The following is a 123,579-nucleotide window of genomic DNA, read 5'->3' on the forward strand; positions in this document are numbered from 1 at the left end:
ACTCATGCTCGAGCTCTCTCTCTCAAATAAATAAATAAAATCTTTTAAAAAAGAGGGTGGGGAGGAGAAGAGCTTAAGCAAACTAGGGAATACATTGAAGAGGGGTGGAAACTCTGAAGCAAGACAGAGGATTTAGAAGAGGAGGAGTTTCAAGGAATATAAATATGTCACAGGATCATCCCTTACAATGGCCTTGCCCATCATTCTGCATAAAACCCCAAGCCTCCCTGTAATTTCTCAGTGAATTTAGAATGACAGTTCTAGATGGTCAGAGAAGCTAAACAGTCTAAGTATCTGCCATCTCCCAGCTTGCAGAAACTGACATCTGAGGCAAACCCAGCTCCTCTTGATCCTTTTACCTTTTCCCCTTCATCTGTCCTTCACAACAGGTACTGCTCAGGGCACTGTACACACACCAGCTCAAAGCATCCATCATCTATACAATTATTCACTTGGCATTTAACGGGCAGCTCCTACATGCTAGGCAAAGAAGATCGCATTATTCCTCACAACAACCCTATGAGGTCAACTTGGGTGTCATGGGATAATTATAATATTTAGCTAGCAAACTGAGTTTCAGAAAGGTTAAATAATTTGCCTCAGAGGGGTTCCTGGCTGGCTCAATCAGTAGAGCATGTGACTTTTGATCTTGAGGTCATGAGTTCTAGTCCCATGTTGGGTGTAGAGATCACAAAAATAAATAAATTTTTGAAAAATAATAGTAATTTGCCTGAGATCAACAGCTGGAAGATAGCGGAGCTAAGATTTTAATCTGGGTTGTTTAAACACCAAAAAACCCAAGTACTTCCTAATTTTTAGTACAAAAACATTTGAATACAAAACTGTATAAAATGAAAAAAGAAACTCTGCCTCCTTCACAAGATAGCTTCAGCCAGCCCTAGCTGTTTGGACACTGGAGATATTTTTGCTCTCTCTGAAATTCTTTTTAGTCCTTGGTCAAATTTCCTAGATGCAGCTCAATTATGGGCAATTGATACCAGCATATATTCTTGCAAGCTATTACTTAAACCTTAATCCAGGAAAATACAGAATTTATTAGGCCTTTGAACCCCCCCCCCCAGATGGCATGGTACCATCATCTTTTTGAGATTTAAAAAAGAAGAACTAGTTAAAATGAAAGTGCTCCAACAGGGAACAGGCATAAGCAGGTTCAGAGAGCACGTGGAAGGCTGTGTCAGCAAGGACACCCACGTGTCCTCCAAGACTGTTGTACCAGCACCTCTCCTGTGGAGCCACCAGCATGGAGCCTCTCAGGCCCTGGGGACATAGGAGGGAAGAGGCTTAGCTGCTGCTGCACTGCCGCCCACTCAGCGGTAGCCCAGAAGACAGCCCTCTTCCCAGAAGGCAAAGCTGCAAGTGATGCACCAGCCTTCCACTTTTTACTGAAAGTAAATGGTTGAAAGTTAAAATATACATTAAGCTGGTTAGTCAGGTGCCTGGTAGGAGATAATTTGGAAGCTTGAGGAGAAGGAGAGTTGAGAAGAAGCATTTGGATGACCCTCATAAGAGTGGGCATGAATACAGAAGATCTTTGTATTACATGTTAATTTCCATCAGACAGCATCTCTGATAGAAGAGATTAAACAACCAAGTTGACAGTGAGTTGGCCTGTCTTTGTTACCAGTCACCCCAGTGCTGAATGCATGAGTGAACATAGCAGCCATGATTGCAGAGACGAAGTTTACAAATGAGTGCAATGGCGCAGGCTCTCAATTACCAAGTGCCAGCACCAAGTATTACCAAATATCCAACATATGGCACCATCCCTCAAAGACATCAACCAGTCAGTTGGTGGTAAGTCAATTACATTGGAATTCTTCTACCCTGGAAAAGGCTATAATTCGTCTTGGCTAGGAAAGATATCTATTCTAGCTAGGTGTTTGCCTTTGCCTTTCCTGCCCACAGCCCTAAGAGTAGCACTATCCAAAGACATAAGAGTGTCTGATCCACCAACATGGGATGCCCCAAAACACTACCTCAGACCAAGTGACCCACTTTGCAACAAAGGTACTGTGGCAGGGGGCATATGACCCTAAAAACCACCGGTCTTTCACCAGTGAAAAGTCCTACAGTCCTACTGTAGGACTGAGAAGCTCTAGCCTGAACAAGTAGTGGAATGGCTTTCTAATCACATAGCTGGGTGGCCACCTTGGAGGTAATACCCTATTGGGAAGGCTTACTATCCTCCAGAACTCTACATATACTCTGTATGACCAGTACATGGTTCCATGTTCCCATTAGGTAGAACACATAGGTCCAAGAACCAAAAGGACCAAAAGGTACAACTATTTATCACCTCTGCTACCAGTAACCCACTGGGGGCATTTAGGCTTGCTACCCATGCAAGTTTAGGCTTTGTGTGCCTAAAGGTCCTAATTCTCAAAGAAGGAATACCTCTACCTGGGGACACAGTAAGAGTCCCTTTGAGCTTCAAGCTATAGCTGCCACTCAATTACTTTTGGATTTCCATGCCAGAAGGCCAGCAGGCAAGCAAAGGACTCAACCATACTGGCTAGGAAAATCGCCCCTCACCCATGTGAGGGGCTCCTCTTAACCTCCACAGTGGAAGTAGGGAAGAATGTGTTTGGTGATCAGGGCAAGTTTGCCCCCATGCCTACCATTGAATAGCAAATGGATAAGAACAAAGCCATAACTTGAAAGGAACACAGGAACCAGGGACATAGTAACCAGAGGCTCGGGCTTCTCTGGGAGACCAGCCACCTAGACCAGCAGAGGAGCTAGCCAGGGCTGAGAGGAATCTAGAATGAATAGTAAGAAGCATCAGTTACCACCCTGAAATCAGCAAAAGCTGAAACATCCCCTACCAAAACTTCATTTTTAAGTTCTAAGGAAATAAGACCAACCAAATGTCAATAGAAGATGTTCCCAGACAGGGTGAGGTTTATTTATAAAAAGGGAATGGGTGTGAGTAGGGTGGTAGATGGACTGTAGTGTACATAAGGTGCTCTACCCAGAGCCCCACTTCGGGACTGACACACTCGTGTCCCAGCTGCTAAGAATACCACATCATGGCAACTCACCACTGAGTTCCTCACTGGGAATCCCAGCTGCAGGGATCTGTCTCCGCCAGGATGATGGTCCCAGCTAGAAGCTATATATGGCCAATGACAGGCTTATGAAGGGATACAAAGGTTTGGTCCCAGTGCATCAATAAGGCTCGGAAGGGCCATCCCAGCTCCACAGCTCCCTGTAGAATCACCTGAGGGCCCTGTTGTCACCCAACTACAGGTCGGTGTCTCCCTCTGCCCCATCCTGCCTTCCCCTCCCTACCATATAGACGCCCCCCCTGAATACATTCTCAATAAACTATCTGCAATTAACTCTGTCTCAAAGTTGACTTCTAAACACTCAACCTAAGATAGCCCTGCTCACACACATCACCACATGAGCTAGACAGACCGCACTGGAACCTTTAGCAGGAGAAGTTGCTTATTTTGGCTGTTATCTCCTTAAGTTCATTTAGTCAAATCAACCTGCCTGGGGCGCCCAGGGGCCTTCAGCTCAGGTTGAGATCCTGGGCCCCGGGATCAAGCCCTGCTAAGTGCCATGCTCAGTGGGAATTCCACCTCTCCCTCTCACTCTGCCCCTACCCACCACCCCCCATGCTCTCTCTTTCTCTGTTAAATAAATAAATAAAATCTAAAAATAACCAAAAAAAAAAAAAGGCGAATCCATCTGCCCTCTCAATATCTGGGTGAGCAATAGTCCCTCTAGGTCTTAATATGAATCTGTGAGGCTGCATGAGTTATTTAAACAACCTGTTGCAGGGGTGCCTGGTTGGTTCAGCTGGTGGAACATGCAACTCTTGATCTTGGGGTTGTGAGTCTGAGCCCCACATTGGGTGTTGAGATTCCATAAAAATAAGATCTTTATTAAAGAAACAAACCTGTTGTTTCTTCCAACACAAAACGTTGGACTACAGATATAAAGATCAAAATAGAGTTAGTTAAAAGGTAGTACATTAAAGACATTTAATGTCAGAAAGTTCACATGAGAAAGGATTAGAAGACTAGGTCATTAGGTCAAATAATTTAATTGAATATTTTATTCTATCTGGAACACAGTAAACACTCCATATAAAGCAAGTACCAGGGATGCCCGGTGGCTCAGAGGTTGAGCATCTGCCTTTGGCCCAGGGCATGATCCTGGAGTCCCGGGATTAAGTCTGACATCATGCTTCTTGCATGGAGCCTGCTTCTCCCTCTGCCTCTGTCTCTGCCTCTCTCTCTGTGTGTCTCTCATGAATAAATAAAAATCTAAAAATAAAAAGAATAAACCAAGTACCAAATGCTAGGATGTTTGCAAAAGTATTTTGAACCTGTAACATGCTACAAAAACATTAGCAGTTATGATTACAATAATTAGCTAATATGTAATTTTTGCATCTTCTCAGGGATTCTATCTTCTTAACAAAAACAGGGTCCTGCTCTTTCATTTCATTTATCTTCAAAACCTCTAGCACAGTGTTTGTCAATTGGTACTTAAGGTCTTTCCCCCAACTTGCAAGACAGGAATCGGTAAGTAATACCATGCTTGGCAAGTGCAGATACTTCTACAATACTCTATTGAAGAGAGATTTTTGTTTTGGTTTGGTTTTTGCATTGGATTGTAAAAAAGAGGGGGACCTACATTTCCCCAACCCACCCAAAATGCCACCCAATGATTTTAAATGTATTTCTATCTTTCTGAATGTATTCCAATCGAGGTATTTCTAATCATCTCTTATTTCAGGATGCTGGCTGTGTGTGCACCAATTTATCTTTATATTTTATTAAATGAGGAACCAAGGATTACATCTATCCTGTGCTCAAAATTTTTAATGGAACCAAAATCCTCTAAGGATTATCTTAAATCCGGGTAATATTCTTAAGTGGGACCTGAATGTAGCCAAATAGCTGCACGGTGAGAAACCTATCTGTCTTCTTAAAGTGATTCCATGAATTTGGCTCCCTGGGTCACTGAACCACTTCAATGTTGGCATATATAGTATGAGGAAACAAATGACCAAAATTCAAAAAACACTCAAACAAATGCCAGATCAAAATGATTTGGAAAAACACCATCAATCCAATCCATCCCATTTAATCTCATCTTTAAATGGCCCTAAACCCTGTATTCCCTTCCTGTGAGTAAGACTAACTTTTTTCCTTACCCTTCATCTCATTTTCTTTATCTATGTCAGCACCCCCAGCATCTTAAGCCAAACAGCTTTCTTTTCCAGGTCTCCCTCCCTCCCTCGGCCTTCCAAGTACACATTACTTTCTAGAACCTAGCCTCCTGTGTGAAAGTTGGAATCTCCCCCATGTAAATGACCGCTCCAGAGGCCAGGCCAGGAACTACTCAGCATCCGTTCCTCTCCGCGAGACTAAGAACAAGGTATGAGTAGTCATTTGCTATCATGTAAACGTTTGTACCAATTACCAAGGACAGTGAGTTGCACTGGGTGTTTGAATCACAGGTTTCCATTTCACAAAAGAACAGACTGCAGAATTTTAAAAATTCATTTCTATTGTCAAGTGTTTCTTCACACTAATGACCTACATTGACATCACACTGAAAGACCTGTAAGATTCCCTCATACCAGCCTACGTCATACCTGCTGTTCTGTGCCAGGACAATACGATGGAAGCATTAATGCTGAAGTCTCCTTGGTAGATTTTACATGCCTTTCCAGCGTACTGCTATCTTCACGACATCTTCGGTGGTTGAACTTAAAGAAATGAAAAGAGATGGAAATTTCAAATGCCATTGGCAAACCAAGGAAAGAGTCATTTTTCAGCAAACAGTTCAGAAACCATCAGTCCTTCAGATCATATCATGTTGATGGTTACTTTTCTGCCAAGCATATTCTGCACTAATTAAAAACGTTTATAGGTAGGTCAAATTAATAAATTGAAGAGGAGTGGGAGAGAGAGAGAAAGAGAGAGCGATGAGAGAGAGAGAGAGAGAGAGAGAGAGATATGCCCAGGAAACAGGAAACCTATTCCTAGTCCTGTCCCTGACCAATAAGCTATGTGCCCTTGGATAAGTGACTTAGCCTCTGTATCTTGCATACATCACTGGTGAAATGAGAACAATTCACATCTTTCTTCCTAATACAGAAAACTAGAAAGGAGTATAACCCTCTTATTTTGTAGATGAAAATAGACACTTAGGATAGGTGACTTAATGTCAGAAAGTCAGTAAAAGAGGCAGGACAAAACCTAGGATTCTAAGTTCAAATCTCCACCTAGTCTTCTAATTTATTCCAATATAACAAGATCTTAAACCCTAGGAAATAGGTTGGGTATTATCATTCTATTTGACAAAAAGGTAAGGGTGAGGAGATCCCTGGGTGGCTCAGTGGTTTAGTGCCTTCCTTTGGCCCAGGGCGCGATCCTGGAGTCCCTGGATCGAGTCCCACGTCAGGCTCCCAGCATGGAGCCTGCTTGTCCCTCTGCCTGTATCTCTGCCTCTCTCTCTCTCTCTCTCTCTCTCTCTCTCATTAAAAAAAAATTCCTTAAAAAAAAAAAGGTAAGGGTGAGGTGTGAGGAAGTCAGGTGGTTCAATCATGACAGAACTTTGAGTAGAACCCAGGCATGCTAATGTCTAAACCAGAGTCCTTCCATTATATCAAGCCAAAGTCCTCTAATTTGACGTCTTTTTTTTCTTTTTGAAAATACGAATATAAACTTTCCCCCAAGTAGGTATATTTAGATGTAGCAAATGTCCTAGAAGGCCCAATCTGAATACTATTTTGTTGGTTTCTTCTTTTATCACTTGAATCCTTCTCCTTTATTTGACCTTAATTTCCTATAATGTTCTACTATCTTGAGATGGATATTTAGATTACTTATTTTCATTCTTTTTTCTCTAAGATTTGCATTTAATGCTATAAATTTATCTCTAAGCATAGTTTAAGTTGCATCTGCCAAGTTTTGCTAGATCATATTTCCATTAACATTTGATTTAAAATATTTGATTTATTCTTTGACTCAAGGTAATTTAAAAGCACACCATCTAATTCCAAAATCTTAAAGAATTTTCTAGTTATCTTTATACTTGATTTCAGTCTTAAATCCTCTGAGTCAGAGAGGATACTCTGGATGATTAAAATTTTGAAATCTGTTGAGATTTTATTTAGGTCCCAGGATAGTTAATTTTGGTAAATGTTCTATGTGTACTTGAAACTAAGATGCATTCTTGTTATTATTGAATTCAGGGTTCTATATATGTCAATTAAGTCGAGTGTGTTTATCATGTTGTTTAGGTCTTCTATATGCTTTCTAATTTTTTTTAAATCTGTCTGTACTATCAACTGTTGACAGAGACATGTTAAAGTTTCCCATTATTGTTTTACATTTCTACTGGATTGACCCTTTTGTCCTCATAAAATCTTGCTTATGTGAAATATTAGAATATTTCTTCCCTAAAGTCTAGTTTCTTGAATACTAGTTATATATTTTTCCAAACTTTTTCTTTCAATCTTCCTATGTTTAAGGTATATCTCTTATGAACAGCACTTAATAGGGTTATGTTTTTATACAGTCTTATAATGGCTGTCTTTTAGCTGAAGCATTAAGTCCATTTATATCTAAAGCAAATACTGATGTTACTTGCATCATCTGTCTTATTATCTGTTTACTATTTGTTCCACCTCTTTTATGTTTCTTTTCCCTCTTTGTTTTATTTTTTATTTTTTAATTTTTTAAAATATTTTACTTATTTATTTATTCATTAGAGGCACACAGAGAGAGGCAGAAACATAGGCAGAAGAAGAAGCAGACTTCCCATGAGGAGCCTGATGCAGAACTCGATCCCAGGACCCTGAGATCACAACCTGAGCCGAAGGCGGATGCTCAACCACTGAGCCACCCAGGTGGCCCTCTTTGTTTCATTTTAAACAAGTATTGCTCTTATTCTGCTTTTTTTTTTTTAATTTGGGCCCTTAATGGATTGGATGATGCCTACGTATACTGGAGAAGACTATCTACTTTACTCAGTTCACCAATTCAAATTCCAATCTCTTCTAGAAGTACTCACAAACACACTCAGAAATAGTGTTTTGTCAGCTATCTGGATATCCTTTAGTCTAGTAAAGCTGACATGTATAATGACACATATAACTAATCATCACAATGACTAAGTGATGTTTGTTCCAGAGATAAAGCCTAATTCAATATTAGAAAATCAAACAATGTAACCCACCTTATTAACAAACAAAAGAAGAAAAATTACACGATCACATCAATCAAGTCCTAAAATTATTTGATAAAATTCAACGCCCATTCGTGATAAAACTCTTATAAAAATAGGAATTTAGGAGAATTTCCTCAACTTTTTAAAAAGCATCTACAGGGACACCTGCGTCACTCAGCAGTTTTTATAAAAATAAAAAGAATCTTGTTCTACACTTCACACTTTATACAGAAATTGACTCAAAAAGGATCATGAATTTAAGTCTTAAATATAAAAGTATAAAACTTTTTTTTAATGTGAGAAAGTAGATGTAGGGCTAGGCAAGGTGGTCTTAGCCTTAATACCAAAAGCATGTTCCATAAAAGGAAAAGTTAATACATTGGATTCATCAAAATTACTGTTTGTTCTATGAAAGGTCCTATCTAAGAGAGTGAAAAGACAAGCTACAGACTAAAAGAACATATATGCAAACCACCTGCCCAGTAAAGGACTAATATCTAGAATATAAAAAGAACTCTCAAAACTCAATAATAAAACACAAACAATCCAATTAGAAAATGGGTAAAAGACATGAATAAACATTTCATTGAAGCATATATACAGATGGCAAATAAGGACATAAAAGGATGGTTTACATTATTAGCCACTAAGAAAATGTAAACTAAAACTACAAGGAGACATCACTACACAAATATTAACAATACCTAAGCTGGTGAAGATGTAGAGAAACTAAATCACTTGTATAATGCTGGTGAAAAGATAAAATAATACAATTACTCTGGAAAAAAATTTGTAGTTTCTTAAAAAGTGAAACATAATTACCAGATAACCCAGCAACTGCACTATTGGACATTTATCCCAGAAAAGTGAAGACATATGTCCACACAAAAACCTGTGCATGAAAAAAAAAACCTGTACATGAATGTTCACAGCAGTTTTATTCATGAAATAGCCAAAAACTGGAAGCAACCTTCAATAGTTGCATAGTTAGATGAATCGTGGTACAACCACACCATAGAATAGTATTCAGCAATAAAAAGGAACAAATTTAAAATAAAATAAAATAAAATAAAATAAAATAAATAAAAAGGAACAAATTATTGATAATACAATCTAGATGTATCTGTGGGAATTAAGTTGAATGAAAAGCCATTCTCAAAAGGTTGCATACCATATGAGTCTACTTACATAACATTCTTAAGATGAAAAAAATTATAGAAATAAAAAAATAAATTACTGGTTTCCAGAGGTCAAGAAGACTACTAGGACTTAAAAAATAAATAGAAGTCAGCAAAATGGCAGAATAAGATATCCCGAGCCCTCATCCTTCCACAGAAACACTTACTTGGCAACTATCCATAGACAAAAAGTGCCTTTGTGGGAGCTTCATAATCTAGATAGAAGACTGACATCCCAGTGGAGCACAAGACTGAGGAACGTCACTTTGAGAAGGCAGAACTATGCCTTGGTTGCAGGCTTACCAAGACCCAATTGCAGACTGGAAGTAGCCCTATTTCCCTACAGATTTACCTTCAGTCCTTTTTTGTGAGGTCCTGCCACCAACCCTCCCACCCCATACCCCCAGTAACATGTCCACCAGCCAGCGACCCAACTACACACCCAGAAGCAGCCCCATGGCTTGTCTGCAGTGCTAATAGACTACGATCCTGGAGACAGTCCCATCCATCCATGGTCCTGTCCAGAGAAGGTCTTTACCTGCAGAAACCAGTAAAGATGAAAAGAGGTAACTACTCCTCTAAATGCACAGACACCAATGGAAGGCTACAAGGGTCATGAAGAATCAGGTAAACATGAAACCATCAAAAGACACTAATAAAGCCTCAGTAACTGACCCTAAAGAAATAGATTCCCATAAAATGCTTGAAAAATTCAAAATAATCACCTTTTAAAAGGTCAGTGAGCTATAAGAAGACACAGAAAGACAACTGAATAAACCAGGAAAATAATATATGAACAAAATGAGAAGTTCAATAAAGAGACAGAAACCATGAAAAGAAACCAACAGAATCCTGGAGCTAAAGTACACAATGACTGAACTGAAAAATCCAACACAGAACTTCAACAGCAGAGTCAATCAAGCAGAAGAAAGATCAGTGAACTCAGAGACTGGTTATTTGAAATCATCTAGTAAGAGGAGCAAAAAAAGAAAGAAGAAGGCCTATGGTACTTAGAGTAAGTCATCAAAAGAATCAGTATATGCATTATGGGATTCCCAGAAGAGGTAGAGAAAAAGGCAGAATGATTATTTAAAGAGGTAATGGTTAAAAGTCTTCCAAATCTAGAGAAGGGAAAGGGCACCCAGATTGACGAAGCCTAAAAGTTCCTAAATAGGTTGAACCTAAAACAGCAACACTAAGACACACTGTAATTGTCAAAAGACAAAGAAAAATAGGGCCATCTGGGTGGCTCAGTCAGTTAAGCATCTGCCTTTGGCTCAGGTCATGATCTCAGGGTCTTAGGGTTAAGCCTTAATTAGGGGTCCTTGCTCAGTGGAGAGTCTGCTTCTCCCTCGCCTTCTGCCCTCCCTCACATACAATCATGCTCCCCCTCAAATGAATAAATAAAGTCTTTTTTTAAAAAATAATTTTGAAAGCCACAAGAAGAAAACCACTTGTCACATACAAGGGAAACTCTCCTCACCCCATAAGGCAGATTGCTCAGCAGAAAGTTTGCAAACCAGGAGAGAATGGGATGATATACTCAAGAAAAAAATCTGTCCACCAAGAATACTGTACTCAGAAAAATTGTCTTTTAGGAATGTAGGAGATAGGGTGTGTGAGTGGCTCAGTCAGTTTAGCATCTGCCTTCAGCTCAGGTCATGATCTCAGGGCCCTGGGACCAAGCCCGACAATGGGCTCCCTGCTTAGCAGGGAATCTGATTCTCCCTCTCCCTCTCTCCCTCCCCCCTGTTTGTGCTCTCTCTCTCTCTCTCTCTCTCTCTCATTTTCTCTCTCAAATAATTTTTTTTAATCTTAAAAAAAGAATGTAGGAAACAAACAAAAATGAAGGAGGTTCATCACCACTAGATGTGCCTTACAAGAAGGGCTAAAAAAGAATTTTTCAAGTTGAATAAAAAGATCTAAACAATGAAATGACAGCATATGAAAGTAATAATCTGACTGCAAACAGTAAATATAAAGACAAATAGAATATTCTAATACTGCAATGGTGGCATGTAAATCAATTTTTAACACTGGTTATATAAATTAAAAGGTAAATGTAGTTAAAATAACTATAACCACAGAAATTGGTCAATTCAGCACAATACAGAAACAAGTAATTGATATCAAATACATAAAGTCTAAGGAGGAGTAAAGTGTAGAGTTTTTGTACACAATTGAAATTGTTATCAGCTTAAAACAGACTGCTTTAACTATAAAATGGTCAATATGAACCCCATGGTAATGAATAACAAAGAAAAGTACATTAGATATACAAAAGAAAAAGGAATCAAAGCATATAACCAGAAGAGTTATCAAACCAAAAAGAAAGATAAGAAGAGAAGAACAGGAGAACTAGAAAACAACTAACAAAAGAGCAATAGTAAGTCCTTACCTATCAATAACTACCTTAAATGTAAATGGACTAAACTCCTCAATCAAAAGACACAAAGTGGCTGAATGAATAAAATATTTACAACCCAACTATATGTTGTCTACAGGAGACTCACTTTAGACTTAAGGGCATACATTGGCTGAAAATGAAAGAGTAGAGAAAGATATTCCATGCAAATTGAAAAGAGAGCAGGGTGATTATACTTATATCAGACAAAATAGACTTTAACTCAAAAACTGTTACAAGAGACAAAAACCATATGTAAGATAAAAGGGTGAACACAACAGAAAGGCTATTATATAATAATATAAAAGCAATTAAATAATGATAAAAGGATCGATTCAATAGTAAGATATAGCAATGATAAATATATATACATCAAACCACCTAAATATAAATATGTGAAGCAAACACTGGCAGATCTGAACAGAGAAATGCCTGGCATTACAATAATGGGAGACTTCTATACCTTCTCTAAAGTAGATAGACCATCAAGACAGAAAATCAATGAAGAAAGAACAGAACTAAGCAACACTAAAGATCAAATGTCCTAACAGACATATAAAGAACATTCCACTCCACAGCAGAAGAATATTCATTCATGTGCATATGGAACATTTTCTGGGATAGATCACATGTTAGGTCACAAAATAAGTCTTAACAAATTTAAGAAAATAGAGGAAATTCAAAGTATTTTTTCCAATTACAATGGATTGAAACTAGATGTCAACAATAGAAAGAAAATACGAAAATACACAAATACATGAAAATTAAACAAGATACTAAATAACTAAAAAAAGATACTAAATAACTACTGAATCTAAGAAGAAATAAAAAAGGAAATTAGAAAACATCTCAAAATATCTCAATGAAAATGAAAATGAAAACACAACATACCAAAACTTGTAAGATGCAACAAAAGCAGTACTGAAAGGAAAATTCATATCAATAAACACCTATATTGAAAAAGAAGAAAGATTTCGAATAAACAACCTACCTTTACATTTCAAGTAACTAGAAAAAGAAGAACAAACAAAGCCCCAAACTAGCAGACAGAAAGAAACAATAAATAGTAGAGGAGAAATAAATGAAATGGAGAATAGAAAAACATTTTTAAAAACTGATAAAACTAAGAGTTGTTTTTTTGAAAAGAAAAACAAAATCAACAAAACCTTATCTAGACTAAAAAGAGAGAGAGAGATGGAAGACTCAAACAAAATCAGAAATGAAAAAGGAGATATTCTAACTAATCCCACGGAAATAAAAAAGTCATAAGGGACCATTATGAACAAGTATATGCGAACAAATTGAACAATCTAGAGGAAATGGAGAGATTCCTAGATACATACAACCTATAAGACTGAATCAAGAAAAAAATAGTAAATCTTAACATACCAAAAACACATGAAGAGATTTAAAAAGTAATCAAGGGGCACCTGGGTGGCTCGTCAGTTGGGCATCTGCCTTTGGCTCAGGGCTTGATCCTGGAGTCCCAGGATCAAGTCCCGCATCAGGCTTTCTGCAGGGAGCCTGCTTCTCCCTCTGCCTTTGTCTCTGCCTCTCTCTGTATGTCTCTCATGAATAAATAAATAACATACTAAATAAATAATAAATAAATAAATAAATAAATAAATTAATAAATAATAAAACCTTCCAACACAGAAAAGCCCAGGACCAAATGGTCATATGGGTGAATTCCATGAAATACTTAAGGAAGAATTAATACGGGCAGCCCGGTGTCTCTGTGGTTTAGCACCGCCTTCAGCCCAGGGCCTGATTCTGGAGACCCGGGATCGAGTCCCACGTCAGGCTCCCTGCATGGAGCCTGTTTCTCCTTCTGCCTGTGTTTCTGCCTGCCTCTCTCTCTCTCTCTCTCTCTCTCTCTCTCATGAATAAATAAAACCTTTAAAAAAAAGAATTAATACCAACCCTTCTTAAAGTCTTCCAGAATTAGAAGAAATACTTTCAAATTTATTCTATGAGAATAGCTTCAAAGTGACACCAAAACAAAAAAAAGATAGCACAAGAAAAAAGAAAAAACTATAGGCCATCATTCCTGATAAACACGATGAAAAATTCTCAACAAAATACTGGCAAACTGAATTCAATAGCATACTAACAGAATCATACATCATTGGGGGACCTGGGTGGCTCAGCGGTTGAGTGCTTGCTTTAGGCTCAAGGCATGATCCTGGAGTTCCAGGATCAACTCCCACATTGGGCTCCCTGCATGGAGCCTCCATTTCCCTCTGCCTGTGTCTCTGCCCCTCCCCTCTCTCTCTCTTTGTGTCTCTCATTAATAAATAAATAAAATCTTAAAAAAAAAAGAATCATACATCATGATCAAGTAGAGTTTATCCCTGGGATTCAAGGATGGTTCAACATATGCAAATCAATGTGATACACTACACTAATAGAATGAAGGCAAAAAATCACACAATCATTGCAATATATGCAGAAAAAGCATTTTACAATATGCAACACCCTTTCATGATAAAAAAAAAACTCTCAACAAATTGGGTATAGAAATAGCTTACCTCAATACAATAAAGTCCATTTATGAAAAGCTCATAGCCAACATCATACTTGACCATGAAAAGTTGAAAGCTTTCCCTCTCAGATCCAGAACAAGGCAAGGATGCCTGCTCTCATTTCTCTTATTCAACACAGCACCAGATGTCTTAGCCAGAGCAATCAGGCAAGAAAAAGAAACAAACGCCATCCAAATTATAAGGGAAGAAGTAAAACTCTCTCTGCTTGCAGATGACATGGTCTTTTACATAGAAAACCCTAAAGACTCTACAAAAACTGTTAGATTAAGCAAATTCAGTAAAGTAACAAAATAAAAACCCAACATACAAAAATTAGTAATGTTTCTACACACTAACAACCTGTCTGAAAAGGAAATAAGAAAACAATTCCAGAGGCACGTGGGTGGCTTAGATAGTCAAGCATCGCCCTTTGGCTCAGGTCATGATCTTTAGGTCCTGGGATCAAGCCCCATGTTGGACTCCCCACTCATCAGGGAATCTGCTTCTCCCTCTCCCTCTGCCTCTGCCTCTCCCCCCTGCTTGTGCTGTCTCTGTCTGTCTCTCAAATGAATAAATTAAAAGTTCTTAAAAAAAAAAAAAACTCCACAACTCCAGGGCACCCGAGTGGCTCAGTTGGTTAATCATCTGCCTTCAGCTCAGGTCATGATCCTGGAGTCTTAGGATCAAGCCCTGCATGGGGGCTCCCTGCTCAGCAGGGAGTCTGCTTTTCCCTCTGCCCCTCACCCTGCTCATGCTCTCTCTGTCTCTCAAAGAAATAAAATATTTTTTTAATTCCATTTACAATACCATCAAAAAATAAAATATTTAGGACTAAGTTTAATAGAAGAGATGAAAGACTTGTACACTAAAAACTGCAAAACAATGACAAAATAGATTTTAAAAGTCAGATAAATAAGACATTGCATGTTCAGGCAATGGAAGAATTGATATTGTTAAAATATCTGTACTTGCCAAAGTGATCTATAGATTCAACAGTTTGCATCAAAATTTCAATGGCATTTTTTTACAAAAATACAAAAAAGAATCCTAAATTTCATTTAGAACCACAAAGACCCCGAATGGCCAAAGCAGTTCTGAGCAAGACAACAAAGCTGGGGGTATCACACTCCCTAACTGCAAAACATTATAAAGCCACATCCCTAGATGATTTGTCCCAACCAGTCTCATGGCTTTACAAACCATTTATACACATATGACTCTTAAATTTATAACTTTAGCCTCAATTTCCTACCTGAACTCCTGACTCAGTTCCAAATGCCTAGCCAGTACCTCCTCCTGAACATCTAATAGATGTCTACACTTAACATATTCGAACACTTGATCTCCCACCTCAACCTGGTTCTCTTCCTGTCTTTCCCCCAGAGCTTTTAAGAAAAAGAAAGAAAGCTTTCTTAGAACTCCCTAATAAATGGCATAGTAGTTTTAAATCAAGCCTCCGAGTTCCTTGGTACCTCAATGTCCCCACCTCTTGGAATCTGGACGAGCTTGTGCACAATTCTAGCCACGGAATATAGTGGCAGTGACACTATGTGAGTTCTGAGGCTCAGCCATGAAAAGCCATGCGGTTTCTTCTGGTTCTCCCAAAATGTGCACCCTCAGGAAGCTCTGCCTTTCAAAACCCTCAACCATTATTCTGTCAAAAGCCCAAGCGGAGAACTCTTTTAAAAGACAACAAAAATGGTTGTTGTTTGAGTCTGCTATTTTAGGGGTGGCTTATAGTTAATTAAAAAAAAAGAAAAACAGAATTGATGGTAGGCTTATTCCTTCAATTACTCAGATCAAAAATTACGAAGCCATCCTTGATTCCTTTCCCTCACATTCCATATCCAATCCCTCGGCAACTTATATCAAGTCTCTTTTCAAAATATGTCCAAAATATGACCAATTTTCATCACCTAATCAGAAGATGGATCTCCTCTAGTCAAAATCCCTGGTTGCAAACAACAGAAACTGACTTGGGCTAAATTTGCAGACAAATTTAGTGAAAGGAAATCAGATGGCTCATGGAATAGAACAAAGGGGAGGAGAACTGAATTCAGAAAATGGTCTGCAATCAATGAAGTCTAAGTGTAAGGAGTCAGGGCCAAAGAAGCAGCCTGGCTGATAAACTGTCACTTCTGCACCAGCTTCATCAGCATGAATTCTGGGATGTCCCCATCCTTTGGTTCTTTGGGGTCTTCCCTCCAGAAATGTGTGTTTAGTTGGCTGAGCTTAGTTGATGTTCCTGGGTCCCAATTACCATGGGACGACAAAAGGGAGAGTTGGCATTTTGGTTTCCATAGGAAGAAGTGCAGACTCACCTTCCATAAAAACTCATTTCATAAAGCATTTTCCAAACAGGAAGTGGCTATGAATTCTGAGCAGCCAAGTGAAAGTAAATGTCTATGATAAGCGGTTGAGCGAAAATACACATTTTGCATCACAGACAACAGTTCTCTCTCTCTCTCTCTCTCTCTCTCTCTATATATATATATATATATATATATATACTAAGTAGTATAATATATATAATATATACTAAGTAGACTATATATATAATATAGTATAATTATATATATATATAAGTAGACTAAATTAAAGCTTTTGATTTGAGTCCTGTTCTACCACTTGCTGAATTTGTGACCCTAAGCAAGTCCCTCAACTTCCCTGAGACTTTCCCATTTTCTCATCTTTAAGATGAGAAGAATAATATCTGCCCTGCTTGTCCTACAGATTCGTTTTGAGGATCAAATGAGCATGTGAGCATATTCAGGCTATTATCTTCATCTCATTCATCTTTGTAACACTGTTGACTAGCTTAGGGTGAGACTGGAGTGGGTGTCCCATAAATGTCTACAGAATGAGTAATAGTTAGAGAAAAGATTTGCAAAATGAAAGCCATTAATTAACTGATCTGACTATATTCTCCACCTAGACCAGAAAAGTGTGATATTGTCACCCAGAGCCAGCCTAAAGTAATATCAAATATGCTTTGAGAGGAAACCCTTGACACTGAAAATTTCTGCCACTGACCTCTTCATAAAATAAATATGGAAATGGCAAAGTAAGTTAATTGTTTCATTATATAGTATGAATTTGGCTCATAGAGCAAATTCCTTCTGTGACAACTTTTAGGGACCAGATAATAGTTCATGAGAATCATTCTAGCTTGGTGAAGTAATGTAGCTTATGTCCATTTCTGGCCAATGGATTCAAGTTACTCTGAAAAAATAAGCACTATATGACTATAGGATAGCTAATAATAACAATCCCTTAACCAAATCCTTTGGAGATAGATTTAGAGTTGAAATTTTTTCAGATATTTGAAAAGGTGTTAGTGGCAAAAACTGTATATTACGTAACCCCCAGCAGGGTCTGGGATGGCACCCTATAATCAAACACAATAATTATTTCTGCAGAGGAAATAATTCATTCTAAGTGGAATGAATGTATGAATGTTCATTCTAAGTGGAATGAACACTGAAATAGTCTTACATCAGTTGGGTTAAGCTTATTCCAAACTTCTGGTTTTCAGAGCTCTTTCTGGATCTTAAAAATGTAAATAAAAATAAAGTTGTATTTTTCATAAAAAGGGGAATGGGTTTATAGTGCCTTGAGATAGAAAATGCTGCACCCTGTACATATGAAGTTCTTACAAATTTAAATATTAACATTACTCTATCTTTTTAAATTCTCTATATAAAATCACTTTCAAAATATTTCTTAATATTCAACTAATCAAATTCTGGAATTCAGCCAGAGAGATAATCTATTTCAGGTAGCCACCTAATTCAGTTGATCCCTACTAATAGCATCCTATCCAGACAGTTCAGCCTTTGCAAAATATTCCTATAGGTGAAGAATTCACCCCTTCATGTGGCAACCCGCTGCACTCTTGGAAAACCATAAGTATGAGGATCAAAGTCAGATCTGCTGTCACTTTTACCCTGTAGTCCTAACTGTGCCCTGGGGTCCAGGAAAAACTACTCTACCCCCACCCCCTCCTGCCATGTGACAGCTAGGTAAATATTTGAAATAGGAATCACATACCACATCACTTGCCTCTTCTCTAGGCTAAACATTTGCTCTAACTCTTCCACATAAAGTATAGTTTCTTCTTCCCTTACACCCTGAGAACCCATACCAATCTTTAACTTATCAATGTGTATAATAAAATGAGGTAGCCAGACCTAGATAAATCTCCAGCCCAGAATCCATGGAACATGTTACCTTCCTTGTAAGCTATATATCATGGTCCTATTAACGCAGCCTAAAATTACATTAGTTTTTGTGTGCAGCATAATAGTTTTGGATCATTTCTGCATTTATAGTATATTAATCTCTGCATCTGCATTGTTGTCACAATCCAGGAATCTCCCTTGATTAATATTTTTCAGTCTCAGTAAAGGGCTTTTCTACTGACTGGTCTTTGTTAAATTATATCATGTTAGTTTTCATTCCAACATTCATATTTCACTTTGAATCTTGACCTCACCTTCCAATATATTAGCTATGGCTGTTAGCCCTACATCACCTACAAATTTGACAAGCAGTCCTTTTAAAAAAAGAAAAGATTTTATTTATTTATTCATGAGAGACACATAGAGAGAGGTAGAGACATAGGCAGAGGGAAAATCAGGCTCCCTGTGGAGCCCAATGCAGGACTCGATCCCAGGACCCCGGGATCAGGACCTGAGCTAAGGCAAACACTTAACCACTGAGCCACCCAGGTATCCCATTGACAAGCAGTCCTTAACCTTCAGTAAAGGCTTTAATAAAAATATTGAACAAGATAGGATCAGAGCCCTAAGGAATGCCACTGAAGACTTCCCTCCTGGATGGCATCCTCAAGTGCTTATCATCTAAAATAGCCAATGAACTTCATACACAAATAATAATACCAAGTTTTAGTTGACAGATACTGAATGAACAGTAAGAAAAACAAATGCCATACAGAGAAGAAAATAACACATCTCAGAATGATCAGACCAGGCTCTATATTTTAGTAATTAATTGCAAATACAGGTTTGGCTACAATAGGGCATTTAAAAAGATGTATCTCAGGAATGGCTGGGTGGCTCAGTTGGTTAAGTGATTGCTTTTGGCTCAGATCATGATCTCAGGGTCCCGGGATCAAGCCCTAAGTTAGGCTCTGTGCTCAGTGGAGAATCTGCCTCTCCTTCCCCGTCTGCCTCTCCTCCTCTCATGTACACATGTTCTCTGTCTCTCAAATAAATAAAATCTTTTTTTAAAAAAAGATGTGTTTCATTCCTGAAATGTGCATATATATGTACTAGGGTTGCAACATAAAATCCATTTCCTACTATGGCTCTCACCCAGAAAGTTTACAAACAGAGTATTAAAGGATGAGTAGTAGGATTTGAAATGTCATAAAGAAGAAGGGAATTTGCAAACGAAAAATTCTTACTTCATTACGGATCAATAAACTCCTATAAATGTAACTCCTCTCACTGCCAACTTGACTCCACCCACCCAACCCCAACATGCAGAAATCAATATTTTAAGTATATGTGTCTTTAAATTATTGGTTTCCCAAGGAATTATTCACTTGAAAATGGATCATACAGGTGCACCTGCCTGCCTCAGTTGGTAGAGCATACAGGCAACTCTGATCTTGAGGTTGTAGATCCAGCCCCATGGTCAGTGTAGAGCTTACTTTAAAAAAAAAAATAAAAATTAAAGGGGCACCTGGGTGGCCCAGTCTGCTAAGCAATCAACTCTTGATTTGGGCTCAGGTCACAACCTCAGGGTCCTGAGATTGAGTCTAAGTGGGGCTCTGTGCTCAGCGGGGAGTCTGCTTGAAGATTCTCTCCCTCTGCACTTCTCCCCACCCAAGTGCTTGCTCTCACTCGCTCTTTCTAAAATAAATAAATCTTTAAAATCTTTTAACTAAAAATTAAAATATAAAATAAAATAAAATGGGTCATACATAGGTGTCATGTAAAAGGCAAGTGACCCTGGTTTTATATGGGTTCATTTGATTGACACCTAGTTTTTTTCAGAATTCCAAGAATACAAAATATCCAGAGTTGCCACTGTTTGGTTATATTGTGTAACAAACCTAATGTCAAACATGACCTTAAAACTGTTCCCACATCTTTCCTGTCAGGACACTTTGATGATATAGTAAATATCACAATGGTTCCATCTTGAAGAAATAAGGTTTAAGTAAGGATTTTGTCCCATCAAGTAGTTTTTTTCACATAAAATTCAAAAATTCTCTTCAAAAGCAATACCTGTCAAAAATTTGTAGTAAATATAAAAAAAAATAACACAACTCTGAAACAATTCTAGACTCCCCAATGACTTTAAATCATGACAGTATCTGTTCTCTCATCTCTGTCCTCTATTCCTTCTGTCTTTCTTGGTCTGAAAATTAGTTACAGACACGAACCAAAAGCCCAGAATGTAATATGAAACTGAAAGCAACACTGAACTAGATCACTTGGAATTGGAAATAAAAGAAAATTCATTTTTGAAAATGAAGATCCTGAAAGCTAAAGTTAATTATTACAAACTTATCCCAACAGAAATAGCTTTTAAAGGTGTACCTGAGTGGCTCAGTCTGTAAAACTTCAGCCTTTGGCTCAGGTCAGGATTTCTGAGAGTCCTAGGATTGAGCCCCAGGTTAGACTCTGAGCTCAGCGGGAGTCTGCTTCTCCCTCTCCCTCTGCCCATCCCTGCTCGCGCTTGCTCTCTCTTCTCTCTCGCAGATAAATAAATAAAATTGTTTTTAAAAAATAGCTTTTTAAGGCTATAAACACCATAACTACTTGGATTCAGATTTAGAATATCTAAAAGAAAGCCTTCAGAAAAATAACTCAATCATTATAAAAACTCCATTTTGATAAAAGGGGATCCATATCAAATCAGACTTGAAGCACGTAAGGACCTTGGAGCATCTACAGAAGGGAGCTCAAAGTCACACAGGAGACAATAATAGGATTGGAACTGAAAAAAAAAAAAGAAAAAAAAAGGATTGGGACTGAAATCCAGGGCTCTTTCTTGAGATCTAGAGTTTGTTTCCACCACATCCTTGACCTTGAGACTGAGCGTAGTGCAGTAGACACAGCATTTCCTACATCAGTATTTTCTGACTTGCCCTGACCAACATCCAACCATATCCAACAGACAACAAGAAAAAAAAAAAAGGAAAAAAAAGAAGGAAATCTAATCCATTATTTTGAGATGGGATCTAAATAACTGGGGTTTTTTTTCCTCCTTTATCCAAAAAGTATAAAGATTCATGCAAATGTAAAACATCTTAAAGTATAAATATTTTAAATATTATATTATTTAGTATTAAATTTTTAAATATACATATTTAAACTATAAAATAAAATATTCCACTAAAATATAGGATTCATGAGAGCAGAGTCACATCTAACATGTTCATTTTTCTATCCCCAGCATCTATGTGGTAACATATTTCTGGGTGCTTTTTGTTTGTTTTCTGGTTTTTGCTACCCACGATCCAAGCATCCTTCTTATTTTAAAGTAACTCCCTACGGTATGCAGTGCAGGTAGGATGCAGTGACCCTCTTCTCACCTTCTGATAGTTAGGACAGCCCCAAACTGGCTCTTGTGGAGGCAACATAAAAACACAGGGACAGAGTGACAGAGTGACACACAGTGACAGAGACAGCAGTGCCCACAGAGGCTTCCTAGCCAGGCTGTTGCATGGAGTAACCCTGACTCTGCTCCAGCTCCTCTTCTCCCCTGGCCGTTGCCTATTTTCCAAGCTTGAATCTCCTGCATTTCTATTGCTTCTGTGAGCTACCTGGTTTCTTCCATGAAAATTCTTTTCTCCTTAAGTTGGTTTAAGTCAGCGTCTTTTGTTTATAACTAAAAACTCTAATAGGCACACAGTAGGCATTCAGTAAATATCTCTTAAATGAACAAATAAATTAATGAATCAATTAACCACCATCATAATTTTCTGTAAAACACTTAGAGTTTTCCAGCATTCTCCAATATGCTGCCTCTGGTTGCTACCCCATTTATGCTCCAGTACTTAAGTTATGGTATTTAACAAAGGCAAGTTCTTAATACAAGAAAGTCAAGTACAAAAATTTTTTGAACTAAACTAGGGTTAGACTTCCTTTCTCAAAACCTGCCGTGATATCTCCTGGTGCCAGTTACCACTATACATAATACCACTGAAGTAGTAAGTAATCTGATGAAGTAAAAGCTCTCAAAAGAGACGTTTAAAATAAGAGCTAGGGAGATAAACCAAGAATGAGCATGAAAAATGAAAAAAGTGAAATAATTTTATTCAAAAGAAATTAGATTTGCAAATAGCATGAAAAAAGAAGTCTTTAAAAATGCAACTGAAACTCCAGATATGAGCTGACATTGCCATGTGTGGAAACGGTTCAGGGACTTGAAAGGAACAGCATCTGCAAAAGCAAAAACTGTGCCCTCTCACAACACAAAAATCTTTGCCTTAATCAGACGACTCTATTTAACCTCATTTGGTTTGCAAATTCTTAAAAAGGCATCCATTTACCCCACCTCTACTCCACTGAAGGCTAAAATCAACCATTATTCATACCCTCCCCAACCCCCTGATTTAAAAGAGTGGAGGGGGGTGAACTAATACTGAAAACTGCATTCAAATTCAATATCGTAGTTTTGTAGCAGATATATATGAGATATTAGTCAAAGGATTCTCAGAAATCTTTCAACCTAAACGGAAAATTCTGAAGACTTTTCCCATTTATTAAGCAAGAGGCCATGCTTGAAACATGGTGTACTGAAACATGATGTTTCAGAATTGCCCTAAGAAATTCCACTGCGGCGCTACCAATTTCCATTGATAAGGCCAAGTGCGTATTAACATGTGCTTTGTATTTGGGTTATGTGAACAAAAAGCCCCCAAACCAGATTTCCCCTGTCTGATAGTTGGAAACCATTACAAAATCCATTAAACCATCTCAGTAAGCAAGAGAGGAAAGGCCATTTTGTGTTCAGTGACCTATACTCAGCCCCATGGATTACGAAGCAGGCAATGTAGTGCCTTTTTGACTCTATATCTGATCTCCAGGGAGCCAGAGCTCAACTCTTTCCCGGATAAAGTCTGAAGAACACATTTCCCCAACAAAAGTAGATAGCACACACTCGAAAGTAGTTTTAAGAAGAGAGAAAGGGGGAAAAAGGAAACCTGGGGGATGAGGAGTGTTAAACCTTTTATCTGTTTTGCTTCACGTAGCCTATAAATTTCCTGTGTAAGTTGTGGTTCCTATAAAAAGCCATTGCAAATTGTAATGTGCAGCCACACGGGCTTCAGGACGACCCAAGAGGAGAACAGAGCGCGCCTACGCGAAAAGACCCCCCTCCACTACCCCCCCACCCCCGGCTGCCAGTGCTTTTGTGATTCGGATAGGGGAGGGGAGCTTTTCCTACCCCATCTGAAGCCAGCAGATCTGGGCCCGGAGGACCGCACTGGCCTCTTTTGCACGTACTCTCCGCGCCCTTGGGTGGGCTCCCAGCCCCCAGAACACACGTACTGCTCCTCTGGACCACACTCCTGACCCAGTTCCCGAGCAAAGGGGAGCAGGCCGCCCGCGTTCCGGGGATCCGGGGTAGAGCCTCGAGGACGCCGAGACTTGTTGCTCGGCGGCGCGAACTCCCGGCGAGGGACGGCACGCGCCCGCCTGCCCGCGAGGGGCCCGCAGGTGCCCGGGCGCGGGGGTCAGCGGGGCACCGCGGGGCACGCCCTTCCGCCGCCCGGGGCCTCTCTGCACCCCCCGAGGGCAGGCCCGAGGAGGCGTGCACGCCCGGGCCCCCACCCCGTCCCCCCATCCCGGGCCCAGCTCCAGGAGGAGAGCCCCAGGCCCGGGCCCAGCTCCCCTCCCTCCCCCGCGCCCCGCGGCCCAGCTCCCCGCCCCCACCCGCTCCGGGAATCGATAGTGGCCGCTGATTTTTCACGACAATCGCAGCTGTCTAATTCATCGGTGAATAATTAAATCCGAAGCAGCCGGGCCCGCCCGAGCAGGGCCGGGGCGGCGGCGGAGCCCTGGGGTCTCCCCGGCCAGGTCCCGTCCGATCGGGGGCCCCGCCGAGAGCCGGGAGGGCAGGCGGCCGGGGCGGCGGCTCAGGGCGTGGGGAACCCGCGCGGGTGCCGGGGGTCGACAGGGCGCGCCGCGGGGAGGCGGAGGGCGCGGGGGCGCGGGGGCGCGGGGGGCGCGGGGGGCTGCGGGGGCTCGGGGGGTCGCTCCGGGGGCTCCTGGCCCGCGCTGCCTCGCGTGGGGCTGCGCTTTCCGCGCTCCCGGCGCTGACTTCGCGGAGGGAGAGGCAACCCCCCTCAGGAGGCGGCCTGGCTCGGAGGAAGATGGAGAGGCGCGGGGAGAAGCGCCTGGAAACCGCATTGATTTAGACATCAATCCCGGCCGGCTCCCTCCGCCCCCGCGCCGCGGGGCCCGCAGCCCCCTCCCCGGGAAGCGGCTGCCTGGCCTGGGCGCCCGGCTCCGCGGGGCCGGCGAGGGTGGAGGCCCTGAGCGCCCCGGCCTCGACGCGCGCCCTTGCGCCCCTGCGCCCCTGCGCCCCTGCGCCCCGGGCCCGGCCGCCGCGAGCAGCGCCCCGCCGCCGCCAACAGGTCTCGGGAGTCGCTCCCGAGCCCCGAGCGCCGCCGCCGCCGCCGCCTCGCAGCCCGGGCTCCGCAGAAGCGGCCCAGCCACCTGTGTCCGGCCGGCCCGGGCGCCGGTCCCCGTGGCCCGCGGCACCGCGTCCTGCGCCCCGAGCGACCGCGGCCCGCGCCGCTCCACGCGGCCGCCCGGGATCCCAGCGCGCGGCCGGAGCTGCCTGGCCGCGCACGCTGGGAAGCAAAACAATCCAAAATTCCAAAAAATAAAAGTAAATAAAAAAATAAAGTGGCATCGAAGCGATTCTGCATATAAAAAAAGCCCCTAAAATCATCTGAATGTGCTATTTTGCTGTCGGTCGTGTTATCTTCAAACATTGGCTCAGACTCCCTTCGTAGTTATTGAATTACTTTAGGAGCTAAATAAAATACACGGAATCTAAAAAATATGTACCATGTGATTTTTTTTTTTACATAAAGAAATGGTCCGGCGCGCAAAAATATTTTAAAACCCTCGATTGCTCCTGTTGGTTTTCGAATACTAGTATTTCCTTTAGGAATCGGAAATGGTGTTTCTTAGTTTCAAAGCTGGCACACTATTTTTCAGGACTCTGTTGTGCTCTTATGTTTTAATTACACGGTAGCGAGACCGTTGAAATTACAGAAAAGGATTTTTAAACTCTCCCATTTTCATAGAGAGAAGAAGTGTTCGGTGTTTGTATTAATGCCTAAACAATCCTCAATCAGAATCCTCAATCAGAAGTGGTTACGTCCAGAGCAAATAAATGATCGTTTTAAGAAGGTAATAAATAATAATTTTTTTAAAAAGCAATGCCCGTGCTTAGTGTCTCAGGGCAACTTGAAAACAGCTCCACTTTCAGAGAGTTAAATTTGTCCTTTTTGCAATCAACTGCAACTTTTGCCTTCCCTTTGAAAGGACAACAAAAAGATTTCACGCACAACTTGACCTGAACAAAAGGACCTCACGCCAGTTTTTCTTTTGTGGAGTGACAACTGGCAGAGAGGAAAACTTTATTTTTAAGCACACATGAATTGTACTTTTGGAAACCCACGGTTAAAAGAAAATGCGACTGCAGATTTGTGGCTCCAGATCAACCTCACAGGGCTTTGTTGGAGAGAAATCGTAGAGCAGGTACTTAGGGGCAGCCCGGATAAAACTCATCTTCAGGCTCAGGATAAGAAGTTGCTTTCTAAAAGTGAAACGTTCTTTTAGAGAAAAAGCTGTATTCCTGGGAGAGCCGAGCTCCAGGCCTTCCCCCACTCCCCACCGTCCCCCTCGCCCCCAAAAAGAAGCCCTCTGATCTCTGCAGTTTCAAATCCTCACATTCCCCTTCACTTTTTTTAAAAATTTCATTTGCCCCAACAGTCAAATTATATTTCTCCCACCAGCTTCCACAGCGGTAGCAGCCGCAAAAACACAGGCGGAGGGTGGCCCCAGGGAAGGTTCTGTGGTGGGTCCCGAATTCGGGGATAGGGAAATGTCCTGGGCAAGGTCTGCAGTCCCAGCACTCAGCCTCGGCGACCGTTCCCCCCCGCCCCCAGTCCGTATCAGAGGCCCAGGCTCTTACTTCTGCCCAAACTCCTCCCGCGAGGGGGTCGGGGAACCTAGCCAGGACTGGAAAGGAGGACAGAAGTGTGTGTGTGTGTGTGTGTGTGTGTGTGTGTGTGTGTGTGCAGCCCTGAGAGCATCAGGACTCCAACAATTTCCTCTCTATGGGAATGGAGGGAGAAGATCGAGGTTCGCCTACCTAGTCCCTGGCTTTCTTTAAACCTGGGCAGGTGGACGCGCTTGCAACGTAGCTCTGCGGAGCTGGGGGTTCCGCGGCTGCCACTCCAGGAGCAGGTGTCGCCCCAGGAGCAGGTGCAAAGGCGCGTCCCGCTAGGGGTCTCCTCCTCCTTCTCCCCGCCCCCCAGCCTGCCCACTGCCCGCGCCCGGACTACTGAGGCTGCCACGGGGTTTTGCAGCGTCCCCGCGGGATTCGCCCCGCAGCCCTGCTCCCCACCTGCGAAGCCAGCCAGGCGCGGGGCTTGGGGCTGCGAGAGCACGCTCCCCCAGCCCGCAGGGTTCTGCCTGCAGCTTCATTTTTCTTTTCCTAAGAGGCCAGCTGAGGGTGGGAAAACACTAACACGCTCCAAGTGTTCCTCCACCGCGGCGCACAGTGTCAACCGAAAAGTTAAGGGCTGTCCCTAACAGCTCGCAATAACTAAACTGGCCTTTCGGATTTTAACCAGACTCACGCGGAGCAGAAGAGCGTTCACGGAAAAGAGGACCCGTTGGGCTCCACCACCTAACACACTTTTTAAAAACAAACAAGCAAACTTTCCTAGATTCGACTGGAATCTGCAAAGCGTCAGCGAATTTCTGAGCTGAGAGGCAGAAGCGGGTTAGTGGTGCTGGGCTTGGGTTTTAGTTTTCTTGTCCCTGTGCTCAACCAGCCTGAGCTTGCAAACAGAATAAAATTGAAGCTAATGGAGATATCAAACAGAGCCACAATTCCGAAGGCTCCTTTTCCGCCACGAGCACCCACCGTCCATCTGCAAGTGTAATCACAGAGACTTGCGGTGTCTTCATCACTGGAGGCTCCGAAAAGAGGGGAGAAATTTCTCCGTCGTTAAAAGGAACCCTCTATTATCACTATTATTATTTGTGTATAGCAACATAAGAATTCCCCCCCGCCTCTTAAAATTCCCCCACAATATTGAAACAGCATTTGTTGTCCGATTCATACAAACGCTTGAGGCCTTTCTGGAAAACCATTACCATTCAATGGCTAGAAAATTGCTCTCCTTCCTTTAAAAAAAAAAAAAAAAGCACAGCAGCAGCTACAACCGACAACAAAAACTTTCTCCTCATAATCCTCGCCCACCGAATGACAAAGAAATGATATTGACTTACCCCTGAACGGATGAAGTGTTTGATAAGGGGGGGACTTTTCTGAAGATTTCTTTTCGGCAGCTACACAGACAGCTGCAATTCATGGGCGACACTGATTGCCAGAAACGCTATGGATTGGCATGGGGTCTGCAGCTCACAGATCCTGATCAATACCCCTACACTCACACGCCAGATGGTTTGGGGAAGGACAAAAATAAAATAGTCCAAATCAACCCACCATTATGTCTTTTTGTATTGCTCTGATAAACCTAGTTGTAGCACAAATGTGTTCTCCCAACACAAAACCTTCCTCAGGATTTTTAACATTTGGGTAGAAATAAGCAGCCCCCCCCCCTTCCTGGGATTTGGGCTGTGGTTACTGTTGTTTGGTAGAAACAAAGCTGATGGGCCCCTTATCCAGTCTGGGTTTACTTGAGGTCTATGTATTTTTGTGTGTGTGTGAATAATTTATAGGGTCTCTGATTTTAATTGAATGCTCACCTTTCTCTCCCTCTCAGAGCCTAAAATAAATAAATAAATATATATATATATATATATATATATATATATATGTATTTATTGAATGTGAAAACGCATATGAAAAGCTCTGGTAAAAATTTCCAGTCTATCTCTACAATTACTAACTCAAGTTTTTTTTTTCTTTTATAATGCAACATTTGTTGTCAAAGCTGCATTTTATTTACAGACTTCTTTTGACTCATTTAAGTATCTGATTTTGAAGAAAATCAGACCTGCGGAAGTGGTATGCTAAGAAATGGATATCCTGATCCCGGTGTAATGGCTGGTGCAACTGTCCAGATTCTAATAGTCGTGAACTAGCACTCCTGCTACCACATTTCTGTACAGTCTAATTGTGAATCAAATGCTGAGGAGAAGGGGGACCGGAGTGTAGCTTCAATTTTTTTTTTTTTAAATTCTGAGTTACACAACTTCTGAAGGTTAGAGTTCACGTGTAAACAAGGGGCAGTTAGAAAGCAATTCTTCCTTTTATTTTCTCAGAGAAAGAAACATCAAAGATATTTTGAAACATATTTGAAAATCTTATTGATATTCTTAAAATTATCCTCAAGTAGAAAATATGTTTTTCTTTTTAGAAAGAAAAGGAAAGGGCATGCAAGACTAATTTAGCAAAAATCAGGATGCTGACTAAAAATGCACATTAATTTCCCTTTAAATGGGTTTTAGGTTGACATACAAAACCTCAAACCATCATTAAGAAAAACAACGTGAAAAATCTGCTTTAATCTAGCCCAATGAAATTATACACAAAGAAGCCAATACGATTTCATGATTTCCCTGAGATCGCCAATATTGATCGAGGGAAGGGGGAGGGAGGGTGGAAGAGAGGGAGGAGGGAGAGAGGGAGGGAGCAAGGCAGCAAGAATATGCAACTCACCTTTCAACTCTCCAGCACGTGACTGCTCCCAGGCACACCAAAATGCAATTCCCAGGAGCAGATTTATCTTGGTAGCCTGGTAAACGAGTTTATCATTTTGAAAAATTCTTTTAATGGCCATCTATATACTCGGGCTTCTGTATGGAGGCAGTGCCTACTCAGTGTCCCAGCCTGGGGTCACTGGCCACTCCTGGAGCCTGAAGCCAGGGCAGGGAAGGCTGTGTTCAGGCATTGGGGCATATCAGACTCTTTGCCCAGCCTTGCTGCTCTCCTGCCCTATTTCAGTCTGGGAGCACTCCTAGACCAACAGGAGGTTGCGCTTTTGTGAACTTTTGTCCAACTCCCTAAGTTTTTCAAACATTAACTGTTTCAAATTATCCCAAGTATCCAGCTGCCATATATAAGGTGGGGAGTGGAAAGAGAGACAGCAGGAGAGGGTGGAGGGGGTGAGGAAAGACAGAGAAACAAAAAACTCAGTTATTTTACCTGTCTGATTTGGTGACATTAAAAAATGTGACAGCTAGGAAAGCGTGTCTAGCGAAGTAGAGGAACGTCCACTTTCTTACCCAGGCTTTGATACAAAAAAAAAAAAAAAATAAAAGGCAGCTCCTTGAAAGAGTAATTGGCAAGGTATTCGCCAGAGCTCAATAAAGTTGATCTATGAATAACGTCACTGTACATTCATGTAACAGGATGGTGTGGGAGGGGGTGGGGGTTTTTTTTTGTTTGTTTGTGTGTTTGTTCTGTAGCTGGAAGGGAAAGCAGGGCAGCCGCAAAAGGTCATCAAGACTAAGAACTATTTTCCAAATGAACCAAACCTTTCTCTAGCACCAGGAAGGCACATACAGTATTCCAGGCTGTGTCCTTGTTTTCTTATCAAGTTTTCTCTAACAGCTGGAAGTGGTTGGAGGGGGCTGTCTTAAGGAGACCCCCTGCTCTTCTTTTGACAGCTGATCAAAAGAAAATAGGTCACGCTTCTCAAACTTATGTCCACCCTGTCCTTAATTACTGTCTCTTTAAACAAAGGCAACATCTGCGCAACCTCAGCCAGCTTGAATCTTCGGAGGCAAACAGAGCGCAACCTGCTTTGGAAGAATCTGTTACTTTTAAGGGTTTCAATGCCGGGCAGTTGCAGGTCTTCAGCCAACACCCCTCCACCCCCCACCCAGGCCTCAGAAATCTCCACCTCCTCCCTCCGCCCGCTCCCCTCGCGGCCCCCGACCCAGGGTTACGGAACAGAGGACGTTCTGGGGAGACGAAGGTGCACCTTTTTTTTTTTTTTTTTTTTTTTTAATGCTGCGTCCTAAAACTCGCCAGGGTTTTGGTCTTTCCAGAGACAAGTTTTGGATATTACAGATGTCGGCCAAGGGTCCGTGTCCTCTGCCCCCGGAGGCAACCTGGGGCGTTCCTTTCTCGGGGTGCGCGCGCGCGCGTGTGTGCGCGTGTGTGTGTGTGCGCGCGTGTGTGCGCGGTACAGGGAAAATCCGCGGGGGTCGTCCCGGACGGTCTCCGTACTCCCTGCTCCCAGGAGGAGAAGTTTGCACCCGATGGGCAACAATCGGTAACAATCTTGCGGGCACCCTCCCCCCTCCCACCCACCCTCCGCTTCTTTCCAAGTCCCCAACACGGGAGGATTTGGTCGCCTCGAAGCCGCAGCTCCTAGAGTTCTAGTTTTGTTTTGCAACCTCACAGGGCCCTGCTGCAGCCTCATAACTGGGAGATTTATGGGCTCGCCGGGTAATTAAATGATGTTATTGTGTTAAGTTTGCTTTGGACTACGGTGGCCCGCACCGCCGAGGGGCTGGCGTCGCGGGGCGCAGCTCGGAGGCGGCGCGGGGCTTGGGGTTCCTTCCGCCCGGGCAGACCGCGCACGCCTCGGTCTGGGGAATTTGCCCTGCATGCATTAGAAATACAGAAGCGCCTGCATTTGTAAAAGGGTCAACTACAGGCTCTGAGATAGAGACGCTTGGGAAGTGGCTCGCTAGGAGACTTGGGTTTGTTTTTTGTTTTGTTTTTTTTTTCTTTTTTTCTTTTTTCCAGCAGCACAGACTGGCTTGCTAGCCTCCAGAAAAAGAAAAAGAAAAAGAAAAAGAAAGCTGTGGGGTGAAGCAAAGGGAACTAAAGCAATGCCCTTTTCTACAGATCGCAGCTGCTCGAGAGGGACCGAGGGCGGCATCTTTAACATTTCTCCCCGGTGCTCGCACTCTCGCCTCTCTCTCCCCGCGACCCTCTCTTCTTCTTCTCCTCCCTCCCTCCCTCTCCTTGACGTTCGATTCTAGTGGCAGAGGAGGAGGAAAAAAAAAAAAAAAGGCACAGAGCCGTCAGCCAAACCTGAAACGGCCGGCCCCGCCCCCTCCGCGGCCATTGGCAGGCGCGCCCCGGAGGCCCGCCCCCCGGGGCAGCGGCGCGCTCGGAGTGGCCGCGCGCGACGCCCATCGGGCCCCGCCCCGCCCCGCGCCCGGGAGGCTAGGTTGGCTGCCCCGGCGAGCGGCAGAGCCCTTCTGGACAGCTCCCGCTCACCCAAACAGAAGACGTCGGCGCCGGAGCGGGCTCGGACATGGCGAGGCAGCGCGCCGGCCCGAGCGGCGGGGCCCGGTGATCCCCCCTCCCTCCCCGCCCCCCCCGCACGCACGCCCCGGCCGCCCCCTCCCCGCCCCCACCCCGCCCCGGGCGCGCCCGCACCCGCACCCGCGCCCGCGCCCGCAGCCCGCAGCCCGCAGCCCGCAGCCCGGGGCGCACGCCCGCGCGCACACTCCCGCACTCGCGCGCCCTCCCCGCTCCCGCGCCCCGGCCCCGCCACGCGCGCCTCGCCCGCCCGCCGGCCGCCCCCGCCGCCCCCGCCGCCCCCGGGCCCCGATGGACTGAATGAAGGCTGCCTACACCGCCTATCGATGCCTCACCAAAGACCTAGAAGGCTGCGCCATGAACCCGGAGCTGACAATGGAAAGTCTGGGCACTTTGCACGGGCCGGCCGGCGGCGGCAGCGGCGGGGGCGGGGGCGGGGGCGGCGGGGGCGGCGGCGGGGGCCCGGGCCCTGAGCAGGAGCTGCTGGCCAGCCCCAGCCCCCACCACGCGGCCCGCGGCGCCGCCGGCTCGCTGCGGGGCCCTCCGCCGCCGCCGCCGCCGCCCCCGCCCCCGCCGGCCGCACACCAGGAGCTGGGCACCGCGGCGGCGGCGGCGGCGGCGGCGGCGGCGTCGCGCTCGGCCATGGTCACCAGCATGGCCTCGATCCTGGACGGCGGCGACTACCGGCCCGAGCTCTCCATCCCGCTGCACCACGCCATGAGCATGTCCTGCGACTCGTCCCCGCCCGGCATGGGCATGAGCAACACCTACACCACGCTGACGCCGCTGCAGCCGCTGCCGCCCATCTCCACCGTGTCCGACAAGTTCCACCACCCGCACCCGCACCACCACCCGCACCACCACCACCACCACCACCACCAGCGCCTGTCGGGCAACGTCAGCGGCAGCTTCACCCTCATGCGCGACGAGCGCGGGCTCCCGGCCATGAACAACCTGTACGGCCCCTACAAGGAGATGCCCGGCATGAGCCAGAGCCTGTCCCCGCTGGCCGCCGCGCCGCTGGGCAACGGGCTGGGCGGCCTCCACAACGCGCAGCAGAGCCTGCCCAGCTACGGGCCGCCGGGCCACGACAAAATGCTCAGCCCCAACTTCGACGCGCACCACACTGCCATGCTGACCCGCGGGGAGCAGCACCTGTCCCGCGGCCTGGGCACCCCGCCCGCGGCCATGATGTCGCACCTCAACGGCCTGCACCACCCGGGCCACGCGCAGTCCCACGGGCCGGTGCTGGCGCCCAGCCGCGAGCGGCCGCCCTCGTCCTCGTCTGGCTCGCAGGTGGCCACATCGGGCCAGCTGGAGGAGATCAACACCAAAGAGGTGGCCCAGCGCATCACGGCCGAGCTGAAGCGCTACAGCATCCCGCAGGCGATCTTCGCGCAGAGGGTGCTGTGCCGGTCTCAGGGGACGCTCTCCGACCTGCTGCGGAACCCAAAACCGTGGAGTAAACTCAAATCTGGCAGGGAGACCTTTCGCAGGATGTGGAAGTGGCTTCAGGAGCCCGAGTTCCAGCGCATGTCCGCCTTACGCCTGGCAGGTAAGCCCAGGAGGGCCCCCCCCCCCGGAGCCCGGCTGCTGCGGGGAGGGCTCCGGGCCGCTGTGGCCCCAGGTCCGCGCGCCTCGCCTCCGCTCCTTCCTCCTCCCCGCTCGGCTCTTCCTATTTTCTCTCCACTTTATTTCTTCTTCTGTCATTTCCTCCTCCTCCTCCTCCTCCTCCTCCTCCTCCTCCTCCTCCTCCTCCCTTCTTCCTTGTCTGCTTTCTCTTTTTCTCCTGCATTTTCATATTTCTCTTCCTCCCTCTTGGACTCCAAGCTCTCATTGACCGACCCCCACCACCACCACCACATTTCATTCACCAGCCCCCCCTCCCCCCGTGTGCCCATGTTACCCCCTCTTTCTGACCTTCTCTACTTGTGGGACAAGGGACCCGGGGTGCGCAGTGTGCACTAGGAGCCTTCTCTTTACAGGACTCACAGAGGCCGGGGATTGGCCTTTTTCAAAGCCCTGTGCACTTGAACTCTTGCTTAGACAATACATTTCGGTTTTCCGGGCTGCCTGGTCCCCCCTCTATGGAGGCAGTTGCTCTTCAGAAAGGGAAAAAAAAAATTCTCCGTTCTTCTCCCACCACCGTATCAGGCAAACTTCTTTAGTTATTAGCAGGAGTCACAATCTCGACCGCGCGGGGAGCGGGTGGCCAGGACACAGCAGCGCTTCCCGGGCTCACCTCCGGCCTCGGCGTTGGCCTGGGGGAGTGTGGCACCGAGAGAGCCGGGCTCGGGCCAGTCCCCGCGTCACTGCCCACGGAGGGGAGCGTGGAAGGACGGAGGCCGGGACTATCACATTCACCTCCGGGAGAATGGAGGAGGAAAAACTAAGAACGGGAGAGCTCCCCAACACTCGCCGGCCGCCCTGGCCCGGCTCCCAGCTCTTGCTGGCATTTGCCGAGGCTTGGCTGAGCTCGGAGGGAGGCTAGGCGCTCTTTAGAAGAGGTGCTGAAAAAATTAAGATGCAGGTTAGTTAACGCATCTTGGCCGCGGGCTGCAGGCTCCGCCTTTGCATGAAGCGGACGCCGATTGTGCGCGCAGCGCGGCGGCGGGGAGGGCCGGCGGCCGGCGGGAGGGGACGGGTCGACGCGCTGGTTACATTGTTCTGGAGCGGGCTTGGCTCTTTGTGCCTCCTCTAGCGGCCGAGCCGCGAGGTACAGCCCTCTATTGTTCTAGGAGCACAGATACCTCCTGTGTGGGCGGCGGGAGCCGGAGAGAAAGACGCAGCGGTGGCTGCGACGGGCACACCGCCGTGCGCTTTTGTGCGCGCAGCCCCAGCTTGGTGCGCGGCGCGGCCGAGCTGCCGCCGGCCCCGAGGGGCAGGGTGGCCGGGCGCCCCACGCAGCACCCTGCTGCAAGTCCGGGTGGGCAGTTGCCCTCGGACCGGGGCCGTCTCTCCGGAGCCGCGGGGCCACCGAGGGCACCGTTCGTAGTGGCAGGGATTGACGTTGGTGCGGAAAGTGGGATGCGCCTTGTGTGCGGCCGGCACGGTTGGGAGCCCGCTGTGCGCAACGCGCTTCCGGAGCGGCGAGCTCGCGCTTCCTCCCCGGCTCCCTGGGGCTTTCCTCGCACCGCTGGGCCCGGCTGGTGGGGTGCGCTCTCCCGACGCCCGGCAGGGCTGGGGGCGTGTTCGCCCGGCCTTGGGGAGGGGGCGTTTCCACTCTGCCCGCCTCTGCCTATACCGGCTGTTGGGAGGATTCCGGTCTCCAGGCAGTAATCATCCCTCAGTGTTGATCTGAAAAGATACAGAAAACTGCCCCCCCAAAAAAAAAAGCTTCCCCAAATCTGTGGACTCTTTATACTTTTGCGCGTAGGTGTAGTCATCTATCTTTTTCCTTTAGCTCTAGTTTAATTGTCTCCTACAATTTCCTCTGATTTGCTCCTAGGAAAGATTAAGCAGTGAATAGAGGGCAGTGGTGAGAAATAAACTGGAGGCTACTGACACTTCTGAACAGTGGCGTACCCTCTTTGTATTAGGCGGGGGGGGGGGAACACCTCGAGTCCCTCTCAGGTGAGCTTGAGCACCCGCTGGCTTTCTGGGCACAAGGGACCAGAAAGAACTTGGCAGCTGCAGTGGAGGGTACAGTAAAGGCAGGATGACAGCTATTCTATTCCAGAGCATGTCAGAGCGCTGCCGCCCCCTCACGCCTGTCCTGCAAAGGACAAAGCAAAGAAAGAGAAAGAGAGAGAGAGAGAGAGAGAGAGAGGAAGAAAGAAAGAAAGAAAAGAAAAGAAAAGAAAAGAAAAGAAAAGAAAAAGCCTTGTGCCTATATGTGTCTGAAAGTGATATGCCAAGTATGCTTTACCAGTTAACCGACCTCAGCCCCAAGCATTGCTGGGACAAGGGCACATGTGGCATACATGGGGGTCCCCAGTCCTACCACGCACCCCAGGAAAGTCGGGGTAGGGGGGCACTCTTTAGGGACTGGCTTGGGGAAGCATGCAGGCTTTTCCAGGGAGGAGTTTGCTGAAGCCACCTCCACAGGAGACTGGAAGCCTCCTTCAGCGAGTGGGAAATTCCTGCTGAGGACCCCGCTTTGCTCAAGCATTCAAATGTGTGTCTGTTTTATTACCCCTCGATGAAAGGGGACAAGAGCTTTAGCCTTTTTATCTGGCCATTTTATCTGCAACTACAAGTGTGCTGAGTGGTTATTATTACGTAGGAGGCTTTTCAGTTTGGGGTCAGTAGATCAGTCTCTTCAGACACTGACGCAGAAGCCAGAACTGGTAAGTAGGTATTATGTGCTCAGGAGCACTAGGGGACAGGAGCAAATGGAGAAGAAAAGCAGAGGCCTTCCCTGCCAGGAGTATCGATCGGAATCCCCACGGGGACGCTGCTGACGGCCCACACGGTAGGGCTCCCGGGGAGAAGCCAGCCCTGTTGGCTCCATGGGGCGGCTGTACCTGACTGCCAGGCCCAAGCCTCGGAGAGCCCGCTGGGCACCTCTAGCTCACCCCCATCAGGCCTCTTTTTTCTCCCCTAGTCTCCTTTTAATTTCCCTTTCTCATTTTGGACCTCTCTGGATCTTGCCAGAGGCCCAACCAGACAGGGGTTGAGGGACCTCAGAATCCAGGTCTGATTTGGATCACTTCCTATAAGACCTCACCCTCAGGTGAAGTAGACCCCAGCACTACAGGAGCAGGTTTTTCCTCTGCGCTCCCACCTGCCTCCCGCAGGTCTCTCTCCCCCGTGGCAACTGCTTGGTGTACCCACAGCTCAGGGTGGCATTTCTAAGGGTAAGGGACAAGACACAGTAAACTCAAATCGCCCCAGCACTAGTTTTCAGAGAGGTGGACTCCAAGAGCACTATTTCGTTAGGAAAAGGTGGCCAGGGCAGCAGGTGGTTGTAGGTGTACCCAGTTGGGTCCAGTCCTGGTTCTGGAGGCATGCTCCTGCAGGGCAGTTTGTATACCCCGGCGAGAGGCAGCAAGGACAAACTCCCGCAGGTCTGAACACAAACACTCCCAGACTTTGAGCCCGTCTCTGAACCAAGCACAAACACGAAAAAAGGAGGGACTGAAAAAAAAACCCGGGTAAACCCTGGACAGGAGCGTCACGGAGGAAAATCAAGGCTTCCCTGGCAGGAGTGGTTTCCTCCAACGCACAGAAGACAGAGCAAAGCCTCTGACAATAACCTGCCAAGGTTTGCGCCTCCCAAGACCCGGGCTCCGGGGCGGCCTGCTTGGAACTTGCCACACATCCGGCGGCGGTAGATAGACACACGGCCCAGTTCAGACAGCAACTCCCAGCGGCCAGGCTGGAGGCACCTGAGGGGCTTTCACCCACCTACCAAGGTGTGGCCTGGGTCACAGGACGCCCGCAGCGGTAGAGCCTGGCCGGCACAGGGCGCAGCGGCTCCGGCCAGAGGCGCCACAGGCCTGCGTGTCCCCTTCGGTGCCAAGGAAAAGGCACCTTCTAAGCCGAGAGGCAGGGACCTCATTGTCGGAACCTCACACCCCACCGCACCCCTTCCGCTGGTCCGCCTCTGGCCCAGCTCGGCCCAAGTCTCCCGGCAGTGAGAGACCCAACGCATCCACGTCCGTGTCCAACACAAAATACTTTTGCCAGCTGGCCGGTCGGATTAATGATGGGAAAGCTCGTTACTGTCCTTGCTTGGTCAAGCCCCGGGTGCCTGGAGAACACCTTCCTAACACGCATTAGAGTGAGCGGCGCGGGCGGAGAGGACAGGGCGCTGGAGAGGGTGGTGAAGCCGAGCGCGAGAAGCAGCCTAGGCCGCCAGGCGCCCTGGACGCGGGTGGCTGTGCATTTATTTTTATTCCAGGCTTTCCACCGTGTGGTTATGTCACTTTCTCAAACAAATGTGTATATGGAGGGAGATCGATGCTGATAATGTTTAGAAGATTAAAAGAGCATTAATGCTGGCAACAATAACGTAAACGTGTGGACCCAGATCTCATTGATCTGGAACCTGATCCGGCGCGTTTCCAGTAAGCCCGACGGCGGGCTCTTCCCAGCAGAGCGCTCGCCAGCGCCCCCGCTCCCCAGCGCCCCTGCTCCCGGTGGGCCCCGGTGGGTGTCGGCCACGGCTTCTCCCCGGCGCGGCCCCTTCCCGAGGTTTTCTGGGTCGCAGAGCTGCTAGCCATCTCTGTAGCCCGAGCGCGCCATGCGGCCTGCGCTCCCGGCCTAGGGCTCTGCGGCTGGTGGAGTCCATGAAGGGGCTGCAGGGGACAGTGCTGGAGTCCTCGGGGCTCGTGTCTCTCCCTCCCTCCCTCTCTCTCCCTCTCTCCTCTGTCCTGGGGTACTGTCACTACCGGTCCGCATGACTCCCATCAAACTGGGCCCGGGGCAACTTCTTCCCTCCTCCTAAGCCATCCATGACGTTTGACCTACCTCTCGACTTGCGGGAACTGGAACGACCAAACCCAACTTGGAAATGTCTCTCAAGCTGCCCAGTAGCCGCGCAGCTTCTGGATCCTCAGATCCCCTCGCGGCTTTCCTGGGTCTTCATTAAAAGGAATCATTCACCCTAAAGTGTTTGCATTAGGTGGGAAATTAAATGCTGCCCCAGTGACAAAGGCTTGGGCTTCATCCTTCAGAAGGGTCTACTCTAGGTTAATTGGGTCAACCCGGGAAGAATCTTGTTTCCTGTACCGGCTGTGGCAGGAAGTTAAGAAAATCAGACTGGGGAACACCACCCCACCCCTTCCCGCTAGCTGGAGAGAACTTAGGCTCTGAGACCCGAGTGGGAGTTGGTTTGTTTTTTTTTTTTCCTGAGGCGCCTGCATTGACTGATTTTTGAGCTCTTCCTTCCTTCCCCTGGGGGAGATGGGCACCCCGTGCCCCAGTGGCTCCCCTTGCCAAATGGTGGCTTATTCTTCCAGACAGGAACACTAAGGTGAATTTTACTGAAAAGAATGAAAGAACTGGGGTGGTCGTGGGGATGGGATGGGAATTAAATTGTTCTGGCTTTTCAAAATCCTAAATCCTCCAGTTGGTGAGAACTAAGCTTTTCCTTCAATAGGTGGTCTCAATCTGGAAGGAAAGGAGTGTTTTCCTTCCTTCTTCTAGAATAAAATGAGAAAAAGGAGGAAGAGGGAGGAGAGAAGGAGAAAAATCTTTCATGGTTCTGCCTTGAGATGTGCCAAAGGATGAACTGGTATTTCTTTCTGTCATTCCCAGAGATGGGGTTCAGCTTCCCCACCAGTGGACTTCTTAATGACGGGAGCTTTGAGACATCTTGATTTCTTTGCCCTACCCCCCTTCCTGAAAACTGCAGTTACCTGGATCAGGTGATCAGATACAGAGGATGAGTGGTGTCCTTCAGAACTGGAAGACAACTGTCCCCCTCCCCATTGACCCCACTTGAAAAGCTCCTAGGTTCTAGGAGGGATTAGTGCATTTAGACTGTCCTTTATATCCATCCTAGAACCCCAAAATAGAGCAGGGGTTCTGGTGAATGGTGAAGGGAGGGCAGAGGGGAAAATGATTCCCCAGATATTGTCTCCAAGAGGAGAAATGCTTTACTTCCCTCCAGAGTCAGGTCTATCTGGAGGTAATGGGGCTCTGGGCAGGTTTACCTCATCAAGCTCCAAACCTGAACCTTAGGGAAGGAGAGCTTGCCTCTCCTTCTGTCTTCGACACAAGACTTTATTGTCAGGTCACTCTTGGTTTTCTGTCCATTAGTATCTGTTTCTAAAGGAATATCAAAGGAAAGAGGTTGAGGGAAGACAATACTGAGCCTCACCACACCACAGCTGGTGGCTGATGTTGGCAGAAACTGTCTTCGGGAAGAGTGGTATCATGTAGGGGGATCCCTGGAGGAATGAAAACCTCAAAGGAGAAGGAGAGAGATTTAATTTCTGGGTTCTTGCCAAAGGAAGGGAAATGAGAGGGGAATAAATAGAAATAATTCCCTGGATAAAGGGCCCTGGGGAGAAGGGTGTGTATGGAGTAAGGCCCTGGGCCTTAAACTTTATCTACAGACTCTCTGGATTATCCTCACCCCTGACCATCTTAGAGACACTTTTTTTTTTTTCTCCTGATCTGGGGAAAGTCACTTTCTCCAGGTGATACTTTTCTTGGTGGAGAGAGAACATTATGAAGAAGCCTAATGGAGTCATTTATGGTATCCTGTACAGAGCCTGCTCAAGACGGGCTGGAGGCCCACCAGCACTCCTCTTCACCCACTCTGTCCCTCCACCCCACTTCATTGCCTTTGGGAAAGGCTTTTTGTTATCCAAGTCTCACTGAAGGCAACAACTCTGGAAAATGTGCATAGGTTCTAGTAAGCACAGGGAGAGGGGAGGATGGGAAACTGGATAATTCAGCCCATCTGATACCTGACAAGGTGTGGCATGGGCAAAGCACAAGGGCAGGCTGTGGACATGCATATGGAGTTAGTCTTATTTAGGGAGCAGGATTCCTAGAAGTCGTGGACATTTTTTAATGAAAAACCATCCCCACGCAAATTGCCCCAGAGGGAAGGGAGGCTCTGCATTCCACTTTGGTGCCTCTGTCGCCATTCGAAGATCCATTACTCTCCTGTAGAAAGCAGACTTTGTTTGGGTTGGAAGCACACCTCCAATGTAATTTAATCAGCATCGGACTTTGGCTCATGTAATCAAATATACATATACTTTCTCCTGCAGGAAGAAAAATAATTTCTCTGTAACTGGTATTGACTTGAAATCATGTAATCTCTGGAAAGCATCACATTTTTAAAGGGAAAGGTAAAATTAAGGGGGAAAGAACCCACAGGTTTGGTGGTGTGCCTTACCATCGCTAAGAGAGCCAGTTACCACCTAAGAAAGGGCTGCTTCAATTTTAGATATTTCATTCCAGCTGCTTTTGTACAGTTAACCCCACAAATCTATACAGGTAGGAAATGACGTTGACTGGCCCACCAGATCCTAGGAATTTGGGCTTTATATTTGGGTTGAGACATCCTTGGAGGAACCTATTTGGTGTTCCACAGGCAGCAGCAGCAAAATCTCAGTGGGCCATGAGCCCTTCTTTAATGGTGATTGGTAGCTATTGGCAGCTCACTCCCTACTCTACCCTCGGGGCCTTAAGCGTGAAGCTCTGCCCTAAAGCATCCTCCCCGAGCAAGCCCGGACTCCCCACCCCCAGGGCGAGGCTCTGGGCTTTACCCAAGTTGAGTCTGTTAGGGAATCTGTTGTAAACACAGATCCATTGATTTGCATTTGTCAGAGAGTAAAGTTAAACCAGTGAAAAGAGAAGCCCTTACCCTTTTATGCAGGGCCAGGGAAACCTTTCATATTGATCCTATTGATCCAACCTTTCCCTTTAAGGAAACCACATAGTTAAAGACCCTCGTTCAATAGATTTACCCTTCGTGCTTGTGATATTCCTTTAAGTGTTCTCATCTAGGATAGCTGGGCATTAAGCCCACACTCCAAACCAAACAAAAATGAAAAGGAGGGGGGTAGGAGGGGAGGGGTCAGGAGGCAGAGTTGTGGGAAGTGAAATTGAATCAAACTGAAATGTGTAATGACTCTGTTGGAGATGTTTTTCTTGTTCTTCTGAGATGACATGCAGGGTTAAGAACAAAATAGATGCATTTAGCGTCTCTCTCTCTCTCTCTCTCTCTCTCTCTCTCTCTCTCTCTCTCTCTCCTTTTTTCCACAAAAGAAAATGTGTTTATATGCTAGAGTAGCAATGTCTCAGGAGCATCATTTTCTACTATAAATTTATTTCAATCCAGCCACTAGCTTGGTTGATTCAAGCTGGTACTTCAAAGCAGTTAATACTTCCATAAAAATTATTTGGATTCATTTGTAGCAAATCAGGAGTAGAATAGAACTGTCCCAGAAATGCCATATTTTGGACCACGTATTTGAGCATGGACACCAAAGTCACTTCAGAAGACAGAGGGCTTGGAGTTTTGTGTTCTGATGAAAGTAAGTAGAAACCAGGCCAACAGAAGGGACAACCTTTTTTTTTTTTTTTTTTTTTTTTTAGAGCAGTAGAGATAGAATAGGAATTGCTAAATGTTCCTCATCCTCAGTACCCCTCATGTTTGCAGATATGAAAATGAAAGTCCCCTTTGTTTCCAGAACTGTTGGCATGATCCATTTCATTTCTTCCTTGACCCTTTTTTGTTCTGTAAATAACATCCATTTGTGATTTTTTTTCAACATAGTACATGCATTATTCCTAATTGGCTATCTCTTGGGTTGTGTTCAGACATTCATGTTTGTTTTCTGTGATTGAAAAATATTAATGATTCCTTAGGTGAGCTAATGTATTTATCTGCTGAGTGAGTTCAAAGGCCAGAGTTCAGCTATGGTTCAGGTTAATTGAACAGGAAGCAGTGAGCTCTCCAGGCTATGTTGAGCAAGGGACCAGTCCCTTAAAATATCACACTCAGCAAACACACAATTTCACTGTCCTCATCCTGGAGTCTGATGTAAGAGGCTCAGATCAACTTGGATTGCCTGTTTAAAAACCCAAAGCAAAGCACAGCAACTGCAACAAAACCCTCACAGTCCCCCTCGGGGAAGAAGAGTTTTCTCATTGGCTAATTGCTTTATTGGTAGCACTGACCTGCAGAGCAGCTGCAGGGGCCTGCATGAAGGCTTAGGCCTCATAATAATGTGCTCCATTAGAACAGGGCAAGGCATTTTTTGTTTACTCAATTGGAGCTCCCTGCAAAGTGCCATTAACCCCAGTCCAATCGTGTGTGTGCTGCAAAAGCCAAAGGTCACACCAGTCAGGCTCTAGGCATAGCCAGCTCTACCCTGGTGGGAGGGAGGGGACATTCTGCTGGCATTGCCCTCCCTAAACTGGGCCAGTCCTGTAGGCCCCTTCAGGGCTTTGACCGCAGCAAGCAGTTGCACAATTTGTTTACATTTCCCAATTGCTGAATCATGTTATTGATGATTAAACAGTTCTGATCTGAGCGCCATCAGTCACACCAGAAAAAAAAAAATACTCCTACTAACTCTCTCTTTTCTATTTATGTTTTGTTCATTGTGCATTACAGTAAGTAGAATTGTGCAAACGGTGCTAATTTATTAGCAGGAGTGTAGTCTGGATAAGTGCTTGGATCCAGAGGAAGACAGACCTGCAAACATGGCTGGGGCACGGTTGGGGAGTTAATTTGGCAGAAAGAAGGTTTGAGGTGGAGCCCCAACCTAGTCAGGGCTTCTGTCGAGAGCACCTTGAGCTAGAGTGCCATCTGCCGGGAGTCTTCTAACTGCAATAAACCCTGCACCTCCCAGGAGGCCCAAGCCCCTTCCCTTATTTTGCTCCTAGTATGCGTCCCCATCCCCCACTCATATATTCTTGAGGGACTTTTTCCTTGTCCATTGGGACCCACTGCTTCTAATTCATTGTCAAAGAGAAATCAGTGGTTCTGCTGTGATGGGTGAGGTGATTTGCCCATCCTGCATGCACATTGAAGTAATAGTCTCCTCCTGCTTGAGAGAGGAGGGGTGGAGAAATCAAAAAAGTATCTATGGGGGAGAAGAGGAATGGTGATGTGTGTAGGTGAAACGGTTCAGTTGATGGTGCCAGTGAGAGCTGTGCCAACTGTAAGGTGCTCTACAAAGGTAATATATTGTACGAGAAGAGGGGGTAGGAGAGAATTAGTATTGGCAGGGAGGATGTCAGGAAAGAGATACGCCAAGTCAGCGAGCCAGAGGTGGGCCCTGTGAAATCCCCTGGGATGAGGGAAAGTGAACCGACCAGCCATTTTGCAATTGCAAAGAAGTGAGCCAATGAGCTAGATTTGGAGCCAAACTGTGGAGCTGGCTGTAGCTCTGTGGGCGGCAGCTGTTTCCAGGCTGGCCTCCCATCGATCTCGGCCCAGAGCCCCTGGCTGCTTAGCGCCTGTGGGTGGGGGTGGCGGCCTCGGCGCCCCGCACGGGCTTCAGCACCACGAACAGCGCCACGGGTCGCCCCAGAGCCTGCGCGCTTGCAGGGCGCGGAGCCAGTTTCCATCTCAACCCAGAAAAAGGAAGATGGACCCTCTACTACTCGGGTTAAGTCTGGGCAGGACCCTGATCAGTAGCTCCAGCTCTCTAGATCTCAGCGCCCCAGACATAACAGGGCCTCAGATTTTCCTCCGACGCCCCATGGCTTCAGTTCTCTGTGTGAGGTCACCAGTAATAGAGGGAGAGGAGGGGATGCCCAGTGAGAGGACAAAAGATGCTAAACGACCCTTTTCCTTCGGAAAAGGAAGAGCATTACCTCTGTTGGGGGGCTGAGGGATTGAACTGTTTTACTCCATGTTACTGCCTCTTGCAGACGCTGATTGCCACTCTCAACACAGTATGTTAGATTCGGATTGCCTTTCAAAGTTTACAGTGTGGTTGCCCCGCACACAGGTGTATACAAATGGATGCTTTTTTCTCCCCATCTCCATGCTGATTTTTGAAAACATGGTTCTCATTAAATTAAACAATATCCTTACATTGTTTCAGCAGTGATATTGCAGGGAGAGCCAACTAAGAGACATTACCTCCACTAAATCTTGAAGCTGGGTTTAGTATCTTGAGTCGTCTTTGATGGGCTCTCTTTAAGAACCTCTGCATCACTTCTGTGGGCTAAGGGTTGAGTCACTTCCTCCAGGCCACACAATGGAGTCAGGTGGGCCTAGATAGGGTAAGAGCTAACATTAGGCACAGACCCCTGACTCTGGCCATATTTGGTCAGTTGGTCTGCTTTATATGTGTTTTTATTCCAGAGAAAAGAGACAGATGGGTCCTTTTGGTCTTCAATAGAACACAACTCACATCTCTTTGGGTTTCTAGTAAAATGGCCCTTGACTTCCCAAAGCTGATTAGAGATTGATTTTATTTATTTATTTATTTATTATTTATTTATTTAGGAAAGGGGGAAGGGGGCAAGGGAAGAGAGAGACAGAGAATCTCAAGTAGACTCCATGCTGAGCTTGGAGCCTGATGCAGGGCTCAATCACACAATCCTGAGATCATGATTTGAGCCAAAATCAAGAGCCAGACAATCAACTGAGCCACCCAAGAACCACTCACTCCCAAAGCTAATTAGAATGTAAAACTTCTGCTTTATTTCAAGGAATTTTAGTTCAAGCCTGATTTATTGCTGAAGTGGTTCTCAGGGAGGTAGGGCACAGGAACAGACAAGTGTGTCCACTTTAAAAGAAAGTCAAGAATATGATAGATGGATTGTCTTCCCTGTGACAATTCATCTTTAAATTCCAAGTGGCTCTTAGATAAAAAGAAGGAAAATACAGCCCAAAATAAAACAAATGTGAGAGAGCATTCACTCCCAATATTAAAAAGAAAACAGTTTTCTTTGTCTAAATAAAATTTTGCCCTAAAAAGGAGCAGGAACATATTTTAATCAGAACTAAGAACTGGTTTTAAATCTATTTGATATACACTGATTAAAGCAGTTTCTTTAAGCTGTATAATCTTTGAATTTGCAGGCATGCATTTCTTAGTAGTTGGGTTACACCATCAAAACCTTTTCCGGTAAAACATGGATTTGACAGTAAGCAAAGCCTTTTTTTTTTAAGTCTATTTTATATGTATCACTGCATCTTATTAAAATAAAGCAGTGCACTCTGCAAGGACTTGTACCAAATGCATTTCCTTTCTGGTGAACTCAGTGTGCTTTTCAAAAGGTATTTCAACAAGACTGCAATATGAACAGGACCTTTCCTAGACTTCTTTGATTCCAAATACTAAAAAAAATTGGGTGAAGTAAGGAACTTTCTGCTTTTCTGAAACAATATGACAAACTCCCAAATCTAAAAGGTATTTTTTCAAATCTTGGGTTCTTGTGTCTCCTAATGTATACATACCAGAGTTCAGTTCATGTTCAAGGCACAAGGGTGGATTCTTTATTCATCTCAACGTGCAGTCTCTCTTTCTTTCTCTTTCATTCTTCTGAAAAGGAAGAGACCACTTTTCTGATGAAGGCCAGTTCCTCAACCTGGTTCTGGGCTCTTGCCTCTACTTGCCTTCTCAGCACCCCAGCCCTCCCTGTGCTTTCAACCCCTTCCTCTCCATTACCTTTTTCCTGTCTGCATTTTTGTCCTCAAGTTTCTCTTTTTTAAAAAAAAAAAGAGTACCGCCCTTCCCCCCGCCTACCCCCAACACCTGTTCTGGCTTCATCTCTTCCCTCTCTTCACTTCTGGAGTTGCTTTAACTCTGTGTCTGTTTCCTACATCCCCCTTCAGGCCCAGCCCTCTGCAGGCTGGTTCTAGCCACTCTTGTTTACTACGTCAGCTCCTACGGGTGTCACTGTTGAGGTTTTTGAAGCCAAACCCAATGGATACTTCTCAGTTCTTACTTTAATGTGGCCTGTCCTCAGCATTTGACACACTGCTGACCACCCGTGCCTTTCTCTTGACTTCTGACATAAAAATATACTCTCAACTTGTTAAGATCTGGCCACTCCTTGTCAGTCTCCTGTCTGGGGTCCTCTAGCTCTGTCCACCTAGCTCAGCATTCTGGCCTAGCCTATTTAATTTTTACGCTCAACATACTCACCCTGGAAGATCTCATCCATTTAGTTACCATCTGTCTGTGCTGAGGACTTCTCAGTCTCTCTCCAGCCCTGATGTCTCTCCTAGCTCCAAGTCCTTATTTCCTTCTGTATCTGAACATCTTTGCCTGAATGCCCTCAAATTCGGTTTACCTCAAAGTGAACTCATGTTCTTGCCTCACTCTGACCCCCTTACCGCTACCACCATATATGAGACTCTTCATTTATTCTCTCTCTCTCTTTCAGTCATATCACCTTGTACACACCATAAACTGGGAAATCAACTTGGACTCTCTCCTTTTCCTCTTTCCCCTTGAGTCAACCAGAATAGCCATATGGATTTTTATCTCCTAAATATCTGTCTGTATCTCTCCCTTCCTTGTGCTGCTGCCCTGTTGGAGCCATCCCAACTTCAATAGCCTCCTGACTGGTCTCCCTATCTCCAGTCTTGACTTCTCCCATCCATTTCCCAAGCTTAAGCCAGAGTTACTTTTCTGGAACCCAAATATGATCACATTACACCATTATTTAAAACTCATTGTTAGCTGCCTGTGACCATTGGATGAAGGTCCAGAACCCTAAGCAGTGTGTACCAGTCCATATATAGGTTGACCCCTGCTCGTGTCCAACCTCACCTCACATCTCTTCCCATGCTGTACTATTGCCAGCTCCTCAAACACATCAGGCCATTCTTGGCCTAAAACACTTTTTCACACACTCAACTAACTTGAACTCAATTTCAAATCTTGGCTTCGATGTCCCGGCCTCTACAAAGTCTTCTCTAGTCTCCTAAATTGGGATGCCCTTGGACAATCCCTTCCATTGCACATAGAACACAAACAAGTATCATCTACTGATTTGTCATTGTCTTCCTGCCAAAGATTCTAAGTTCCACTAGAGCAAAGTTTGGAGATATCATACAATAGGCAGCCAATAAGTATCTGTGAATAAATTAATAAAATATTTTTCTTTTGTATGACACTGTTTCTTCCCTCCCTTATACCCCCCAAGTTAGTAGATGGCACTTGAAAAAGAGTCACCAGTGTTGAACACTACTGATCCATCATTTTGGAACAGTATTTCATATTTCACAATATCAATTTCTCATCAATGTCATTTCCCCCCTAAGTGAGGATACTATGGGTATTAGTTTTAAAGAGAATCTTAAGGTGGGGTTAAATCTTATCCAAGTTTCAGATTATCATCATTGAGGTGAGGGATGTAAAATGACAATCAGAATAGGGACCCATTTTACCAGTTAACACTAGTCCCCCAAGGCAACCTGCTCTAATCAGGTAGTTTTTCTTGCTATTCTGCTCATACATTATCTTCTTTGCCATGACCATGTCTTTTTGCACACTCCTTTCCCCTACCTGAAACGTCTTATTTCCTGTCTCTCTCTAGGTCCCTTGCTGGCCAACCTCAGTTATTCCTTATTTGGGTGTTCCCATTCTACTCTAGCCCATTCTTTTCTCTTTCTTTCCTGAGCTCTGGCTGTCATCATCCTTTCCAAACTACATAACAGCTTCTTAGCTATGGTCTTATGCCAGTCTCTAGACCTCTCTCCTATGTCTCCCCTATGATTCTCAAGAGGAGATATTATAATATTATGTATTATATCCCACAGCTACTGGTCCGCAGCTGACCCCATAGTAGGATTTTTTTTTTCAAGTGAGACATTTGATAGACTCCTGCTTGTCTTTATGGATTCCCCTAATTTCCATCACTCTTCCAGGGAATAGGTTGCATATATTGACTTATATCTGGCATTCTTTGCTAGCCTCTGCTCTTCAAAAAGGAATAAATATTCTTTTCTATAAATGTTTCGATCGTTGACAGAAATTCTTGTTTACATAACCAAAAATAGATTCCTATGTCACCCTGAGATGATAGTTTAATATGGAGAAAACAGTGCTCAAAGATTGTTCTACTTACACACAAAGCTGAACATTTTAGAACATTGATGCCTGTAAACACATCAGCAAATGAGAGGGACTCGAGGGACTCGCGTCCTCTTTTAAGTCATTCTAGCTACCAGTAAACTAAATTTGCATTTAAATAGCCATTACTCCATATTCTGCAAATACTTAGGTTATTGACTTAAATTTACCTATAAAGAAAAAAGCCAGAGGTCAACATTTTTATATTCATAAGTTTATTCTTTTCCATTCTCATTTCCTTATCCTCTGGCAAATGTGTACATAAACAAAATTACCTGAGATCTTTGCAATCCAGTAGTTCAAAATTTTTCAGATATACCAGCTTTGCCTACACAGTACTGAACTAAGTAGTTAAGAATGGGAAAAATAAACTAGTTTTTTATCTCTCATTTTACTGGATTTTTAAGATTTAAGTGGATAAATCCTCACTTACCTTCACAATATTCATATAGAATTGAATGAAAAGATATTTTACTATTATTTCAACTTTAGTGAGAGACTAAAACTAAGAGAATTTGCTATATATCTTAGGTGGAATTTATTTATTGCCCTGAGATGTTTTCTCTTTTTTATAGTTATGTTTTGGTGTTCATATTACATAAGTAATGAACTAAGAAGACCAAGCATATATAAACAGAATTTAGTGTTAAATTAAAACATTACAGACTTTTTCTTTCCCCGTGCCTTTAATTGCATGTGTTTTTGTGCTGCATGATAATTAGATATTCTCAGTAAGCAATTAATTGACTTAAGTGACTGTCATTCATGTACCTTGCATAACCCAACCAAGTTTCTTTCTTTTTTTTTTGTATTTTGTGATTTTTTTCATTTGTTTTTATTGAAGTTCGATTTGCCAACATATAATATAGCACCCAGTGCTCATCCCATCAAGTGCTCTCTTCAGTGCCCAACCAAGTTTCTATTGACGTGGAGGCAGAGATAGGCAGATTGAGCAGAGTAGGAGGCAGCTCTAGGGCCTGTCTGAAGAGCCTCAGACCCCCCAGTTGGGGCCACTCTCTTCTCTGGCTGGGACACCATGGGCTGGCACCAAAGACCACACATTCTCTTTTTTTCTCTTATGCCTGGAACCTTTACCTCCTCTTCTGCCATCCGCCTAAAGGAATCAATCAAGCTGGACCCAGCAGAATCAGAACTGCTGGGTTTACCCCTCCCCGACCAGTTTTCCCCACCTTAGAGCTTTGGACTCAGGCTTCCATAGGCAGATTCTGGAAATTCAGTTAATAAGGGCAGAGTGGGGAGTAGAGTAGGTAGGTGATTGGATTAGGGGGGAAAGGGAGGAAAATCAACAAGAGAAAAAAGGTGAGCTTTTCTGCTATAAGCGAGACCAACTCAGGAGCCAACTTTCCTGCCTCCTTAGACCTCTGAAATTCCATGGAATAGACCTAACTCTGAGGTTGTGGAGGAGCCCCAAGCAAAGAAGAGTGGAAGTCTGTGGCAGGTCCTGGGAACAGTATCTACACGGACCAAGATCCTTCCCTCCTGGGCTGTTGGGAAGGGGTTGGAGGCGCTAAAAATTCCTTTCTCATCACCCCTTCACCCAGCTGATCTTACAGGGGTAGCAGCAGGTTAGTATAGTAAAATAAGTGATCTTTGCTTTGGAGCCAGACAGCCTTGAGTATTAATTCTAACTCTGACATTTACTATCTCTAACCTAACTGCTCTGTTTCCTCCTTTATAAAATGGGAATAATATGTCCACATTGAAGAATAGATGTAAGTATTAGAGATGATCCTTATAAAGTAGTTGTCAGGTAACAGGCTGATGGGCCGTCTTCAGAACTTCGCCACAGAATCACTTACTTTGAGTGGTGATCCGAGGGAGAGGTGACGTTGGATGTTGAGAGGGGGAGAGAAAGGAAATAAAGTACAGATTTTACTGAATCTATTATATACTATGTATCAGTTATCTATTTCCATAACAATGCCAAGTAACAAACCATCCCCCAAACTCAGCATTCAACAATAAACTTTTTTTTCTCCTCACAAATTTGCAGGATTCTATTGATCTAGACTGGTCCTTGCTAGGCTTGCTCATGCATCTTTGGTTCAACTGGCTTGATCTTGTGTCTGTGGGTTGTCCTGCTCCATGTGTTTCCTGTCCTCTTTTGGGCCCACTCTAGTGGCCTCAGCATGTCTTTTGCGTGCAATGGCAAAGGGGAAATTGCAAGCAGTGAGATACTCTGCAACATAGCGTTGGTGAAAGCAAGTCACATGGTTGAGCACAGAGACAAGAGTGGGAGGGTTACAAGGCAAGGAGCATGGGTACAGGGAAGGGTGAATTGGAAGTTTTTATTCTGTACTTAACACCATATAGTTTAGCTCACATTTAATTTTGCAGGAAGCCATTCCTATGGTAGGAATAGGATAGGATAAGAAATTTGGCAATAAATAGAAAATACATGTGGGAAAAAAAAAGAAAATACATGTGGAAATATTTCATTATACTTTGTTTTGTATTATAAAGAAGTTATAAGTGCAGCCCGGATGGCTCAGCGGTTTAGTGCCTGCCTTCAGCCCAGGGCCTGATCCTGGAGTTCCGGGATCGAGTCCCACGTCAGGCTCCCTACATGGAGCCTGCTTCTCCCTCTGCCTGTGTCTCTGCCTCTCTCTCTCTCTCTCTCTCTCTCTCTCTCTCTCTGTCTCTCATGAATAAATAAAATATTTTTTAAAAAAATAAAGAAGTAATAAACCTATGGCCAACTTGATGGGAGCCACATTTCTTTGTACTATGTCTATTTGTGGACATGCGTGATCTGCTCTTCTAGATCATAGCAGGCAGGCCTCCTAAACTTTGCTTTCCTTCATCTTCCCTTTAGCACTAGTGTGGGGCCTAATGTGTAGTTGGCACTCAGTGAATAGAGAATGCTGCGTGATCCCCAGGGTCACACAGCTCTAGTGTGAGGTCCCCTCCAGCTGACCTCATGTGGCTCTCATGTATTTTTTTAAAGATTTTATTTATTTATTCATTCATTCATTCATTCATTCATTCATTCATGAGAGACACAGAGAGAGAGGCAGAAACATAGGCAGAGGGAGAAGCAGGCTCCCTGCGGGGAGCTTGATGTAGGATTCAATCCCAGGACTTCAGGATCACGCCCTGAATGAAGGCAGATGCTCAACCACTGAGCCACCCAGGTGCCCCTCTGTGTGTATTTTTTTTTTTAAATAAGGCTTCAATTTTCACTTTTCTTTTTGTTTTCCACTGAAATAATCACTGAATATCTGATGCCTACAGGAGTTAAGCCATTCCATTCAGATTTCTGTTATTCTGTGCCAACAAAATCCAAACAATACAGTTTGCTTAGGGTTTGCCAATGAATATAGAACCAATTTAGAGATGATATCCCAAAGATCAAAAGATTTACTCATTTGTGACTCTGACAATGTCTAAGGTTTGTTTTTGTTTATTTGTTTTTTCTTAACCTTAGGTTCTAATCTGGGCTATTATTAAGACCTAAGTGGTGTTAAAAATACTGGACAGTTTTGTCTTGATTCTTAATGCGGGTGTTAAGAGATGCCTTCCATTAGTGAGTATGCCCCAGATAATGTGTTTCTTTGCATCTTCCCTCTTCTCTGCTTGTCCCCTAATGGTCTGGTACACAGAGGGCTACTTGAGCTGATTTATATGGATCTCGGTTGCTCTCATTTGTGCATACTTAATTCAGAGAGGTGATCCCATTGATTTCTGAGCCCCACTTTCAAGACATTGTACTTACAGAGATATCTCAGCTGCTCTAACTACATTGTCTGAAAAGGAAAACATTTTAAACCTTTGGAAGCAATTTTGACGGACATTTCATTGTGTTCTATATTACTTACCTAATTAAATTTCCTTCACATCAAGGTCTGTTTAAAATTAAATTGAGAAATATTTTTGAGTTCCATTGGGCAGATAACTTTGTTTGGCTAGATTTGTTCTGCGTACATATGAAATGGCATCCTATGAATCAATACCCAGTATGTAGACTTCCCATAGATGTGAAAAAATGCCACCCTTATTAAGCAGATGTAGTCTCTCCTGTTATTATAACAAGCTGTCCCTGGCTACTGAACTTGTTTACCTTAGAATTCCAAAAAATCCTCACATTTTTGTGCCTGCAGTTTGGCAGGCTGATTTATTCATATCCTGAGTGTTGTGAACAAAATTCATAGCTTCTTTCATAGATTAGCTGGAGTCCAGGGATTCCCATGTATAAACTCACAGTCCAGGCTCAAGGCAGCTGGCTTCCTTGGGGGCATGCAGTCTTATTTGCATAGCTGAAAGTGGAGAATTCCAGAGTGGGTTTGAAAGCAAATAGGGTGAGTTGTCTGAGGGTTCATCCCCAGTGGAAGAAGAGTGATTCTCAATGTTTTGTATCTTTGGAAGCAAGAAACAGGAGAAAGGCCTTATCTCTCAGCTCCACCCACTCTGCTGTTGAAGACAGAAAAACTGCCCCTCCTCATCTTTTATCCTAGCTCTCCTTGAGACAGCCCTTCCATTCAATTCTATGGCAAGGGAACCTGTGGAGATAAAGCTGTAATTGGAGAGCTGGCACTCCATAGGCACTGCTTTAATATTTTTAAAAATAGTCCCAAAGAACTACTTTTCATTGCACTGTTAATTAGCCTTTAAACATTTCAGAATTCATTAGAATCTTTCAAGGTCTTCAGGTTTATCCTTATCTCATCTTAGTCCATTCAGCCTGCTATAACAAAATACCACCAACTGGGTAGTTTACAAACAACAGAAATGTACTGCTCACAGGTCCAGAGGCTGGAAATCTGAGATCAGAATGCCAGCCTGGTTGGGTGAGGACCCTTTCCTGGGTCACAGACATCTCATGTGTCCTCACGTGAGGTAAGGGACTGGGGATCTCTCTGGAGCCTCTTTCATAAAGGCACTAACCCCCTTGGGGAGGGCTCCATCTTCATGATTTAAGCACCTCCCAAAGACCCTACTAACTCATACCATCACCTGTGGGGGATTAGGATTTCAACATATGAATTTGGGGGCCAAATATTCAGTCTGCAGCAATCTCTGTGCCTCAGATTATAAGTACATCATCAAGGTACTGTGAGCCTTCAATGAGTTAATGCATATAGATGCTTAGAACAACTGGTACATCATGAATGCTTGCTAATATAGCTGCTATTAGTATGACTGTTGGTTACTATTACCTTCTGTGAATTCTCTGTGTATCAGTAGGAGGCTTGGCTTGAGTCAAAAACCCTCCCATAATTTTTGTACTCTCCCATAATTGTTGCTTGGTTTTGTCATCAAGAGCATGAACTTTGGGGCTAGACAGGTCTAATGTGTGTCCCAGCTATACCACTTACTAGTTAGCTGTGTGACCTCAGGTAAGTAATTAACTTTAGGGAGATTCAGTTACTTTCTCTGCATCATGGGGGTAAGATTGCTGTCAGACATCACCTAGTTGGTGTGCAGGCTAAATGAGATACCACAAATGCTTAGCGATGCACTTCACACACTTAATTCTTATTTGCTCCATACCACAGATGACACTTTATTTCACACAGACACATCTGTCCTTCAGCATAACATACACATCATTTTCACTGGTGGCATCTGTGATGAGAGGGATTGCCAGACAGCACATTGGTCTCAGGATACAATCCTTTCAAACTGATCAGACATATAGCAGTACTATTTACTCCCTCCCCCACCCCACCCCCTCACCCCTGTGTCCTTGTAAGACTCAACAATTATGGACATTTTTGCTGAGCTCGTGCTTAGAACACAGAAGTCTACTATGCATGTAGTAGTAGGTCCTCACTGAATCCTTACTAACTTAGCTTGGGATAAAATCCATTTTGGCATGATATGTGTTGGGCACAAGCTCTACATTCAATAGAATTTTACAGTCTTACATGTGAAAATTGCAGCCCAGCCAATGAGGCTCAGCTGTCTTATATCCTCATCATGATCACAGGTTGGGGGTCATATCACATTTTCTCAGATACCACGTGGTTATGAGGGTAAGAGTGCTGAGAAGGGTTTCTCCTTAACAGCTTTTCTGCTTTCAGTACGTCCGGATCCTGCCTCTTTATCAAGTTTCCCAAATCATTCTTTGTGCATTCACTTGAGTTCTCATCTAACTCCCTGAAGAGCTCCCATTTCGGTTCACACCACCATCATCTTTATTCCCAAAGCCAGGAGCTTTAAAGAAAAGAAAGAAACCTCACAGACACCCCACTGCTGCTTTTTCTGAAGTAGCAACTTTTTTGCTAATAGGACTTTGAAGCCATAGGCCTCTGAATTCTCAACACGCAAGTCTATTTAAACAGTCTCTAGAATCCTTTCCTGACCCCAGATTACTCCCAAGCATTAATTGTCCTAGTGGTTTCATGGCCACATTATTTCATATTCATTAGTGTTTTCATGAAAAATTATAACACTAATTAGAGCAGCTTCCAGTTAATTCACTTGGTGATTCATTTTCTCTCCCTCTTGGTGTTCTGCATGTGGTCATCTTGGAGAACGCATCCAAGGGGTAATTGCAGCTTTATTCCCTGAGTGATTGCCTAATGCCATTAGTTCTGATCCACAGGCACATCTTGCATGGCTCTGATGGGGTCTAGTTACAGATGCACCCTGTACCTGCCCTTGGATGCAGGGAGGGAGGGTAGCCTGCAGTGAGGACTGCTCTTCTAGAGGGGAGGGATGGGTTTAAGGAGGATGAAGTGGGGGCAGAGCTTCTGGGTGGGAGGTGAGCCATCACTTGAACCTCTTCTGGAACCTGAGGTAAGGACAGGATAGTGCCCAGAGAAATCTGCCTTGAGAAGCTGTACTTGGAAGATAATAAGGCAAGCAAATTCTCTTCGGTTCTTGCAAATGTGTGGCCATCACTGACTACACTCTGGAAGCCTGCTTCCCACTCAGAGTTCTGATGCGAGTTCTTTTCATTAAAAGTTTATTTGACCACATACCCATTAGGATGGCAGCTATCAAAAAACCCAGAAAATAGCAAGCATTAGATGTGGAGAAATTGGAGACCTTGTGCACTGTTGGTGGGAATGTAAAATGATGTGGCCTCTATGAAAACAATATGGCAGTTCCTTTAAAAATTAAAAATAAAATCACTATACGATCCAGCAATACCACTTCTTGCTACATACCTGAAAGAGTTGAAAGCAGGGTCTCTAAGGGATATTTGTACACCCAGGTTCATAACGGCATTATTCACAATAGCCAAAAGTGGATACAACCAAAGGTCCATCAACGGATGAATAGATAAACGAGACGTGGTATATGCATAAAATGGGACGTTATTCAGCCTTAAAAAGGAAGGAAATTCTGACACATGCTACAACATGGATGAACCGTAGGGACATTATGCTAACTGAAATAAGCCAGTCACGAAAAGACGGAGACGGTGTGATTTCATTTATATGAAGTATCCAGAGTCCTCCAATTCATGAAAACAGTAAGAGAAATGGCAGTTGCCACCAGCTGGGGAGAAGAAGGATGGGAGTTTGTTTTTTAATAGATACAGAGTTTCCCATCTAAAAAAGTTCTGGCAATTGCTTGCACAATAGTGTGAATATATTGGACACTAACAAACGGTATACTTAAAAGTGGTTGGGGTGGTAAATATTGTTATATGTATTCTAGCACAATTTTTAAAAATAGAAGGTCATTTATATTGTAATACTTGCTTAATCTTAAAAATTAGAAAATAGAAAAAATAGTAAAACAAAAATGTTCCACTGCTCAAAGGTAGCCATCTTAATATTTTTTTAGTTGAACTTATTTTTTAATTACTTAGATAATGCATTAAAACATTTTCCATGTAGAAACTCAAAACCTTAATGATCAGAATGAAGTCTCCTTTGCCCACCTCCTGTAATCCAAGTCTTTTATTTATTTATTTATTTATTTATTTATTTATTTATTTATTTATTTTAGAGAGAATGTGTGCACCCTTGTGCGGGGGGAGGGTCAGAGGGAGAGAGAGAACCTCAAGCAGACTCCATGCCTTTTTTAAATTAATTTTTAAAATTTTATCTATTCATTTGAGAGAGAGACAGAGCACAGGAAGGGGGAGAGAGAAGCAGACTCCCCAGTGAGCTGGGAGGCAACATGATCCCAGGACCCTGGGATCATGACCTGAGCCAAAGGCAGATGCTTAACCATCTGAGACATCCAGGTGCCCCTAAATTAATTAATTTATTTGAGAGAGTGAGAGAGAGCACAAGTAGGGGAGTGGCAGAGGGAGAAGGAGAGAGAGAACCTCAATCAGACTTCATGCCCAACGTGGAGCCCAACTCAGAGCTCATAACACTGAGATTGAAACCAAGAGTCAGACCTCAAGGACTGATCCACCCAGGGGCCCTTCCCTGTCTCTTTCTCACTTCCCAGTAGTGACACTCTTACAGCTGCAGTGCTGTCTGCCAACCCAAGTGCTTACAATGCATTTATTTACCAGCGTGTGTACTCACAGAAGTGTTTATCTCAGAGGCTTGCCCATCCTGCTTTAACACAAGTCCCATTGCATTAAACACACCATTCTGCAGCTTGGTGCTTTCAGTGGTCAGTCTACCTAGTTTCTATATATAACTGTGATTCACCCAACCCAGATCTGCTGCATTGTATCCCATGGCATGACTGTTTTCATTTCCTTGGCCATTCCTGTGCAGATGGGCAGTTGGACTACTCGTTGCATTTTGCTATTTGCTGTATTTGCTGGGCAATGTTGAATGAACAGCCTTGTACACATGGAGTGAGTACTCCCTGGAGAAGATACTGAGAAGTGGACTGCTGGGTTGTGGAGAAGCACACATTTGAATTTTGATAGATATTAACAAACTGAGCAATGTGGGGAAAGCACCTATTTCCCCAACACTAGCCAATAGTTAATGTATTATCCATCTTTTTTTTTTGCATAGTTAATGGATAAAAAATGGCATTTTGTGTTGTTTTAACTTACATTTTCATGATTCCTAGTGAGCCTGAATATATTCACAGACCTGCTGGTTATATGTATTTCTTTTTCTGAAAATGTTCTGTTCATATCCTTGGCCCTTTTTTTTCTTTTTTTTTTAATATATTGTTTTCTTTTTTTAATTTTTATTTATTTATGATAGTCAGAGAGAGAGAGAGAAAGAGAGAGGCAGAGACACAGGCAGAGGGAGAAGCAGGCTCCATGCACCGGGAGCCTGATGTGGGATTCGATCCCGGGTCTCCAGGATCGCGCCCTGGGCCAAAGGCAGGCGCCAAACCGCTGCGCCACCCAGGGATCCCGGCCCTTTTTTTCCTGATTTTTCTTTCTTTTTTTTTCTTTTTCTTTTTTTTTTTTTTTTTGCACTTCTTTGATCCTGGATGCTAATAATCCTTTGTTTTATATGCTGCAAACATTTTCTCTCATGCTTCATTTGTTTTGAAGTTTAAAAGGGTTTCTTTTAACTTTCATGCAATCAAATTAATCTTTTAGTGTTGTTTTACTTTATGTGTTTCGCTTCCTGGGTAATTTTTAAACACTTGCCTCTTTATTTTTTTAAGACTTTATTTTTTTCTACAATAGTTTTAGGTTTACAACATAATGAAAAGGAAGCTACAGGGATGTCCCAGATACCTCCTGCCCCACACATGCACAGCCTCCCCCACTATTAACATACCCCCACCAGAATGGTACTTTTTTTTTTTACTAAGAAAGAATATATACTGACATATCAGACATATCAATCACCCAAGTTCATAATTTTAGTGTTCACTCTTGGTGTTGTACATTCTATAGGTTTGGACAAATGTATAATGACACGTATCCATTACCATTCAGAGAAGTTTCACTGCCCTAAAAGTCTGTGCAATGCCTATGTGTCTTTCCCCCTTTCTCCCCTACCAGGCAATCGCTGATTTTTGTATTGTCTCCATAGTTTTGCCTTTTCTAGAATGTCATATAGTTGGAATCATACAGTATGTAGCCCTTTCAGGTTGGCTTTTTTCACTTAGTCATAAGCATTTAAGATTTTTCCATGTCTTTTCATGGATTGATAGTTTATTTCTTTTTAGGGCTGACTAATAACTATTCAGTTGTCTGGATGGACCACGATTTATTTATCCATTCACCTGCTGAAGGACATCTTGGTTGCTTCCCAGTTTTGGCAGTTATGAATAAAACCACCCTAAACATCTGTGTGCAAGTGTTTGTGTGGATGTCATTGTCAGCTCTTTTGGATAAATACCAAGGAGCACAATTTCTGGATCATATGATAAGAGTATGTTTAGTTTTGTGAGAAACTGCCAAAGTGTCTTCCAAAGTAATTACTATTTTGCATTCCTACCAGTAATGTATGAGAGTTGCTGTTACTCCACAACCTTGCCAGCATTTGATGTCAGTATTCTGGACTGACATTAAAATTTTGGTTATTGGAGATCCCTGGGTGGCTCAGCAGTTTGGCACCTGCCTTCGGCACAGGGTGTGATCCTGGAGTCCCGGGATCAAGTCCCACATCGGGCTCCCTGCATGGAGCCTGCTTCTCCCTCTACCTATGTCTCTGCCTCTCTCTCTGTGTCTCTCATGGATAAATAAATCTTTAAAAAATTAAAATAAAATAAAATTTTGCTTATTCTAATGGGTGTGTAGTGGTATCAGATTATTGTTTTATTTTGCATATTTCCCTGATGACATATGGGGTATCTTTTCATATGCTTATTTGCTACTTGCCATCTGTATATCTTCTTTGGTAAGGTATCTGCTAAGGTCATTGGCCCATTTTTTAATTGGGATGTTTGTTTTCTTATTGTTGAAGGGTTTTATTTTTTTGTCTTTTTGTGGAGTTTTAAGAGTTCTTTGTATAGTTTGGATAACAGTTCTTTATGAGATGTGTCTTTTGCAAATATTTTCTCCAAATTTGTATCTTGTCTTCTAATTCTCTTGATTATTCTCTTTTGCAGAGCAGAAATTTTTAATTTTTATGAAGTCCAGCTAGCAAAATTTCTTTCATGGATCATATCTTTGCTGTCATCTCTAAAAAGGCATCACACATCCAAAGTCATCTAGCTTTTCTCCTTTGTTATCTTCTAGTTTTATAGCTTTGTGGTTTACATATAGGTCTCTGATCTGCTTTGAGTCTGTCTTTGTGGAGTGTGTTAGGTCTATGTCTGGATTCTTTTTTTTTTTTTTTTTTTTTGCATATGGATGTCCAGATGTTCCAGCCTATTTGTTGAAGAGACTATCTTTGCTCCATTTTATCAGTTGACTATAATTATAGGGGTCCATTTCTGGGCTCCGTATTCTGTTCTGCTGATCTGTCATTCTTTCACCAACACCACACTGCCTGGACTACTGTAGCTTTATAGTAAGTCTTGGTCTTATAGTGGCAGCCCTCCAACTTTGTTCTTCTTCAAAATGCTGTTGGCTATTCTGGGTCTTTTACCTCTCTGTATAAACTTTAGAAAAAGTTTGACAATATCCACAAAATAAGTTGCTTCGATTGATCAGGATTGCACTGAATCTATAAATCAAGTTGTTAAGAACTGACTTCTTTTCAGTATTGAGTCCTCCTATTCATGAGCATGAAATACCTATCCATTTATTTAGTTCTTTGATTTTATTCATCAGAGTTTGTGCTTTTTCTCATAGATTAGATAGATAGATACCTAAGTGTTTCAACTTTTTTGGATGCTGATATAAATGGTATTCTTAATTTCAGATTTCACTTACTCAGAGATCCCTGGGTAGCTCAGCGGTTTAGCGCCTGCCTTCGGCCCAGGGCGTGATCCTGGAGTCCTGGTATCAAGTCCCACATCGGGCTCCCTGCATGGAGCCTGCTTCTCCCTCTGCCTGTGTCTCTGCCTCTGTGTGTGTGTGTGTGTGTGTGTGTCTCTCGTGAATAAATAAATAAAATCTTAAAAAAAAAACAAATTTCACTTACTCATTATTGGTATATGGGAAAGCAATTGATTTTTGTATGTTAATATGTATCCCGCAACCTTGTTCTAATTGCTATTAGCTCCAGGAGCTTTTGCTTTTGGGTTTTTTTTGTTTGTTTTGGATTTTTGTTTTAATTCTTTTGAATTTTCTATGTAGATGAACATGTTATCTGTAAACAAAGTTTTATGTCTTCCTTCTCAATCTGTATACTTTTTACTTCCTTTCTTGCCTTATTACATTAGTTAGCAAGGACTTCCAGTACAGAGTTGAAAAGGAGTGGTGGGAGGGGCCCACTTGCCTTGTCTCCTCCTTCATATCTGATCTTAGTGTGAAAGCTTCAAATTCCTTACACTAAGTATGCTGTTCACTTTAGTCTACCCTTTCATTTGTCAGGAGTTTCTTTTTGTAAATGATGTGAGGTTGGAATCTATTTTTTCCTCACATGGATAACCACTTAACCCATCACTAGTTTCTGAACAATTCATCCTGTTCTTAGCATTTGAAATACAGTATTCTCCTTACCGTGTATTAAGTTCACTTTTATACTTGGGTCTGTTTCTGAACTCCATTCTGTTCTATTGATCTATTAATTCCCATGTCAACATCACACTGTTTAAATTATTTTTGCTTTATAATGTCTTGAGGTCTCGTAAAGCATGTTTTACCTCTTCATCTTTTGTTTCTGCATTTTCTTAGCCTTTCTTGCACTTCCATTCTTCCATGGGAATTATAGAATCAGCATCAATTTATATATTATTTTGACCTTTTCAATTATATATAGGGCATGGAGTTCACTTATCCAAAATTTTTGTTTATATTTTCATTAAGAAAAAAAAAGTTTTAGCTTTGGTCTTTCCATTTTTTTTCTTTTTGCTAATAGTTATTCCTAGCTGCTTGTGTTATTATGAATATTTTTTTCTGTTGCATTTTCTAATAGGTTATTTCTGCTGTATGGAAAAGAATGTATTATTATGAAACAAAACTTGTATTCAGGGAGTGCATGAAACATAAATGAATTACTTAGTGAATTATTGTAAAGCAAATATAATATTGCCAGATCTCCAGAAATCTTCCATATTCTTTTTCCTTATCAAAATCCCATCCCTCAGTCTAAAATTTAAGTAGTAACCTGCCTTTTATGATAATCATCTCTTGGCTTTGTTTTATAGTTCTTAGCACTCAAGTATATATCCCTAACAATTAGTTTTGCCAGGTTTTTAAACTTGATAGAAATAAATTCACTTGGTGTGCATTTTTTTTTGTGCCTGGCTTCTTTTTTTTTTAATTTTTATTTATTTATGATAGTCACAGAGAGAGAAAGAGAGAGAGGCAGAGACATAGGCAGAGGGAGAAGCAGGCTCCATGCACCGGGAGCCCGATGTGGGATTCGATCCCGGGTCTCCAGGATCACGCCCTGGGCCAAAGGCAGGCGCCAAACCGCTGCGCCACCCAGGGATCCCCTGGCTTCTTTTTTCAACACTCTTTTTATGTTGTTACATGTTGTTGCATGTGGTAGTAGTTCTTTCTTTTTCATAGCAGTATAGTATTCTGTTAAATTAGCATGCCATAATTTGTCCATTCTTCTGTTGATGGGCACTTGGATTGTTTCTAGTTTTATTACAGATAGCTGCTCTGAACATTCACGGACATGTATCCTAATGTACATGGCATATATTTCTGTAGGGTTTCCTTCATTTCGGTTTCCCCGGAAGCAGACTCTGAGACAAGGATTCTAGTACAGTTCATTTATTTGAAAGATGATCCCAAAAAGCACTGGTAGAGGATAAGAGAAGTAAGACCAAGACAGATAGAAACATAGTAAGTATTGTTTTATCAAGTACATTCCCAGAGTGGGCAACTGGAGCTTAATCCTACTGGATAACTCTCTGTGTTCATAGAAAACATACCTCAGAGTTCTTGCACCTGGGTTATGTTAGGATATTTATCTGGCAGCACTCATCATTTCATTCACTGATTGGGAGAAGCTCCTGGGAGGGGAGCATTGATTCCTCAACCCTTCTGACATGACCTGCATGTGGACAGAGGGGGTTTAGTAACTAGAGAAAGCCACTAGGCAAAGAGATAAAGTGCTGGCAATTGGGAGTTGGGTTGGCATGCACTACAATGGTGACAGCCAAGGGGGTGTGCCAGTAATGATAGCATCTACAACAAGACAGTCTACGTAGGAGCAGAATTTCTGGGTCATAGGGCGTGCATATATTCAACTTTATCAGATACTGCGCAGTAGTTTCCTAAACCATTATACCAACTTACACTCCCACCAGCAGCATAGGAGAGTTCTTATATCCTTGCCAGCATTTAGTATTGAGAGACTTTTCCATTTAAGCCACTTTGGTAGATGTGTAATGTTTTTAATTTGTAATTTCTGGATTACTAATAATTGTGTCTTTTCGTATAGTTACTGGAAATGTGGATTTCTTCTTCTGTGAGTGCTGTTCAGGTCTTTGCCTACTTTCATATTGAGATGCCTGACTTTTTCTTATTGCTTTCCAAGAGATTTTATGGATTCAGGCCCATGTCTATCTTATGTGTTGCAAAAATACCCATGGCTCTCCTTTTACTCTCCCTCTCTTTCTTTTTACTCCTTTATTCGTGTCTATTGATATGAAGAATTATTCATTTTAATATGCACTAATCTGTGAATCTTTTTCCTATGGATTAGTACTTTTTGAGTCTTGAGAAATCTTTCCCATGATTATAAAGATAGGACCCTATATTGTCTTCTGTAAGCTTTGTTGCTTAGCCATTAACATGAAGGTCTGTGACCCACCAGAACTTATTTTTTGTGTACAACATGAAGGTAAGGGTTAAGAATTAAGCCCTGCCCCAATACCTATCTAGTTACCCCAACTGCATTATTGGAAAGAACACACTTTCTTCATGTTCTATGGGGCCATTGTCATTAAATGGCACTTGTCATTAAATCAAGTGTCATTAAATCTTATTGTTAGATCCAGTATCCATATATGTGTGGATCTGTGTGTGGACTTTGTCTTCTGTTCCACTGGTCTAGTTATTTGTCCTTATCCCAGTACTACACCATGACAATATTATTTTTTTTAATAAATTAATTTTTATTGGTGTTCAATTTACCAACATAAAGAATAACACCCAGTGCTCATCCCGCATGACAATATTATTAAAGGTCTTGATGGTTGATATAGCAAGTCTTCCTTTTTTTTTTTATCAAGAATAGTTAGACTATTCTTTGATTTTTTGCATTCTCATAAAGATTTTAGAAGCAGCTTGTCAAATCCCTAAATCTGAACAGCAAGAAAGAAGAAAAAGAGCAATGAAGAGAAATCTGCTGGGACTTTCATTAAAGATTTGATCAGATCTATAGATCAACATGGAGAGAATTAAACTCTTTATAATATTGAGTCTTCCAATCCCTTTATTTAGATATTCTTTAATTTCTCCAAGAAAGTTTGGTTTTCTCTGTCAAAATAGTACATACCTATTGTTAGATTTATTTCTATATACTTGATGTTTTGATCCTTTTTCATTTTCTGTTTGTTGTGTTATAGAGGATTTTTGTCTACTGATACCGAGTCCAGGAACCTTGCTAAGTTCTCATATTAATTCCAATAGTTTATCTGTTGGTTAATTTGGATTTTTTTATGCATACACAATCAACATTGGTTTTTGTATGTTCATTTTGTAACTGACCACCTTCCTGAATTATCTTATTGGTTCTAGTAATTTGAGTAATAAGGCTCCTGGGTTTTCTAGGTTAAAAAATTCATATTAACTTAAAATTAGAGAGTTCTATTTCTGCCTGGAAAAGCAGTATAGGGTAGCTGTTGCAAGGAGTCTGGAATCAGACCACCTGACTTTGCATCCCAGCTCCATTACTCACTCTGTAACCTTAAGTAATTTGCTTAATCTTCTATGACTCAGTATCATTAATTGCAAACTACCTCAGAGGTTGATTGTAAAAATTAAATGAGTTAATACCTATCAGATAATGCCTATCAAATAATGAGCGCTCAAGTTATGTAGACTTTTGTCATCTTACCAATTAGTTTCATTCCTTTCTAAATTTTCACTTATTTTTTTTTCTTATTTTTATTGCATTGACCACTTTCTCAGCATAATATTGAATAGTAGTGGTGCTTTCAGGCCTCGCTGAACACCCCTCGTTTTTTTCTTGTTCTTGTAGGGCTAGTTGTTTCTAGTTGTTTTCTTTTTCATCTGTTTCACATATACAAAATCATCTCTAGCCAGACTTATGAATCTGGTGTTTCACTCTGAGAGAGGGAGATGCTTTTCCAGAGGGATTTTTTTTTTATCAAACTATGTACTTCACATAATGGTGAAAAACATGAATAATGAAATTATTTGTTTGTAAACATTACTGAGATCCTGTTGCAAAAGGAGGCATCGACCATTTACATACCCACCTACTTACCATTCTACATAGATTTGTTGCAGTGGCCTTTGCAAGGAGGCTATGTTTGTTAATGTTTGTAATGTAGTGATACTCCTTTGGATGTTTGGGATGAGTTTAGGGGGATTCATAGCCACATGGGGCTGCTGGCTGGCTCTGTTTGTAGGACAATATAACTTTCTTGAGCTTTTAATTCTCATTATATACCAAGTGAGAGTATGTCTTCAGTTACTTTTCTCTTCATCAAGAGTCTATACCCATACTTTTCTAAGTCATTGTGTAACTGAGAATAACTCCCTATAGGAAAGACCCACTTGAATGACAGAAATTCTAACAACTTGCACTGTCAATGTTGCTCTGGGTTTCCTCCAATGCTGTGTATTTGTCATTCTCCTTCAAGTTTTTATCTTTCTCATCTCGCCTTACTGTTTTTTCATACCTACTGTTACTTACAAAGTTCTGGTTTTTTTTTTAAAGATTTTATTTATTCATTCATGAGCAGCAGAGAGAGAGAGGCAGAGACATAGGCAGAGGGAGAAGCAGGGTCCCTGTGGGGAGCCTGATGTGAGATTCTATCCCAGGACCCCGGGATCATGACCTGAGCTGAAGGCAGATGCTCAATGATGAGCCACCCAGGCGCCCCTAGAGTTCTGTTTTCTTAATCATTTTCTGTTCCTGTTTCATAGAAACCATCTCCTTTGGCATCGTATTGAGATACCACATGATTCTCTAAAATATTCTTCAAGTTTCTATAACATATTTTCAGAAAAATTTCCTCTGATTGATTCTCAAATGAGAGAAACCCAGTGAGGCCTGATGTGGTCAACAGAAACAGTGTGTGTTTTCCTTACAACTTCCTTTCTGGATGTCTATGCACTCACCTTCTGAGACCTGCACTAAATTGCCAGCCGATACACCTAACCCAGCTCCTAACCTCTAACGAGCTTTCTTTTAATTTGGCCCTGCTGGACTGACAGGAGGTCAGCTCCTGCATCTGCTCCCAGGTTGCTGACAAGCCAGTCAAGTGGGGTATGTGCATCCGTCCCCATATCCTGCACACCACAGCCTCCTCTTGTCCTGTGTCCGCGGAGAGCACTCTTCAGTAACGCAGCCTTCCACGCTGTGATCTACCCCTGCTGGTGTATCTCTTCCACTTCCCATCCCCAATTTCTGTTTCCTAATTGTTTTCTGAGAGTTGCAGTTCTCAATTAGTAGGTTGAAGGGAGTGGAAGGCACTCTGGCTGTTTCGGAAGATATCTGCCAAGACAAGTGCTGGCCCCTTAATTTGAATTTGGAAGAGTCAAGTATTATTATTTTTCTTCAATTCAGATCTTACTTTTCAACCTAGTTCCATTGGCCTTGTGTTTAGGTGAAAATTCCTCAGGAGTGCCCTCTATACATGTTGACCGCAGTCCTGGCTTTCAGTATGGTGAGTTTTATCTCCTATTCTAGGTTTTTGAGATGATTTTAGTGGGATGTTAGGAGAGGCTACATTGGCTCCCTTCACCATTTTAAGGCAGACGTTTCTATCCAGAATTAAGTATTTGTTTTAGCAACTCACAACTTCCTGGATAGCTTGCAAGGAATGCAGCTATGCCACAGAATTAAAGATCTTTCTTTGCCAGACTTCATCATAGGCAGAATTAATAACAAGAAATTGTCATTTCAAAGACTGAATACCCCAAAAGACTTATTCTAATCACCAGATAGGAAATAAAAGCCCTACCGGAGTAGAAGTAAGAGTATCTGGGTTCTCAGAGCTCGGTCATGGACTAGCTGTGGTCAGTCTGGGATTACTCATGGCACCCCTAAGAGCCTCAGAGTCCTGTATCCAGGATAAAGGATTGGACCAAATGGTCTCTCAAGTCCAGCCATTCTGGGACTCAGTGGCTTTACCAGCTGTCCTGAACCCTGCTATTAGAAACTTGTCCCTTTTGCACTCAGAGTTTTTGCTGAAAGGAAAGTTAAGGGTGGAGGCACATCCACACTGGGTGTGCAAGCTCCGGCCAGGGACAGAGCCTGCTGAGGGGGTGTGGGGTGGCATAAGGTGCCGAGGGCCAGTGCCCTCCTTTGGAAGATTCACCTTCTGGGGCCACCTGGGCCTTTTTCTGGCTCTACCTCTGCCTATAAAAGTTGTCAGGCATCCAAGGGCTCCCATTTCCTGAGTTCCCTCCAGTGCCTTTGTATTACAGATAAAAATAAAGACAGGAAATAAAACTTGTTTTCTTCAGAGAATGTCTTTGAGGTGCAGGGAACTGAGAATGGTGGCTTGCTGGCTGCCTTTCATTTAACAATAAGTGGACATCGGGGAGTAGCTCTAACATTTGTCCTGACCAACCTGCTCACAATCCTCCCAACGCCCGAGCAAAGGCAGGGGCAGGATATAGAGGAGGAGCAGAGTTTATCATTTATTATCCACATTTCCAGATGAGAAGAGGGGACTGCAGGATACCCAGATGGGCAGGAATTGCCCCACGTCAGGAGCGAAGCCCGAGGTGTGGCTTGAGCACTCAGGGGCAACCACCAGCCTCCTGGGGCTGCTGACATCTCTGCACTTTAGACATGACCCCTTACAGAGTCTCCAGAATGAGGGGCGTGTGCGTGTGCTCATGTGTGCCTGGCCCCCATACTCTCTTGATTCTTCTCCCTCCTCTCTCCTTTCTCTCTCTCTCTCTCCCTTTCCCACCTACTTCCCCACCCCCAGCTCATCTTTGATCTAAGAAGCCAGGCAGTGGCTCTCTTGCTTCCACGAAGCCGTTCAACCTGGAGTGCCTTGGCTCTTCAGGATAATTTGCCAAATGGTTTAGAGGATTTTCACGCCAGAGTTTCGTCTGCACTTGCAGTTCGAAGGGAATGGAGGAAAGATAAAACCCAACAACCCAGAATGACTCCAAGTCCATTTGCGTGGTGGATCCTCCCTGTCTCTGCTCTTGGCCTCTCAAATGGATGTGGGTCTGGATGTCACTGGCTCCACTGCCTAAGTGGATTGGCATCTGATCCGTGAGGAAAGCCAGCTCCCAACCTGGAGACAAAGCCATTAAGTTTCCCATCTGATTCAGGCCAGGGACATTTGCAGAAACCAGAGTGAAGTTAGAGTTTAGCTCTCCGGGGCTAAGTTCACCATAGTGGCTCCACAGTAATCTGGACCAAGGTCAGGGAAAACTGCAAGCATTTAACTGCAAACTATTTATAGTTTCCAAATTTTAGCACAAGATAATGAAAGGATCTGATAAGATCCTGGCCCTTGCAGCCACTCCCCCTTCATCAAGCCCTCCCACCTTCCAGGTGGATGATCAGTGCCCAGCCACCCCTGACCCTCAGGGGCCAATGCTTAGAGCAGGAGCCCTAAGTCTGTGTGTCAGACCCCTCCTCTCCCTGTCCCCATAGCAATACGCCAGCACATACTCTTTTGCTGCCTGAGAAGCCTGCATTGCTAAGACTTACCAGCATTGATGGCTTTCGGGACATTGTGTACTGTCAGAGTATGTAACTCTTCTAGTCTTGCTTCCCTATTTGAATGCAGGGGATCCTGTTACTGTTTTAAAGGCTCTTGGATATGCAGATTAGTTCCAGAGACAGGGTGCCCTCCTGGGCACCGTCACCTCTTCTGTGGCCTTGTTCTTTTGTCAGTACCAAAGGACCACTTCTTTGGAGCAGGGAAGGAAAAGGAGTTTATTTCCCTTCTTACCTGCACCCCGTAGGTTTCTGTGATGGACTTATTTCACTTACCATGTACTCTCTAGCACCATCCATGTCATTGCAAATGCAAGATTTCCTTATTTTTATGGCTGAGTAATATTCCATTTTATATATATAATGGAATATATATACATATACATACACACACACACCTCACACATCATCTTTATCCATTCACCAGTCAGTGGACACTTGGGCTGTTTTTATAATTTGGCTATGGTAGATAATGCTGGTATAAACACAGAGATGTATGTACCTTTGGAATTGAGTGTTTTTGTGTCCGTTAGGTAAATACCTAGTAGTGCAACTGGTAGCTTTAGGGTAGTTTTATTTTGGAGGAGCCTCCATACTGTTTTCCGAAGTGGCTGTACCAGCTTGCATTCCCACCAATGGTACACGAGGATTCCCCTTTCTCCGCATCCTCGCCAACACCTGTTGTTTCCTGTGTTGTTGATTTTAGCCATTCTGACCCTTGTGAGGTGATATCTCATTGTAGTTTTGATTTGCATTTCCCTGATGGTCAGTGATGTTGAGTGTCTTTTTCATGTGCGTGATTTCACTCATATGTGGAATTTAAGAAACAAAACAAAGGAGCAAGGGGACAAAAAAAGAGAAAGAGGAAAACCAAGAAACAGGCTAACACTGGGGAATAAACTGATGGTCACCGGAGGGGCGGTGGATGGGAGGAACAGGTGATGGGGATGAAGGAGGGCACTAGTTGTGAGGAGCACCGAGTGATGTATGGAAGTGCTGAATCACTCATTACACTGTATACCTGAAATTAATAGTACAGTGTATGTTAACTAACTCTAGGAATTCAAATAAAAACATAAAAAACAAAAAACAAAACAAAACAAAAAACCCCATAGGTTTTTTGGAACAAGGTTGGAGCTACAAATATGAACTTACTTGTAAATCTTTTTTTTTAATTTATTTATTTATGATAGTCACAGAGAGAGAGAGAGAGGCAGAGACACAGGCAGAGGGAGAAGCAGGCTCCATGCACCGGGAGCCCGATATGGGATTCGATCCCAGGTCTCCAGGATCGCGCCCTGGGCCAAAGGCAGGCGCCAAACCGCTGCGCCACCCAGGGATCCCTGAACTTACTTGTAATTGTTTTTTTCCAGTACAACCCAGCTTGTCTTTCCAGCACAGCTCCAGCCCTGGTACATGTGCCCTCTTTGCTGGAGAGAGTCTCCCACTTTGCAGAAGCCCTTGTTGTTGTTTTTTAAAGATTTTATTTATTAATACATTAGAGACACAGAGATAGAGAGAGAGAGGCAGAGACACAGGCAGAGGGAGAAGCAGGCTCCCCTCAGGAAGCCTGATGTGGGACTCAATCCCTGAGCTCCAGGATCACGCCCTGAGATGAAAGCAGAGCTCAACCGCTGAGCCATCCAGGCATCCCAGGCACAAGCCCTTGTAAGAGGACAGCTTCAAGCTCTCCAACTGCAAGATGGCAGTGATTCTCCTTAGCATATTTTCCAAACCCGTATACTTGGAGGTCAAGTGACTGCTGACGAGTGCACACCCCCATGCTTCCCCCCCATCTCCACCCTATGCCCTGGCAATATCCCATTGAACTATTCAGGGGAAGCATTTACTGGATGCAAGGAGAATATGGTCCTTCTCCATTATTTATGAGGGGCTACAATACCCATCACATGTAGAATGTATTTGGACATAAATTAGTGATGTTAGGAAACACCAGGGGTCCCAAGCCTATTAGGATCTCTGACACATATATGAAAACACATCATGGTCTTACCTTTTCTACAAGGCTGGGAATTGGCTATGAGACAACTTCACACTGAAAACAAATCTCCTTAACCTTTTATTTGCCATTAGCCCTCTAGGCAGTTCATCTACCATTGAGTAAATCTTGGAAAACCATTTCAGATTATGAATTCCTAATCTGACCTTTTTTAAAAAAGACTTATTTATTCATTTTTGAGAGAAAAGGAGAGAGAGAGAGCATGTGGGGTGGAGAGAGGCAGTGGGAGAGAGAGAGTTTTAAGCAGACTCCAAGCTGAGTGCAGAGCCCGACCCTGGGCTTGATCTCATGACCCTTAGATCATGACCTGAGCAGAAATCAAGAGTAGGACGCTTGGGCGCCTGGGTGGCTCAGTGGTTGGGCGTCTGCCTTTGGCTCGGGTTGTGGTCCCAGGGTCCCGGGATCGAGTCCCAGGTTGGGCTCCCTGTGGGGAGCCTACTTCTCCCTCTGCCTGTGTCTCTGCCTCTTTCTCTGTGTCATTCATGAATGAATAGATAAATGGAGTCTTTAAAAAAAAAAAGTTGGACACTTAACTGACTGAGCCACCCAGGTGCCCCTAACCTTACCTTCTTATACACCTTTTTCCTTCTTTCTCTATGAAGGGAGAAAGAATATTTACAAGTACTAAGTGTGCCAAGGGCTATAGCTGGCCTTGATGTCTGGAGTGGGGAGCATAGTATCCCCATTTTATAGATGAGTGAAAGGAGACCCAAGGTCACATAGCTGATAACCAGGGCTCAGTTGTCAAGTGGAGGCCTTTTATCCTGCATCTGACTTTCCCTGGGCAGGAAGGCACAGGTTTTCCTTGGCTGCTCCATCTATCACCACAGTAATGCAACGTAACACAGAACCACAAAACCAACAGCGTAAAGCCATACACATTTCTCTTTGCTCCAGAGCCTGTGGGTCAGCTGGGCGGTTCTGCTGCTCTGGGGCCACGCTTGGGTGGTCTCAGCTGGACTCACTCAGGCACCTGCAGTCAGCTGCCCGGGCCACCAGGGCCGCTGACCTAGGCTGACCGGGGTTTGTCCCGTGGCCGCCAGGCAGCGGTCCAAGAGCGTGAACAAGCACATGGCTTCGCGAGGCCTGGGCTCAGAATTGCCACAGTGACTTCTCCCTCATTCATTTGGCTCAAGCAAGTCATCCTAGCAGCCCAGGTGGCCAGCAAGGGCGAGCGGACTCCAGGACTCCACCTCATCTCGCTGGGAGCCGCTATGGAGTCGCGTTGCAGGGGGTACAGGTGTTGGGAAGGGAAGAGTTGGGGCCAACTTTGCAACCAGGCTGCCTCGGTTCCCGCGGTGGGGCTGCGCTGTCCCCTTCGGGGCACCTGCTGCCTGCAAGCCTCTGCTCCCCTCCCCCCAGGCCTGCGCTGGGAGCCTCTCCTCCTCCAAATAAGGGGCAGGATGGCTGCTGCGGAGAACTTAAACTCTTTCCATTTAAAATGATTCTCCTCCCAAGCGGAAAGAGGGCGGCCAGTCTGGCAGGGGTTAAGTCTTCCACGGATCTGATTAAGCGAGAGCAGGCGCCCGAGCAGGAGCCGGTGCGGAGGGGAGCCCGGGGGTGGGAGCCCGGGGGTGGGAGCCCGGGGGTGGGGCGGCAGCCCGCGGACCGCTCCTCCTCCGCTACACCTGAGGCTGGCGCTTCCCGCAGATCCCGCTTCGGAACTGGCTCCCCCGGCGTCGCGTTTTGCTGGTGGAACCAGGATTCCCCTCCTCTCCAGGAGCCCCGCAGCGCACTGTCTCGCCGGCCCCTGCAAGGACCTCCCGGGTGCAGGACCTGCGGTTTCCAGGGAGGAGGAGTGAAGGACAAGTCCTTTCCCGCAGGACTCCAGGGCCACCGCGGCCCACTCGGGAAGTCAGAGGGGCGGGGCGCGCTTGAGCAGGGCGGGGACGTGCTGGGGGGGGGGGGATGTGCAGAGCGGGGCGGGGACGTGCAGGGTGGGGGCGGGGACGTGCTGAGTGGGGGCGGGGACAGCTGAGCGGGGCGGGGACGTGCAGGGTGGGGGCGGGGACCTGCTGAGTGGGGGCGGGGACAGCTGAGCGGGGCGGGGACGTGCAGGGTGGGGCGGGGACGTGCTGGGGGGGGATGTGCAGAGCGGGCGGGACGTGCAGGGTGGGGGCGGGGACCTGCTGAGTGGGGGCGGGGACGTGCTGGGGGGGGGAATGTGCAGAGCGGGGCGGGGACGTGCAGGGTGGGGGCGGGGACCTGCTGAGTGGGGGCGGGAACAGCTGAACAAGGCGGGGATGTACAGAGTGGGGGCGGGGACCTGCTGAGTGGGGATCGGGACAGCTGAGCGGGGCGGGGACGTGCAGGGTGGGGGCGGGGACCTGCTGCGTGGGGGCGGGGACAGCTGAACGAGGCGGGGACGTGCAGGGTGGGGGTGGGGACCTGCTGAGTGGGGGCGGGGACAGCTGAGCGGGGCGGGGCCAGCTGGGCGGGGGCGGAGCCCTCTGAGCAGGGGTGGAACCCGCTGAGCGGGACAGGGATGTGCTGAGCGGGGGTGGGGTTAGCAGAGTGGCGCGTGGCCAGCTGAGCAGGGGCGGGGCCAGGTAAGGGGGGGATGGGAGCAGCTTAGTGGGGCGTGGCCATCTGGGCGGGGCGGAGCCCGCTGAGCAGGGGTGGAACCCGCTGAGCTGGGTGGGGATGTGCTGGGGGTGGGGGTGGAGGGAAAGTGGGTGCTGGGGCGGAGGTAGGAAGAGCTGCTGCATTTCTGGAGGACAGGGACAGGCCGGAAAGCTGATGAAAAAGAAACTGTGCTGAGAAGAGACAAGGGTTTACAAACCCAGCCCGAAATATCAGAGATAAGAGGACTAGCGAGGGGAGGCCGATGTTCGCACACCCCGGAGCCCGAAGCAGGCCCCGCTTGCCCTGCTACCTCACTCAGGGCCTGCCCTTGCTGCCTTCCGCCAGCGAGTAGCGCCTGGGCGCCTCCTAGGGTCTGCGAGGTGGTCTCAGAGGTCAAACCCTGGAGGGTCTTGCCTGGGAGGGAAGAGAAGCTCCTGGGTCCACTCTCCACCTAGGGAGGTGGGATGAGTCTCCCCAAAAGAGGCACTTGCCCAACATGGGGCTTTCCAGGCATTACGGGGTGTGCATATTAACACAATTGTGTATATTAAGCTTGCAAGGAACAGCCAAGATGTCCCTAACTCTATCTGCCAGAGAAGGGATGAACAGGTGTCACTAAGACAGCATCTTGCCTTTGGTTTGGGACAGCACGTAAAGTGGTAGAATACAGAGGGAGAGGCCCACGCAGGCGAGTCGCCACCACGGGGAAGGCCCAGGGCAGCCGTGTCTGGCCCAGTGAGCCCCGGTGACCCCACAGCTAGGGAAAGCAGGCCGGGCTTCGCACTTAGGTCAGCGGGAACTGCCAGGCCCTCATCCATTTCCACCTTCTCCCTCTGTCAGTTGCTCAAGAAAAAATAAGACTACAAAGTCTTTCATTTCGAATCTTAGGAGTACAACTCATTTCCATGAGATCTTTTCCTTTCCTGACAGTTAAGGCCCGTGTGCGGGAGCGCAGAGGACCTTTCCGCACTGATTCTAGCAAACTGTGAGGCTGAATTCTCTGCTGTTTGGCTGAATTGACTGGACAAAACCCCAGTATGAGAAGTTCCAGCTCCAGAGCAGCAAGTGCCGAGGAATATGACCTGGTGTTGGGCTCCTCTTGCTTCACGGTTTCCCCCCGGCCTAGGAAGGCTGGGAAGGGGCCTCTGGGCCTATGTCCTAGCTCCAGTGCCAGTTGTGTCACCCTGAGCAGGTCCCTGAACCTTCACCACCTGTAAGATGAGAATCTACATCTCCACCCCACCTTCCTCCCAAAGGTGTGGTAGGAAGAAAGTTCTGATGGGCTTCAGCCTCCAGCTTCGGCTCACAGTCCCCTCAGTGGGCCTCCAGCTCCCCATGTGTACACTGACAGCCCTGGGCCAGACAAGCGCCCTCACGCTCCAGGACCCAGTGATGAGGATCCAGTTGTGGTACGAGATGTGCAGGTGCCTTGAAGGGCTGAAGCCACTGCACCTGTGGCACCAGGCATCAAGGTTAAGTGTGGGTCCAGGATGACTGCGGCCTGTATTTGCCTCACAGAACCAACTAGCTCCTGTCCCCCTTAACGCTCTATGCCCATCACCCACCCCCCAATACACACACACACACACACACACTCACAGCTGAGGTCACTCACCTGGGACACCGGGCCCTCTCAGGAAAGACCAAAAGAGAAGATAGGGCAGATGGTGGCCCTGTCTCTGCCCCTACTTTGCTTCCCCCTGGAGTCCAGTCTTCCCCTCTCCACAGCAGCCCTGGCTTCCAACGACGCTTTATCCCTTAGCGTGTGAGTACCAAAAGACCTTTGTCACAGTACGGAAAGTTAGTGGTGGGTGAAAATGAATCTTTTTTTGTTGGAGAAACTGCATGGTCACCGACCTTTGTGGCACCAGGGCTCCTCCCCCACCAGGAGCAGAAAGGGAAGGCACAGGACAGTCAGTGCAGGGCTTCTCCTTGGCCTCCTTAATGTTTTTCTCTGGTCCCTGGTATCAGCCCTCCACCTGTCTCACCTCCCTCTGAATCCCCTCCTGATGTGAGGCACCTGCCACCTGCCCTGACCACATACTGTCGCGGTACCCATATGTGGGTGCCAGAAAGAGCCGTGGCCAGTTCCTCTGGGCAGCTGAGGGCAGCTGGGTTCCTGAGGATCCCCAGGAGCAGCCTGACCACACAGGGAGCTGCAGTTGGAGGCAGAGGGAATGGTCCCTTGTGGAGAGTTTTTTCTGGTTCAGAAAGATGAGCCACAGGGAGCAGCACATCCCTGGACAGATGCTTGCTTTGTCCTGTTTCCAACCCTCTGAGGGGGAAAAAAAAAACCACGGTGGCCTCTGGGGGAAAAGTGGGTTGGCATCTTAAGATCTCAGGGAGGGCCTGTGCCTTGGACCAGAGCTTCCCTCTTATTATTTCACCCTGGGAAGCCGGTGATTTGAAAAATTTGTCCAGCCAGGACCCTGCATTTCTTAGGCAGGAACAGTCCCTTTGTGACTAATCCCAGATGACTCTCATTGTGTATACCTGCCAGTCACAGGCCCGGACGGCAGGAGGCAGCCAGCATTACCAGTGTAAGCTGATACTATTCCTGCCCAAAGAAAACGAGAGGGGGAAAGGCCCCAATAATCTGGGTAGGTAGCCTCACTGTAGATAAACAAATGATGCCTCTTAGTCTCTAAAATAGAAATAAATTCTCCAACCCCCATGGCCAACACAAGAACCACGTACTCCGTGAGAGGAGAAGTCAAGGATGGAGGAGGGCTTTCTGTGCCCACACCCCCACCTCACCACCACAGAATGCACACATTAACTCTGGTGTGCCCCCCTCCCCCTGCTTTTCTCCTAGAGAGGGAGAAGCAGCAGATCCAAGTGGTCTGCAGGAGCCTGGACTAACCTACCTTCCAGAGGCAGGATGTACCTTGTGTGGCTGGAACCCTGGAGAGACTGGATCCACCCTCACCGCTGATGAACACCTGCTGTCTGTTGGGTTTCTGACACGTTCCTGGGTCAGAGGGAGCTATCTGGCTTTTTCCTAGCTGCTTAGAAATGGCTATTTGACCGTAGTGTAATATGTTCACACCAAAACCATTTACACTGTAGCTGTGCCTGTGGGGATGGCTCACTTCACGCCTCATACCAGCTTCCAGACATCATTCGGGCATAGGCTTTCAAAGCAGGTGTCCAACCTCTTGCTCTTATTTTCCTTCAGCTCCAGATCAACTGCTCATGTAAGAGTCGTGGGGCGAATGCTGTTAGTGGTGTGTTTGTGATTTCTGTAACTGTCGGGGGTGGAGAGCAAACCTGTCTCTTTGAAACATGTGGAGAAATAAATGCCTTATAGCTCCAAAAACAAGTGTGGGGTGCCTGCCAACTGGCTGGTATAAGGACTCTGGACAGGGTACGTACCTACTGTCTCATTATTTTGGGCTCTTGGACTTGCTGTAAGTTTGTAGACCACAGGCTACATCTTCGCGTTGGTTGGTGTGGAATCTGGTGGATTGGAAAGCTGCTGAAAAAGCATGCACAGATCTCTTGATTTGTTCTTTCTCTACAGTTTGCTGAACATTGAGACTCTAACATTTTTCTCTTAAAGTGTGTGTGTGTGTGTATGTGTGTGTGTGTGTGTGTGTGTGTGTGAGCAAATATAATCTGACTGGCCAACATGAACCAGCACTATTGCCTAAATACCCAATTAAAAGTACAAATAAAGCATTCTCTGAAGAATAATCAATATTGATAGGAAATTTGAGGGATGTATGGTTAACCCAAAGGCGCATGAATTGACAGAGGACCTCCGCCGATGTTTGTAGAGGATATTTGCCCAGATTTTGTTATCAAGAGATTACCATGCACCACTGTTTACGCAGAATCCTTCCAATGAAGACTTGGTATCTGGTGTCCCAGGAGGCTGGGGTGGGGACAGTACTCTGGAACCTGAAGTGGCTGGTTCCCATGTCTCAGAAGGGTCCAAGGAGGTTTGTAAAAGCACAGGTTCCTGAGCCCCGCCCTGCACAATGAAAATCAGAATCCCTGGGAGTGGAGCCCCAGGGCTGCCCTGCAGACAGATCCCCTCTGATGTTACCAATGGCGTGGGTGCCCTTTCTGTAGAGGAGAAAGAGGGAGGATTGGAAGGGCGGATTCTTACTCTGGGTCTGCAGCAGACTTGGAATGGGACCTCAGGTCAATGCCTTACCCAGTCTAGGTCTCAATTTATTTCATTTTAAAATGAAAATAATTCTGCTGACTTACCCACCTCAGGATTCTGGGGGAAATGCAATTAGAGGGAAGGTGGGGAGGAAGCACTTGTCCATGCCCTCTTCGAGCTCTGCTGAGGGCAGCAGCATCGTTACTTCCATTAGATGAGGAACACAGGCTCTGAGAGGTGAAGCAATTTGCCAAGGTCCCAAGACCTGAAGATGAAGGAGCCCTGTTGTGAATCCAGGCATGCCTGGCTCCAGAGCTCTCCTTTCCATCAAGGTGCTTCTCTGATATTTTAGCTATCAGGTATATGCTTGGGAGTCAGCTGAGGCATGTGGACCAGCAGCATTGGCATGGCCTGGAAGCTCATTAGAGATGTAGGTTCTTAGGCCCCTCCCAGGCTGCCCGCCCCGGAGTCTGCATTTGAACGAGTTCTCCAGGGATCCTTTTGCCTTTTCTCTCTCTCTCTCTCTCTCTCTCTCTCTCTCTCTCTAGTATTTATTTATTTATTCATGAGAGATACACAGAGATAGAGAGGCAAGACACAGGCAGAGGGAGAAGCAGGCTCCCCGCAGGGAGCCCAATGCAGGACTCGATCCCGGGACCCCGGGATCATGCCCTGAGCGGAAGGCAGAGGCTCAACCACTGAGCCACTCAGGGGTCCCCCTTTTGCCTTCTCTAGGGTGAGAAGCACTGTCAAGGAAGACTGGAGATTGCACAAGAGAGTAAATCTGAAGATAAGGGCATATAGTAAATATACAGAATCCAACACAAATGGAAGATCCTCGCAGGGATGAGCAAGGACGCGGCCTTTATTGGGCCAAGCCCATGAGGAGTGAAAGGCGTGGAGTATCTCAGCCTTTCCGTCTGAGCTTCCGTTGCCAGGGAAGCTCGCCTCCCCTGAGAAAGTCCCACCGTCCAAGTGAATGGGTTTTACGGTTTTAAGGTGGAAACAAATTGCTTTCATCAGTGTGTGTGTGGGTGTGAGTGTATATTTAATTTTCAAAGATAATATGATTACTTTTATGTTTAAAAAGAGAGAAGGAAAAATCAGGAAGAAAGTGTTTGGCAGAGCGAAGTGTCATCCCTTCCCATGTATTTCAGGAATGATCCCTTTATGGCAGAAAGCACCCACCGGGGAGGACAGCCGGTTAGGTGGGGGACGGCCAGCATCCACAAGATCTTCTCTCTGCATGCCGGTCCTCAGGTTAACTTGTGAGGCCCATCAGTTTGAAGGGCATCCCCGATACTCCCCTGCCCGAGATGCTCCCTGCAGAAGGTCATGCCCTGCCCCGGGGCCGAGAAGCAAAACTGGCAAACCAGGGCTTTGAGAAGTGCGGGCACACATCCGGGCAGCACCCAGACTGCTCGATTTGGGGGGTGTCGGTCCAGTTCAAAGGGATTCCCAGCCTGTGCCCGGGACGTCCAGGAGGATTTGACTGGGGCAAGAGCATCTCTGTTCCCTCCTTGCCTTTCCCGGATTAGCTCTGCTGGTGCCTCACGACACCCCTGGGTGAGCTGGGCTTGCTTTCCAGTGACTTCAACATGTGTTCTCGTGTTTAAGTTCCTGATTTGTATGCACCGTGTTACTTAACCCTTACGAGCCTCTTCTGAGACCAGAACCAGTCGGCATCCCAAGTATTCCATTGGGTTACACAGACCTACCCTGCCTTCCGGGGACTTGGAGGGTGAGGCAGAGAGAGTGACGCCAAACTAGTGTCCTCCGTGGTTTGGGCTGCTTCCCCCACCCTCAGCGCTGGCCCTCTTGTACCGGCTTCACTTCAAACTATCCAAATTGGAATGGGCTAAACCAACTTTTTTTTTTTTTTCCAGTCTCTCCCTCCTTGTTTTGTTTTTTTCTTAATTTTTCAGAAGTCTGGAAGGAGGGGATTTGGGATGATACCATCATTCTCTCACTTCTTTCATTCTGTTAACAATTTTTCTTGAAAGAAGCTTTGATTTTGAAAAAGATCATGCACCTTAAAAATTTGGGGGCTCCAGAAAGTCATTTCAGCTAAGCTGTAAACACTTCTAGAAAGCTGAAAATGAAAGAGGAGCTGCCCACCCAGGCTCCCCCGGGGGACCTGGAGCCATCACTCCCTTCACGGTGCCTGATTTCAGAGATGAAGAATTTTCAGGGTGTGCTGGAGGCAGGGGGCTGCGGCTGGCCAAGACCAGACTGCGTAGAGCAGCCTTGCTGTTCTCACCGTCCTCTCTTCTCCACTAACCGGTCCCTTCCATCACCCGGAGATGAACTGGGAAGGCTGGTTATTGACAGCTGGGCAATTGGCACAATAAAGTTTAACGGTTTACATCCTCTTGTACGATTTTGTCGATGTTTTCAATGGCTCACCTTCTCGGGTGCTGGTTCTCACACTTGTACTGACTCTCTCCTTCTTCTCTTTCCCTTCAAGCGTGCAAACGCAAAGAGCAAGAACCAAACAAAGACAGGAACAATTCCCAGAAGAAATCCCGCCTGGTGTTCACCGACCTCCAACGCCGAACACTCTTTGCCATCTTCAAGGAGAACAAGCGCCCATCCAAAGAGATGCAGATCACCATTTCCCAGCAGCTGGGCCTGGAGCTTACGACCGTCAGCAACTTCTTCATGAATGCCCGGCGCCGCAGCCTGGAGAAGTGGCAGGACGATCTGGGCACAGGAGGCTCCTCATCCACCTCTAGCACTTGTACCAAAGCGTGATGGGAGGACTCTCGCGGTTGGGCACAGGTCACCTCCAGATGGGGACAACTGACACAAAAGAAAACACAAAGGAAAAAAGACACCGGATTCTTAGCTGGGGCCCTTCACTGGTGATTTGAAAGCACAATTCTCTTAAAAAGAAACTTCTATTCTAGCTGTAATCATAGGCCAGGTGTTCTGTTTTGTTTTGTTTTTAATGGCTATGGAGTCCAAGTGCAAGCTGAAAATTAATCTTTTTGAACCGGACATTGTCCTCTCAGCATGCTGAGCATCCCAGAAACCCAAATGAGGCCTTCCTGGAGCGAAGTGATTCCAGTGTGGTGTCAGCCAAGCTCGGGATCTCGCCAGATGTCAACAGTCCCACTCTGGGCCCTGTTGCAGTCAGAGTTCCCACCTGTCACAGTGGGAATTTGGCCTGTGTAAGGATTCTGAGTTTGGGCCCCCAAGATGCTACCATAAGAGATTCTTCTAGCAACAAGAATGACCTCATTTGTTTTCCAAGTGCTTAGCCTCATCATACCACAGTACACCAAAGTTCACAGCCATAACATTAAAAAAAAAAAATCAGAATGATAATTACTGAGCACAACTTTTAAATACGGAAATTAAAAAAAAAAAAATCCAAGGACCTGTTTTTCCAACTCAGGCATCATTCCATTGAATGGTTTGGAAAGCTTTAAGTTGATCCAGTTTACAATTTTCTTTTCCTTACCTCCTGGAAATCTCACGTGGTCTTGGATCCATCAAAAAAAAAAATCAGTTCTCTTGAGCTCAACGTTTCAAGCACAACGTAGATAAACAGAGAAGTAAGGAAGGTTCTGGATTCACCACATCTGGATTTTCAAGACACTGATAGTGAAGTCATTAGGGAATCGTTGGGAATATGGCTTCAAGCACATTTTGCAGTTTGCTACAAATTCTGTTTGTACATAATGCAGACGCACACTCAGGAGGCCAATTTAACTGTTACGGTACATGGAGAAAATGCAGCATTTTAAAAGATCTAGATTTTTTTAGATCATTGATGTATCCTCCTCGGTTATTAGTCATCTGGTTCCTCCTATTGTGCATTGTAACTACCACATGATCCATTCTCACTCGTTCAGATTTCTGTTGTTTCCCATCCATCCCATCGGTAGGGACGTTTTTCAGTGTTTTCTAGCAAGAAAAAAAAAAAGAAGTAATTCAAACCACCATACGTGTAACTCATGAGGGTCATCTGGTCCCAAATCTCTTCCATTGTCGAATCATCCTTGCAAAACAGCTGAGTAAATCTGGAGAAAACACAGCACACCAAAGAAGCAGAATACTGCAAACCAAAGACATTTATTACTTGCCATTTTCTAGCCTAAAAATACTGTGATTACTTTTAGAAATCAGAAAACCTCTGCAACTCCAAATGGCATTCAGCTCTTGCATTTGGCTCACCATCAGGCTGAGCAGACGGGCTAGCCAAGTCACCCTGGGGAGTGGCTTTGCCACGCCAGCCCCGGCTCCTGGCTGTCACCTTCCCACAGCACGGAAGAGCGCCCACACGACTCTGGGAGGTTGCGAAGGTCACGATGTGCATATTTACCAGTGAATGGCCCCAGGTGGGCACCACGGGGGAGGGGTTCGAAGCAAGCCAAACGCTGCAATGATTCTTTACAGACACTTGAGACTGACTTTTTTATGAATTACTTAATCGAAACCAAAGAAACTTTTTCTGCACCTAATTCTGCAACAAACAAAACTGTTCCATTAAAATGAATAACTAAATACGTAAATCCGTGAAAATCACCACCAAGAAGGAAGCACGCCAGAAAACAAAAACAAAAAAAACCCACAAAATCAAAATCAAAACCAAAACCAAAACAAAACAGCAACAACAAAAAAAAAAAAAAAACACAAAAAACAGCGAGACACACTGTGTTTAAACAGACCTCTTGGGACATTTTTTGGAAGCAGATTTTAAAGAAAGGGTTGAGACAGGAATAGATATGAGGAAAAGCCTCGGTGGCTACTGCTTCATTTGACAACTCACGTGGTAATCTTAAAGTTGAAGATTGTCTTTAATTTGTGCCTATGCAGTTTTTCAAAAGAACACGGAACAGAGCAACAGAAACCTCAACAGCTACAATACCAAAGATGAGGATTTCTCACATCTTTTGTTTCAATTCGTTATCTCCTCTTGTCTGGCTAAAATACTAATAGCGTCATTGATCTGTGGGAAGGTAATCAATTTTGTTTCTGAGCAACAAAAGGAAAGGGTCATTGATTTGATTTTATTGTTTCCCTTTAATTTTGTTTTATGGCTTTCTACCCCAGCATGGAATCTCTCAAAAGTTTCCATGGACTCCAAGTTTAAGATGTTGGGATACTGAACTGTTCTCTCTACTCCTCAGAGTTTGGGGAATAATGTCACTTGAATGTTCTTTGCTAACCCCTTAGACTTGGTTCCTTCTATGTTCAGAGTCTCAGCATCAGGGGAGGGAAGGGGAGTGAGGGTCAGGGTCAGAGGTCTTGGTGACACATCCTCTCCTGAACCACAGAACCAAAGAGTTTGTAGAGGAATCAACAGCCTCATTTTCATGTGATTGCTACATCCTAATGGCTTCATTTGGGGGAGGGGGGAACATGTAAAAATAATTGCCAGTTTCTACTTTTCTATTAGCTTTTTAAAAATCGGCTGTAAAGTTGCATTTCTAAAGAAAGAGATATATATATAATATATGAATACATATATAGATTCAACTTGACATTGGTGATAACCCCAAATTCTTGCTGTCCGAATCCATGTCTTGTTTTGGTCAAGTGCTTCATTTATTAAGCATTCAGTTCCGAATTCTGCTCATTTCTCATGCCATCCCAGAGCCCAGAGTCTGTTCTCCACTGTGGATGATTTGGAGTACTCAGATTTCTCTGAAAGTTCCTGAAAAGGTTGAAAGTCCAACTCCAGCATTTCAACATTTAGCCTGTTGATAAATGGATCCATGGTGCAAAGGAGTTTTTATTTGTATCTGGAGTCATCTCTAGTCTACGCCTCAGCCACCGTCAAGGTAGCGAGTGGGGTCTGTCCGTGAGACCAGGCCCCCAGCTGGGCTGGGGCCAGTGGGGTGCTTGTCTTCTGTAACTGCTGGGGAGGCTCGGTGGTCCATTCCCACTAGCTGTGAAGATGAGGCCAGTCCAGAAGGTGTTCTCCAGGAGCTACCCTGTCCTATCAGGGTGTCCAGATCCCCTCGGTGAGCAGATCCACCAAAGGGACTTCTCACAGGGGAAGCCCAACTCCTGTTGCGATGGGCTGACCAGGTTTCCTCAGGGTGGCAGTTACCAACCTGTATTGACAGGCCTGTGTGCAACCACAGCAGGCACTGGAGTAAGGCAGTGATACTTACTCCTCGGGGGCTTGTCTCAAGCCTGGAGGGAAAACACAAAGCAGGGTTTGGGGCGAATCCCAGCGTCCTGCCCCCGAGTGCCCCATCGTCCAAAGTGCCACCTCCTTGCGCCCACCACGGGGCTCTCCCTTGGCAGGGGCAGCAGTCACAGAGCTTTGAAGGAATATGACTCTCGTGGCTTTTGTACTCCCATCTGATCGCAACATTTTCCAGGACTTTTCCTGGTATCCTTTTGTCTCTTGCTCATACCCCATGTCTTCTTTGTCAGACGACTGAGAAAAAGAGCATGTTTCAGCTGGGGAATGCTCCATATGGGTTGATAAAAAGGAGTTTCAGCTCAGCCCTTTCTAAATGAAATCCTTGTGACTTGGGGCCAGTGTTTTGGAGACTGGATTGAGGGAACAAGCCTGCTTGGTTTGGTTAGCGATCCTTTGGCATGCTAATCTCACCATTTGGGTTCCGGCACCCTCTGAAGATGTCAAAACCCAAAGAGGCTGCCTTTGTGGCCTGAGATTTCCGTAGTGCTAAAACCTGTTGTAGCCACGTACATGCCCTCCGTGTTGCTGCTGACCCGAGGAGGACATGATGATGCAAAAGGGGCAAGAACTTCCCTCCAAGGACATTTGTCAAATGTTTCTTACTGGATAATGTCATCCCACAGAGAGGTGCTTGCTTCTGGAAAATTATTTACATACATCTATGAGTACACATGTGTATTCATATATTTATGTATCAGAATTTTAAGCCCTACAGAATTTCAATTTGTGAAAAATCTGAAAGCAAAAAAAAAGATCCTGCCAATTGAAAGGTAATGAAATTTGACCCAGTGGGTTTCCTCAAGCATTTTTAGAACTTAAGTTAATCATTTCAGAGAAAATAACCATTTGGACTTGGTTAGACTTGAGGGTCTGTTTCTTCAATCCAAAAAAATTCCAGGCATGCCTCAGCCATCAGCAACAAAGTGGACAGTGTAAAGGGACAGTCTAAGCCAAAATTCACATTCTTGAGGCAACAGAAATCTAGAGGCTATTGAGTGGAAAAAATAACTTTTCTTTATTCCTGTAGAGAAATAAGCTTGCTTCACTTTTGTTTGCAATGTGATTTTGGTACTGGGGATATAATTCTTTCATCCTGGGAAAATTTTTAAAAGAGCCAGTCTAGTTCTTTTTTAAAGGAAAACAACAACAATAAAAACTCAACCCTGATACGTAAAGGCTTTTCCAAAATGTAAAATGGTAGGTTGTACCACTTAAAGGGGAGGAAAAGGAATGAGGTGCTCAGGAGGCCGCTTCCTCTGGAGAGGTCAGAGCATCACCTTTGCATCTTTTGCCATGGGCTCTTGGCTACTGTGGGCTTAGAAAATGTAAGCTAATTTTCATTTCAGCCTAAAATGAACCCAAAATTCGGAAGGTAGATCCGACACACACACACACACACACACACACACACACATATGCATTTTTGTAATTCAAACGGTATATTTGAAAGCCAAATATAAATACCTTTTAGATGATCGGTCATTTCATCTGACCTGTGCTGGTCACCCACCTTTTAATGCCAATAAATTAAAGTTGAACTTTTTTTTTTTTAATCACTACTACCTGGTATAGGCTGGGAAACTTTCCCACTTTTGAAACAATGCTGGTAGAATTATTGAAGTGTCTGACTACCATTACCCAAGTGTCATGACAATATACCTCTGCAGTAAACTCTGATTTTCAGCAGGTAGTATAGTAGGAATTTTTAAAAATATAAAAAGAACAGCCTGAGTCCCAATGTTGTTGAAGAATAATGGACTCTATTAAAAAGCAGAGGAAAAGGGATGACACATGTGGTGAAGGTTGACCCTAAAGCCCAAACACAAGTCCTATGAGAGTAACTGCCATGATTCTTAACAGATCAGAGATGATTTTTGTTGTTGTTGTTGCTGCTGATGCTGTGTAGTTGGACTTGTTAGCCTAACCAGGAAGAGTGGGTAAAAAATGGTCGATAGAGAAGGGATAGAGCTGGTGTGCCTGTAACTTTCAAATATTCACATGCAAGACTGGATAGCTAAATAATTTTGTACATTTAGCTAAGACCAAATCACCTCTAAAACAACAGGAGATTATAGTTTTCAAATAAGGCCCCCAAATCCTTACTAAAGGAAGAGGGGGCTGTTCGTTGTATAAGTCTCATAAATTAATGATATTGGCTTTAAATATGGCTGTCCCGATGCCCATTTTCTGACCATGATTTATTTCTTTCTAAGGGAGAGGGGTGGGGGGTTTGTTTTAGAAAGTCTCAGAATGTGTTATAAAATACCAAAATAATGATTAATGTAAGGCCTTATGTATAGGTAGACACAAAGCCTATAATTGAGGCCGATTGGGCTATTAGATGAATCCCACAGGAACCTAAAATGCTTATTGTTCTCAGATACCAAAAGGACTCTGACAGTCTGAGACAGGTTAAAGCGAGAGCCCAAGCTGTCCTTATAGGTTTTTGAGTTTGGTTGACTGGAATCAACTTGCTAAGACCTTTTTAGTGGAGAAAATGTGTATAGGGAGAAAAAAAAAACCACATTGCTACAGGTCTGTTCATTCCATGGAAGCCTTCCACATTGCTCCATCTTCAGCAGCAGACATTTCACAGAGCATAAACCTTGGTAGATAAGTTTGCCTAAAGCTTATACAGTCTGTCAGCGTGGATGTATATGGATTTAGAGACATCTCTCGACATGTATTCTCATAGCTGTCCTTATAGCAACACACATTACCTATGGGTGTCCAGACTGTGCACAGACATCTCCATACATGTATGCTGTCATCTGTTACAACAAATGAGTTCAAATGATCACTTAACATCTATGTGAGACTTCTACAATGTGCATTGCTTTATTTATTATAACATTGAAAACTAAAGTGCAGGAAAGAAAAGTATCCCAGCATCTTCATGGTGTACACTTGGAATTACTTTCATTTGGGCACATCCAAGATAAACTCAACTTTCAAGAAACCTTGGATATTGTTTAATCATCTGTGTAAGAATGATACATATGCTTGATGACTTCGGTTGAATAGCTTTATTCTGGATCTCTCATAAACTACAGCTAAATCCAAAGACCTGGAAAAGGACAAGAAAGAAAAAAGAAAAAAAAAGGAAAAAAACAAAAACAAAAAAAATAGCAAAGTGCAAAGTCATAGGAGAAAAGTGGGCTCTGGTTTCCAGGGTTGAGACAATGGGATGTGGTGTCGTGGGGGCTGCACCAGCTAGAGGGGGAAGTGGGGATTTTTTTCTTTGTGCTTGTCACATCGAAATGGTCTTTATGAACGTGAGGAAGTTTTAGAGGTTATGATTTCCTGCTTTATTTTCACTTAGCTATCGAAAGAGGCTATACATTTTGTCCATCAAAAAAAAAATGAAGACCGTCAAAAAGAAACATTTTTCCCCCCTTTGTCTCTTTGGGTTATGACCCAACAGGCTATGTACCATTAATGTAATTAATTTATTTAAATTAGTTTCTAGCACACAAATGTATAGGATTTTGGTAATTAGGTCATCATCTTAGGTTAATTTTACTCCTCGTGCTTATTTATCGAAATATAGACCAATGGTGCATCAGAGATGCAAGATTTCTTTTAGGATTCTCTTGAAAGATGGTTTGCTTTATAAAGCAGTGAAAATCTGTTACAGACAGGGAAAAAGTACAGGTTACCAAAAAAAAAAAAATCAAGGTATTTTTCCTTCTCGAATTAACTTTGAAAATAGTTTAATGATTATTAAATTATTTAATTTAAGTTTGCAGCCCCACCTAGTACCAGGCAAACGTCACCTTTTAATTATTGGGGCCCTCAGAGCCTTCCTATCGTAACTTATTTATTTAACTTATTCAGCATCTACAAAAGGTGCACTGTATAGTTTATATTTTTTATTTAAAACAATAGAGAGCACTGCAGTTTGTTTGCTGTCAGAACAACAGAGCAAAGTTTGTGGACGAGCAATGACTATTCAACCCGAACCTGTGCGTTCAGAAAACACATGTCGAGACCCTGCTTCACCAGCCTGGATTTCGGGGCTTCTTTACAGAAACTGGAAAAAAATAAATAAATTTTCAAAGATCATAACAGCAAAAAGAGAGAAACCCTTACACTAGCTGCTTCCAAGAATGAACTCTGTATGTGTGTAAAACAACAAAACAAAAAGGGAAAAAAAAAAGCAGAAAAAAGAAAAAAAAAGGAAAAACTTTCTATTTCTAGTGAGAACCAAAGAAGGCTACCTCACTGACTTTTTCCATTTGTAATTTTAATCGTGTTGATGACACCAAAGATACCAAAGATTTCTTTCTCTGTGCGGTCTGCATTTTGCTTGTGCTCTTTTATAATTTTAACTATTCTCTCTGACATATGGTATGTACAGCCACAGCTCAGATACCCCAAAGAAATAATTATCTATGTGACGGTGGCTGCTAATTTGGAAAGGGATATTTTCTGTGTTTCTCTCATTTGTTCGCTGTCCCCTGCACATGTTCAGGATGCAAGTTCAGATGCTGCTGTAATTGGACTCCTTAAATTCCAATTCCAAATTGGTGAAGAAGACTGGTTGGAAGTGGCCTTCAGTCTTAGCTGTGACCTCTGTCCCCGCTTTGGAGCTATCACAGTAAAGATTTCTAATTAACTGAACCATAGAAATTCTAATCATTGAGCGAAAGAGCTGGAAGGGACCTTAGAAATTTAGTGGCTCAGAGGAGTGAAGTAGTTACCCAACCGTCTAAGGGCAAAGCCCAGACAAGCCTCCTCCTGCCTTCTGCTCCAGCGCTGTACCCATTGCTCAGAGCTACCTGTGCATGAGATGGGCCATATGTTGGCAGAGAGGAAGGGGGCAATCCTTTAGCAATGAGGGGTGTCTGGGGCTTGTCACTTAACATTTTCCCTCTGTAGAAGCAGCCACAGGCATTTCAATGCCGTCTGGTTAGCATCTCAACATAAAGTCACATAAGATCAGTTGCTTGCAAAGGTGGCCAGTCGTAAACTATTAAAGCTCATAGAGGGGTTTTTGCCCTGGAAGTAGGCATTGATCCGTGTGACCACTTTTGAACCTCTGCATTGCAAAGTGTTGTATATAGAAACGTTTAATTCAGTGAGAAGATAAAGTCCATTCTTGGTCTGTGGAGTTTCATTATTATGGATATTTTTAGGTCATATTTATCAGAGAAAGGGAGTTTGATCACTGCACAGGTGAGAGTGAAGCTGTTCAGCTTTTGTCTTTTTCCTCTTGACGTGTGGGTGTTTATACTTTGTTTCTAGGCCAGCTCTGTATATATGAGAAGTTTAAGCCTTACATCCTTGGATCCTTAAGGATTATTCATTGTAAATGAAAGATAACCCTAGAATTTCAGAGGAATAGATAGACCACTTTCAGAAGTGATTAAAGTTGCTTCTCTCTTCCCTTCTTACTCATAAAATTAATTGGTCCTCTGTAAGTTTCTTTTGATTCCATTAAATGATTAAATCACTATTAAGATCCATTCCTCAGAGTGATTTGTATGTTAGCCAATGAATCATTCTCAGCTTTTGACCAGATGGGTTTTAGACATATGCAAAGATCCACCTCTAGTCTGTATGGCTCTTTATTGAGTACTCGTATTTTTTTACTTCACATACTGTAGTTATCTTTGAGCTTTTTAAGAGACTATTAGACAAAGAAACTAAGAAGGGAAAAGACCAGTCAACTCATCCACCCCATGCATCAAAAGATTAGCTGGTAGAGGAATTTAGAAGACAGATTGACAAGACTAGGAGACACATACCCCTTTGCAGTTTCCCATATAGACACCTGTGAAAGTTCTCTCTTGTTCAGACAAGCTCCAAGCTCCATCTCCCCCCCCCCCCCATATGAGGCAAACTTGCAAGGCCTTCCTTCCAAACAGCAAATGACTTTGGTTTTCTTCCCAAATTCCTATTAAAAACAGAATTTTCAGAATACCTGGGAGACATAAGAAAGAAGATGTGCTGTTTGGGCAACAGAGTGCTCCCCTAGAAGCAAAACAAACTCCACCCTCCCCACTACCAAGCCCCCACAAGAGGGAACCCAGAGAGAGTGATTGCAGCCTGAACACAGAAAACATCCCCGATTGGCAGTCTCCTCCTCAGCAACCCCCCGCCCCCTCCCAGCCTCATGCTTCACTTGCAAAGTGTGACATAACCACGGGACGAGTGCCTTGCTTGAACCAAAGCAACGATTTAGCCAGTCTGGACCTCTCTGTGCTTTTTTTAATCCTTCCTGTGAATACCTCAGCTTCAACTGGGCCTCCATACAGTAAATTGGTGGGCTTATTGTACTGTGGTGCTTTGCAATGCAACCCTGCAAAGAACAAGATTTGTACTAATACCAAAGGTTCTTTCTCTCTGTCTCCTCCTTCTGCCTCCCCCATTCTTGTCCCTTTTCTAGTTTTTCACGGTTCCAAAGCTTTAATATGAACCTGGGCATGTTGGCAATGCAGACCGCGCAAATCCTTACCGAATTTTCTCAGATATACCTCATAGATAATAGTGTTTAGAGTAATGTTATTATAGCGTATGTAATAAATTATTCACTGTTTCTTTTGGTAACTGTGATTTAAAAAAAGAAAAAAGAAAAAAAAGCTTTATACGTTTTAGGTTGTGCTTTTGTAATAGACAAAAAGGTGCGCTTAAAAAAAATGTATGTTCTTTTTTTTTTTTCCCCTTTGGATTTTATTTATTCTGGATTGGGGAAAGTTGCAGAATGAGCCCAAAGTTTACAGTTTCATATTTTGCTGAAGAAACAATCTGTGTTCATTTGCTCTGTTGAAAAAAAATTATTTTCTACATTTGTGCTACTTGGTCTGAACAATTAATTGTTCTGTGTTAACAGTGTAGTATTATAATTAGCAACTGCCAATCAGTGCTATAATTTTATGCATGAGGCTAAAAATTTAGCAGTGTGATGCATTGTGGTCTTAATAGCAACATTTTTCATTTTGAACTAGATCTTCCCCTTTGGTTCAATGGACTTTATTTATGCATGGGTGCCGATCGTTTGTTAGCAGTTGTTGAACAGTTGTGTATACATTAAACTGTGAAAATGTACACAGTTCAGCCTCGGACATTGGTAATATTGGTTTTATTGGGAGATATCTCACCTCAAAAAATACCTTTACATCTATTGAGATTTCAAAATAAGTCCAATTGAATCGAATTCAAATTTTAGGAGAAAAGTCATTCCAAGTTTGAGTTACCAACGTGCATTCCACAAATCGGGATCCTCATAACTGACCAGCAGTATCACTGTATTTGAGAGGGGTTTGGAAACAAACATTGAAAAAAACAACTCAACTCTGCATTTTTCATTTCCTCGAAAAGGAGTCACTTTGGCTTTATGTTCATGACCTCAGACCTAACTGGCCGTGTTAAATGGAGATATGAAATCATCCAGCCCTAACTTCTCCAAGATCTCTGCTTGGGAATGCCCACTTTGTGCTTGTTTTTTTCTGATATTTTGTGGTCAGGTCAATTCTCAATAGAAACTCAAATGGTGTTAATAACGGTAATTATTCTGGGCTTTTTTTTTTTTTTGTCCATTTTCCTGGACAACCCCACCAAGTGTTCCAGTGATTTGGGCAAAAATAGATGGCCATTCCCCAAAACATCACCTGCGCAGTCATATCATGGTTCTTCCTCTCAAGGGACAGACGTGACCCTGTTTCCCGCCCGACAATGTTTCTCCTGTCCTAGAGGGGAGAAACCCAGTTTTGGAAAACCATCTTTGTTTAAACTCCCCAATTACCTGAGGCCTCTATATCTCAAAAGGCATTTTACAGTTGCAGCGGATTGGGCAAACTTGCTCTTTCTTACATTTGGGGTCTGAAACTCATTCTCAAGTTTCATACCGATTTCCCAAACCAATATGCTTGACGTAAAGCCAAACCAACTGCCAAGCACACTTAATTCTGCATAGGAGAGTGCGGTTTGGGAAACAGTGGTGGGAAAACAGCAATCTGCTATGCAAATTATTAGAAACTGCCAACCAGTAGAACGTTCCTATTGCTAGTCATTGACTAGAGAATTTTGGGGAATGCGCTTTCATTAATGGAAATATTTTTTTTAATTTGGCCTTATAAAGTATATTGTGATAATGAGAGCTTTGTAATATATAGTCTTTTTAATTTTTTCCCCTGGTTAACTTGCCAAAGATGGGATTGGATACCAGAATTTTAAGTTGGCTTCTGTTAAGACAGTTAATGATTGTAATAGTGTTCAATCTTCCAGAAAGCTTTGTATGTTCTTCCGCAATAAACAAAATAGATCATTTGTTTCAGTGAAGTTCTCCTCACACTCACAAACCCACAAACTATTCCTCTTGATGGAGATACTGAAATATCTACAAAGTTCATGCATTTTCATCCAAAGTAAACAGAGGAGTGTCTGAGACATGAGCGTGCCCAGCCCTTTTTATGACAAGCAATGCATGGGTCTGGCTCACTAAGATTTGCCAAGAAGACTTGTCTTATGAAACGCAAGGTATATTTCGTTATGCCATTTTATGTCCTTTTTTTTTTTAAACTTTGTGGAGAGTGATATGTTGAATCAAGTGTAAGCTGAGTTTTCCAGACAACTGAAGTAGCTACATCGTGAATGTTATTTTGTTATTAAAGGGTTTTTACTCAATGCTTTGTGCCAGTGGATGTCCTTTCCTTGGAGACACAGAACTATGGAATTCCCTCAGCTTGGCCTGGATTTCACTTCTCTCATGGGGGAACGTGGGCCTAGCCTGGGAAATTAAAGTCATGGGCTAGAAGGTAGATTTGGGCATTAGGAAGAGATCTCCATGAGTGTCACTTTAAAGAGAGCTGGGACCAAGCTTGCTAACCTTTCTCTCAATCTCTCTCTCTCTCTCTCTCAACCCCAGCACTTCTCTGAGATCCCTTGGCCTTGAGCACATGCCAGCATGAGAGCAGACCCCAATTCTTACAGAAAAGGCAAGGAAGAAACCATAGCAACCCCAAATCTTCAGTGGCCCACCAGGCACTCATCTCTCCCCAAGCTGGGCTTTACCAGCCAAGGCTATGGGTGAACCAACTGGTTTGCTTTACCGTCTTGTCTACTGCAAAGCATCCAGGTCCCCACAATTCAGTGGGGCTCTTTCAAACCAGAATCCCCCTTACCTTCCTCTGCATCCTGGTTTAGCTGTTTTATCTATAACTTTGTAGACAGTTATTTGGCAAACAAAGAGAAGTATGAGTAGGTCCTTCTTGTCGTCTTGTTTCTAATTTGTATTTTAGCTATTCCCAGTTCTTGGATCTGGAAAGATACTAGAGGGAAAAGGAGACCCCACTGCTTCTCTGTGCCTTGCTCATCTCTGAGGGGACCATGTGAATTGCCCGTGCTGTTGATCTTTCATAGGAGACAGGCTGAACCACAGCTGTTGAGTCAACCAAGAACAGGGCATAGTAATGCCTATTTTATCTCTTCTTGAAAGTCCTACTGAAAAGAAGAACTTGGGATTCCCCCATCCCCACCCCATTTTCCTTGCTTTGACTCAATTTGGCATTTTAGTGTAAGAGTCAATTTGCTCTCTAGGAAAGTTTTTTTCAGATTATGACAGGGAACCTGCTACCTAGGAAGAAAGATGAAGTATTTGAAGACTAGCTATTGAGTCGGTTGTCATACCATTAACAGATACTTCCTTGAAGGCAGAATTTATTTCCTTTCTTACCGTGTCATTTTGTGTCTAAATGGTGCCAGCAAGCTTTTAACCATGCAAGGTTGTAAGACATCTGCCAAATTGGAATTCCTGAAACAGGAAGACAACCTTCACACTAAAAAAAAATGATAAAGAACATCTAAGTTAGGCAGGCAGGGACTGAGATGACGTGGGCAACACCTTGGTGCTGGTTAATCTTTTAATCCATATCTCCAACCACCAGATCTTGTTTCCTCCCCTCAATCCTAGAGCAGTTCAGGCCTTTCTCCCTCAGTCCAGGATGCCAAACAGTTTTATGAACAAAGATGATTAGGATTGACCAACGTTTCACTTAGTTCTCTTCTCCATCCTTTGCTTTTCTCCAAGAAGGTGTTTTCCTGTACTGCAGAGAAAAGAGCCTAGCCAATTTTTTTCATCTTTCCTATTCTAATATTTTATTAGTACAAATTAACATTTTATTAGTACAAGTAAAGTAGGTTCTTTCTTGGCCAATGAATTCTTAAGAGAGAACCTATTCCTTCCACCAAAGTGAGTGAGAACAAATTCTAAAAATTTTTTTCATGGGTTTTTGTTCTCATTATTGAGTGAATCCTGGCTTTTCTCTTACTTTAGGCCCTGACCTCAAAGGTGTTGCTTTGGGGTATTAAAAACACCTTTTAATTTCACATCTTGGCCTGTAGGGCTTGAATCCTTTCTTGCAATCTATTGGTTGCTTTATAGTTTCAAGGGTGACTAGGATGAGGGAAAGGAGGAAGAGGAAAAGAGAGAAGAATTTGCCCCAGCTCTATTTAAAGTTTTAAAATGTAAAGAAGAGACTTACTAACCCATTGGGAAATGGCTACAGAGCGGTTAACCCCCACTGTACCCATTCAGAGCCCCTACTCTGCCACATGGCTTCTAGGTCAGCTCTTCCAGAAACTCAGCCTTGTAGTAGAAACCCTACCTTTCATAGGTCCTTATCCAGATTCTAAAATGACAAGAGATCAAAGAGTCACATGCACACCTCTTGTTCTATTTCCTTGATTTTTCAAATATTATCTCCAAGAAAATCATAGAGGAAAACTTTAAACTTTATTTTCAGTCAATCCCTTTGATATCACCTCTTATATTTAAAATCAGGAAAACACACCCATAAAATTTGTGCTCCCTTCTGTTTTGAAAAAGTAAACTCACATGCTAGTTAATCTACATTCTTATTTTTCTTTACACTCTGAGCTATATTTCCAAAGCATATTATAACACAGATTTCACCCCATCTCAGACATGTTAAGTCAGACTGTGCTGAAAGATTTTCCAGGGATGGTCAACAGGGTATATGTTCAGTGGCTGCCCTGAAATCCTGGTGGGGATGAGGATCACACACCATTATCAAGGGGCTGCTCACCCCTTGATAACCTCCCAGTCCTTTGGAAGATTTCTTTGAATGTTAATTTCATTTTTCAATTTTGCTCATTTCCCACCCTGATGTTTTGTCCACAACATTGCTTACACTGGATTCTTTCTATTTTTATTCCTATCATTAAATGGTAGTGCTGTAAATTCTGCAATTAATGTCAAATAAACTGCTTTCATTCATTGACCATGGCTCACTTGGCTTCTTTTTCTCTTTTCATGGGATGGATTAAGCATCCTTCTCCTATTGCATCCCATTGCAGTTTTATAAAGAACAGTAAAGTTACTCAGCTTAGTAAGATTGCAACTTCATGACCTCTCACAGGAAGTGAGGCACATTTTATAATCAACAAATCTATCAACCATGTTATCAGCCACAAAAGGTTAGGGATACCCTATAACGACTGCCTTATTCTTAACCCACTAAAACATTAGAGATGACCTATCCTAACCCTGTCCTTGTACAGATACCATATGAGGTCATATGGTGAGTTAAAAAGGGGATCACTGTATTGTCACCATATGAAAGAATGAAAACAAATAAATTTGGAGCCAGAAACATCATTTGGAATTTAGGCTCTGCCATAAATTATATGGCTTTTGGCAAGTCATTTAAAATCTCTGGGCTTCAATTCCTTCAACAAAGTTAAGGTTAGGATAGGTTATATCTGAAGTCCTTTAAATCTCTTGCTAAATTTTTTAAAGATATTTATATTTGCTATAGATCATGTCTTATTATTTTTTTAAAGTTAATGAGTTAAAGTTCTTTTATTCATTTTAAATTTAAAATCCCCTAGCTGTAAAGGAGTTCCATTAGGTAAACCTTTGGTCTAAGTGAAAAGACCCACCTAAAACCCAGCCCAAGAAGCACTAAGTGCCTTTATCTAGGCTAGTGGTTTTCAATTCTGGAGATACATTAGAATCACCTAGAGAGCTTTTAAAATATACTGATACTTAGGTTCATCCCAGACCAATCAGATTTGACAAGGGGTGGACCCCAAACATTAATGTATGGGGGGGGAGGGTAGCTTTTGTTATATAACAAACCACTCTAAAACATCGTGACTTAAAAGAAACAGCCATCTTTAAACACATGCACACACACACTCAAAAGAAACAACCATGTTATAGCTCACAATTTTGTTGGTTGTGAATTTGGACTGGTCTCAATCGGGTGGTTCTTCTGGTGTTGGCTAGCTCATGCATCTGCATGTCAGCTCCCCAGGGGGACTGACTAGTCTAGGATGGCTTTTGTTTGGACCCCCTGTGACCTGGGAATGGAGTTAGTATAATTGCCTCTGCTGTATCCTACTGACCAAAGAAAACCATAATAGGTCCAGCCCAGATTCACAGGAAGAAAAATGGAAAGAGACTCCAGCTCTTTTTTTTTTTTTAAGATTTTATTTATTTATTCGTGAGAAACAGAGAGAGAGAGGCAGAGACACAGGCAGAGGGAGAAGCAGGCTCCATGCCAGGAGCTCGATATGGGACTCGGTCCCGGGACTCCGGGATCACACCCTGAGCCAAAGGCAGACGCTCAACCACTGAGCCACCCAGGGGTCCCAAGAGACTCCAGCTCTTGATGGGAGGAGGTGCACAATCACATTGCCAAGGGAGGAGAAAGAATGCAGATCTTCTTCTTCTTCTTCTTCTTTTTCTTTTCTTCTTCTTCTTCTTCTTCTTCTTCTTCTTCTTCTTCTTCTTCTTTCTTCTTCTTTTTGGCAATCTACTATCATCTTTATGTTTTAAATTTCCCCTAGAGATTCCAATGTCTGGCCAAATCTGTAAAACACTACTATAAAGCCTCCTATTTCTCCATTTTTTCCCCACAACTCCCACCCTAATCAGTGCCAACTCTTTCAAATACCATCATTGTATAGTTTGGGCTCATTTTATGAAAAAACTACAACTTACAAACTTGCGGTGTAGGTATCATCACTGATAGGCTGACTTTATTTACATAATTGAAAAACTCTGCCACAGAACCAGAATGATTCAGACACTTGTTTTATTGGCAGATGAACTCCCAGCCACTGGCACCTGATAACCAAGCCATTCCATGTGCAGAGCTGGTGAAGGCATGAGTTCTTCCTGCTAATACCCTGAAGGAATTCTGGGCTACCCCAGCCACATGAAGGACTGGTCCTCGTGTGACCTTGGAGCCAATCATGGAGATCTTGAAATAGCATGGTCTTTCGTTCTAAGATGGAATCCCTCTTACCTGCTATGGGCATCTTTCTTTCCCAAATGGCATATCCTTATTTATTCAGGCTTCTGGACAGAGATCATCTTAGAGAATGAAAGTGCTAGGCCAAGTTTAAAGTAGATGACACCAAAACCTCTTCCACCTCTGATATCTGCTGCCTCTTAAATAATCCATCACGGTTGCTCAGAGAGTTAAACAATAACTAAAGTTGGAAGATTTCAAGGCTAAGAGATGAAGTAACTTGCTGCGTGCAGGGCACCACCGGGTAGCCTGACTCCAGAGCTAAGCTCTCATTTCTGTAGTTTCCTTCAGTTACTAGTGGAGCTTGGATTAGTACACACAGCTGGTGACTCCCACTCCTGCGTTTTCATTTCTTTCTTTTTTTTTTAAGATTTTATTTATTTATTAGAGAGAGAGTGCGCGAGAGAGCACATGTGGTGGAAAGAGAGAAGCAGACTTTCCCATTGAGCAGGGAGCCAGATGCAGGGCTTGATTCCAGGACCCTGAGATCGTGACCTGAGCCAAAGGCAGACACTTAACCAACTGAGCCACCCAGGCGCCCCCTTGTGTCCTTTCAGTAGGAAATCCTGATTCCTAAGGACCCAACACTGGGAGAAGTGAAGGTAAACAGTTCAAGTGCCCTTTCAACATCTCCACAGCGTGTTCATAGCTTGATGCCGTAGTGTATGGTCGCTCAGAACTTGTTCCCATTTTCGAGTCTTCATTTCCCCCTTGGGGAACTCCATTCAGGACACATGCTTAGAACTCCAGGGAGCTGACACTAATGATTTGGGACTTCCCAACCTTGGGGAGCATACAGAGTTGCAACATACTGTTGGCTCTGTGTACTCAAAGTGCTCGCAAGAGTGAATTTTAATTTAATTTTTATTTTTTTTAAGGATTTGTTTATTTGAGAGAGAGGGAGAGAGTGCGCAAGCATGTGTGAGCTGGGAGAGGGGCAGAGGAGCGGGAGAGGTGGAATCGCAAGCAGACTCCCTGCTGAGTGTGGAGCCCAAAGTGAGCCTCAATCTCATGACCCTGAGATCATGACCTGAGTCGAAACCAAGAGTTGGACTTTCAACCAATGGAGCCACCCAGGAGTCCCAAGATACTAATAGAGCTGCAAAATTGAAACCACAAAGAGAGCAGCTGGTATTCGTATGAAGTAGTGGCTACAAATACATCTCCTGACAGAACTATTTTTGAGCAACTTCATCTGAGCTCTGAATGGTCCTCACCATCCCCATCTCACCTTCACCACTCTGGCTGGATTTTCAGACCAATAAAAAAATCTTCCTGTCTTCTCCCGAATTCAGAACTAATTGAGAAAAGAGACACATAAAAGAAAGTCTTTTTTAAAATGTGTTTTATTGGTAGAGCTGAATTGGAGAACATGCATTGGATTTGTGATGAAAGGGGTTTCCTAATAGAATCCTCCTGAATTGAACTTTCCCCCTAAACTGCCAGGTAACTTCCCTCTTTTCTGTCCTGCCTTCCTTCCCCCTCCCAGGGACTGCTCCCAAAAGCACTTCCCAGTAAACCTCCTAGAGGTAGACATTGGGGTCTCAGGGTCTGCCTCCCAGAGAACCTAACCTAACACACCTACTTATATGCATTCCTGCACTCCACTCTCCCCTCCTCTAAAAAAAAAACAAAAACAAAAAAACAAAACAAAACAAAACAAAAAAACAAACAAAAAACAGACACTAACTTGGGGAGGAGCGAGGAAAGGGGAGGAAATCTAAAAGACTCAACTATTTCCTAAAGCAGATTGTTTGAACAGTAAGAGACAGAGATACTATGAAATGATAAAACCACGCTCCTAACCTGTTCCCCTAAACACTGGATAGGGCTCTTGAGTATCAGAAATAGAAAATTAAGAGGCTCTATCCTCTTTAAATATCTAAGATACTAGCTGACCTAAAACTGTGACCCAGCTACACAAGAAGAGGGATCCAAATTGGACAAAGGCTGAAGGCCCTGGGTGTGTGGGAGGCAGTACTGTAGGCCAGGACCTCCATCCCCCAAGAGAAGAACATAGCGTCCTCAGTCTGTTGCAGGTGTTGGGGAAGGAAACAGTATGAACTGGCCGAAGGTAGAGAAAAAGTTGGGAAATCATTGCTACTCTTGAGCGTATCTCATAAAATTAGTATCTTTCCAACAATCTTTTCATTAACATGATGGTCATGACAACAATGAACAGATGTTAAAAGCAGTGTGAAAGCAAGTTGTGGTACAAGAGACAACACCATCAAAGGAGGTGGCCTCTTGTTTTACATACTCGCACCCCCAATTATAAGGGCTCAGGCCACCCCATCCTGCTTAGCCTGGCTCCCTCCCCATCCTGCTGCTGGAATGCAGCCGGTCATCTGGGAGTGGAGATTTTGGACATGAGTTAGTATTCTACTACTGCATAACGAATTAGGGCAAACTTCGCTTAAAATAGCAATCATTTCTTAATCTCACTGTTACAGAGACCAACAGTCCAGAGGTATTGGCAGGGCCATGCTCCTGTGGAAGGTGCTAGGAAAAGACCTGTCCCAGGCCCCTCTTGTAGCTTCCAGGGGTTTGCTGGCAATCTTTTGCATTCCTTGGTTTGTAGACACACAAGGCTCCAGTCTCTACCTTCACAGGATGTTCTCTCAGTGTATATGGGTACAAAATTCCCCTTTTTATCAGGACACCAATCATACTGCATTAGGGGCCTCTCCTAGTCCTGTATGACCTGATTTTAACTAATTGCATCTACAATGACCCTATTTCCTAATAGGTAGGAACCTAACAGGTATACCTCACATTTGGAAGTACCAGCACTTACGACTTCAACATATGAATTTTTGGAGGATACAATTCAACCTGTAACAGTCAGTATGAGAAAGCGTTCCTGGTCATTTGACACTTGAACCTTGATCAAGGTCTCTTGGTTTTATGGTTAATTAACTAGTCACTTATACCTTTTCGGCTTTGCTTTAGATATTCTTGTAATTTGCCCTTAACGTTTTGTGGAAAGAGGATAAAGAGGAAGATAAGAGGAGAAACAGGAGGTGGGGGAGGACAAGGAGAAAAGGAAAAAGAGAAGAGAGTAAAGGAGAATGACAGTGTGTCACTTAGTATAATGCTGTAGGGCCTGGATTTGGCAAGTAAGGACTTGGGTTCTACAAGCTCTTTTGCCAGAGGTGTGTCAAGGGTAGTTGTGTCCCCAAATCTGTCTTCAACATTACTCCAGCTACCATACCCAAGGTCAAGATCATCCATATAGATTAAATTTATGACATATGTTTGTAAGCCTTAAATTTCATAAGATCTAAGATACTCTTCCAGTGGGTTTTATGGCAAAGGAAGTCCAGACGGGAGCATAAAAGTCCTCTTTCCCCCTCAAAACTGGCCTAAATACAATTAGAGACATTACTTTCCTAGGAAAATTGCCCAAGGTGAAAAATCAGTGTTCTCTAAGATCTGCTGTAAGGCCAATTCCAGAGCTATGGGCAGCTTCCAAAACCATTTTCTGCCCACAAGTACTCATGCCTGACCACCACCCCTCAGCCGCTTCTCTCCCGGCTGGGTCTCAGCTTGCTCAGGATCCTACAGCGAGTCCAGCAGAGGGGAAAGGAGATCAAGAGAGTAGGTCTGTGGTGCTTCTACTCCACTCACAAGGCAGAGCAGAGCAGAAGACAAGATGCAGTGCCCTCCATGGAAGGACAGCTCATGGCCCACTGTTCCAGAAGCACAGCTGCTCTCCCTTCATTTTTTTTAAAGATTTTATTTATTTATTTATTTATTTATTTATTTATTTATTTGAGAGAGAGAGAGAGAGAGAGAGAGAGAGAGCAAGCAGAGGTAGTGGCAGGCAGATGGAGAGAGAGAAGCAGGCTCTCTGCAGAGCTGGGAGCCTGACGTGGGGCTCAATTCCAGGACCCCGGGATCATGACCTGAGCCAAAGGCATATGCTCAACCAACAGAGCCACCCAGGTGCCCCGCTGCTCTCCCTTCAGAGAAGTAGCTGTATCTTTCAGAATAAATTTAGCCATGTCGTACTCAGGATCAAGTTATGCTTGGATTCTAAGAAGCAAAGAACAAGTGTGTCCCTCCTGCATGCACAGTGGAATGGACAGTGGCCCCTACGGCATGTGACAGGGGAAGTGCTGACTGCTCTGACACCCTACCAGGGACTATGTAATCTTTCAGGTTAAATATGGCCCTCTTTGCCTCTTCGTTTTTTTTTTTTTTTATTTACTTTTCCCGTAAAGCCAACCTCCTGCATACATGTTTTCATTCATTCCCTTTTATCCTTCATTTCTATACCAGTGGTTCTCAGCCGGGATGGTTTTCCCCACCAGGAGGCATTTCACAATGTCTAATTGGGGAGGAGGTGCTATTGGCATCCAGTGGGGAGGCCAGGGATGTGGCTACACATCCTACAAGGTATGAGGCAGCCCTGCACAGAGAAGAATCCTCCAGCCTCAGATGTCAGCAATGTCAAGAGGTGGACACTTCGCTCTGTTCCCATAGCAACCCTACCCTAGCTTTGTGTGTGTGTGTGTGTTTGTTCATATAAAATGTGTATTGTTTGGTGCATGAATTTTTAATTTATGTAAACGATATTATATTAGAGCTCTCATTCTGTTTCTTATAGTTTTCATTCATCACTCAGTTTTAGGTCCATTTATGTTGCTGTGTATACTCACCCATTGCTCTAAGTGCTATATGGTTACCCGCATAGGGCATCACCACATTTTACCCATCCACCACCCCCCAAATTGCCTCCTACTCCCAGCCACCGTAAACACCACTACAGTGAACATTCTTGTGCATGGCCCCATACTGCCCATGTGAGAATGTAGGGTCAGTACCAGGAGTGGAATTGCTGGCTATAAAATAGGTGGATAGTTCATTCAAGCAAGTATAGGCAGACTGCTCTCCAGAAATACTACTCCAGTCTACACTCACACCAGCAGCATGTGAGTCTTCTTAGAGCCCTTCCTTTGAAAGGTATTTTCTTTGGGACGCCTGGGTGGCTCAGTGGTTGGGAATCTGCCTTCAGCTCAGGGTGTGATCCTGGAGTCTTGGGATGGAGTCCCACGTCGGGCTCCCTGCATGAAGCCTGCTTCTCCCTCTGCCTATGTCTCTGCCTCTCTCTATGTGTCTCTCGTGAATAAATAAATAAAATATTTTTTTAATAAAAGGAAAGGCTTAAAACAAAAAGAGGAGATGGGGTACCCAAAGTTAGATTTCCACCCCAGGAGAATTTCCTTCACTCATGAATGTGCTACCATCCATTTTGGTGGACTGTGGGGTATCTCCTTTTATTTAACTTGTTTTCTTAACTTTTAAGATAATTTTTTAAAGATTTTATTTATTTGAAAGAGACAGAGAAAGAGAGAGATAACAAGAGAAAGAGAGTATGAGCAGGGGAGAAGTGAGGGGAGAGGGAGAAGCAGGCTCCCCACCGAGAAGGGAGCCTGACCTGGGGCTCTATCGCAGGACCCTGGCATCAGGACCGGAGCCAAAGGCAAAACCCCAACGAACTGAGCCACCCAGATGTCCCTAAAATAATTTCAACTTGAAGGGTGTTTCCTTTTTCCAAAAACAGCTTCAAGTATAAATCAAGAGAAGAGAAACAGAAACACATTGGAGACCTGACTCTTCTGAGAGATGCTGGTGCTCCACTATGGTATTACTCATACTTAAGTCATTCAGCTTGCCCATGGGACGTGGGGATCAATAAAGTGATATAACCACAAATAATAGGTGCCTATCAGTGATATACAAGCAAAGAATCTTTAAGGGCAACTTTTAAAGAAGATTCAAAAACATTCCACACTGAAGATGGCCATCTCCAATGTCCTGCAGCTGAAGTCCATTCCCACAGAGTTAGTGAGTGCTGGACAATGGGCCCTGGCAGTCAGGCAGATGGAACTAAGCAGCCCAGAAGGCCGTCTAAGGATGTCAAAGGGGCTGGCCAGATAGTGGAGAGCCCCCAGAGAGGGTTAGGTTAGGCTCCCAATAGCAGCGGGAGGGCCGTTTGAGGGCCAAATGTTCTTGGAGGTGGGTAGGGACAAAGTCTTCTTTAGAATAATAGCCCTTTCAGGTCAGAAAAGGGATTTTGCAAAAACTCCAAGTCACTTCCTAGGGAGTTTTTTCTCTCAAAATAAGGGATAACCCCTACGCTATCCCTTATCATCCACTCCCATGTGTCTATAGGCAACTGAACTGAGCCCTGGAAATCCCAATGGGCGTTGCATAGGAGTCCAGGTCAGAGGCAGAGGATGGGCTCTCTGCCAGGCTCCATGTCTAATTAGCAAAAACTCACACACATAAACCACTCCAGCGGGCCTAGCCCAGGACATAAGCTGTGTAAATGATGGCCATCATGACTGTTTATCCACATCTTCATCATCATTAATATTAGATTCTGAAGATTCAGAAGTAAATAAGACAAAGTCCTTGCTTCTAGGGAGCTGATAGACCGATATCCTGGAGATATTTAATAAATCACTAAGCTAATGAGCATGTAGAGTAATAACAGCAAGTTTCAATAAGTGCAGTGGCAGAAACAGAGGGCCAGGAGAGATGATGCAGAGATAAGATATTGCGGGTTCCTGAAACAGGAGTTCAGCAGTGGAGAAGAGCTCTTTGACAGTGTGCTAAGGTCCTGTGGCAGCCTGGAACTGTGTCTACTTAGATCTTTATTCCCCAGAGTTTCCTTACCTGCCTAATTCTGGCGTAGCCTGAGCCATAAGAGACATTTTGCAGAAGATCTAGAAGCCAGATGTAAAGCGGTACACCCCACACCTTTTTTCTAACACTAGGAAGGTTGATGCAGGGCTCCAGTGCTGTTGTAGGTCAAATATGGGGTCACCACTCTGCTGACTCCTCACTTGTGTGGGGCAGCAGCCCATCCTGTGGCTCCTGCTCCACATCTTCCTTCAGCGGCTCTAAATCAGCTGGCAACTAAGCTCCACGGTGAAGGGCATGAGCTCTTCCCACACCTTCATCATGGAAGTTGGTCTGGAGACAGTGAGGGACAGATGTGGACTCCAGCCCACCCCAGGGGTTCCAATTTATTTTCACTCCCCCCACTTCGCACATCCTCTTCTTTGATTGTGGTTTTGATGTCATATCTAAGAAACCATTTCCTAAACCAACGTCGTGGAGATTTACACCTGTGTTTTCTTCTTCTAAGTTTTACCATTTTAGTTCTTATGTGTAGGTCTCTGATCCACTTTGAGTTAATTTTTGTATGTGGAGTGAGGTAGGGGTCTAGTTTCATTCTTCTACATAATCTTCTGGCACCATTTGTTAAAAAGAATATCCTTTCCCCATCAACTGTCTTGGCAGCTGCCTCGCCTCACATTCTCACCATCAACAGTGCAGGTTCCAGTTTCTCAACACCCTTATCAACATCTATAATGGTCTGTCTCTTTGATCTTAGCCATCCTACTGGGTGTGCAGTCACATCTCCTTCTGGTTTTGATTTGCATTTCCTTAATGACCAAGAATGTTGAGCATCTTCTCATGTGCACATTAATTTTTTTAAATAAACTTTATTTTTTAGAAGTTTTAGGTTCATAGAAAAATTGCCAACACGGTCCTTAGAGTTTCCCTATACCTCATAACTGGTTTCCACTATTAGTATGGTACATTTGCTACAATTAACAGAATAATTAATTAATACATTTACATACAATTAATGAACTCTTAATTAGAGCCCATATTTTATTCAGATTTCCTTAGTTCTTGCCTAATATCCTTTTTCTGTCTCAGGATACCATTACATTTAGGCATCATGTCTCCTTGAGCCCCTCTATGCAGAGACAGTTTCTCAGACTTCCTCTATTTTTGATGATCTTGACAGTTTTGAGGAGTACTGGCCACACATTTCATACAGTTTCTCTTTTGGGATTTGTCTGTTTTTTTCTTTATGATTACACTAGGATTAAGGGCTTGGGGGAGGAAAATCACAGAAGTAAAGTGCCATCCTCCTCACATCAGATCGAGGGTTTATACAACCACCACGACTTCCCCTGGCAGGCCACCATGACTGCCAACTTCTGGCTTCAATCGCCTGGCTGAGACAGTGTTGTCACTTTCCCCCTGCTGCTTCCTACCCCCTCCCACGCCGTCCTCCTTGGAAGGCAGTCACTATGTGCAGCCACACTGAAAGAGTGGGGTGCCTTTCTTTGTATCCACTCCCTACCCCCAGTTTCCCAGCTTTTCAGAATTGCCAGCTCAGCAAAAATCTAGACTGAGGCTACGAGTCGTCTGCCATGTGACAGAGAGCGACAGCCCTCTCCCCTTCCACCCTCAGGCTTTCCAAGCTTGGGCCAGAGAGAAGCAGCCCTGTCGTGGTGAATAGTTACCTGTGTCTATTGTCTCCTGGAGGAAACAGTCCCAGAATTCCCAGCAAAGTTCCAATCTTAGCGGTTTCGTACAACATGCCCTAAATATGCTTTAGTCCTCAACATAGGAAAAAACAAACAAGCAAACATAAAACAGTCATCGAATCAATAACACACACACACACACGTATGCACACACTCGCGCGTGCGCGCGCACACACACACACACACACACAGTGTGTATGCAGAGCAGGCCTTCAGCAAAATTCTGAAGCAGATGCAATTTATCCTTGATGCCCTTTCTCTGCTTTTTCAGGCTCTTCCCAAAGGTCCCTGGGGTCCTCCTACTGAGACCCGCACCCAGGCCTGCTTCCCACTGGCCCTAGATCTCTTGGTGCTCCCCTCCCTCCTAAGCCGGGACTCCATCACAAACCAATTAGTCACTGGGCTTGCAAAACTCTGGCCAGGACAGGAAGGGTGGATAGAGAGAGCAAACCTTCTCCAGGGGCCAGGGGAGGAGAGAGGCCAGGAAGAGTGGTTTGGCAAAAGCAATGATTTTTAAGCCATTTACCTGTCTTTTTTTTTTTTTTTTTTTTTTTTTTTTTTGAGAACTTTGAAACTTACCACCTCTGTGCTTTCAATATGTAGAAAATACAGGCACCACTTAACAGTGAGAAATTGATTCTGCCTCCAGGTGTTTCGATTTCACAGGGGATCCGAGAGCAGCATCAGATTTGCAGATTTGCATTTCTATCGTTCCCTCTCCCAGCTTGGATCAGGTATCCCCGCCTCCCAATTGCCCCATTATTGCTTGAAACCACCTTTGGCTTCTCGCATTCCTAATCAAACTCCACTTTGGAACTACCAGTCATTTTTCAGAAACTTGGGAAACTTTCTACTTTCTCCCTGTGTGAAGTTTCGGGGAAAAGGTTTATTTTACCCTCTAGGCTTATTTTTACTTAGCTGAAGTCATTGGAGACAGCGTACATAGACTTTGCATTTTGATCAGACTTCTTTCAAATGTGCTGGCCCTGTAGCTGAATTTCAATGACTGCGTTCAGTGATTTGCAAGAGACAATATAAAAAATGCCCACTCCTGGAGATTTCCTGTTGGTAAAAGTGCAGACAGCACAATATTTACTGTCTATTTATTCTCACTCAAGTATGTTTGTCTCCTTATTCCTTTCACGGAGAATTATGAGCCCTCTTCATTTGGGCCCAAGCATCTATGTTAGCAACCACAGCACGCGTGACGTGTAAAATGATACACTTTCCTTCAGAAGCTCATAATCCAACCAAGTCAAGGTACGTACATAATACAGTTAAATAACATTATAAAGTAATGTGAATGTGTTTTAAACAAATACTCTAAGATGTACTAAGAGTTCTATGCCCAAATTCCAATGCAGGAGGGGTTCCCACACATCCAAAAGCAAGCAATTCTTGGATGCCAGCTGGGCATCCTACAATCCAACTCATTTCAGACACTATCTTCCCAGAGACAGCATCAGATCCCACAGGTTAACGGCTCAATCCTATATGACTACCCTCCCTTCACATGCCATTTACCACCTGTGCTCTTTTTTTTTTTTTTTGAGATTTTATTTATTTATCCATGAGAGACACAGAAAGAGAGAGAGAGAAAGAGGGAGAGACACAGGTGGAGGGAGAAGCAGGCTCCATGCAAGGAGCCCGATATGGGACTCGATCCCGGATCCTGGGATCACGGCCTGGGCCAAAGGCAGATGCTCAAACCACTGAGCCTTCCAGGCGTCCCACCACCTGTGCTTCTGACCAATCAGCCATCGACTGAAGTTCTCCAACCCCCTTCTCAGATTTGATTCATTTGCTAGAGTAGCTCACAGAACTCAGAGAAACTTTTTACTTACTGGATTCAGGAGCAGCCTGGTGGAAGAGGTGTGTAGGGCAAGGTTTGAGGAAACGGAGCGGAGCTCTCCTGCCCCCTCCGAGCATACTGCTCTCCCTGAATCTCCCCATGTCCAGCAGTGTGGGAACTCTCTGAACTCTCTCCTTTTGGGTTTTTCTGGAGGCTTCATTACACAGGCAGGATTGACTAAATCACTGTCTGCTGGTGGTTCAACTTAATCTCCAGCCCCTTTACCTCCCAGGAGATCCGAGAATAGAAATGAAAGTTCCAACCCTCTATTCAAGATTGGTTCTTCTGGCAACTAACCCCTATCCTTAGGTGCTTGGCAGTAAGAGCTGAATTGTACTCGTTTTTGTATCACCGGCATCTTATCTTGTGCCTAGTGGGACATGAGATCTAGAGGCAAGTGGGAAATGATAAGGTCAGGGGGTGAGAGGAGCCAAGAGCCAACCAACAAAGCAAGAAAGGTGAGGTCAAGAACTGAGTCTTTTTTTTTTTTTCAAGAACTGAGTCTTAGCAGCACATGCATTAGCAGAGAACTGGTGGAAGTAGAAAGCAGGCATGAACAGTGCTCTCTGAGAAGCGGGGCCCGGTGTCTCCGGTTTGAGCCAGCTTCTGGGGATGCTGATAGCACCCCGTGGCTCAGGCAAGTGCCGACACCTGTACAGCAGCAGAACAAGGGCTCCACTCCCCATGGGAAGGCTGAGGAGTGCCCAGATACTATGGCCTCTGATGACCATGCTACTGAGAACATTCAGAACCTACAAGCCTGATGGAAGAGATAGATTAAGGCAGATTTACTTAGAGCTGGGAGCATGAGCCCTGAGCAGCCCACAGAGCCCTTGGCTTTTCTCCCCTTTCCTTATTTCCCAAGGAAATATATAAGGAGGCTGTGAATTTCCCCATCAGATTTTCTAGAGTCTCAGTGAAAATTTGTTTCCTCTCTGTGCCCATCTCTTGAATGACGACACACACAATGGCCATGACAAGAGTCCCTCTCCCATGAACTCTCATTTCTCCATACCATCCCCTGTGAATGTTGATACAATATTTATTACAGCTTAAATAGTGCTGTTGAGTGCATGCGTTGATTTAGAATGATGGAGAGCATCCACACAAAGAAAAGGAATTCAGCCGCAGAGTAGAGACCCCCCAAAGGACAAGTAGATACATCATTAGCTAAGGACTCGAGCTAGCAAATGTTACCATCAGGGAAAAACAATTCTTTAATTTGGGCTTTCTTTACACCGATTGTTAACACCAATTTTTTCATGAATATGTCTATTTTTTAAATATTCTAAGATAATACATGCATAGGAGTTAAAAATTCAAACAACATGGGCTGGCATTAAATGAAAAGTATAGCCATCTGTCTCACCCTTCCTACCTCTACCCAAGTCCACACTTTGGAAGAAACCCCTGTTAACCTTTTGTCTTTCAATCTTCCAAATTAGTACCATAATTCTAAACAACATGCCCAGATCTCAATGTATTGACTTCCCACTGGTAGATAATATCAAGTCTTTTCTGTTCCCTTTGAGAGAGGAAGAATTTAGCTTACAATTCCATTCTCTCCCTCTTCTGAGTTTTGTCAGTTATGCTAGTATGTTTATTTTCTCGATCAGTTGCCTTTACACTTTTTTATTAGATCTTATTTTTATTTATTCATGATAGACATAGAGAGAGAGAGAGAGGCAGAGACACAGGCAGAGGGAGAAGCAGGCTCCATGCAGGGAGCCCGACATGGGACTCCATCCCGGGGACTCCAGGATCATGCCCTGGGCCAAAGGCAGGCGCCAAACCGCTGAGCCACCCAGGGATCCCCTGCCTTTACACTTTTTTTAAAATTTTTATTTATTCATGATAATCACACACACAGAGAGAGAGGCAGAGACACAGGCAGAGGGAGAAGCAGGCTCCATGCACCGGGAGCCCGACGTGGGATTCGATCCCGGATCTCCAGGATCGTGCCCTGAGCCAAAGACAGGTGCTAAACCGCTGGGCCACCCAGGGATCCCTGCCTTTACACTTTTAAACATACACTTTTATACATCATCCTCTCTGTTCCACCTTCCCTACGCAACACCTCTTGCCTCATCCCAAATTAAATGAGAAAAGCCGCACCCCTATACTCGCCTTCCCACCCCCTTGCTGCCAACTTGAACTCTGCCAACTGGAGCATTACCTTTACCATGTCAATTATCGCATGTACATGCTTTTTTATAACATTAAAGTTCTGTGTTGATTATAAAAACTGAAACTAGTAACCATTTAATTAAATGAATTAGTGAAGGTGATTATATGACTGTTAGTCACTGTAGAAATCGTGTGATTAGGGACACGTGGGTGGCTTAGTCAGTTGGCATCTGACTCTTGATTTCAGCTAGGGTCAGGATCTCAGGTTTGTGAGATCAAGCCTCAGGTCAGGCTCCTCCTTGGGCATTGAGCCGCTTGGGATTTTCTCTCTCCCTCTCCCTCTGTCCCTCCTCCCCCCATCCCACCCTTGCACTCTCTTTCTAGGAAGGAAGGAAGGAAGGAAGGAAGGAAGGAAGGAAGGAAGGAAGGAAGGAAAAGAAAGAAAAGAAAGAAACCGTGTGATGAGATCCATTGAAAAAGAAATCTGCTACTGATTTTTTCAAAGGAGAAGGTCCCAAGGATTACGGTCAAATGGCTCCTCTTCTATTCCATCAAGCACTCAAGATCAGGCCACACTTTTGCTAGTTTGTGTTTGAAGCAAAAGTTTCTTCCCACGGGGCACCTGGGTGGCTCAGTCAGTTAAGCATCTGCCTTCAGCCTAGATCATGATCCCAGGGTCCTGGGATCGAACCTCATGTCAGATTCCCTGCTCAGTGGGGAGCCTGCTTCTCCCTCTGCCTATGTCTCTGTCTCTCATGAATAAATAAATAAAATCTTTTCTTTAAAAAAAAGTTTCTTCTTTAGTTTTTCAATAATTTTCTTGGCATTTCTAATTGTGCTTCTTTTCTCTTGCTGAGAGTAAAAAAAAAAAAGAAATAAATAAAGAAAAAAAAAAAACCCTAATTCTTCTTCATTGGGGTAAGAGCTCCCAGCTTCTTAGTTATCCTACCTATTAAAGTGATCCCCATTCTAGTCTTGGAGTAATTTTTTAGGGTTCTCTTACTTTATGTTTTAATTTGAGCTGGGTTTTCTGGTATACTGTGAAGGTGGCATCCCGCGGATACCTTTCCATTTCAAATCTAGAATAGTGCCACTGTTTCCTGGGCACTTAGATGCTTCTCTCTCACCTGTACTCGTGATAGAGGACACTCTCAAATAAATGAATTAAACAAAGACATCTTGGTAAATAAAGATTCTGATTTGTTCTGAACCCAGCATAGCTGGAAATGTGTTTATTTTACCTTCATACATATATTTAAATTTTTCTAACAGCCACATTAAGAAAGTTAAACGTTATTTATTAGCTATTTCACATTATTTTTCTCATATTAAGCCTTTGAAATCTAGTGTATGTTTTATAGTCACGCTGCACCTCAATCTAGACTAGCTCCATTTCAAGCGCTCGATAGCCACACATCGTACCTGGCTACTCCACTTGACAATGCAGGTCTAGAACTTTCTCATCTTTGTGCTGTATTGCTTCACCTAAAGATGTGAGTGTTTTTTCACTTTCCTGCTCAGAAATTAGTATGACTTATAAATTTCAAAACTTGTGTTTTTCATTGTTAGATGCTCACACTATAACCTATGTCATCATTTCCTCTCTTCTCTTCTTTTTTTCTGGACCTCTCCTTACTCGAATGCTAGAACTCTTGTACAGATATTTTATGTCGAATTTTCCTCTCATAATTTTCTCCTTTTTTCTATTTTTTAAAATAAATTTTATTTGTTTATTTGAGAGGGCAGTGAGGAGGGGCAGAGGGAGTACAAGCAGACTCTGTGCTGAGCGTGGAGCCCAATGTGGGGTTCAATCCCACGACCCTGAGATCATGACCTATGCAGATACCAAGAGGTGAACACTTAATCACTGAGCCACCCAGGCACCCCTTCCTCTCATATTTTTCATCATTTCCCCATTTTACTCTGCTCTGAGAGAGTTCGTGAATTTCCTCTTCAGCCATCTTGCTCGATTTTTATGCTGGTGGTCATATTTTTCATTTCCAATAATTCTTTTTACTTTCTATAGGCTTTTTTCACAGCAGCCTGTTCTTTCTTTATGGGTAGGAGATCTTGGATCTCTCTGAAAACTCTTATCAGATTGTTAAAACCTCTTTCATCAATTATACCTCAGTAAAAAAAAAAAAAAGAAAAGAAAAGAAAAGAAAAAAACAAACAAAAAAAAAACTTTTCAGTCCTGAGGTTTTTTTTTTTTTTTTTTTTTTTTTGACCTTTGGGTTTCATTTTTCACATCAGTCTTCTCTCTGCATACTGCCTGTCTCCTTCACTGTCTTGGATTCCCTGTTCGTATTTACTCATGAAACAGTCAGGGGACTAACACAGGCAGCCATGATGGGTTCCCTCCAAAAAGGTGTACGTTTCCACACATGACCTGGGCTCTTACCTGAATGAGGGCAATGTTAGTAGTTGATGGTGAACTCTTGAGAACTGGCGTCTCCCTATACCCCTCCCTTCACTCACTGCCCAAGTTTTGGGTTTTTTAAAAAGATTTATATATTTGTTTGAGAGAGAGACAGAGTGTGTGTGTAGGGAGTGGGACAGAACCCTTCAAGCAGACTCGCCGCTGAGCAGGGAGCCCAATGCAGGTCCCATAACCCATGAGATCATGACGTGAGCTGAAACCAAGAGCCCAACAATTCAACTGACTGAGCCACCCAGGCACCCCACGTGGCCAAAGTCTTTAGAAGGTCTTATTATAAGGCCCCAGCGTACATGTGAAGAGCCCTAGCCTTCTCCAGATATCTCTCACATCATTTTTGGATATATCTCTGTTTTGGTTTATTAATTGAATCTCTTACAGAAATCAGAATCTCTGGGCTGCAAGTGCCTTCCCCACTTCCATTCTTGGTGCTGTTATGGGATTTATTCATTTGTGGGTGTCTTTACTGTCATTACACTGGGATGTTGTGCTCATCTGCCATCTTGAATCCAAAGACCAATTATCTTGAAGGGAAATGTCCTCCTCTTCTAAAGCCATCATTGCCCAAAAGATAATGAGCGAACTTTTGATTTTTGAATTTGATCTTCATGGTGGAACTTCTGTTAGCCAAGGCACAGGTTTTTACACTGACAAATGATGATCTGACTCAATGGAACTTTAAACAGAGCCCAGGCACATGCCTTTCAATTTCCTCTCCAAAGTTCTTAAGTTGAAACATGTTATGGGGTGTTTTACGGGGCAGTGTAGAGACACTGCCAACTCTTCCCCCCTCCTTCTCTAACAATGAGTGCTTTAGGAGAACTGAGGACCAAGTGCTCGTCTGTGTTTTGTCATCTAGTGTGAGATATGGTGTGAGAACACTGGCCTCATGGTGAAGGGACATGGATCTCAGTCTCTGTGTGGTCCCTTTCGGCCCTAACATTTGTGAGCCTCTGCTGCCTCAGCTGTAAAGAGGGCATAGACATCATTCTTGCATGTCTCATGAGGCTGATACAAGGAGGAGAAAAGCTGACGTACTGACACATATGCTGCCCTCAAGAAATTCTGTTGGATGATTAAATGAAGGGTTCAAAGCACGTGTCTTATCTTAAGGTCCTGAATGCTAAAGGCCAAGAGGAGTGACCGACATCCCTGCCAGCATCCAGGCCGGCATGCAGAATAGAGCAGGAACTTTCCAGAATGACTAGAGAACTTTCCAGAATGACTTTGATGATCACCACAAAAGCAAAGGAGGCACAGATAGCTCTGGTCACAGCCTTCACAAGCCAACAGCTTCCCAGGTATAAAGTACTCATATGCCACCAGAAAGCTGGCAAGAGGACAGGGGGCCTATGGGAAAGGGCTGGGAATTATAAAAGGGACATTAGATCTCACACTCTCCTTTTAGAGATGAGGGACCCAGTGGCCCTGAATGGAAATGGGACCTACCCAGTTTTAGTGACAGAGCCAAGACTAGAGTTTCTCATACAATTGTCACATGACACATCACCCAGAACCACACCCTAACCTATGAAAGTCTGATTTTGAGACACTTCTTGGAGGCAACTGCCTCTCTTCAACGATGCCAAGCTGGGTTTGGGGAAACTGGCCTAAACCTCAAGCCCAAGAAGTCTTTGAACCCCAAATCCATGCAAGCACTTTCTGGGACTCAGTGCTTTTAAGAGATGTCTTTGGGGGGCCAGTTGCACTTGTCCAAGGCCCAGGCCATCCTCCTTCCTGGTGATATCCAGCGTCCATTCGGCGGCATCCCCAACTGGCAGGAGTGTGCATGTCCGCACTCTGGGCCAAAGCCCCAAAGTGGCCGGCATATTGCAGGCTTGCACCATCTCCAAGGGGCCCTAGGGCCCTGCCAGAGAAGGGTAATGGCAGGAAGCCATAATATATTAAAACAGTAGATTAAAACAAACAAGAGCATTTTGGATCGTATTACACATCACTTTCCTCACGTCTGACAACAGAAAAAAATCAAAGGCGGTAAAAGACAATCGTAGACCATAATGGTCTAATAACTTGGTGATAAAAGTGCTTGTGGGAGCAGCGTGGGAGTCGTCTGCTCCTGGTGCAGGAATCAAAGCTCTCCTCCAAATCCACAGTGGCGTGCTCGGAGGCATTACTGCTTAAGTGCTCGGTTAAGACTTCCTCCAAAATGCAGCACTCTCACTGGAGAATCATAATTAGGCCTCAGTTGTGGGCCATATTCACACGTTGTGCATCATCCTTAAAAATGACAGAAAAAAAAATTACCCAGGGCCATGCGGAGGGGATATTAGCTCTTTCACCATTGTCCTCCTTGAAAAAAAATTAATAATACCCTGTCTAGACTCACAGCTTTCTGAATACCGAGCACTATGACTGTTTTGTATTGAAACGGAAGAGGAAACGTGGGGACAGCAGGAGGGCAGGCAGCCTGAAACCTGCGCTTGTGGGGATGGACGTGATCAAATCCACAAGCAAGTGAGGGTGTCGGAGATTTTCCATTCCTGGAGCACTGTCAAGCCCAAGAGAGACAGTCCAGAAAACCCACAGATCAGGTCCATCAGGAGTGCTCCAGCCCAGAGCTGATTAAGCACCTGGAACACAGGATGTTTGGAAGACCCCTCTCAACTGAGAGTTTGTACGACGAGCTGAAGTGACGCAAAAATGTCCAGCCATTTGTCCATTACTCCTTCTTTTCTGCCCAAACTTCTCCCCACAAACCCACTCCCGTCCCTAAGTTTCTGCTCCTGGGGAACAGCTTCTTTTTGGAGATTGGAGAATCTGCCCGTGGCTCAGTGTGTCCACACGAGCCTGGGTCCCCGGCGTGTGGCTGCCTCCCCCACCCCACCCCCACCCCACCTCCCCCAGGTAGGCCTGTTCTCATTCAGAAGAAGCCCAGTCATTCCATCTGCTGCCATTTCTTCATGCCCTTCTCTTTTGTTGGTTATTTGAGGGGTTTCTTTGTTGTTTGTTCCTACTTCCCATCACCAGGAGCACTTACAATTCCCACCGGCTCTTCTGTGACCCCACCTGGACCTGGGCCGTGTATCACCTTAGTCCCCTTGGCTTTTCCAGGAGCTAGCCCACCTTCCTTGAGCAGGTGTCTCTCACCAAGCCCTAGAGCAGTGCTGGCGGCAGCTCCTCGGTCCATCCTGGCGTCGTTGACCCATCCGTTGAATCCAGCCACCTGTCATCTGGAGACCCGGGGCACGTGGACAATGAAATCTCTAGACAATGCCTGAATTTAATTTCCACTGTTCATTTTTTCTTGTACCGTAACCTCCCACCCTTTCTCTCCCCATCTTTACAAGACTTGGGTGTCCGGGTGGCTCAGTTGGTGAAGCGTCCGCCCTTGGCTCAGGTCATGATCTCAGGGTCCTGGGATCAAGCCCCACATCGGGGCCCCTGCTCAGCGGGGAGTCTCCTTCTCCCTCTCCCTCTGCCCTTACCCCCGCTTGTGCTCTCTCACTCTCTCTATGTCAAATAAAAAAATTAAAAAAAATTTTTTAAAGACTTGAGTGAAAAACAGCCCACCTTTTCTTCTCCTGGCTTTGGCAAGATGTGAATATGAGCCAAGAGAGACACAACTATGAAACAGGAAAATACAAAAGGCCTTATAATCCTCACAGTGGTTCAAACCCTCAGTAATCAATAGCTGCCTGGCCATCCTCCTGTGTGTTTTCTGTACAGAAACGGTGGGCACTTTGGCATCTACATTTGCTTTGTCTTTCTTTACTTTTGTGAGCCACCAAAGCATTTGTAGAATGTTTCAGAATTTGCGAAACCCCTTCACATAGATTTGTCTCATTCGATTTTCACGACAACGCTCGGTGCTCAGTAACAGGTTATTATTTCCACCTTGCACTTCTCAAATCTGCATTTTAATAAGAGTCTCATAGCGAATAAAGGAGGTATCACAAGTCAGTGAAAAAGGGATATATTGTTCAAATGTGATTTTAGGAAAATTGGCTCTCCAGTGGTAGGAAATATCTAAGTCCTCATTTCACATGACAAAATAAAATAAACTCCAGCCATGCCAAAATTACAATACCCCCAAACTACTTTAAAAACTCTAAGAAAATGTAGGTAAATATTTATTTATCTGATCTCTGCATTGAAAGCATTTTCCAAGCACAAAACAATGCAGGGAGTCACAAGGAGAAAGACTAACAGATTGTGTCACACAAAGATTTTAAGTGTCCAGATATAAAAGATAAAAGCAAACAATAAACTGAAAAAATATAAGCCCTCCACATCGCAGGGAAAAGGTTAATATTCTTACTACATAAGACATCTGAACAAATCAATAAGAAACCAAAATTTAAAAATGGGTAAAGGTTATGAATAGACAATTTACAAAAGAGAAAATACAAATGTCTGCCAAATCCACATAAGATAAGCTATTCAGCCATAAAAAAGTAATCAAAGAAATTAAAAACGGTCACCAGATACAGCTTCTTGCTTATCAAATTGGCAAAAACAAGAGAAAGATTGATAGCACCAGATGCTGCAGGGGTGAAGTGAGAGAGGAATATAAATTATATGACCTTTCTGGAAGGTGGTTTGGCAACGCGTATCCAGAACCTTGAACATAATCAAACTCCCTGCCCTGGTAACTCCTCTTTAAGGACCCAATCCTAAAAAGTCATCAGAAATGTGGGCTGAAATGTCTGTAAAAGACGTTTTTAGAGAGTAATTTACAAAAAGAAAATACGGAAACGATGTCCCCCAAGAGGAGAATGGTTTAAGTTATGGCATGTCTACAGAACGGCATATTGTAAAGACATTGATATTGTGGAATAATTTCAGTGGCAAGGAAGGCACTTACCGTAGAGCCAGAAAAAAAAATAATTGAGATAAGCTTTAGTGTTTTTCATGAAAAAGTGTCAAAAATATAAATGGCACAATGGAGCGCAACCTCTGGTCGCATGATTCCACGTCCACTGTTCCGTCTGCTCATCACGCTTTCTCATTTCTTTTTTTTTTTTCACTTTCTCATTTCATGGAGGAGAAAAGACCTCACACAACTGCAAAGCCCACCATACTCTAAAATCATTCCAAGTTGGTGAATACACATAGATGTAATTACATAGTTATTAGTAACTAGTCCTCATTAGTGCTTCTGTGCCCTGCCTTTTCTGTTTAATATTAATTAATATTTCAGTTCCCATATGTCAGCAGAGTCAATGTGCAGTCATTGCGGTGTGTTCACCAAACCCTATCACCATTACTCTCTGGGCGCGTAGGGACACCACATTTCCCAGCCTCCCTTGCAGGTAGGTGTGGCCAGATGACTACACTCTGGCCACTAGAGTGTGGATAGTCCTAATGCTGCCCTCAGAACTCCAAAACTGGTTCGTGAACTCTCCCTTGGGGTTCTCTGTTGTCCCTTCCTTCTCCCATGCACCTGCCAGATACAGGGAGAAAATGATGGTGCCAGTAAGTGACAGGAACCGGGTCCCTGAGTGACTGCGTGGAGTAGACTTGACTGACCAAGGTGGACTGTGACATGGGCAATAAAGAAACATTTGCTGTGATAAGCCACCCAGGTCTGATGGTGTTTGTTGAAACAGTTGCTCTGTCCTGACCCCAGACTTGGCTCCTGTCTTTAGCTATTATCTTAACAGATCTAGCTGCTTAACCACTGTCCTGTCTTGGGTGTTTTCACTGTTGCTAAATAATGCCACGTTATTATCTTTGAACACATTTTGGTTTCTCGTTTGCTCCTTCTGGCTTATACTCATGGAGCGTATTCCCCAGAAAGGATTACCAGGGGGCAATAGCAACGCACTGCCAGGATCAACCATCTCGCAGCTCCCATGGTGCCAGGGTGCTCTCTAGAAATCCTGGAGCATATGAGTGCCACGTCGGCAACCCATTGTTTCCCCACATCCTCGGTCGCACTGGGTTTTATTATTTTTATCTGTGTTTGTTAATTCCTTAGCCTCTTTTTGAAAGTGCTTTTCGAGAGCTTTTACTGGGGTCATTTACACTCGCAACACTAATGGGAGCTCCTCTCTACACCGTACGAGGCAGATAGTGTTTTGCTGTACCAAAGCCACCCGGTTCCTCACCCCTTGGCCTGCCCGCTGGCACCGGCCACCACAGGGACCTTCACAGGCCCTGCCTTAGGGAAGTGATGACACTGCAAAACGCAGTAAGGAATCCAGCTTCCGCTTCTACATTACAAAATAGGCTTTTGGAAACTCAGAGCAGAGACTGGAGTTTTAAGGGGCGGGGGGAGCTTTATGTGTTTCAAAGCGTGGCTTTTGAGTGTAAGAAGCCTCGGGCCTGAAGGACTCTGGGCATACGGTTGAGGCATAAATAATAGATTTGGAACAATATGTGATCTGTGACAGCCAGACAGCTCTGCCCCAGGCTGGATAAAGTTTCTCTGGGCTGAGGCAGCAGAGAGGTAGAGGGGATGGGGGGGCTTCAACGGCAGGTCTCAAAGCAGAGGTGTGGGCTGCAGCGGGAGGGCAGGTCACAGCCAAGATGCTTCATTCAGCGAGTGTTGGGGCACACACACTGCTCCGAGCACGGGGGGTCCTGAGAGGCCAAGGCCCCAACCTCCCGGAGCCGGCACCCTAATGAGGGAAGGACAAGAAACAAAAATATAAGCCCTGTACCCACACGTGTTCACACATCTGTCACGTCGGTGGTGATAAGTGCTCTGAAGACAAAACAGGACAGACAGTGATAGATGGTGGTGTGATTTTACATCGAGTGTCAGGGAAGGCCCCTCTGAAAATGTTTAAACAGTGGGGTGGAAAGGGAACCGGGAGTGTGTTTGGACACCCAGCATTCTAGAAAGTGAGAATGGCAAACGCAAAGGCCCTGAGGCAGGAGCGTGTCTTGGCCTAGACAGTTCTGCAAGGAGGCCACTGTGGGGGAGAGAGAGAAAGAGAGAGAGGGAGGGAGAGGGGGGTGGATGGTGGGAGAGAGAACTAGCAGGAAGCGGGGTGCAATCAGCCCCTCTGCATAGACAGGACGGAGGCAGCCTTACTCAACAGACAGCCTCTCTCCTCCTCTCCTGGAGTAGAGGTATCTAAGTTTCTGGCTATGAAGAGCCAAGGGGATGAGGGTGGGGTGTCACAAGAAGGCATGTCTTGACTGCAGTCACACCGACTGTGAGCAACGTCCCCAAGGCCCCCTCGGTACCCTCCTGGCTCCTCCCTGCTGGGCCCGCGCCCCTTGGCCTCCTCCCACCACGAGACCTTCGCCAGCACGTGGAAGGCAGCTGCCCCCACTGCCACCCAGCCCTGCGCACGGCCCCTGGCGGGATGCCGAGCGCCCTCCTGGCCACGCTGCCGCAGGCCTGGCCGGCCAGGTGTAAGCACCGGGTCCCGAGATCCCCACCCCATCCCGGAACTCCTTAGGCATTCGGGCCACAGCAAGCTCTGTGAAGAAACACCACGTACACCAAAATGGACATGGAAGGAGAGCATTTGGTTTGGGTTTTTTGGGTTCGTTTGGTGTGTGTATGTGTTTTAGCAGTTTGTTACCTATTTTTCCACTAGGGCAGGTGGGTGTGCACGCACGCGCACACCTGCATCCTCTAGAGAAACAGGGCTGGGGATCTGGCCCCCGCAATCGACAGATTGCCACTCCTGCTCTAAATGAACTGCCCGCCTGGGCCTCCTTTTCATCTCAAAGGCCACTTGGCATAGGCCCATTCATCTGCACGGACTGTCAAATTCTCTCTCCCGGACTTCTCCTGTGACCTTCATTTTATTCTCTGCTCGTGCCTGAGTGTGGCGGCTGAACCGGATTGATTAAAGTTTTAGCCCTGTCTTGTTTTAATTCAAGAGCTAAGCGGAGCATTTAAATGAACCTGTAGCGGGATCCACTGTCAGGATTCTGAAACCTGGTTAACATTCCTCCCTTGGATGCACCAACCCCCCCCCCCCCCACTATCCCTGCTCTGTCTCCAGGTTGGCTTCTGGGTGATGTTCACGGTTGGTTAAAAATGACATCATCGGAGTGGCTGAGAGTAGATTAATGTTCATTTCCATCTATCCATCCATCACCGGAGTTCCTGGGTTCATTAAGGGTGCTCCAGTCATGATTTCCGTCCATTTCCCATAATTCATCGAGGGGTCTAATGAACTAGCATGGAGTTTGTCAGTTTCCCCCAGTTCGGAACAGAAGGGACAACGGTTCTTTGATGCCAAGCATCCTTCATCCTGGGGAGACACTGTGAGGGGGAGAGGAGAGAAAGGCCTGGCACGGGGACGTAAACGCACAGCGTGCTCATCCATCATTGCCACTTGCAAACACCGTGACGGGCTCCCGCGTGGTCGGGGAGGCGCGGCTCACACCTACTTCTCCGGCCCTGGGTCTTCAGTCTGATTGCTCCTTTTCAGAGAGTCACCTGGCCCCTCCATTCTGCAATCCCGCAGTAATTGCCTACGGTTCCTAGGACAGAGGCAAGAGCATGGGAGACATAAGCCAGGCGTCCGTCCCCTCGGGCTGGATCCCGCACATGATGTCACACCCCGGTCCCCACTGAATCCTCAAGGCTCTGCTCATGCACCCACCCCACTTATGCCATTCAGCAAATATTTATCATTGGCCTTCTACGTGACAGGCTCTGTGCCAGGTGCCGAGGTGTTCTAAAATGAACTGAGGATCTTGGTTTTACCCCGGCTTGCTGAGACCAACAGACCAGGCAACGAGCACCACCGAAGAGAGAACTTGCTAGATTCCACCCGAGAGCCCGATAGGTCCCAGCCTGATGGTGGGGGGGGGGGGGCACCACACAGCAACAACGACAACAACAAAAAACAAGCTATGAACACTTGCAGAAGCAGGGATGAGTCTCAGAGAACAACGACGAGTGTAAGAAGCCGGATGCAAAGGAGTTAGCTTTGTGCAAAGTTCAAGAACATCTAAAACTCACAGAAGTCAAATAAATAGATAGATGAATGAATGAATGAATGAATGAATAAATAAATAAATAAATAAATAAATAAACTCACAGAAGTCAGAAGAATGGTTACCCTTGGGTGGGTGGGTACTGACTTAGAAGGGGTACAAGGGACCCCTCGGGCATCCCAAATACATTATATAAGGCATCTGCCTGCCTCTTACATGGGGGGATACAAACATAGGGGAGGAAAAGGAAAAGAGAGTTCATTAGTTATAGCTGCTAAGAGGAGAGGGCACAGCAGGCCACATCACGCAGGGCCACGCAGAGAAGCACGGGCACTGGTCAGGAAACAGAAGGAGCAACTGGGAAGTCATGGGCAAAAGCCTTCATTGTGGTTCTCGAGGGAAGGAATGGGTGAGGCGGGGTAAGCAGCTGAGCGAGCTTGAGGTTGGACGGTTTCAAGAATTTCAGCAGGCTCTTGGCCCGGTGGCTCCCGGTGGTCCAATCACTGGCCCTGGGGCGGATGATCTGGGGCAGGAGGATAGTGTCTTGGTGGAAGTAGGTGGTTGGAGTACATGGACCTAGGATTGGTTGGTTTGCATATCAAAGACGTGCCTGCAGATAAATTATTTGTTATCTCTGGGAATTAGCTAACCGTGGGAGGGGTAGTCCCTTCCTGGGTCTGCAAGGACTCAAGACGTCAGAGCATCATAAAATGTAGGAAATTAAAAATATGATTAAAACCCTGGGGTCTCCAAAAATGACAGTCCCCACCCTTCAAGAGCTCACAGACCTCAAAATAAACAGTTGTAGTAAAGTTTGATACCATAATGGCACAAGGAGATGTCCCGTTCACCTTCGGGGACGTCTGTCTGCCCATCTCACAACCTCCCACTCTTAGGAAACACACCGCAAACCTAAAGGAGTAGCGATAGCCAGGTTTGTAATTCATGCCTTCACCTTCTCCCTGCACCCACTGGCCATTGGCTAATTGGACCAAACTAGATAACTGGTCCCACGTTTAGCCAATCCGGGGTCCTCTCCCACTAATTTGGAATTGACAGGGCCGCCTGGGTGGCTCAGCGGTTGAGCGTCTGCCTTTGGCTCAGGTCATGATCCTGGGGTCCGGGGATTGAGTCCCCCATCAGGGTCATCAGAATCCATGCAGGTGGGCCCAAGGGTCGGGGCCCCTGTTCCCAGGCTGACTCTTGCACACACTCCTCAAAACTGAACTCGCTGCACCCTCGGCCCTCCAAGAGCACCTCGGGGTACAGGTGACAAGGGACTGCGCTGGCATTTGCGTGGATATCTGAGGACTCACGGGACACTGCCGTGGGGAAGCCGGGCAGCTGTTCTCCCCCTACGGCGTCTAATAAAACGAACGTCCGTCGGAGGAAGGTGCGTGGTGCACCCAAGAAGTCAATACGGCAATTAACCGAGAAAAGTCTTTAGAGAAGGGGACGAATGGGAGGAGAGATGAAGACCCTGCTCTGGAGGAGTCGCTGACTGAGCTGCCGAGAGGCTGGGACCTAGTCGATGCACACGCAGGGCGTGCGCAGCCTGCTGGGTGTGAGCAGGACTCAGAGCATCATACACACTGAGCACGCTCCGCACAATCAGCAAAGGAAGATCGCCCTGACCTGGCTGGTCCAGGAAGACTTCCCCGAGGAGGGGGCATTTAACCTGGACTTTTGAGGTCTCTGCTTCTCTCTCTCTCTCTCTCTCTCTGTGTGTGTGTGTGTGTGTGTCTCTCATGAATAAATAAATAAAATCAAAAAAAAAAAAAAAAGAAAGAAAGAAAGAAAGAAAGAAAGAAAGAAAGAAAGAAAGAAAGAAAGAAAGAAAGAAAGCCGGACCTGCCAGAAAGTGCTCTTTGGCTTCTCCCCAACTGGCTCAAATGGATTGTCCGGTGATCATTAAGCTCTTGCAGCCTCAGAATTTCCCCTTTCCCATCAAACTGACCAGAAAACCTCCAGCATTTAAACTGCCACCAGCCCAGATCCAAGAAAGCCCAAGGACCAAGTGCGGCCCCCTGACCTCTGGGAGAGCGGGTGTAGCGGGACGGGGCAGGTGACCCCAGGAGAGAGGAGACCGAGTGAGGGCTCACCCCTGGGCAGATGCCACCTTTCAAAACCACAGGTGCATCAAACACTTGACACTCGAAGTCCCCGCCTTCAGATTAGCTCCTGGGAGACGCAGAAACAGACAGACCTTTTATTCCAGCGGCTCGGCTCTTCCCAGGAACTAATCCCAAGTGCTGGGGCCTGGAGTGAGTAGAACACCGAGGCGTTGCCAGAGAAAATGACTCCATCCCACATGCACTTTGCAGAGGCCTCTGTGGCCTGAGAACCAGCCGCCCTGGTGAGAGCCATCTTCCCTCCTGGGCTCTCATTTCCCTCCCGCTGCACCCCTGCCCTCCGTCCTCCCTCGCCTCACCCCTGCCTGGACCCCTCGCCCCCTGGCAGCAGCCCATTCTCAAGAATTTAGCCCCAAACTCTCAAATATGTGCCCGGGTTTCTAAGGACTTCAAACCCACAGCCTCCGTCTGAGTTTCAGATTGGGGGGTGTCCCCTTTCCGTGCCCTTGGTGGGGGGGAGCTCAGATTTCTACACACCCTTAAAAAAAAACCTCCTCCCCTCTGCTCAGTTTGGGCATGAGAATAACATCTGGGGACAGATATCTCTGGACCACCTTTGTCACGGGGCTCGGTTTCCCACTCCGTGCAACCCAGGGCAGACCCTGACCTCTCTCCAAGGACGACCCCTCCCCCTGCTCCTGATCCTGTTTATGGGCTTTTTTCCACGATGGCAGCTTATTTGCAGCTCTAGGCTTTCAGCCGCGCTCAGCTCTGCTCCTTTCTGCTGCTGTAGAACATTTCCCATGCCACTGGGGAGCGAAAATGCTCCTCACATGCATTTTTGAAAGACCTCGGAAACCTCTGCATAAATCAGTAGAAGTTCATTTATGGTTTTAGAATATTCTGGATAATTTATTTGGTGTCAAGGAACCCGAGCCCGAGCCTCCACTCTTCAACCCGCGCCCTGCAGGGCTCCGCTGCATTTCCCTTGCATGTTTGTTTTGGTTTGCCCTGAAATGCTAGCCAGCCACAAGGAGACCTTTATCATTATTCCAAATAGATTTTTCCCCTTTCTAATGACATACTCTTTGGAGGTTTGACACTGAGCCAGTGCTTCTTCCCCTTTTAAAAAAAAACCAACAGCTAATCTAGAGCTCTTCCTTCCAAGCCACGCAGGCCGCGGCTCTCAGATTTCAGCCTGTCCTTCCTGAGAGTCTGAAGGCGCACAGACCCCCTCCTGGCGACTCCCTGCTGCCCTTGTTGCTGGCCAGGGCGGACGGCAGACCGAAAAGCGACCCAGATTATGGTGACACAGTTGGAAAATGACATCTTACCCCAACAGTCTGCAGATGTGGCATGCTCGACGTTCTCGGAGCTGTCCTACCAGAAATGGCCTGGAGAAACATGCAGTGGACACTTTTTAGCAATAAAAAGTGCCCCCCCCCCCCACCGAAGGCTTTTTCACATCCTTCTGGGCTACGGATTGACGTTCAGATGTCCGTGTTCCCTGATTTTTGCTCTCTCAGTATTTCCTCTACCCCAAGTCATGTGATCAAGCCCTAAACTCCTGTCCTCGGAGGACAATCAGAATGACACCTTTAGTGTTTGCGCTTGATTTTATGGCCTCATGATCCTGTGCCCTTTGGAGTTCAAAGGTCATATCAGGCAGCAGGCAGGGAGG

The 123,579-nt window shown here is 44.8% G+C and overlaps 1 protein-coding gene across 1 annotated transcript; it reads left to right on the forward strand.

Moving 5' to 3' along the window:
- The first annotated feature begins 32,108 nt into the window (after positions 1-32,108).
- LOC129495607 (one cut domain family member 2) lies at positions 32,109-82,401 on the forward strand. Its single transcript, XM_055303280.1, has 2 exons — positions 32,109-33,363; positions 79,192-82,401. The coding sequence occupies exons 1-2, from the start codon at positions 32,109-32,111 to the stop codon at positions 79,476-79,478; spliced, it is 1,542 nt and encodes a 513-aa protein (XP_055159255.1). The 3' UTR covers positions 79,479-82,401.
- The last annotated feature ends 41,178 nt before the right edge of the window (positions 82,402-123,579 follow it).

Source organism: Nyctereutes procyonoides, unplaced genomic scaffold, assembly GCF_905146905.1.
Source record: "Nyctereutes procyonoides isolate TBG_1078 unplaced genomic scaffold, NYPRO_anot_genome, whole genome shotgun sequence".
Lineage (NCBI taxonomy): Eukaryota > Metazoa > Chordata > Mammalia > Carnivora > Canidae > Nyctereutes > Nyctereutes procyonoides.

Coding starts and splice junctions, on each gene's coding strand:
- LOC129495607 (XM_055303280.1), top strand. CDS start 32,109: ATGAAGGCTGCCTACACCGCCTATCGATGCCTCACCAAAGACCTAGAA. Junction 33,364..79,191: donor GTCCGCCTTACGCCTGGCAG/GTAAGCCCAGGA, acceptor TTTCCCTTCAAG/CGTGCAAACGCAAAGAGCAA.